The sequence below is a fragment of the Prosopis cineraria genome, unplaced genomic scaffold (assembly GCF_029017545.1).
Source record: "Prosopis cineraria cultivar Desert tree isolate PC_DT_omini unplaced genomic scaffold, ASM2901754v1 PC6, whole genome shotgun sequence".
Taxonomy (NCBI): domain Eukaryota; kingdom Viridiplantae; phylum Streptophyta; class Magnoliopsida; order Fabales; family Fabaceae; genus Prosopis; species Prosopis cineraria.
Genome location: NW_026555337.1, coordinates 10,247,820 through 10,391,998, shown reverse-complemented (window position 1 = coordinate 10,391,998; position 144,179 = coordinate 10,247,820). Strand labels below are relative to the sequence as shown.

Genomic DNA, 144,179 nt, shown 5'->3' with positions numbered 1-144,179 from the left:
AACCCATTTTCTCCCTTTCTCTTCCATTTTTATGGGGATTAAAGTTAGAGTTTGAGTTGAAATAATGATTTTCAATTCATATAGACTAAGGATCCAAACTCGTTGACTTAAATAAAGTTAATGGGAGTTGTTTGATGTATTTAAATAAGTGATTAAGGGTTTTACATGTTTTTAGTGTGTAAGCCTCATTAATGTCCGAAAATAGGGCATTAGACTTGAGTTATGAGGGTTGTTTTAGTATTAATGATCCTATGTGTGATTATTTATGATTAGTTGGGGATGAATAGAAGTAATATACCCAAGGGTAAGCCTAAAAGCAAGAGACAAAGGTTTTGGTTATTTTATGAATGAAAATTAAGAGCTTGAAATGAGTTCGAGCTCCATTTTTGGCATGGGGATCAACCTTGGAAGCTAATTATTAAGGAAATAAACCTTTAACCTCTCAAATGTTTAAGTTAACTAGAAAACCCTATCTTGGGTAGTTATTTATTAATTACGTTATGATGTGAAATGTGTTTATTTACATGTACAATTGTGATTTATGAATGTAAATTTACGTGCTATAAAACATGAGTGAGTAAATTTTCTTTGATTGAACAAAAATGTAAAGGTGAAGTTGAAAATGAATTTCAAATTACAATGTGGTATTAGAATGGGTAGTTGACGATTGGTATGATAAATTTGATTTGTGATTAAGTGTAATGGGATAAAGATAATTGTGTTGAGATTGAAAATGGTAGATATGTGTGAAAATGAAATTGATGCTTACTTAGGTAACATATTATCGTAAACCTAATGTATAGATATTGAAATAACGAAATAGTAAATTAAGTGAGCATTGTACATAGCATGTTTAATTGGCAGGAGTTTGCTTAGGGAGAAGGAAAGTTAAAATTTATATAGTATTTTCCACTGCATTCCAGTGCACAAGGATATAGCCTTGTCCCATGGTTTGTCAACAGACTGTCCCATAGTTTGTCAAGGGACTAGAACCCAGCTATCTTTACATTGTCTTATAGGTTCAATGTTGATATTGAACCTCACAATTCGTAAACTTGGGAAATCCAGTCATACAGACAGAGCTCTGTTTAATATTATAGTCCATGATTTCAGTTAGAAGATATGAGGAGGGTATAAGGTGGCTTGATCATGCATACGTAATTATTTGATGTGTCACATAATTGTTTAAGTTTGTGACAAGTTGTGATATATTCTTTTGTTTTTTCTTCATATGATTATTGATATGTCACTACTTATGCAAATCATTTATTTTTCATAAACTGTGGAGGATCAAAAATGGATTACAAGGGAAATAAGTATGAAAGTGACCTTAATCAAGAGGGTATTTCATACTTCTTTCTTAGGGACAAATGGCCTTATAGCAGCACAGGATTATACTTTAGGAATTCCCAAGCTGATTGCATTGCAACAAACACATTTTCCCTCAACATTACTGGTCCTAAATTCTACCAAACAGCTCGCCTTTCTCCTTCGTCCGTCAAGTATCATGGCCTCAGTTTGCTCAGTGGAAATTACAACGTCAAGCTTCAGTTTGCTGAGATTATTTTTTCTAATGACCAAACATTCAGCAATCTCAAAAGGCGAATTTTTGATGTTTCAATTCAAGTAAGTAACAATTAAAATGTGTCTTGTGAACAGACTAGCTAGTTTGAATTTTCTGAAATAACCTCACTTAAAATGATGAAAGAGATAGACACATGATGGTGAGCGCTACTATTATAGGATGCACATGTTAGAAGAGGGATCCATATTGTAAGGGTCCTATATTCATTTCAAGACACAAAGTTACGGGAAGTGACTGCACTAAAATGGAGGAAGAGAGTAAATGGGCGAAGACATGTGGAGTGCCATGATCACCCTTGCTGATGAGTCAAACAAGTAACAAGGAAAGCAGGAAAAAAACAGAGAGAATCTCACTGTATTATCCTTCTTCAAGCAAGATAAAGGAAAATAGTCACAGCTAACAAGTCTCTCAATATTCTATTATAGCAAATTAAATCAAATGTGCAGAAATAGAGATATGGTAGGAAGAAGAAAAGCTATAGCACAGAGAAGAGACGCATCAAACAGAAGGAAATCACTAGAGAACAAAATTCCACACCTCATCTTCTACCCTAATGGCAATTTTACCTAAAAATTCCTCGTAGGCCCAGTTAATGAAGACCGTTCTCCATAAGTTGCTCCATGGTTCATGTCCATTTTAAAATAAAACATGTTCATGACATAAAGAATGTCACATATTAATTCAAAAATGTAAGATTCAAGTTTATAAATTATTTTAGTTCATTACATATTACTTATTAAGCTCCAACTTTATTCGACATGAAATTTATCGCATAAGATCAAAGTTTACTTACATTTGAATATTCAAACAATTTTTATTCCAAATTCTTGACAGGATAGGAAATATTTGAGTGCTTTTAATATTGTGGAGGAAGCTGGTGGAGTTGGTAAGGACATTATCAAGGACTTTAATGTTGATGTAAATGGTAACACCTTAGAGATCCATTTATACTGGGCAGGCAAATGAACTACAACAATTCCTAAAAGAGGTGTATATGGACCTCTTATATCTGCAGCTATTTTAGTCACCCCAAGTAGGTCAAATAATCTCATATTTATTGGTTTTACTTTTATTTCAGTTCTCTAATTTCTAGCTTTGAACTAATGAATCAGTAATGACCCTTTTGACTTTGATAAGAATCATAAGCATTTCTACTTTTTTGCAAACTTCAAAATTCCTTCAAAAGGACCTTTCTAGTGGAGCCATTGCTGCAATAGTTGTGGCTGTACTGTTTGTGATCCTCATACCACTACAAAAAATATGATTTTTGACGATAACTTTTAGCGGCGACTAAAAAAGTTGCCGCTAAAAGTGAACTTTTAGCTGCGATAAATTAAAGTTGCCGCCAAAAAACACTTTTGGCGACGACTTTGATTTATCGCTGTTAAAAGTTGCCACAAAAACTATATTTTTAGCGGCGACAAATCAAACTTGCCACCAAAAGTCACTTTTAGCGGCGACTTTGATTTGTCGCCACCAAAAATATTTTTATAAAAAATAAATTTAAAATTAAAAATAATTAATATAATTTACTTTTGGCGGCAACATTTGTCGCCACCAAAAGCATTTTTATAAAAAATAATTTAAAAATTAAAAATAATTAATATAATTTACTTTGTCACCGCCAAAAGTATTTTTCTAAAAAATAATTTAAAAATTAAAAAATAATTAAATAAAATTATTCAAAATATATTTATGAAATTAAATTTTTTATTTTATGTATAGAATTAGAAATAAATTATATATAAGAACGTGAAATAAAAAAAATAATAGTTAAAGTATGCTAAGTTTACTTATTAAATTTTTTTAATTTTATATTATTCATAATCATTTTTTAGACATATATAGCTCATATTTTTTTAAGAATTATGTTATTAAGCTAGTATTTTAATATGATAAATTTAAATCTTAATGGGTTATTATTTCAATTATAATTAGGTTAAGTTATACATAAATTATTACTTACAATCAAATACATAAATGGCATTAGGAAGTTAAAGTTATACAAACATCGTGAGATACTAATGATATTATAGACTACTTAACATATTGTGTAATTTATGCTTATCTTGATATATATATATATGGTATTTACTTCTTCTACTAAGCTCTAATGACTTTTGAATAAGGATTTTATGTAATTCCTCCTAGTATATTTAGGTTTTCATTGCTATAATAACATTTTATAACTAATTATTATTAAGAATAATATGAATAACTACTCAAATCCACCTTTCTATAAGATTGAAAATAATTAGATGTTAACTAGATTGATCACACAGAGATTCCTGTAATTATCATATATTGCAAAAGTTATTAGCATTTATTTTCAAAATTATTCAAAATGACTATTAACAAAATTTATGTGGTTAAAATTAATTTTTTATTAAAATAATTTTTTAAGATATTGAAAAATCATCGATAAAATATATTTTTATTAAAAGAGGGGGAAATATTTAGCTATTTTGAGAGAAGATAAAAATTTAATCATTTAGTTTATCAATTTTTGAGAAAAATATGGAGAAGAAAAAAGTAAAAGATATTTAACATGAAATAATATAATACATATTTATAAATAAATTATATACTTAATAATTTTTATTTAAAAAATAAAATATAATTTAAAAATTTATTACAATGTATATAAGAATATTTATTTTAATATTTAAAAATTGTTTATTTTAAGTTCATTTTCCTAAAAAAATAATATTTATTGGTAAAAAATAATATTTTATTAAAATTATAATTTAAATATTCATATAAATCATTTTGTCATATTAATAATTAAAAATAAAATAAAATATATGTATATCTTTTTAATCATATATTATTTGATATATGTGTTTGTAGTTATATAATATATATTTAATTACGCATATAATAATTACAGGTACATTTCAGTTCAACTAGCAAAGAAGGGAAGCTTAAGGTTTGGAGGAAGGAGAGGTCAAGTGTTCAAATCTTGGCTTTGTCATATTTCACAATAAATATGTGACATGGCGCGTGGTGGTGATGTGACACGTGAGATTGTTTGAGAAAGCACACACGTGACAGGTTATATGGCATGAGATGGTGGTGTGGCACATGAAGTAGCTTGATAGGGCATACACGTGGCAAGTGACATGCCACAAGATGGTAGCGTGGCACATGAGGTGGCTTAAAGAAGTGCACATGTGTCATGTGACATGGCATGAGATGGCTAGGTGATGTGGCATTATCTGTTGAACACATGGACTGTGACGTGGCACAAGATGGCAAGTGACATGACATAATCTGTTGCATATATGATAGGTGACGTGGCATCACTTAATGCACACGTGGCAGAGTGATGTGGCATAAAATAAATTATTATTTCTTAAAAAAAAGTTTTGACGGTGACAAATTGTAGCCGCTAAAAAGTCTTCTTCGCGGCGACATTTGTTACAGCTAAAAAGACTTTTAGCAGCAAAAAGACTTTTGGTGGCGACAATATAAACTATTAGCGACAGTTATTATAGCGACGATTTTTAACGGCGAAAAGTCACTGCTAAAAACTTTTAGTGACAACTTTTTATCACCACCAAAAGTTAATTTTTTTGTAGTGTACTCATACTGTTTGTTCTTCGGAAGATGGGTTTCTTGGGTGGTAAAGATCATAAAGACAAACGTAAGATTAAAATCAAAAGTCAAACTGGTGTGTCATGCAATTTCATTTGATTTGTTTAGTGATTGATCTTCTTTGTTGCAGAACTCTTAGATCTGGAAATGAGTTTTTTCTCTTTAAAACTAATCAATGATGGCACTTTGTAACTTTGCTCCGTAAAATTAGATTGGTGAGGGAGGTTTGGACCACTTGCTAAGGTATTATACAAAGAATAACAGGCATGTCAATGAAAAAAAATTGACAATGGCAAAAGTATGAGAGTATGACCAGAAAATCTTTTTTTTTTAAAAAAAAATCTTGCATAGAAATATTTTAAGTAACTCATTCTTTTTCATAATAATCACAAAATGCACTTATTCAATGGTCGTTGGAATCGTTAGAATCATCTATTGTAGGAAAAAAAATTAACAGTGTAATACTTAATTAATTTGGTTCTTTTTATATTATTTTTAATATGACTTATTATTAATTTGCAGACATCAATTTAGTGAAGCCGATGAACACACAAGATGGGAGGTTTTACTTTTAGAATGTGAAATCAACTTGATATGGAGCAGGGGTGACATTTGGTATGACTTCTATTTGAAGGGTTTAGATGAGATTTTCACAATTTATATCTCAATATTTTTATTATATTTTTTCTTAAATTGTTATTCTTCATTTAGTAATTCAGAAATTAATATTAAACGAATCTACGGGATAAATTTTTCAAAATGTTTTTAAAATTTATAATAATATTATTCTCAAACTTTTAATGGGTGAAAGCAAATTGACAAAAAAAAAAAACATACACACATGCTCAAAATTCAAAATTGCTACTAGATCCTGTTATTTGAGTGGGTTGACCCAAATAAATTTAAATTTATATAAAATTCTAAATAGTCAAACCTGGCTTTAATACTATCAGGCTTTAGGTGTATTTAAGTCCATCCAAATACTCGAATTATTAATTTTTAAAAAAAATTAATTTTTAATTTAAAATTTATTATTTTTATTATTATAAAAATTATAAAACATACATTTTATATTTTTTTAAAAAAATAAAGTTTTATTCAAGTATTCAAGTAAAGCCTAGTTATGCTCGGGCTTGTCCAAACTTTTTAGACCATTTGGATTGGCTCATTAAATGTGTTATTTTATTTAGTTTGGCCCTAAATTTTTTTCAACTTATTTGAGTTAGTCCAATAAACTTTATTTAAATAACTGATTCTAATTGTTACTTTATGCCTTTGTGGCTTGCTACTATGTCTCAAACTTCAAAACACATTTGAAAGCTCGCATAAAAATAAAAAAAAATTGCTTATTTGATTGTCATTTTATCTTAAAATCATGATTTCTTATAAAGCTTCAATCCCTATTTATCTTATTGGGACAAGAGATGAAAAAATAAACTAAACAACACAAAAAGATCAAGAACTAAGCTACACCATCAGAAGCAAATGTAAATTAAAAAACTCTGCATACACAAAGTGCAAATCAAAAGAGAGAGACAAGGCCATCCTTGTCAAAAAGTCAGCTTCAAGTTTTTAAAGCTGAGGTCTTCGAGATACATATGACAATTTCACTTGCCATTCTCTCTGCAATAAATTGAGATTAAATCTTAGTGATGATAGTTCGATCCTCATGAATATTAGCAGTGGTTAAAGTAATGAAAGAGCCTCTGTACAGCCCATAATCACACAGCCCAAATTCAATTCATATGCCCTTTTCAATCTCATATAGCTTCAATCCCCATCTTTATAGAACTAAATTAATAATAATATTGATTCATTGATCATCCTCCCTTTAACTTGTCTTTTTTCTCATTTTGTTGTGAAAAGTATTTGTGTCCTTTCATTTATATCTCCATTTGATCAAACGTGAAAGAAATAAATTTCATTCTAACATTCTTAATACCATATCAAACAAATTTGGAGATCAACATTTTATTCCATTCTATTTTTTATTATTCCATTTTATTTCATTTTCATTTTTCTTGGTCCAAACTAACTAGCTTGTAATTTTTTGTCTAAAATATAAAATACTTTATAATAATTAAACTATTTTTCCCTAATTTTATTCCTTTTTTATTAGTATGAGAGTATTTAATATAGTTATGTCATTATTTAAAGTCAAGGTGAAAATAAAAGTATATATCATTTTTTTACGATATCAACAAAAAAAAAAACTTAGCTTTTCTTAAGATACATAAAACTATTAAAAGTGTTTTACAATAAAAATCAAAAGGAGTAATATTTTAATATGCCTAGTCTTAAATTTTTCAAACTTATCTAGGTTTGGCTTAAATTATCATCTTTAATCATTGCATAATGCATTTGTGTCTTTGTTGTGCCTTTGTGGTTTGCTACTAAGTCTCAAACTTCATGACACTTGTTCGAAAGCATGTATCCAAAAAAAAAAAATTGCATATTTAATTGTCATTTCATCTTAAAATCATGATTTCTTATCAAAGCTTCAATCCCTTTTTTTTTTGGATAAGAGATGAGAAAACAAACTAAACAACGAAGACTAAAAACTAAACTACACCAACTGAAGCAAATGTAGATTAAAAAACCTCTGCAATCCAAGAGAAAGAGAAACAAAGGCTTCTTTGCCAAGAAATCAGCTTCAAGCCTTCAATTTTGAGGTCTGAGGGTATACATATGATAGTTTCACCTACCATTCTCTCTGCAATAAAGATTTAATCTCAGTGATGATATTTGGATCCTCATGAACATATGAACCTACAATAATGATTAAGTAATAAAAGAGCCTCTGTATAGCTTAGAATCACATTCTCCATATTCAATTCACATACCCTTTTCAATCCCATACGGTTTCAATCCCTATTTTCATAGAATTAAATTAATAATTAATAATAATATTGGTTCATTGATTATCCTTCTTTGACTTGTCTTTTTTCTCATTTTGTTGTGAAGAGTATTTGTGTCCTTTCATTTATATTTATATTTGATCAAATGTATAAGAAATAAGTTTCATTCTAACATTCTTAATATGATATCATCAAATAAATTTGGGGGTCAACATTTTATTGCATTCTATTTCTTATAATTCCATTTTTATTTCATTCCCATTTTTCCTAATCCAAACTAGCTAGTTAGGAAACCTTTTTATATAGAAAAAAGGAAAATTGAAAACATGATACATGCATGTTTCACAATTCTGAGGTGAATCACAGTGTTGACAAGACTAACAGAAAAGTCATGCTTTCGGTGGATGTAAATAAAAATAAGGAAACCAAGTGTACATTATCATCACCATAAAATATAGGCTCTATAATTCATATGATAGATTGTTCATAGTTGCCTTATGAATTATTTTTAATTTCTAAAGAAGCATCAAATTCAAAAAGCATACTTAGTAAGCCTGTTGGTGGATGGAATTTTGATATCCTGTAAAGATACCTTCATCCTAGTGTGACTAAACAAATTGCTCTAGTGCAACCTCCTAAAAAATATAGCGAAGATGATATTATTATTTGAAGGCCTTTTAGTGATGATAACTTCTCTATTAAATCTTCCTATAAAGCTTTAAAGGCTCGACAGGCTCAGGATCATTCTGACATATGGTACAAAATTTGAAAATGGCCTGCCTGTGAGAAAATTAAATATTTTCTTTAAAAGGCGGCTTGGGATCGACTTTAAATAAATGTCTTGCTCCTCGATGGGGATAACATTCAGCAATGCACTTGTCCACTTGGTTGTAACTCTCCTATTCTATTCATATTTTACGTGACTGTAAAGATGTTAAAGAGGTTTGGGAAAAATTAGTAAATCCATCCAAATATGATATTTTCTTTTCCTCTTCTGTGTAGGATTAGATAATTTGAAATGCTAGAAATGAAGCAATAAACCTGTCTACAAGAAGATTGTCCTAGCAGAAACTTTTTGCCCATGCTTGTTGGAACATGTCGAAAGCAAGATGCAAAAAAGTTTACCATGAAGATACAAATGTGAAAAATGACATCACTTTCTCTAGTACTAACCAAATTATCAATGACATGAAGCTTCAAAGTTGATTTTCTTAATAGAACCAACTCCAGACATGAGGCGAGATGGGAACCACCAAAACTTGGATGGACCAAACTTGATGTTGATAATTTGGTTAAGCATAATGAAGCAACTACTCGTGGAGGAATTATTATAAATAACAATGAAAATTGGACCAAAGGGTTTAAAAAGAATCTTGGTTATCAATCCAGCATTATAGTCGAACTGATAGCAATTTTGGAAGAGCTTAACATATGCTGAGATAATAGGATTACTAAAGTGAATGTTTGTTCCGACTTTATGAAGGCCCTTTCCTTCATTGAAAGTGATTTCGACCAAAGCCATCCTCTTGCACCAATTTTAAGGAACATCCATAACCTTACAATGAGAAACCAAGAGATCATTTTTGATCACGTCTACAAAAAAGTCAACCTGTGTGCCGATTTTCTAACCCATAAAACTTTGAGGGATCATTTCGATATTACTTTTTTTGACATATCACCTATTAACTGTAGAATTTTTATAGCTTCCAACATGACCTAATTTTAATCTCCTTGTATGGTTTTTTACCATGGTCGTGTATTCAAAAAAAAAAAAAGAGGCATAGATACGGAAATATTATATCAGTTCTGTTTTTGATTTTGGGCCTTTGGTGAGACATGCGGTAAATTGTGAGGCCCATCATGGAGAAGGATCTTAAGGAACATGTTCTGTTTTTGTAAGGGGCCGAATCAATATGGGCCATAACCCAATACCCATCTCAGTAGACTTTCTCTTTAATTGTTTGTTTGTTTTTTTTTAAATCCAGATTTCAATAGTCTAACACGAAACAGATATTATACATGCATTCAGATTTTGATATAAAAACATTGTTTGTCGTGGATATGCAATTATCTCTATAAATATATATATTTTTTGGCCAACATCTCCAGAAATATATTTTGAACTTCAAAGCATGTCAAGTTCCTTGTAAATTTCTGAATTCAATCCATTTAAACTTTTTATTTATAAAGAAAATAAGGAAGAAGAAGAAGGGTGAAAAAAGCAATGCTCAAATTCATTAATTTAGTAATGATGAAACAAATTTATTAATTTAGTGATGAGTAGAAGCTAGGTTGGATAGTCAAAGTCAAACACTGTACTCAGGCCAAAAAAAGTCAACGATAGTCATCGGTTTCAGGAATTTAGTTGGGACTTGGGATAGCTCATTACCTCGCATTTTTCTTAAAGCATTCATCAAATAAATGTACGGATGTACTCCACAAATATTTAAACATTAAAAAATTTTAAAAATAGGATTATAAATGTAGAATTAATTAACTAAATAATTTATAATTAGATATTAAAATTAAAATTTTAATAACAAAAGTTGTTTGGTGATTACTCTTTTTTTTTATTGTTATTCTACAAGCAACGAACATGGATTTGTTTTAATGAAATATAATTGATAATTTTTTTTTCTTGTGTTTGTCCCCTTAAATATGTATATATATATATATAGAGAGAGAGAGAGAGAGAGTAATAGAGAAGGTGGGGTGTTTCTGAAACAAGTTTGTAGCTAGAACCAAGTCTTAGTTTCAAACTTGTTCAAAGAAAAGCTGCTACGTACTATTCAATGGACAAAGTCAGAGGCTATAAAGAGGGAATACAGAAGCCACTTGGATTGGGACATTTCACTTTCCAACTACATCAATAAATAACAAGTTTCCATGCTCATTTATATCATTTGGTTCTTTTTTTTTTCTTTTTCTTTTTGGCTGATGTGGATATGTTATATTTATGTAAATCTGGCCCCAAAAATAATTGGATTATATAAATACCACCTCATTTTTTAAAATAGATTGTCATGTATTTAACATTATCAACTAATTCAGATTTAAGATGGATGGGACCCAAGAAACAAAACACAAAATATAATTGACAAGGTTGATTGATCAAATTTGTTTGGTGGACAAATATCTGCCAAAATACTAATTAAAAAAAATGTGATTTAAAACTGCATATGGTGTTTCCGTTAAAATCAAAGGTGATTCATTTCTCAACATGTTTAACATGCCATGAGATCTCACCTAATAAGATAGAGCTTCCTTCCCATTCTTATCTTCCTTAAAAAAAAAAAGATAAAGTACATAATTCATAGATATTTTTTCTCCCAAAAAATAAAAGATAACATTTATAGATTGAATTTATAATTAAAAAAACAGTTTAGAGATGAGAATTCATTGTTTAACATTATTTCCCAACCACTCCCCCAGTGCTGACCTGTCATTAATCAATTACTGATTGATTCTTCCGCGTTAGTTCAATAGTTTTCTAGAAGGGAAACGGCGGCTCCTTCCTGATGCCATCAATTATTCAATTTGCTTAATTTAATTAATTCACAATATTACTCCAAGTCATCATTATGAAAACTGCCATATATCGGTTCTTGTGATTTATCTTTAATTAATCGCAGCTAATTATTGTTAATTAGATACTAGCTAGTTAAACAGAGATTGGTACTGGTGTGAATTCAATAAACTATGTATGGAAGCTGACATTTAATTAATCCTATGAGATCTCATGTCTTGTTTGTTGACAAATAACTTAAAAAATTACCTAATTAATTGAATTATATGTTGAATAGCGACAAAGATTTGTTGAAAAATAATTCATGAACCGAGTGTGTGTGAGGAACTGAGATCATGCACCCTACTTATATATGTTAAGATTTTTTTTCTTGCCAACCAATATCGAGAAATTGTTTAACTGTACACTCCTCCATTTTCAGATGAAAAGGATATACTGATACTTTGTAGATTTTTTTTTTACTGCAAGTTTTTCTAAAAGCTTGAGCTATTAATATTTTATTTCTATTATTAGAGATTCGAGTATGCCATGTTAATATTTTTAGAAACGAACCAAATATTAAATAAAAAATATCAGCGATTCACGGTTCGCATGGTTCAACCGAGTTGAACTAATTATCAAATCAGTAACATAATAGTTAAATTAAAAAATCATATACGTATATAATAAACAAAATATAAGAAATAAATATAAAATTACTACTTAACTTAAAAATAAAATTAAATATTTTAAATTTATCATAATTTAATAAGTCATATAATACAACATGACATCAAATAATTAAAAAAATTAATCATTTTTTTAAAAAAATTGATAAAAAGGAATTTTTTTAAACAATTTAATTTTTAAAAATTGGATCCAGTTATTGGTTTGATCTCAATTTTTGGTATGACCATTACTCCAAAATGGCCTAACCCAGCTCAACTTTCAAAATACTTTTTACATGTTCAATTAAAATCTAAACCAGTCAATGATAAGACCGTCCGATTCAATTTGATTTTTTTAATCACTGTGCTCTACACTTATCTATTTAGACAATTTATGTATCATAAAGAATTCAAACTTCATCCATTAAGCATAAACTAGATTCTAAACAATTTATCTTTAAATGCTTAGAATTTGATATCCTAATGTGGTCTTGAATCAGAGTAATTAACGAGACATTACCTGAATTTCAATTGAGGCGCGATAAGCTTAGTCACTTTTGAGTTCAATGATTACATTTGAAACAAATATATAATCAATCAATAGATACTTAAATTTACAATAAGTTATAGTTTTCATAAATTAAACATTTGTTATAGCACTACTTGATGTGTCTTTTTTATTACAAAACCTTATTTAGCAAATAAAATATCGAGTTAAATGGCAAGTTGACTCTTAAATTATAGATATCCAAGCGATTGGAATTATAATTTTTTTTTTGGTGCAGTGTTATCCTTCAACTTTTAAAAATGATATATTTTGGAGCCTATTGTTAATAAAAGTTAATTTTGATCATTGATTGACAAAAAATAACAAAAAACAAAAATTATAAAAAGAACCTGAAAATTTAAAAAAAGATAAAAAAATTTTATTAGTTATTTTCTGTAATTTTTGAAGCTATTTTCTGTCATTTTTTTATCAATTGATTGTCAAAGTTAATTTTTATTAATCATTGAAGTCTAATTATATTATTTTTAAAAGTTAAAGAAAAACTTTATACCAAAAATGAGTTTAAAATTTTAAATACTGCTCAATCTATAATTTAAGAGCTAATTTACTTAATTATCTTAAACAATTTCCATTGTAAAATACTTGTTCACAAAAAGACCCTCGCAAAACATTGCATAAGGTAATGACGAATATAATCTAAATTTAAATCTAAATTTTTTAAGAAAAATTTTAAAAAATGGGTAATGGAATAAAATTTGTCCGATGGTCAAATTAAGGAAAAGGAAAAGGACAAGAACAAAAGTAACCTTCAATCCTCATCAAACAGCCAATTCACTCGGTTTCTTTTACGTATCGCACAGTTTTGGATTTTTTTTCAAAACCAATCCTTTTTATCTCTCACTTCCTCCTCGCTCGTCTTTCCCTCCAACGCACACCAATCTTTCTCTCGGTTTGGATTCTTCTTCTTCTTCTCGAAACCAGCCAACCATCTTCATCTTCCTCATCAGACTGAAGCAACAATGGAGTTAGTGATTTCAAGCTCTAAACTTGTCTGTGTTTTCGCATTGGGATTCTTCGCTTTGAATGCCTTCACGCACTGTGGATCCAACGCTCAACAGATACCAGATGATGAAGGTACTCTAATTTCTTAACCTTAATTCTTCGATGGAATTTCTTTTCCCTTTCCCTTGGTTTTCTTGTTCTAATTCCTCTGTTTGATTTCCCAAACGAGTAAGCACTGGAAAACTAATCAAGTAACTGCTATGAAATTCCTGAACTGGTTCCTTTATTTTTCCCTCCAGAAAATGAACCAACAAGATTCCAGTTGTTGAAAACTACATAGCCATTTCATTTTTTCTTTATTATTATTGATTATTGATTGGGATTTTCATAGAGAGTGGACGACTTTGAGTATATGATTTTCCATTGCAAGATCTGTTAGATTAGACAGTGATCAAAACTTTCTTCTTCATGGGGTTTCTTCATCTTTATCTCACTTGTGGAGAAGATTTTTTGCAAAAAAGAAAAAAAAAAACTTTTGTAGAAGAATTTCTACCTTTTTTTCATAAAAAATTATTGATCATATTCTGGCACTGCCAGATTCCTGAATTTCTGTGTCATTTTTTAATTCACTATTTCCTTTTAATAATTAGTAATATATTTTCCCTCTAACTAGTCATGGGCTTAATTATTACCTGTGACTTTTGGAAGGTTTCAGTGATTTGAATAAATTAAAACGAACCTTGATTGTTAAATTTTTAAGTTTGGCTTCACATGATACTTCTAAGAGGGACCACCTCGTGCATTGTTTGAGGAAAATTCACTTAATGACTCAATTTCTTTTAATAATACTTAAGAAATCTTAAGAAATTAAAATTTCTTTAAATGAGTATAGAAACAAGTTCTTATTAATATTTTCAAAAAATTATTATGCATGATTTTCAAAGTTACACTTTGAGTTTTTTTTCCTTCCACTTTAAGATGTTATAATAACATCTTCATTTAATAATAATAATAATAATTTAAATATGTTTGTAATATGGTTGAAGGGCATGTTATAGTTATAATTTTAGAAAACCTGGGGTGATGATTTTAAAAAATATATAAAAATAATTTTAAAAATTTTAAATTACCAATATTCTAATTTATAGATCTTAATTATCACTTTTAAAACATATATTAAAATCTTATACGCTGTTCTTTATGTGCATAAATACCTGTATTATAATATTATAATTACAATGCCATTGTTAAAAAAAAAAAAAAAGAAGGGAACATTGTGATATGAACAAGGCATGTGGAGAAGGAAACGCGCAAGTTGAACTAAACAAGTGGGCTAGCAATTATGGAGATATAAATGCATTTTTGTGTGTGACATTATCAATATATTGTCATTCATCGAACCCATATACTCATTCAATTGAGGAATTTAATGAGCCACGTGGCTTTTCAGGCTTTTGCCTTTTCTGCTTTGTCAATACATGCCCTAGTCTCTGTCATTAGTCTTGTTCCACTTTTTTTAACCTGTGCACTCATGCTTCTAAAACATTATGGCACGATCGTTTATTTTATTTTTGTAATTCTTTTTTGATTTTGATATGCAAAGAAATCTATTTGTTATTGATTTATTTTTGATCCATGACTTTTCTAAACGATATTATTCTTCAAACGTTAAATTTGTCTTAATTAAATGATAAAAATAAAAATGAATTAATTATTATTTATTAATTTTAATCCTCTATATTATTATTATGTTCATTCCACTCATCTCTTGTAAATTATTTTTCAAAATACGGTACTAGTCATATAGTTTTATTTACACTTATTATTTTTCCATTTTTAAAATAATTTACTAAATTTTAATTAATATTTTTAAATATAAATCATAGTTATAAAAGATGATATAATAATCCCTTATAGATACACTAAAAAAATTAAATATCTTTTGTATTGAGTATAGTGCAATACCCATTGTGAATTGTGATTAAAACGATGTGACCCTGCTTCTTAGGGATAACATAACATGTGATTTCTACCTTAATATATTGGATTTCGACATTAGTGCTAGCTTAGTTTAATTTATATTAATATTAGCGTTTTAAATTTGAAGGAGCTTTGCATGCTTACGATTCATATGTTGACAAAAACAAATACATAAATTATACCCCCCACCAAATATGACTTAGTCAAATCAATTATATATAAATATATATATATATATATATTATAAGATGGTCGGTCTTAAAGTTGGATATATTGGTTTTTTTTTTTTTTAAACTTCAAAGATTCCAATCCATTGCTGAGTTAGTAGATTTGAATTACTACAGTGTTTACATTCGTAAGGTGGTCAAGTGCAATGTAATGCATTAGAGAGAGAAAAAAAAATCTGTTATAAAAAAAAGGTAGCATAAATATTAAGTGATATGAATCTTGACAATGAAAAGACTGTTTTACATTGCATGGATTTAGGTACTAGAGAATTTAAATCCGGGTAGCTAGATTTGATTTTAGTTAATGATGTGAATATTGACTATGAAAAGTTGACTAATATTAAGTACTACTCCCATTCTATTTTATAATATATTTTTGCATTAATTTGATATTATATACAATATATTTTGAGAAAAATAATGACGTATTAAAAAAATTTATTTAAAACTTGTCCCTTATTATTTTTCTTATTAGATATCTTTCTTTCCCTTTCTTTTAATTTTAAAAATTTATATTTGTTTTAAAAATAATATTTTAAATTATATTTAATTGATTTCATTGGCCTTCATAATTTTATAAAAAAAAATATCGCAGAAAATGAGACAGATGAAATATTTTAAAACACGCAAGATTTCTCCAAAACTGGTGAACAAGTTTTTAAACTTGCTCGAAATGCTAACATGAAACACGATTACTTTAAAAAGAAATTTTGAAATTACGTGTCGAATAAGCATATAATTTATATGGGTTGTTGGATTGGAGTATGATGGCATGTCATTAATTAAATATTGATTGAAAGCTAAACGGTGGGTCAATCCCAAGTTGTCCCACGTGATATACTTTGACATTGTTTTATGAATAAATTTTAAACATGTTTCTGAAATTGAAAATAAAGAAAATTAATTAGGTTCCTGCTTCCCTGATGGTGGATATGGTAATTATCTTAAAAAAATTATTTTTTCCCCTTTTTTGGTTGCAGTGAAAGTTCTAGAAGCAATATCATCGAAGATAGATAATTTGAATTGGAAGGTGGGCCCAAGTTCTTGTGTGGATGGAGGCTTCAAAAATGAGAGCATTGTGGGGAACGACATCATTAGGAATGTTACATGCAATTGCACTTTCTCCGCCGGAAAAGTTTGCCACGTCACACATATGTAAGTATATCTGTTTTTGTTTTTTATTTAAAAAAATGTTGGTGGGTTAAATTCTCAAATCTCATGTACTTATAGATTAATATTTAAACCATGACCTCGTCGGTTATATGTTAAATCATTATTAATTGAATTAACTTTTATTAATATCTGTTTTTATTTTTAAAATACTTCCTTTAGTCCCTTATATATAAAGTGTTCTAGACTTTTCTCATGTAGATTTTAAAAAGTTGTTAAATTGCTTTACTTATTCAAAAAAATCCCAATAATTTCATTTATATCCTTATTAATTAGAGAAAATCATATTATACTTTACACAAGTCACAAGAAAGCTATTAAAATTTAATGTGCTGACTAGACAGCTTATAATTTAGCCCAACTTTTATTTTTGAATGACACCTAAGGGATCAGACCGTACATAACTATACCTTTGTATATTAGGAGATCTCCCCTCAATTTGATTTGACATATGTTGAAGTTTGGATTAGTCATAGATGTGGCAACAGAGCAAAGTAGTTTGCACGGATTGAGGAGCTAAAACTGAATTAATTAAAAAAATTTAGGTCTCTGTAAATATTTTATTGATGTGTATTATGACAGCCAGCTGAAAGGTCTTAATCTATCTGGAGTTATACCAAGTGAATTTGGCAATCTTACCCAACTGCAAGAAATGTAAGTCATTATTATTTTTCAAATTTACATTATTATTCGTTTATATATGTACAATAAATTAATGTGTATGCCTAAGAATTTGATCTGTGAATTTATGAACTAAAACGTCGGTGTGGAACAGTGATTTGACTCGAAACTATCTGAATGGCACAATCCCAAAGAGCTTTGCTAGACTCCCTCTTGTTATAGTGTAAGCGATCAAAACTTAACGAATATCCAAATGCTATTTTCCAATCACTTGCCAAATGCATTATTCATCTCTTAAACTTATGCTCCAGATCCCTCCTGGCTAATCGAATCAGTGGTCCAATTCCGGAGGAAATCGGTGATATTTCAACTTTGGAGGAGCTGTAAGTGAAAATAAATCAAAAGTCACTTGGGGTTTCTGAAACTTGTTTCTGCGTTGAGAAATGGTTTTATGGTCTTGCTGTTTTCTGCAGGGTGTTGGAAGATAATCTGTTACAAGGAACTCTTCCTTCTAGTCTCGGAAAATTGAAGCAGTTACGCAGATTGTAAGGATATTTCGTGGACAAATGATTTTTCCTTCATCTTCCTCGCTTTGTAATTAATATAGGTCTTGATGAAAATAGGTTTTTATATTGTTTTTCCCTGTATCTTCTGTCTACAAATTTGCAGGCTTCTTTCATCAAATAATTTCTCAGGGACGATACCTGAAAGTTTTGGCAATTTAAAGAAACTAGAAGATTTGTGAGTGATATATATATGACACGAGTTAGCCATTCCTTTCTTTCAGTTCTATGTTCTTGCAGACGTTTAAATTCTGAAATATCTTCTTTTATTTTCTGCAGTAGATTAGATGGAAACAACATGTCAGGAAAATTACCCAGTTTTATTGGAAACTGGACCAATCTTGATAGATTGTGAGTCTATTTTGCTCTTACTCATTTTAATTCTTTCCTTGTTGAAGAAGGTACTTTTTAGTTGATTTTGATCCTTCCATGAAAAAATCATGTGATTCTGTCAGGTGAGTAAGTGCAAAAATTTACCGCACCAATATATCTACATATCTGATGAACATATAAAAATTCACTGTGTTCATAGGCTGTGAACTATAGAACTCCAACTCGATAGACCTTACCATATAGTTTAACCCTTAAATTGAGAGGATTTTGTTCAGCATCACTTGTCTAAATTATTATTATTATTATTATTATCATTATTATAACTACTTTTATTGACAGGGATTTGCAGGGAACATCCATGGAAGGCCCAATTCCTCCAACCATAGCTTTGTTAACGAATTTGACTCAGTTGTGAGTTACTTGTTCCTGTGTAGTTTGCAGACTGTTCAATGGCCTCGGAATTTGATCTACAACATAAGGACATTTTCCTGTTACTGATTATGTCTTTTTTCTTTTTTGGTTTTAAATTTCTGTTCCCAATTCAGGAGAATAACTGATTTGAATGAGATGACAACAATGAGATTTCCTGATATAGAGAATTTGAAATCCTTGAAACAATTGTGAGTTATGAAACCTTCTCTGCTGTTATATGAAAATCTGTTTCATGCACTTTTAATTATTTTTAATGAAGTTTATTTACTTTCCTACTTTGTATTACTTAGGGTGTTGAGAAATTGCTCAATCACTGGTTCCATTCCAAATTACATTGGTCAAATGGAAGACTTGGTTGCTTTGTAAGTTGATTCGTACTCATATTTTACCAATTCCAAATCCTCCAAAACAGTATTTTCAACCAATTTCAATTATCATAGTATTCATAAGTTATTAACGGTAATTATCTCGAACTTTGCGTAATGCATGGGAAACATTCTAGTTTACCTTTTTTGACAACTGACAACTTAATTCTCAAGTTAGAAATAATTACTAATATCATATTTTGACTATGACAATAAGAAATTCTAGCGATCATTTTTAATCATATATATATATATATATAATAGTGATATTTGCAATGATAATAACTTTTTTTATGATGTTTGTGTTTCAAATAAATTGCAGAGATTTGAGCTTCAACAAGTTGAGTGGTAGGATCCCTAGTGAAATACAGGACTTGACAAGACTAGATTACATGTGAGCATTGCTTCAAGTAACTTAATTTCTCGGAACTATTTTTTGGTGGGCAATAAATTTCTTTGGTTTTTTCTCTTTTTCTCATTGATTTTTATAATTATGCATGCAGGTTTTTGACTGAAAATTCTTTGAGTGGAGATATTCCAGGATGGATATTAGCAAACAAAAATAACTTGTTAGTACAATTTTTTTTTTTTGAACTCTTATTACTTGTACACCAGTCTTATTTCTTGAAATTAACCCATATATCATTTACCATATTAGCAATTAGCCCTCAAATCTTTCACATGTAATTTACTAATTATTCCCTCACAAACATATCAGATTTCATCTCTCACACACCTTCTTGTTAGTTTTTTGTAGTATTGTCCAGATTACTGCACTAATTTTGGTCTCATGCCCATGTGTCACATATTTGGGAAAGAGTGACACAATAATGTGACATTACAAAGAATTCACATTTCAACATTACTTTTCCCCTCAAATATATTTATTGATAAACATTCTAAAGCTTGGAATGAATTACGGAAAAATAAACTTAAGTTGTTACTTCACTCTACTCTCTCTTCCAGGGATTTATCTTACAACAATTTTTCAAAGACTTCTGCTAAGATTTGCCAGTTCAAGGATGTGTACGACTCTCTCTCTTTCTCTTTCTCAAAGCCATTGAGCAATAACTTTTGTTCTTCTACTGAATCCTTATCTTTGTTGCACAGAAACTTGGCTTCAAGCCTATCATCTTCAGCAGAGACCTCGTAAGATTATGGTTATGGTCATTCTGTTATAACTATTCTGCACCATTGTTGAATCGTGTATTGAAACTGATTATTCATCTTGCAGAATTACTTGCTTGAAAAAGGACCTTCCTTGTGGGGGAAAACCTAAGTGTGAGTGTTCAAAACTTCATACATCTATAATGTTTTCATGCACTACAATGTAAGGATATCAAATGATACTAAAATATCATAGATGTGATATTTTTACAAGAGAAGATGTTGAACTGAAGCTTTGATATTGTGGTTTCTCCTTGATGTGAAGTTTTATCTGGTTGTCACTATATATGCAGATCATTCATTGTTCATAAACTGTGGAGGATCAGAAATTGAATATGAGGGGAATAAGTATGAAACTGACCTTAATCCAGAGGGTATATCATTCTTTAGTCCTTCTGGCGACAAATGGGCTTATAGCAGCACAGGATCATACTTAGGAAACACTAAAGCTGATTTTATTGCAAAAAATACATTTTCTCTCAACATTACTGGCCCCAGCTTCTACAAAACAGCTCGCCTTTCTCCTTTGTCTCTCAAGTATCATGGCCTCTGTTTGCTTAATGGAAATTACAATGTCAAGCTTCACTTTGCTGAGATTATGTTTTCTAATGACCAGAAATTCAGCAGTCTTGGAAGGCGCATATTTGATGTTTCAATTCAAGTGAGTGTCACAGTCTAAATCGTGTCTAGTGATTAAAAGGTCCTGTAAGAAGAAAGAGTTCTGAAAGGTTGAAACTTTTGTGCCAAAATCTTGACAGGGTAGGAAGTATTTGAGTGATTTTAACATAATGGAGGCAGCTGGTGGTGTTGGTAAGGGCATTTTCAGGGACTTCAACGTTGATGTTAGGGATAACTCCTTGGAAATCCATTTATATTGGGCTGGGAAAGGAACAACAGCTATTCCTGATAGAGGTGTATATGGACCTCTTATATCTGCTATTTCAGTCACCCCAAGTGAGTCAAATCTCAAAATCATTGGTCTTCACTCTTTCTAGCTTAAACAATGTAATTCGAACCTTTTGATTTTGGTATGAATCATAAACATTTCCACTTTGTTGTAGACTTTCAAATTCCTTCAGAAGGGCTTTCTGCTGGAGCCATTGCTGGAATTGTGGCTGGATCATGTGTGATCCTCATACTGATACTGATTGTCCTTCGAAAGATGGGTTTCTTAGGTGGGAAAGATCCAAAAGACAAAGGTGAAAAAAAATCTGAAATAGTAAAGCTTATCAGTTGCTAATTTGGTGTAATATAGCATTAAACATGACTTTAACCGTCTAAAAGTAACATGCAAATCAAATGGATAAATTTGATTTTTGTATATTAGTTGGCAAACAAAATATCGCCCATGTTTCACCTACAATAAATTCGTGTCTTTTTCCTGGAGTTTCATTTGGTTTTGCTCTTATTTATATAACCTGTTTTTTTTTTTTTTGGGGCAGAACTATTAGATCTGAAAACGGGTTATTTCTCCTTAAAACAAATCAAAGCTGCCACTGATAACTTTGCCCCAGAAAATAAGATTGGTGAAGGAGGTTTTGGACCAGTGTATAAGGTAACTTCGGATATATTATATTTATACTCATGCCATATTAACTTGACAAATGCGCTTAAAAAACAGATAACATCTTTTGGATATATTGATTGTATTTAAGAAAAATGATGAAAAAATTGAAACCAGGGAATTGGTTGAATTGTAGGGCGTACTATCAGATGGTGCTGTCATAGCTGTGAAGCAACTCTCCTCAAAATCAAAGCAAGGGAATCGGGAATTTGTTAATGAAATAGGAATGATTTCTGCTTTGCAACATCCAAATCTTGTGAAGCTTTATGGCTGCTGCATTGAAGGAAACCAGCTATTGTTGATATATGAGTACATGGAAAATAACAGTCTTGCTCGTGCTCTTTTTGGTAAGGATTTAAATTATTTACAGTAAATAAATTTCACCATATAGCATGATAAGGAAGGGATGCAGAGAAGATGGATTTCATGCATTCTCATTTCTCTGCATCGCTCTCTTTTTTATTGTGCTACCATGCAACTGCATTAGATCTCCAAAGTTTTTCAATAAATGCTTTGTTCATGACTTTGAATTATGTCTTTATTTCCGTCTTTCAATTTCTGAAAAGACAAAATTCAGATGTAGTTTCTTAGCATTTTTCTGATTCATGCCTATGATTGACCAATTGGAAGTAACTTCTTTGGATGTTGCAATTTAACTAAAGGATCTGATAGTAAACATTCTAGAAAGTTTCTTTCATTTTGTTTTTTGTAAACTAAGATGTAATTGATATTCTTAGGTCGCCCAGAACAGAAATTACACTTGGATTGGCCTACAAGAATGAAAATCTGTGTAGGGATTGGAAGAGGATTAGCTTATCTACATGAAGAATCAAGGTTGAAAATTGTACATAGGGATATCAAGGCAACAAATGTCTTACTTGACAAAGGCTTGAATGCTAAGATCTCTGACTTTGGTTTAGCCAAGCTTGATGAAGAAGAGAATACCCATATCAGCACAAGAATAGCAGGAACAATGTTAGCATTCTGCTGCTTCTTTTCTTGCATCAATTCTCAAAAGTGGTAGATTATTAGAAATTTATTTCTTTTAGCTGATTTTGAGGTACTATATTTTTTATTGACAGTGGTTATATGGCTCCTGAATATGCCATGCGAGGATACCTGACTGACAAAGCAGATGTTTATAGTTTCGGAGTTGTTGCTTTAGAGATTGTGAGTGGAAAAAGCAACACAAATTACAGGCCCAAGGAGGAGTTTGTTTATCTTCTTGATTGGGTTGGTTAAACTTATCTTTGATGCTCAGTATGTTCAAAGGATTTTCACCCTTCTAATTTTCCATCTGTCTATTCAATGTTGGTAAGACTGAAATCAAACTAAAATGAACCCCGGCTACAATTAAAAAGCAATTTAAAGAACTGATACATTGTCAATTTTGTGTGATTTCTTGATAATGAAATCAAATGTAAAATTTTTATGATATAAAAGGGATATAAATGTAATGAGAAGAAATAATGTCCTGGTTCCTGAGATACAAGCCTTTTTCAATATGGTCCCTCATTGTCAATGCCTTCTTCAATTTGGTCCTTTCTATTACCTCAAATGATCAGCTGTGTCAAATTACTGGCATTGTCTCATTTTATAACATGTCAAAGAAGAAACCAAGGATACATTTTCTCCATAAATTCACGGTTTGATTCCATTTCTAAAAATTGCATACTTTCATGTAATTGAAGGCCTATGTTCTTCAAGAGCAAGGAAACCTTCTTGAGTTGGTGGATCCAAGTCTTGGTTCAAGCTATTCCTCACAGGAAGCCATGAGAATGCTGGAGTTGGCACTCTTATGTACTAACCCATCTCCAACTCTTAGGCCACCCATGTCCTCTGTGGTTAGCATGCTTGAAGGAAAATTGCCGATCCAAGCACCGATAATCAAGTGCCGGGAGGGTGACCAGGATGCAAGATTCAAAGCCTTTGAGATGCTATCACTAGACAGCCACAGCCAAACCTTTGTTTCTTCTACAGTTTCACAAGAAAGCATGGAGCAAAGAGTCCAATCAATGGGTCCATGGGGTGATTCCTCTGTTTCTCTTCCAAGTAAAGATTGCTCTTCATCTGATAGGCTTCTTAGGGATTCCAATGTATAATCTGTTCAAAAAGTGGGTTGAAAAACTTGCTATGGAGTAGATATTAGAATAGCCATAAGCATGCTAGTGCAGAGTCAAAAAGAAATTTGATGATGTGTAAAGAACATTTGTTCATGTATTAGTTACTGTAGTTTCCGAATAGAAAAATTTATACCTGCAAAGTTTTCTGTTGAAGGATGATAGGAGTATTGGTGGGGGGGGGGGGAGCTTTTCTTGAGATTTTGAAATACAGGAAATATTAAATAGTTAGGGTATGTTTGGTTTAGTGGGAGGAAAGGGAGGGATGAAGGGGAGAGGAGGGGTTTTAATAAACTTTAGTTTGGCTTAGGAAGGGAGGAAAGGGAAATCAAAAATAAGTTAACAATTTTATTCCTATTAAATTTAACTTGATTTTTATTTTTTCTTTGAAAAAAAAATCTGTTATATCATCCTTTATTAAGTTTTTATTTTAAGAATATGAACTTATATTAATTAAAAAAATTTGAAGAACAAAAACATTAATATTATATTTTATCAGTGAGTCTAATAAAAAATATTAAAATTTTATACATTAAAAAATTATATATTAATTTTTGTGAGATGGTAAAATTTATTTTATTATAAGAAATGAAGACAGAAAGATAATACATAATTTTTTAATATAAAAATAGTTTAAAATTTTTAAAATAAATATTTAAATTAATCTTATTTATTTTCTCTCTCCTCTCTCCTCCAAAAAATCCCCAAATTGGAGGGGAGGATTACAAGGCTCCTTTAATTTTTTTTTTTAAACTAAACAAGGAGCTTTCCTTCCCTCCTTTTATTAGACATTAATTAAACAAGGGAAGGGAGCAACTCCCCTCCCCTCTCTTCTAACAACTTTCAACCAAACACACCCTTAATGTTAATAAATTCTCATGTACTAAAGTTTTATGCTAAAAGGTCACTTTCCATTCAACATTTTTCTGTGATTTTAGTTAAGTGTGTTGAAAGATCTTGCATAAAGTCACTATTTTGTATCAATTGAAGAAGTTAAATTAAAGTTGCACTTGGATTGGTGAATTTGGGTTGAGAATTTGAATTTAAAATCTCGCATTTGAAATTTATAGATTCTAAATTTTTTATTTAGATAATATAAAAAATTTCAAATTATAATATTAAAATACTTTTTATCTTAAATAAAATTTTAAATTTCAAATTCTACGTTTAAATTTAAAGGTAATTCGGATGATATTAGCAATCTAGTTCAAATTATGGGTGATGACCCAATCTTCGGCCAACACCAAACGAGGGTAGTGAATCTACACTGGAGCTGAGATTGAACAACGATGATGATATCAAATCAACATTGGGCAACGGAGGAGGGAGATTTCGGTTGATGTTAGCAATCACGTCTCAATCAACGCTAGAATTCCTGTCTTGGTTATCACCTGTGGTCTAGTCTTAGTTGATACCAATGATCCAGTCCCGTGCATGTCGGCCGGAGGCAATGATGTCAAAGTCAAAAAGGTAATGAAGTCAACGAACTAATGTGAAAGAGGAGATAAGCTTTCGTTGAAATTTAAAATAATAAGATTTAGAAAAAATTTGAAATTATGAAGGGATTAAGGTTGGATTTAGATATGAGTCAAATCTAAATTCACACATTTTCAATTACTCAAACAATGTATTTGGCTCAAATTCAAATCAACATGCATCCAAACATAACATTAATAAAGTAGAGTAGTGAGGATGTAAACATACAATACCGATTACGTGTGACAAAAAAAAAATAAAAATAACTGTTTCAAATTTAGTAGGTGAGAATGCCTATAGGTGAAGCTGAATTGATACCACTCTTGAAGTTAAGAACCAAAAAAGAAGGGGGAAAGAGCTTGGCTTTTTATGAAATATGAGCAATACAATTTGTTTTTTTTTTGTTTTTTTGGATATATTAAGAGAGTTTAAACACTTAACTTTTACTTACATGCCCTTCTATTCTTATTATACTCTAAGTAATGAACAATAAACATTTTGTTTTTCACTGTAAATACATTTCTAATTTCAAACTTCACAATTATTGTGATTATAATGGTTCAATTTGAATTAAAACTTGACCAATTCTGACTTGAATCAGTGTTGGAATGATATTTCACCAACTATTACATTTACTCGTGCAATGCGTTTTAGGGTGCAAGAGCTATCCTTATCACTACTATTTTTTTTTTTTTATGTCTTTGTCTATTTTGATAATCTCTTTTTAATTTAGTGATTTGCAAATGTGTTTGTTGACCTACCCTGCTAACATGCATTTGGGTTGATCTTTGTCATCATTTTTAATTGATTCCTTGGACTAATCTCTTTATATATAGACATCCTTTTCATTTGTATCCTTCCAACTATTTATTTATATAATTTTTTCAATCAAATCCTTTTTAACTTAGTTTTAATTTTCCTGTTAAGAAAAAACCTGATCGCCTAGACTTTGTATTGTTTAGTTTTATCTAATTCTACCCATTTGCTACCAACAAAAAAGACACCTGATGACCATCTCAAATTAAAAAGAGGAACGAGGAATTTAACATTTAACAAAATACAATATAATTCTTAATAATATTCACGGTTAAATGACAATTTAAATCGAAAATTATAATTTAAATTTTAAATTTGTCTTTGATATATTTTCACCCTTAAATAATTATATATGTTACAATCGAACCCTCCTATTAACTTGGATTGGAGAACAGAGAATTTTTTTGACTTGATGATGTTAAATTGGGATGCCATGTGTGCAAATCAAAACAGTAAAATGGGATTACTTTCCTCATCGTCTTCGCTCGCATTCGATCCTTCTACAGCGTCTTCGGCATAGCCCCCATTCTTGGAGCCAAATTTGAAAACCAAAGACACCAAACAAGAAACAACTTCCCACCAAAACCAAAAAAAAAAAAAAAAAAGAAAAAAAGTTTAGAGCTAGAGACAGCTAGTTTGATAGCTTCATTGGCCCAAAAACAAAAATCAACCCAGTTCCCTCCTTCATTGAAAAAAGGGTTCAGACATTTTGGGAAAGAAAGACATCCGTATAAAATTGTTGAGATGGAAGTGCAAATACTCTGTCAAGGAGCTTTAAGACGCCCATGGGTAATGACAATTTCATTGAGCAGAGCAATTCTAGATCTGAACATGAAAAAACGAAATCCCCAAAGGTACAGTGGTCGTGTGGAGGAGGAATCTGGTCCAGGAAGAAGAAACAACGAACCCAGTCAAAGGGTTCAGATCGTACAAATCTCTCTCCGATTGTTCTTTAACCCAACGCTTCGATTGAGTTAATATACCAGCTTTAGATAAGACGCAAATTGGGCACGTCCTGCGATTTTTTATTTAAATAATATGGGATCGCTTTGATCGAAGAAGGATGGCCTGAAAAGTCGAAGTCCATTTCCGGGGGGATGAAGCCACTTTCTCTTCTCTCTTCATCTGCAATCAATTGGCGTCCTTGAAAATGCCTTTTGCTCTTTTCTCACCCTCGTTAACAGGTTCGTTCTTTCCGCTTCGTGGGACTGGTTTTTGTAATTTTCAATGTGGGTTCTGATGCCACATCTGGCTCCACCAAACGGACGTCAACTCCAAATTAATGGTAGATTTAAATCGCTACAAGTATAATTATTTAAGGGTCAACATGTATTAAAAATGAGTTTATTGTTGGAATAGCTTCTTAACTAGTTTTAAGTCCAAATTGCCATTTTAATTCTAATATTAAAATATATATTAATTTAACCATCACTAGTTTAATTGCAATTTAAGCATAGTTAATCAATGAACCTTGCATGGCCAATTCAATAATAGATCCGGTTTTCATATTACTAGCAGTATGTAGTGTTTCTAAGCTTTTTTCTAATGGGAATGACTGTGCCAAACTTTATAGGAATTGTTAATGAAAATAATGCTAATGTACAAATAATTGGATCAGCTGTTAACTTGGTTAGATTCTCTCCCTCTTTTGGGATGTCACTTAGACGTAGCAAGTGATATTAGACTAAAATTACAATAAAGATTTATATAATTTTGATATTATCTATTAATTACAATATCTTTAAATTCCATCTTTCACATGTGTCCTTTTCATTACAAAAATATTACACACTCCCAATTGCAATCCCCGTCATCCACAAGTATTGCCAACCCTTTTCCAATAAAAAATACAATGCCCAATTATATTAGAAATGTTAACGGAAATAAAGTTAATGGATAAAATAAATAATTGAATTTTTTAGTTACGGGCTTCATTGGATTCTCTTTTTATTTTCATGATGATTTTTAAACTTCATAAGTGATATCAGAGCCAATCTATTTGTTGGATAATCAAAAACTATTTCTTATAAGTAGCATCAGAGAATGAAGATATTTCTTGTGGAGGAGTAATGAGAGACAAGCGTGAAACATGGATAGCTGAGCTCCACAATTTCGAGGTATTTCTACATTTAGTGAAGCTGAGGAATGGATCATCTTAACAGGTATTGAAGACAGCATGCACACTAGGTTTCAGATATGTGATTCTTGACTCAGATTCAAGATCATTATTAGATACTCTTGACCACTTTGAGAGTAGAGGAAAAACTGCTAATTTAGTTTTAACTTAGGTCAAAAGCTTTCAAGAGAGGAATTGTCAACTAAAATTACATCGCATCCCAAGAGAAATTAATAGAGTAGTAGTCAAGATTGTCCGAAAGATGTCTTGATATGATTATGAAGTGTGATTTTCAATTTACATTGTGTATTCCTAACATTTTTCAGAACCTGTTTAGGTAATTCTCAAAAGCACATTTAAATAATATTCGAGATGTGCTCTTACCAAATTCAATAAATAGTTAGATTTTTTCAGATATGTTTTTATCATATATAAATTAAAAACCAAAAATACATATACCTGTAGGCTTCGTTATTTTCAGATAATGTAAGATGCCAATTCCATTTTAGCATTTAGATGGAACAAGCTCCTAGGACTTGTTTCCCTCTTTTTTTATATAAATAAAATAATCTTTGAGTTTCAACTTTACATTTGCCCTCCCCACAGCGCAGTTTCAATCGTAGCTCCAGCCGCAAACTTTACTTTTTGGTTTATCTTGGCATTCAGAAACGACGGTAAGGTCTTAAAAGACTTTTCGAAATCTAATTTTATCAACTTTTTTCAATAGGAAATACAGTGCAACATTCAATTTTGCTAAACTTTTTTCAATGATAAATATGATGCCAAATTATATAAGAAGTGTAACTGGAAATAACATTAATGTACAATTAATTAAATATTTCTATTTATTGTTGTGGTTAGATTGTCTTCCTTTTTTAATATATTCGTTAATTAGGCTTACAAATAATACTAGACCTATCTTCCATAAATGTTTGTATAATTTAGATAATAACTATTAACTGCATTATTTTTTTAATTTCAAATTTAAATTTGTCATTCTTAATAACAAAATAAGTAGTTGCAGCTTGCGCCCTTTCATTTGGAAAGACAGTGAGAATTAAATAAATACTGTTAATAGAAAGAATGTTAAGATAAAAATACTTGGAATAGAATCACACTCTGTTCGAAAAACCGTTGTTAAACTTTTCACTATTTAATTAATATATTTTAAATAGCATAGATAAAATAAAACTATATTAGAATATTCATGCAGAGTAATAAAATTAAGTTGGACAAAATTTATCTACGTGTGTGTTAGGATTGCTTCCAACTAAGGTTTGGGTGGCCCAAACCTCAATTTGGAGATGAAAAACTCATTAGCAATATTAAAGTTTGTTTGGATAAAAAAGAGTGAGCTTAGAATGAGTCTTTTGGTGAAAGCTGGGAGGGGTAGCTTTTTAACGAGCGTTGGGGTTCTTCTCTCTCCTCGTACCTCGCTCAGTCTCCCTGTCTTCACAAGGTTCACAAGGTCCTTCTTTGTCGTACCTACCAGTGTTTCACTCCTTGGAAAGCTTGTGGTACCAAGCTCATGCTGACTCACTCTCTCTGCCACCGATGGAGAAGAGGAGGAGGAGGAAGGAGAGAACCAAGTGATTCCATGGTCTTGCGCTTCCACTTCGGTGTCATGGCCATCGCTTGTGAGTTCTGCTTCAACTGTTTCTGGTTTAATCAGTGATGTTGGAGTTTCAGCGAGAAGTTGCTGGTGGCCTTTTCGATCTCCTCCATGGAAAGACCAAGTGGAAGGGAGATCAGAGTGGAGTGATGACACAAAAACAGAGACATATTCGTGTGAGAGGGACTGTTTTTTTTTTTTTTTTTCACAAACTAAAGCAAGAGAGAGGTGTATAAGTCAAAATGGTGATGCGAATGTTTCAACCAGCTTAATATATATTAATTTATTTTAGACTTTTTAACTCTATTTCTTAAATAAAATTATAATTTAAAGTTTAATTTTCTTAAACAAAATGTCAGGTTCACAAAGTTTAATATTTTTTTAAGAAAACCAAATTAATCACAAAAATATAAAATTAAATCCATACCTTTTTTTATCATTATACATTTAAATTGACTTTTGGAATCAAATCATTTAAATAAATTTTAGTTTATTCAACTAATTTAAAAAAAAAATGTATCCAAACATAAATTACATTAAAAACACACTAATCTCAGTTATAAATTTTTTAATTTAAACAAACACTAAAACTATAATAGTCATTCATTGTCTTTGCCATACATCACGAGCTTCAATTCAATTACGAACATCATCATAAAAGTAAGCTGGTTAAATTGTCATAATTCATCAAAAACAGTCAAGTGCATTTTTTTCTGTTATTCTCCACAATCTTCACTTAGTCTGAAGGATTAATTGATTTCTCTTCATACATAACCACACAAAAAGAAAGGTATTATTCAACAGAATCTTTTTAGCGTAAACAGTTCAAAATTAAAACGAATTGATAGTTATTGAACAAAAATTTATCACACCCATGGCCGTGACCCTAACATATCCGTAACTGGACTATACCAGACTAAAATTAAGAAATTCTTTTAACAAATCATAACAAAAATTGATCAAGCAATAATTTAAAAACTTACCAAAAAGATATGGAAGGCACATACGCATATTTCAGCAGAATTTGATATATTTTGTAGGCAGTATTTGGATTAGTAGATTTGAATTTGAATTTTGAATGTCAAATTTCAAGTTTCAAATTCATGTATTTAAAATTTTTTGTTTTGATAATTTGAATAACAAATAATTACTATTAAGTAATGTTTAAGAGTGCATATGGATATTTGAAATAATAAGACTTAGAGAGAAATTCAAATTATGAAAAAATTAAGACAAAATTTGGATTTGGATTTAAATAATCCATAATTTTTTTTAAATGCTCAAATGGGGGATATTATAAATTCAAATCCATATACACAAACATAACATAAATGAATTGACAGGAAGAGACAGTTTACTGATAATCCGTGTCTACGTAACAAGTAAATTATGGAAGAGACAATTCCCAAGAAAATGGGATCATCAGAGCAACCATTGACCAGTTCAAATAAGGTCACCTCAGAAAGTCAAAACATGAGAAGATAAAGAAAGAAAAGGTAGCTATCAATTAGACCCAGACACAGATACAGTGATCCAAATTAAACCATAATATATAGGACTCAACATTTTTATTTTTATCAATAAATCCACAAACAATGATGGATGCGTTTGAAATGTGCCAGCACACTCAAGGAAAAATAAGGCAAGAAAATATATTGATTCAATAAAGGGAACAGAGTGCATGAGACCAGTTGAACTGTGTTGAATTTTCAAGTAACTTTTCTTTGACAAACAAACAGAGTCAATCCATACAGGTATATTAATCTTTCTAATAATATTGTTTTGAGCAAGAGAGAGAGACGGAATCAAAAGGGTTGAAAAACCACCCCACACCTAACTAAAGCTATGTATATGACTTAGCAACAGATTAGATCTATGAGGTGAAAAGAAAAAATAATAAAAATTAAACAAAGAGCAGCTGCTTGGGGCCTATCATTTCTACACAATATAACAGAGAGGGTGAACAGTTCATATCGTTGGACCTCTGAATTTCAGTAATGTAGTACTTCACCTGCAACAGAACATGTTTCATTTTAAAAACGATGTAATTTCAACTCTAATAAAGGTCCCGTATATTCTATTCATCAAGTAATGATCATACCTCGTCTTTGAGCTCCCAAGAGTGAGCTCTAGGTCGTCTGATCCGATATCTTCATGTATCCTCTCTCCTTCCCATGGCTTTACTAAACCTGCTGTGTTACTTCCAAAGGCAAATTCGTCTGAAACCACTTGAGCCATTGGAATATCAGCAGTGTGATCAGAGCTTGCAGCTACAGCCGGAGAACATGTCCCACTTTGCCCGGGAGTCCACATGTGGGAACCACAGCCGGCTAAAACCTCATCCTTGGAGCCAAAAGGGTTTGAAGAGACCAAGCTAAAGGTGGGAGAATTTGGGCCACCTTGGGGAATCCTAATCCCAGCAAACCATTCTGGGTTAAAAACCTGGCGGCCAGGACTAGGAGGAGTGGAAGAGGGAAGGAAGGGGTACTGTTGCCCAGCCTGCCCAGGACAAGTGGACTGCTCACCCCAGTCAGCTTTGGTTCGGGGTGTTCGGGCAGTAGGAGAGCTCAGTGGAGGAGTGACAGGAGCACTGATGGAACCACTATGAATGTAGAGATGAGGGAGCTTGGAAGATGATGCTGATGATGATCCTGATGAGAGATTCTTGAGCCATGGAATGAGGGAACTGCCATCAGCATTAGGATTAGTATTGGCAGCATAGGAGGATGAGCGTGGGCTTGGGAAGGAAGAAGAGACAGGGCTCGGATTGTATGAAGCACCAGGGCTTGGATGGTAAGATGAGCATGGGCTGGCCACTGCAGAACCACCAACGACATCCATGCGTTCCACAGGCTTGCATCCCTGATTTTATAAAATATTTTTCAGTGGATAATATAGATGTAGCATATAGCATTGCATTATGATAGAATCTCATATGATTGGTGTTTGTAAAACCAAGGCATATCATTTTAACCACCACATGACATGCACCAAAAGATAAGACCAGCATATATATATATATATATCCTAAAACATAAAATAATGTCACCAATGGACTTGCTTTGAGTCTTTAAATCACTACCAATAGAGAATGAAATGCAGAATGATCTGGGAACACACAAGAATTGTCACCAAATTCCATTCACAATTCTGGCCTTCGATTCACCTATTCCGGCTTCTTCTTATTTTCTAGATTATCGCGTAACTGAAACAAATAATTACAATTCAGACCAGAAATCAGACTACAATCTAATACACAATCATTTGTCCATATCGTATGCTCTTAGGCAAAAGACAAATTAAATGCTTGGCAGTTGTCTACGAGAATGACATATTCCGCAGCCATGATTTTATTTCCCAACCAAGATATTTTCTTCCATCCCTGGTTGTAACCACGTTTCCTTTGTCAGTAAATTTTCCCAAGTGAATAGCAATTTGCTTTCCTTTTTCAAAACTATATGAAGTTATTTTCTTTTGATATATCATAAAAGGCATCAGACATCTAGACATTACCCTTCAGTGGGTCATCTATTATAGCCCAAATCTCTCTTTCATGTAGAAATGTAGAAATACTAATCAATTAGTTGGACAGTTGGACTAATCTGAAAAGGAATACGAACTTGTAAGAATTAAATTATGCAGATGTTATGTCACAATATAGATTATAAACAGCATTCTGTAGATTTAATTATCCTCAATCTTTCAAATGATCAGGGGCTAGTAGAAAGCTTCTATACGGGAACAGCTGGTATATCTGATCAATCAATCTTATGTCATTAGTCTAAAGTGATAAACAGATTCTATTGCCGTAGTCTTCAAAAATTTTTTAATGCATTTTAAAATGGTTAGATGAGGTGCTTAAAAAGAACATCCCCTCCTTAATTCCTTATTTGACCGTCATCAGCTACTAAACTGTCGTTTCTCGAGGAGTTGAACCCTTAGGTTTTTGACAACCAAAAAAAGAAAGAAAGAAAGAAAGAAAGAAAAGAAAAGAAATAAATAGTACCAATCCTTTCTGCTCTTCATCAGGGTTTGATGTTTTGAACCTTAAACAACCAAAAAAGGAGTTTTTTTTTAATTTAAAAAAATCAATGAGGCATAATAAGAAGATGGGATGTGACAAATAAGAGTTATATACTCATTTAAAATAACTATTGTCTTATATCCTGAAGTCCTAGAACACAAAATGAGATATAAGGGATTCTCACATTTGAATGATTTAATATATTGTAGACTAAGAAATCAGAAAAGAGAGAAGATGCCAAACGATGGAGCTGGGCCCCCAAGGAACAAGGATGCGATCATGGGAATGTATGCATCCCGTCCAAGGGCTGTGAAATGTGAATAACCTTAGATTCCCATCCAAAGGGTGAAAAGTGCTCGACCTTCCAGGAGCCCAGCCCATATTAGTTAGCGATAATTAGTTGAACTGAGATAATAACTTCAGCAATGAATGAGCTCTTTTTTTTTTTTTAATACAACAATGAATGAGCTTCTTAGTGGATGAATACATAGTGAAAACTACCCACAATAGCAGCTGACAAATTCAAACAACGGCAAATCAGTAATTGCCTTCTATAAATAGTTAAGCACCAAACTGTATAAATATTCTTAGAATCGTTATTTGTTAAATTTAGAAAATCAGAAAATGAATAAAAAAAAACTCATTTACTAGTATGACATAATATATTTTTATGCAATAAATGGTTTAGAAAGAAATTTCTTCAAAATTAGAAAGAAATTTCATCCATTTCAGTATATTTGATCTTGAAAATAATGAGCCCCAATTAAAAAAAAAAAAAAGTTAGATTTCAGGTTGTAGCAAAATATGATAATATTTTATGACTAGGATATCCTTAGATTAATTCTCTATTCTTTTTTATGTATTATCTTCTCTCATTAAATCAAATACATTAATCTTATAGTGAGAATTATTTTGTAACAAAATCAAAATCCTAGATTGTCAATTATTTTTAGACCAAAATAGTAGTAAATTATAACTACATACATCTATTAATTTTGCCAACGTCATATCTTGCGTTAACAATAATTACGACAATAACTGAATTCATTAAGCAAGTTAGACTGAATTATTACAACAGTGATTTACGTGTATCATGCATCTAGCTTTCATGCTACCAAATTGTTAATATTTCAAAAAAATATCAAAAGATAGCATTGAAAAAAGAAACGCTTAGCCAGCATCTGTCAATTTTAAAATTTAACACATACTCCCTCCATTCAAAAAATTTAAGGCATTTTTTGAAAAATTAGATATTTAAAAATTTAAGGCATTTTTAATGTTTCAAAGTATAATTATTATTTTTTTTTTTGCAAAAATGTCCCTATTAATAGTGACTTTATATTTATTATAAAGTATTTAATAGGGATAAATATGAAAAGATAGACTTAGTTTAAAAGTAGATCATTATTTTATTGGGAGTGAAATTTAATTAAAAATGCCTTATATTTTTTAAAGGAAAGAGTATATGCAAGAGTTAAGCCATTTTAGACAAAATACTATAATGTTATGCCCCGTGCACCAGTATCCTCCCCAATCTTTTCATCGAAATGATTTTCTTTTTAAATGAAAAGTATCCCAGAATTAACACAACTTGAACTTCTATCAAGGTATAGACCCTATAGCCTATAGGGAAAACTCTATAAGCACTGCATAAATAAAACTGCTAGTCTGCAACAGTGCAACCCCACGAAAGAAGAAAAACAATCACAGGAACTGAGGAAAAGGGACTACCCAGATCAGAGTGCCAGTGTATTGTCTGTAAAAGCTCCTGTCACGTTGCAACAAGCGCAGCATCCATCTAATAATATCAAGAAAAACATCTGAACCAGCAAACTTACCCCTCTATGTTCTCGAATTCCCAGGCTCAGAATTTAAGTAAGTCATTTTGCCAAAAATATGACGGCCATTTTCGTCTCCTCGAGATTTATGCCCTTCAGAGTTCGGTCTCCATTGACTACGACGAGTCATACAAGAACATGAAGATAGAGAATCTTTTGTGCTTCTCGCTCGAGAGCGAGAGGCAGCTCCCGACCAGATCTATCATACGCCAGGGAGAGGGAAAAAAGCAGGAAAAGGAAAGGCTCTAGCCCAAATCAGATCATTAACAAAAGTAAAGGGTAGAAAGCATAGCATCGCGGTCATCGCCGTTAAAATCCAACTAGACCGTCTTTTGTTTGCCTATAGGTGATCATTAAAGCTCTGCGTTTTAGGGCAGCACTCCCAGAATGCGCCATTGCAAAGCCCGAATGCTTATAGATATACGACCGAATGTCCAGACTGACTAGCTCATATAACAACTGAACTAAATCGATGTTAATATAATCAACAGAGCTAACAAACAAAGATGGGTTCTAAATGAGACGACATTCAGCTGCAGAAGTAATGTAGTTCTTTGAACCAATGGTTTAGCAAATGACTCAAAAAGAAACACCGAAACATAATTGTAAAACTGCAAGCTTCAACAATAGGAGCAGAAAGGAGGAGCGAGAAAAGTACCTTGCGATATGTAGTACCGTCAGGTTCAACAGTCCAACCAGCCTCGTTGCAGAGAGCCTTCAAGACCTCATTGTTGTCGCAGTGCTTGGGGAGTTTGTAGTTGCCGTACAATCTCAGACCAGCGAAGATCTTCGCCGCTATGGCTCTTCGCCTCCTCTCCCTCCTCTTGTTGTTTTCCCTCTCCCTCCAGGTCGGTAGCCTCGCACCAGACGTCATCTTTCTCGCCGAGAAAGTTCTCAGACGGAAAATGGGATAGGCAAGCGAACTGGAAGAGCGTAAATCGGAGGTATAAAAGCCAAAAATTTTATCGGCGGAAAATAATCAGAAATTGAAATACAAACGCTTCACGCGTCTGGATCGATGAATCAGTAATGGAAGAGATTGACCAAAAATTTCAAGTACAAACCACAAACCCTGCTATGGTCAGAAATTTTCATCAAAACGACATGATTCTGCAGCCGACGCACAGCTCACAAATTCACAACTCCAACACGAGGGAGCTGCAAATCGGAGCAACACAGAAACGGATGAAGGAGTTATATAGCTCAAATCGGTGGACTCCAGATCGGGAAGCAGATTTGGAGGCGGAGATCGTCGGAAATAAGCAAAACGACTGCGTTTGATGGGGGCAGAATCCAAGCGATGCAGATCTATGCGGATAGAATTCGGTGGATTGATCAAGATCGGAGAAGCATGTTTGCCGAGAAACTGATCGGAAAACAGGAAATAAAACTGATGAAAAAACCCGGGAAATGTGAAGGGAGCAGCAGAAAAATCATGATAGGTTGAAAAATGGAGAGATTTCTTCAGAGAACAGGAGGGATGGACTAATACAACCATGAAGTAAAATTAGCCATAATTGATGCTGAATTCACGATAATGCCATTGAAGCATCCGCTTCACCGCTTGTGTGAATCAATCAGATGGAGAGAGAGAGAGAGAGGATTGTGGCTCGAAGCGTGTGTGAGCTGTGACACTGTGACTAGACTACGTGCGAATTTTGACTGACCCAAATTCTCCTTCTAGTCTTCCACAGGCTTTGTATTAATTGATTATTTTCTTGAGCGAGTAGTTATAAAAGATGCATTTATAAAATAATAATAATAATTGTGCCTGCTCTTTGGTTGAGCGTCAATTTACATACATCATACATTAGATAGAGTTGACTACTCACTCAAGCTCTGCATCCTTAACTTATTAGAAAAGTAATTTTATTTTATTTTTTAACTAAAATTACTCTCATTATTTTAACTAGATCAAAGGAATTTCTAAGCATGAGGTTTTTGTTTGACTTGGAGGCAACCTAGCACAAAATTTAACTTGGTTAGTCATGTGTTTGTGTTTTAATGCTAAGCCTTTTTTTTTTTTGTTTGAACAAAAATGCTAAGCCTTATTTTAGATGGTAAATTTGTGGAAAAATTGCACTAACGGACCACTAGAGGAGGTTAATATCTCGACATCATTGAAAGATTTTGAATTATTACTATAAGATTAGATGATCAATTTAAAAATGACTTTATAATGACAATAATATTCATTTTATTCTTAAAATGTCCAACTTACAAAAGGCGCTAGCACTACAATAGTTGGAGGAGGGCGGATTTGTTTTTTAAGAAAAGGTATTATTGTAAATTTTTATACATTGTTAGTTTCAAATTCATCTTCTTCTTTTTTTCAATCCTATCCTTATAATTCAAAATTTTTTAATCCTTTTAAGATACTAACCTCTTCTAATAGTTCTTGAATGTGATTTTTGTTAAAACTTATTTCAATCTTAATGAACCACCTAATTTATCAGTTTTTTAAAATAAATAAAAACGGGAGCATAATCTTGATCAATGAATTTTATTTTTGATTATATTCTTTAATTTTTTAAAAAGGTATTATTGTAAATTCTTATACATTGTTAGTTTCAAATCCATCCTCTTTTTTCAATCCTACACTTATAATTCAAAATTTTGTAGTCCTTTTAGGATACTAACCTCTTCTAATAGTTCTTGAGTGTGATTTTTCTTAAAACTTATTTCAATCTTGATGAACCACCTAATTATTAATTTTTTAAAATAAATAAAAATGGGAGCATGATCTCGATCAGTGAATTTTATATTTGACTGTATTCTTTAGTTTTAAATATACAAACATAGGAGAGAGAAATCAAATTTAATATAAATTACTATGTGGTTGAACCAAAATCAAAACACTAGGCCTAGTTGTGATGATTCTTGAAGCATAAATAAATAAAAAAAATGCTCGACTCAATAGCAATCCAGCCTTGCTCAAATAGGTGAGACGATGTGCCTTGAGAGGAGACTTGAGGAAATCACATCCACTCCACCCACTCTATAAGATTCTCAACTCACTCACACTCATGTTGCTTCGCACGATGGAGCCCTCTTCACGAATCTAAAGGCACAAATAATTATTTGCTTCTACTAGCACCAAACTTAAATCTAAAAAGAAGTATGTTGTTGCCGTATATTATAAATTGGCAACGAGCATGAAATTCAAGGCTTTTTGACACTTTGTCAAATTTACACCAAACTTACCCTATTTAATTACTCAATTATTAACTATGTGTCGTCGTCAATCTTGTCCTGTGCAACTTAGTCTCCTTGTGCAAACTTAGCTTTCTATGCTAATTTCCTAAACTTGCCTACTTTCTCGTATTCACAGTGCACTTCATTGTACTCACCTTTTCAAATAATGTTATCAAACTTTAAGTTCATTCACAGTGCACCCATTATTATTCTCCCAAGTCACTTGAAACTTTAAAAAAATTATGATAAAAGATTTTAAAAATTTATTTTAATCGTTTCATTTCAACTCACTCTTATGAGGACATTCTCATTTCACATGTCTAGCACACTTGAACATCAAAAAATTGGGCTAAAACTATGTTTATCAAGATTTTTAATTAAACAAAGTATTATATAAAAAACAGCTCAAGTTGAACTATTAGTGAAGCAAATTTAGTTGTGAAATGTTTGCCTTCTATCTCTCTGTTTTGATTTAAAAAAAAATGCTTCCAATATCTTAAAAACATAAAAATATGAAAAACTTTATATATTTCTCCCCTAAATGATTAAGCCGAATATTCACATATCATAACAATTCAAACGAATAGGATTGGTGGCAAAACGAGAATTGCAAGTTTTGACATACGACAGTGAATTGGTGATAGAGACCTAAAGCCTGAAAGAATGCGATTGAGACGAAAGGCCCCGTCATTTTCTATCTACAAAGCACGCTTGTTTGACCAATTTATGACTTGATAGTGATACTTTGAATTGGCTGTTCCAAGTCTGTGAACGTAGGGATATGTTGGAATTTTAACATGTGGCTTCTTAATATTCAATTTTAATTATTTTTTAAATTATAAATAATGCTACTTATTTTAGATGTCATGTATTGGATGATTTCATTGTATAGTCTCATCGGCTTACCTTCTTATGATATTTATTGTTATCATAACATCATATTTGCTAAATTTATTAAAATCATTGTTAGAATTATACTAAAACCTAAAGTTCACCAATGAAATAAATTATTTTTTATCTAAGAGTGTTATTTAAATATTTTGGAATATATTTGATTGGATTCAGATTAATGTTTAGAAATATTTACAAGGTCATTATACAATTTTAAATTTCTATGATTATATTTTTTAAAATATAGATAAGTTTTGTGGCCTGATTAAAAGAATTAAATAAATGGGATTACTTTCATTCATATGCTTTGGCCTCATCAACTTTTTCCCATCTACTCATTAATCAACAATTATAATAATTCAATATCCTCCAATTACATATCTGATATTTCCTTCACATTTATTTAAATTTTATTCAAGAAATGCCATAACTAAACACGAAATCACAAATATAAAAAACTCATATAAATAGAAAAGAAAAAAATAAGATAGATTTTTAAGTATTTTTTTAATGATATTTTATTTACCCAAAAAAAAGTGCAAACGAGAATCATATATATAATCTATAACAGTCGATAATAAAACATGCATATCTCAATTAATATCTTGTTGATTTTAGATAAAACAAGAAAACCAATCATTATCTTAAAGCACATATTTATTTATCTTAAAAATTAAACTTGATAATTGTATAGATAACTTCATATATAGAAACCATTAGGCTTATAAATAGTAATGATTGAAGCAGTCTCAAGTCAAACAAAGTTGACTAGAGTTTCAAACATGAGTTCTCCTCCAAAGTTAGTGTCATTGAAGGATTTGATGCATCCCTTGCGTCCAAGGAACAGCCGACAAATACCTCTTAGTAAAATACCAAAATATGTGAAGGCTAAGGATGAGATTTATGATGACAATGGGAAAAGAGTTTATTGGCGATGCAAAACAATGAAGGAAGATGAAGACGACGATGACGATTCAGAATATTATGTCACTCCATACATATCTTGTTTTGATTTTTGTGACCAGTTCTGCATCAGACCTATCAGATTGTTGGTGGACAAGCTTTTTGGGCAGATCTTCAATTTGCCAAGGCCTGAGTATGACCATTGAATCAATCAAAGTGTTTGTAATTATTTATGACTTTATTTTTTTGACCAGCATTATGACTTTAGCTAATCATTTGGTAGCGTCGATATACAATTCGATCCAATTCTTTTTTATTCTTTTTTTCATTTATCCTAGAATATTCCAATTCTTTCTAATTGGTTTAATTTGATGGAATATTAATATTTTTCATAGCCATTTGACTAAAAGTTGGCTTGCCATTTGGATGTTAACAGTTCTTATATTTTGTATCAAACATTAGAAGTTAACTCGAATTGCATATAGTATTTACCGTGACAGGTTTTGTATCATAAAAGCATGTTTCTTTGTGAACACGTCTTTTTGCAGTAACAAGATTGGGCAAGATTCTCTCATCTTCTTTTCTTGTCCTCTTTTTTTCCCCATTAACATGTAGGTGATTTTTATTTGATCTCTTATAAAATTATTATTAAAATTTTAAATTATAAAGAATATAAATAATAAAATTTTAACTGTTAATATTTAATATGAACAATTAAAAATATAATAAAAAAGAATAAAAGTTCTATAAAAAATCAAATCCAAACCATTTAAATTTTAATCTAATAATTAAAAATTAAGAAGCAGATGGAAAGGACTTCTTTTCCCACCAAAAACATTCTCATGCCTCAATAATATATCTCAATTAACCGTGCTGCTGAGCATTGCTCAAGTATACTGACAAAACAAGTATAAATAGGTTTTATGGTATTTTTGGGTGTTATGGAAGATTTTGGAATAATTATTTTATTCCAATTTAATTTATTGTTATTGTTTTAGTTTAATTATATTTAAACAAAATTTAATTAAAAAAACGAGAGAGAGAGAGAGAGATAGAGATTGACTTGGTCAAAGGCGCGCATTACGAATACAGAACATGCAAGGTGGATCCGTTGAGACGGGAGAAGGGGAAGAGTGACGCGGCAAAATGCTGCGTCTCGTAGGTGCGAAGGAGCACGTGCTAGAGTTCGGCGCACGTGCGTGACAAGGACTCGGCGTTGCATGCGTCGTGTGGGCAGGGCAGCATCCGAAAGTGTTGTTGCTTGTTTCCTCGCAGCCCCTTTCACGCGACCCCACACCCCTGCATGACTTCCTGGGCCCCACTCTCCCACTTATTCTTTCTATTCTCCTTCCACGCGTCATGCTATGCGTGGTACACACTCGCCACAACTTCATTACTTCCCCTTTTATCTTATTTTTTTCCGTTTTTGAGTGGGCCGTGGGGTTTTGCAGTTTGCACAGTCATTGACTTTACTTGTTCGTTGCTTGTTCTCTCTAAGATATTGAAACTTGCTGGGGCAAAAGAAAGAAAGATATTGAGGCTTAAATAGAAAGGCAGGTTATTGAAATGATATTTAATCAAGTTGCTCAAGCACCGGATTTAAAATTCTTTAATATGATGAAAATTTTACAAAATAATACTCCCTCTATTCTAAGTTATAAAACACTTTTACATAAAATTTCAAGTACCAATAAATTTTATTAAATATACTTAATAACTTTATTTTTTCAAAACAAAAATATAACATTTCAAAATATCCATCATTTAATATATTAAAAAATGATAAAATTAATCATAAAGAGAGAAAGGATAATATTAATATTAGAATTGATGCATTTAATAAAATTTTAATCTACTCAAAATATCTCATATTTTGAAATTAAAAAATTCTTTTAAAAGTGTCCTATAATTTGAGATGGAGGGAGTAGCATGGTATAATCAATGCACTGTTTTCAAAGAATACAAAAATATTTTTGTATCCAGCATGAATCTTAGAAATCTTTTTTAAGGATTTCTTTGATGCACTATGAGATTTGAATGTATAAAATAAAATCTGATTATATTTTAAAACTATATCGTTTTTGGAGTAGTTATATTTTTTTTGGCCACTCATTTTTGACCTCATCGGATTTTTTTTTTGAAGGCTTGATGTCCTGGCTGATTTGGCAAACTGTTGACAAAAATTATAAAATTGGCACGTCAATATATTTTTCCAATCATTTTCAAAAAATTATGAGCAAATAAATAAATATTTTTGTAAGTTTCAATAAAATTATAGTTTTTCAGGCAAAAAAATAAAATTATAATTTTCCCAAAATTATATTTTATACAATTAATCCTCTAAGGGTATGTTTTTGTTTATAAAAAATAAAAGCTCCGAGTTGACGAGGGTTTCTCTTCGGGTTTTGCTAACTTTGGGCCTTGGGCCCCAATTATTACAAAAACAAACTGAGTTGTGCCTCATTTGTGGGTTTATTGTTTGAGCCTTTGATGACCACCAACGTTTTTGGTTTAGCACAACGTTTTCTATAGGGTTAAGATAACTGGGCGTCAGTCTTATCAATCACCAATCCACATTTTCAAATCAAGGGTGTTGAGTTTATTAAAATGGATTAGTCTCCTGTAGCACGGGGACTAAAGTTTGAATTCATATTAAAAAATGTGTCCACATTTAGTGTCTAATAATCGATTATGGTCCTATCTGATAAGAGTATACTTGTGGGTAACAAAAATATTCTACTTCCAAATTATATAGACAATACATTTTGTTTCTCTTTTTTTTTTATTCCATCACTTGTATTTTGGAAAACCTGAGGTATTAACACATTCTGCTTAGACCAATCTGAACTTTAGGGGATGTCTTTGAAATATTTATTTAATGAGATTGTATATTTTAAGACTTGAACTTGAAACTTCAAGATAGGCCAATTTAACTCTCTCAACTAATTGAACCAAATGCCTCAGTAATATGTTTTGTTTCTTATATTCAATATGTGGTCTAACTTCTATTTTAGCAAATAATTTTGTAGAGACTTGTATTCAATATATGGTTTGCTTTGAAGGTATCCAAATTGCAACTTAATTCACATATTTCATTGAGCTTGGTGCAATTTTTCTTTCATTTGTTTTAATATTTCTTCACATATTGCAATATGGTTCAAATAAATTAATTTTTTTTAAGTTTTTATTTCTCTCATGTAGTGCACAGAAAAAAGTAAGTGGTTTTTTAAATCAATTTTAATGGAATTTTCATTTTAAAATCTATATTTAATTTATTTCAAAACCAAAAAAATCTTTAGCTTTTGTCTAAATTTTATTTTTTATTTAAATATTTTCTATAAACGTTCATATTTAAGTCTAATTTTTGAAAGACTCTAATCTTCAATTCTCTTCAAGCTAACCAATATAACTAAAACTGCTTATTCCTATTTTATATCTTTATGCATGGTTAATCCTTGGTTATTTGAACATTTCATCTAATTTGTTCTCAAAACTTGCAACTTTGTATAATGCTTCTATTATCCATCACCAGAGAAAACTAAGCATGTAGGTATGAATTTAGCAATTGGCATCAAGAAATTCAATAAAAGAGATATATATATATATATATATAACAAGCCTGAGTTGCATAAAATATTATATATTGTACTTAAACTGCAAAATGAGCAATCACAACAATAACAAGTCTTATATCTACTAGGCGGGATCAACTACATGAATTGTATGACACTATAGCAATTCCATGCAAATTTTCTAACCTACAATATGATCAAGCCACACATAGTAGGGACCATGAAGAAACTTATTTGATGAAGAGAAATCTTTATTACATGGAAGATAAACAAAGGAATCAATCCATTCAACCATCCATTGCTTCAACTCTTTCCTCCACACTTTCATGTGAGATTGTGGAAGAATAATTAAAGGCTTGGCTATGGCTATCTTGTGATAGCATCTCAAAGGCCTTGAATCTTACATTTTGGTGACCCTCATGGCGGGTGATTATAGGTGCTTCGATCGGTGATTTTCCTTCAAGCATGATAACCACAGAGGACATGAGTGGTCTGAGAGTTGGAGATGGGTTAGTACATAAAAGTGTCACTCCCAGCATTCTCATGGCTTCTTGTGAGGAGTAATTTGAACCAAGACTTGGATCCACCAATTCAAGAAGGTTTCCTTGCTCTTGAAGAACATAGGCCTTCAATTACATGAAAGTATGTATTCATTAAAAGTTCAATCAAACCATGAATTTATAAATTAAAGATGTATCATTTTTTTTTCTTTACTAGAAAAAGAGACAATGATGTCAGTAGAATTATTAGGAAAATAGTTATTCATCCTGACAAAATTCAGTAGAGCATTTAGAATGAGGGACTATATATAGGAAAAAAAATTATACTTGAAAGACTAACAATATCATAGATGAATTACAAATATTCAGAAAAAATGATAAATTTATTTAATATTAAAAATGTTTTTTTAGTTATTATGAGTATACATATTAATTTGGTTTTGGTCTTATAGAAATGGTTGAACACTATGATAGAAAATTGAAAAGAGACAAAGCTTTTGTATATATTGAGCACCAAAGATGCTAAGTGTAGGAATGTAACTAACCCAATCAAGAAGATAAACAAATTCCTCTTTTGGCCTATAACTTGTATTGCTTTTTCCACTAGCAATCTCTAAAGCAACAACTCCAAAACTATAAACATCTGCTTTGTCAGTCAAGTATCCTCGCATTGCATATTCAGGAGCCATATAACCACTAATAATAAAACATGTAATGTTAACAGCTAGTTAGATCAAGTGATAAAATGAGTAACGTGCAAGAAAAGTCTAAAGAGAAAAAACCTATTGATATAGGGACTCTTTATGTTTTCTATTTTTAAAAATAAAAAAAATTGTTTGGTTAAGTGTTTTGGATTTTAATGTTTTCAAAATTATTCTCACTTTTTGTGTTTTTAAGAACAAACAAATGGAAACAACTTAGAGCTGTTTTCATTTTCTTTTTTATTTTTAAAGCACATTATATTTGACAATTGTAAATAATCTTTAACAATGACTAGCTATTATTAAAGGTCATCATTGTTAAACATTGTCAACCACCACTATTAGTCTTTTTTAATTTTAAAATTATTTTTAAATTAATATAATTAAACATATTTTCATTTTTTTATTTTGGAAAACAATTTTTAAAACTTTGTTTACAAAATTAGTTTTTTTTTAAAGAGAACAATACCAAACAAGCCTTTATACTATACCAAATTTGAGAATTGATATAGTGGAAAGGTGCAATAGAATACTAACATTGTTCCTGCTATTCTTGTGCTAATATGAGTATTATCTTCTTCATCAAGCTTGGCTAAGCCAAAGTCTGAGATCTTGGCATTCAAATCCTTATCAAGCAAGACATTTGTTGCCTTGATATCCCTATGTACGATTTTTAACCTTGATTCCTCGTGAAGATAAGTTAATCCTCTTGCTATCCCGACACATATTTTCATTCTTGTAGGCCAATCCAAATGTAGCTTTTGCCCTTCATCACCTAACATTAATATCAATTACATCTTAATTCCAAAAGAACGAGAGTGAAGAAAACTTCTAAAATCTATTTCATTTGTTATCTTTTTCATATAATATACATACTATATATGGTAATCTTTTATTGTGGAGAATCCAAATTCTTACCAAAAAGTGCCCTAGCAAGACAGTTGTTCTCCATGTACTCATATATAAGCAACAATTGGTTTCCTTCAACGCAACAGCCATAAAGCTTGACAAGGTTTGGATGTTGCAAAGCAGATATAGTTCCAATTTCATTAACAAATTCACGATTCCCTTGCTTTGATTTGGATGAAAGTTGCTTTATAGCTATTACAGCACCATCTGATAATACACCCTGCAATTCAGTCAATTGTTTAGTCTTGGTTAAATATATAAATATGATAAGTCAAAAATTATTTACCTTGTACACTGGTCCGAAACCTCCTTCACCAATCTTATTTTCTAGGGCAAAGTTATTAGTGGCATCTTGGATTTGCTTTAAAGAGAAATAACCCGTTTTTAGATTTAGGAGTTCTGCATCAAAGAGATATACAAATATAAAAGAAAAATTGATCCATTATTGAAATCGCAGATCAAAACAAGCATGATCAAAATGTCTTTTCAACTATATTATACTAAAGGATCAACTAATATAATAGCTTTATTATTTTAGATTTTGATCTTACGTTTGTCATCTGACTCTTTGCCGCCTAGGAAACCCATCTTTCGTAGGACAAATAATACTAGTACGAGGAACACACATGATCCAACCACAATTCCAGCAATGGCTCTATAAGAAAGCCCAACTTTGAAGTCTACATGACAAAGCATTAATGCATATGATTAATATCAAAATCAAAAGGGTCATCATGCACTTAGCTCAAATATGAGAATTGACTAACTTGGGGTGACTGAGATTGCAGATATGAGAGGTCCATGTACATCGTCAAGATCAAAAGGAATAGTTGTAGTTCCTTTCCCAGCCCAGTATAAATGGATCTCTAAGGTGTTATCATTCACATCAATGTCAAATTGCTTGACAATGCTCTGAGCAACACCACCAGCTTCCTTGATAATGTTGAAATCACGCAAATATTTCTTCCCCTGTCAAGATTTATGCATAAAAGTTTTAGCATTTTAGAACTTCTGTTAACAAAGACATGAAAGCATGATGAAGCATTATGTAGTAGCAATCCTTTTGGAATTAATATTTATAATCAGGGACAAAGAGAGGTTATGATATGGATCTTGTTTAATTAGCCACATGTATAGCCATCCATTGAAGAGATGTGTAAACTTACATGTATGGTAGTGACTGGTGATAATGAGACTTACTTGAATTGAAACATCAAAGATGCGCCTTCCAAAGCTGGTGAAATTATGATCATTAGAAAACACGATCTCAGAAAAGTACAACTTGACTTTGTAATTTCCATTAAGCATGCAAAGGCCATGGTACTTCAGTGACAATGGGGAAAGGCGAGCTGTTTGGTACAAGTCTGAGTTTGGACCAATAATGTTTAAAGAAGATGGGTTTGTTGTTATGTAATTAGCACCATCTATTGCATATAAGTCATCAATATAATAATATCTTCCGAGGTACAATCCTGTGCTACTATAAGCCCATTTACCATTATAACTACCGAAAAAGGATGCGATACCCCCTGGAGCCATGTCACTGTCGTATTTATTCCCATCATATTCTATTTCTGGTCCTCCACAATTTATGAACAATGAATGATCTGCATATTTATAGGATGATGATGAGGAACTTTAGATCATGGTCTGTTCCCTTGTGAGAACACACACACACACACACACACAGAGACACACACACACACACACACACACACACACACACAGATATATACCATCACATGACATTGACATTTTAGTTTAAACACTCACACTTGGGTTCTCCTCCACAAGGAAGGCCCCTTTCCAGGCAAGTATATCTGCAGCAAGATGAACAAGAGTTACAATAAATGAATGAAAAGTGTCGTAGAATAATAATTGAAACGTAAGGGATAGCTGCAAGCATATATAAATCTTACGAGGTGTTTGCGGATTCCTGGCACGACGAAGCCAAGTTTCTGTGCGTGACAAAAATAGTAGCTTATTGTTGCATAATTAATAATGCCTTTAAGAAACAAAATTAAACAAGTATAGAGCCAGAGAGGAGCTTACATTTTAGTGAACTGATAACAGGTAGACGCAGATGCCTCTGAAAAATTGTTGTAAGATAGATCACTGCAAGTGCAAGAGAAAGGCAAAGTGGATTACTTACAAATGATGATAGATTTAAGGGCTAAAGAAGTGATTTATGAAAATTAATTAATTTCAATATAAATAGTAAGGATTAAATGCCAAATCAACCCTTAAGTTACAGGCCCAAGAGTCAAGGACCTTAAATTTATTTTTAGTTGATGCTATTTTTTTCTTTAATTTTTGAAAATGGAGGAATACTTCACCATTAACAAAAGTTAATTTTGATTGTTAGTTGATAAGAAAAAGATAGAAAAGGACAAACAAAAATTAAGAAAATTTTATTGGTCAATTTTTTTTTTGAAATTTTTGAGATTATTTTCCAGCTAATTAACAATCAGTGCTTTTGTTAACAGTAAGGGTTAGATTGTACTGTTTTTAAGAGTTAAAAGAAAATATTTTATAAAAAAATGAGTTTAAGATCTTGAACACTCCTAAACTTATAATTTAGAAGTCAATTTGCTCTTTCACCCAAACAGTAATGAGAAAGAAATTTAAAACGCATGCACTTACCGATATTTATCTTTGGTTTCTTGTATCCATTCAGGAATTTTTCCACTCAAGGAATTTTCAGTAAGAAACCTGCATGCATGATTAATAAAGATCAATTAAAAAAGTGTAATTAAATTTCATGAAAATTGAGTTACATGCTTACGTAGAACGCTCCCTTACATGTACTGTAGGGAGGTCAAGTCGCTCATGTTTTTCGGGATTTCACCTGTCAACTTGTTGAAGCTCAAATCTCTGCAGTTAATACAAATATTGCTTCATAAAAATAACTGAAGAATGAAAAAGAAAATAATAGTAATAGTAATATATAAGTAATCATGTCTAAATTTGGAATTATGTTCTCAATTGAGGATTCTGGATTGGCAATGTATGAGGATAAAGCAACTTACAGAGTTTCTAAGCTTTCAAATTTACCAATGTAATTTGGAATGGAGTCATGGATGGAGCAGTTTCTCAACACCCTGAGAGCAAAACACAGTATGAAATAATAAATTAAACTTCGTTAAAAATAGCTCATTTGTAATATACAGATCGATTTTCACGTGGCAGAAAATGTTTCTCAACTTACAAATATTTCAAGGATGTTAAATTCTCCAGATTAGGAAATTTCATTGTCGTTGGTACATGCAATTCAGATATCATCCTGAATTAGAAACAACACAAAAAGCATCATAAATTAAGAGGTTTAAAGAAGAACACCTCCCCAAAAGAAGAGGCTTGTGATTTTAAAATTTAAGTGTCGTCTCCCTTTTCTATGAGAAAAGGATTACGGATAAAAATTTTAAGAAAATAAATGTCATGGCAAGCTGACGACTTACAAAGGAAAAAGCACTTACAAATGAGTCAAATTTTTTAACTGGGATAGGGTTGTAGGAATTGGGCCTTCCATAGATGTTCCTTGCAAATACCTTGCCCGAAAAATATAAATGGTAGTCAAAACGGTAAATTAGAAAAAAAAAAAAAAAGGAAATACTCAAAAAGCCCAGTCCATATAGATTTTTTTTTAATTTTCATGTGGACTAATTTAATTGCTAGAATAAAAATTACTCTCTTCGTTCTAAATTATAAGACATTTTTATTTATTAGCATCCCAAAATATAAAATATTTTGAAAAAGTTAAGGTTTTATTAAATAGATTTATTCTAATATTACCCTTTCTCTCTCTATTTAATAATTAATTAGGTGACTATTTTTGAAAGTTTATATTTTTATTTTAAAAAATTAAGGTTATTAAGTGTATTCAATGACATTTATTAGTATGTGATATTTTGTTCAAAAATATCTTATAATTTAAAACCGATCAAGAGTATTTCATTTGTTCACTAACTTGCTCTAACATATATAGTATCTCATCACTTCAATTTTCTTTCTTATTTTCGCTCCACTCCCACTACTATTGATCATTTAACCATTTGTTCAAGTTTCAATTAATTTTCATGAAATTAAGAATAAAATTTCACTAAAGTAATACTCCCTCTATCCCTACTTATAAAACATTTTTGGGAGAAATTAAATGTCCTAAAATATAAGACACTTTGACAAAAATAATATTTCAATAATGATACTTTTTCAATATTATAATTTTCATATATTCTCTCTCTTTAATATTATTTCATAAATGAAATATCAAATGAAAGGTATTTTTAAAAGTTTATACTATTGTTTTAGAAAAGTAATTAAAGTTATAAAGTGTATTTAATGAACTTTATTGATATATAATATTCTGTCTAAAAATATCTCATGAGTTGAGATAGATGAAGTATCTCTTTTCAAAAAGAAGAAAAAAAATCATGATAATTAAAGAGTAGATTGCACTCACAAATATTTAAGATTGGTCCAATTCCCAATAAAATTGGGTAATTTTCCTGCTATATTGCTCCCATCTAATGCACTACAAAAATTAATGTTAGGAGATAAATTTAAGGATTTAAAAGAGATGAAAAAACATGGAACTTATCAAAGGATTGTATGACTCACAATGCTACTAGTTCTGTCAAATTGCAAAAACTTTCAGGTATCTTTCCTGACAAATCATTTCCAGCAAGAATCCTGCAAATTTATAAGTAGAAAACACATCCAAAAGCAATGTGAAAAGTGAAAACCTATATGTTGGATTTGGATTAAATGAATGATCTAAGTTCACCTATTCAATGAGTGTCTCAATCATGCATATTAGCTATTAGATTTCATCAATAATTAAAAATTATCAAGATATATCTTTTGCCAAAAACTCAAAATAACCATCATGATCAAATCACTTCTCACATATGTCATCCCCTTCAAAAATTTGAAATCTAGAACAAAATTTCTTACATGATACCATGTGAAACACTCATTGATGCGATACGTAGTTACAATGCAAGTAAAATAAAAGTCATCATTGTTACATAACATATACTTACAATCTGCCTAAATGCTTCAATTTTCCGAGACTAGGAGGGAGAGCTCCTTCTAACAGATTATCTTGCAACACTCTGAAGAAAGCAACAACACCATAAAACCATTTCTCAATTTAGAAACTCATCAAAGCATATTTATTTGCACTTACAGCTCCTCCAAAGTTGTAATATTGCCAATTTCCCTTGGGATTGAACCACTGATTTGATTACCTTTACAGTATCTGAAACACGCGTTTAAGAGATGAATATATAATGCATTCAGTCAAAATGTTTAAGATTGTTTTGATATGGTTCATACATTTTGATAAGCACTTACAATTTAACAAGAGAGAGTCTAGCAAAGCTCCTTGGGATGGATCCACCCAGATAATTGTAAGACAAGTCACTACGACATATCAAAGTTAGGTTTCAAAACATCAATTTCTCAGGTGTACACACATACATTATGCATATATAACCCAATAACAGAAGTATTGATTTACACTTACAGCTCCTTCAAAGTTGTAATATCACCAATTTCCTTTGGAATCGGACCAGAGATTTGATTATCAGGGAGGTGTCTGAAGTGCAATTTTAATTAGGGATTTGATTATCAGGGTGGTATCTGAAGTGCAATTTTAATTAAGAAACGAATATATAATGCATTTAGTGAAATAATTCAAGATCGTATAGGTGCATGCATGCAAAACATGTTTAAAAATTATCCAAAGCTTGGAAATGGGGGAGGAGAGAAATAGGCTAAGATAGTAAAAGGACGTCATTTCTTAACTTAAACTTGAATTTATATGGGTTCTCATCCTTTATTTTATATTAGTTATTAAGCTTAATTTTATCCGATATGGGATTTTCCACATCAATTTAAGTTTACTCACATTTGAATAATTTAATAATTTTAATTGCTGGCTTTCAATGAAACAAGAGGGAGTCTAGCAAAGCTCCTTGGGATGGATCCATTCAGATAGTTGTAAGCCAAGTTAGTTACAATCTAACTAACCTATCTGTTAACAAGACTTGTGTTAGTTAATTACAATCCAACTAAGATAAAAAGAAAATAATTTCTACATAAAATATTCTTACAAATAAATCAACTGCTTCAAATTTCCGAGACTAGAAGGAAGAGGTCCTTCTAAGCGATTAGATTCCAAAGCTCTGCAAAAATTAGCAAAACGATAAAGCCATTAGTTCTCAATAGAGCACCAAATTCCAAATCATTTGGTACATAAAATATTCTTACAATTTTCTCAACTCTTTCAAATTTCCAATACTTGAAGGAACAGTTCCTTCTAATTGATTAGCGGACAACACTCTGCAGAAAGAAAAGCAAAACCAGAAAACCAATATAATACAAGTTACGTTACATCGATCAAAATTACGTTTCAGATTTTAAACAATGTCAAATTCTCAAGCATATACATATATATTTAAAAAAAAAAATCACTCACAGTTCTTGCAGATGGGTAAGATTCCCAAACTCACTTGGTAAAACTCCATGTAGATTGGCAGACGTCATTGTGCTGTCATAATATTAAAAAGCTTATCAATAAAATGTTTACAAAAAGCGGAAATTTAAAATAAAATTTGGTTATAATGTGTTTGAATAATAATTTTATCGTGATGGCAAGACCTCATAATTAATATTGTAGTCATATATCCCAATGTCATATATCAACTAGTTGTAAATAAAGAACGGAACATACACAAAATAATAAAGAAAAAAAGGGGTGCCACAAGTGCATGCAGTTTGTGAATTTTTTGTATAAATTGAAGAGTTTTATTGTATGTTTGATCCATTGGTGTGAGGTCCAATTCTTAGAATATATGTGTCACATTCATTAACTCAACCAATGAATTGAAAATATGTAATTTTGAGGTAAGTCCTGCAAATTAACTCAAGTATTTTAATAGAAAAATAAACCTAATATATACCTTATTGTATAAAGTTTAATATGGTGTTAAAGCTTGGCCCCAAAGAAAATAGAGAGAATTATATACAGGTCTCACACAATGAAATTAATTACTACAAGGTCCATTAATAATTTAATAGCTTTAGTTCAGTTGTTAATAGATCTTGTAGTAATTAATTTTTGGATTTCAACATAATTCTCCCGAAAAAATATGGTGTTAAAGCCACCCAATCTAGGATGTGAAAAAAATAGAAAAGGAAGGAAAAAAAATGAAAAATTAAGATTGTAGACCTGAAAAGAAGAATAAGCCCAAAAAAAAAAAAGAAAGAAAAGAAGGGATAAGTGAATGAATGAAAGACAAAAGAAGAATAAGCCCAGAAAAAAAAAGAAAGGAAAAGTGAATGAATGAAAGACAAAAGAAAAAAAAATAGTAGGAGGAATTTTAGAATATATTAAAAAGTTTCACATTGATTCACTAAAAAATTAATTGAAGATATATAACATTAGGGTAAGTCCTATCAAATTTATTTGAGTCATTTTGATTAAAAAAAAATATAATATATACCTTATTTCATAAAGTTAAACACCAATGTTTACCCCAAGTTAGATGTCTCTTGATGCGATGCAATGATGCCAAATCAAAATCGACAATGAAAATCTTCCAAAAAAAAGGGATTAAATAATTTATAACTTGTCCACTGAACCCAAGATTCATGCTCATCCCCTTTCTTGATATATATCTCCTCACTTGGGGGTGAATTTTATGATCACAGCAAAAAAAAAAAAAAAAATTCCAGACTATAGTATAAAAACTTGAATAGTATATTTACATACATATTTGTAACATGGCAAACTTTTCCACTTTCGAAACTGCAATTGCATAAAATATTATCATTGTCACTCGATGTTGCACTAGTACTCATATTTAAGCCAGCTCCATCTATACAAGAACGTTGGGTCACCTTCCAATTCAAGTTCTTTATCTTCGATGATATTGCTTGTAGAACTTTCACTGCATCAAACAAAAATCACTTTTTTGTTTTGTTTTACCATTCATCATCAAGTATAATAAGAACCTCATAGTATGTGTGTGTATTTTTTATGTTCAGAAACATCTGTAAACCTAGCTTATTCATTATGCAATGTCAAAGTAAAATGAAATAACTTAATTTTGTGAATGAGATGAAGTTTTTAATATATTTTTAAATTTTAAATTAAAGGAGTAAATTGAAACTTTGTATAAAATTAAAGGACTAAGTATATTAATGCCTTACATTTTAATGACAATTATAATTGATAATAAATAAAAAAATAGAAAAAGATTAAAAATCAATATATAGTTTTCAACATCTGTTTAATTAGTTCACTTCTTGGAGAGAAAATGAAGGACCAAGTTTTGGAATTTACAGCAATTACTTGTTTTCGGATGCTTGTTCATTAGAGCAATCAAAAGGAAAAAGGGAGAACAAAATTCCGGTAAAGGAAAAACGGAAAAATTTTTCTAAACAGAAATCAAAATCTTTTGAAACGAGATAAAATTTCAAAGTTGTTTGGATTTGAATTTCTCTCAAAAATCCCATTTCAGAAGTCCATCTAAAGCTACTTGAATTGTGTTTTCACCTAATCAAAAAAAATTAGGAGCTTTTATACAACTTTCAATTTATCAAACTAATTTTTGATAAAAAAATATATTCAAACAAAAATATCATTATGATAATAATTGAATTTTACCAAATGAATTTTAGATAAATTAATTTTTAGTTAACAAAAAACCAAACAGACACTAAATATTAAGAAGTAAGAAACATGAATGTAAAGAAATAACAATAAACCTTCATCTTTTGGTATGAGTTGAGCATTGGATCCATAGTTCATGAAAGCGCTCAAAGTGAAGCATCCACATAGGAAAAGATAGCAAAGTTTAGAGATCGGAATAGCAAACTCCATTTTATGAGAATAACTTTGGTTGGATTGTTTTTGAGAGGCTGTGAAGGAAGAAGGAGGAGGAGTAGAATCACACAATAAAAGAAAACGCAAGAGAAAGAGTTCAAGGATGTGGCAATGGACAATAGAGGGAAGGGGGGGGGGGTTAGTCAAGATTTTTACAAGTCTTCTACTTTAGGGACGAAGAAAAAGAAGCTTTTGGCCCAAAAAGAAATAAAAAGCTTTGATAGTGTATGCTTCATTCTTGATGTGACTTCTTCAGTGAAAAATTAATTTTAATTTTTGAATATTTGGTATATCAATTATCAATGTATATAATATACACACATATATAAGTTGAGTTTCTATCCATTTATTATATAACTATAGTGAGTTGCAATGTCATAAAAATCTAAACCGGTCCAAGCAATAGTTTGATAGTTCAATGTTCAGATCATCATACTAGTGAGAGATTGGTTATCATTAAATTAATGTATCTTTTTAACTTTATGTATTGAACTAATATGAATATAAAAATGAGTACACACGGGTATGAAATGACTGTCAAGGGTTTTTTATTATTATTTCAATGTATAAAAGTGAAATATTTATCACATGTCAAGGAAAAAATCATGAACCAACTGAAATAGACATGAATAATAGAGGTTTTTGTCATTTAAATAAGTGGTTGGAGATTTGAATATTAATTTTTATATTATAATAATTTTTACTGTGAGGGGTCTGCTCATTATTCTAGATATCTCAAATAAGTACGAGGATACCCGGCCGTAGGGAGGGGGGAAAAAGCTATTTTGTCCTACAAGCGTGGGATGTTGTTTTCTTTCTTTGTTTTTTTTTTTTGGCCAACGTGGGATTTGTTTTCATTCTCCAATTTTTTCACGAACTTCAAATTAAACACTACTATAAAATAAAGTTTATGGGAATATCTACATTAGAACGTTTTTATATAAAAACATTTTACAATTAAGAGGTGAAATACACTAGAGCGTTTCCAACAGAAGACGCTCCACTATATTTGGGGTGTGTGTGTTTGTGTATCTTTTAGTGTTTTCTTCATAGATCATCACTCATCATCTGTATATGATTCCTAAGAATGGCTTCATATTGTCCAGTGCTAATAAAATAAAAGCGAAATATAGGACCTTCTCGGCCTTGTCATTTGCATGTTTACAAAAATCTCAAAGAATAATGAAATTTTTAGCCCTTTAAATTTGTTTCAGTTATTAATTTGATTTTTTAAGTTTAATTTTTATCGATTTAGTCTTTTATTTTTTTTTAAATTATCATACAATTCCTTTAAATTTTAAAATATAAATTGACTCTCAATAAATAATTTAATGTATAAAATATATTAATGACTTGACATGCATATGTATTTAAATCAGAACAAAGTGACTTTCAAATTAGTTCAAATTTTATCAATATAATCATTTACACTATGTTTTGTTCTATTATTTTTTAAAATTTTAGAGTATGGTTTTTAACCTAAATAATTATATTTTTTTCATTAATCAGTATGGCTACCATCAATATTCTGTTATCTGTGTTAGTAAATTTTAACAATGTAATCTCTTTTTCAAACAATAAAGAACAAACCAATAATCAAAATAAACTTAAGGGATTAACTTGATAAAAATTAAATTTGAGAGACTAAATTGATAACTGAAACAAAATTAAGGAACTAAAAATTGCATTATCCAAAATAAAAAATTGCACTTTTGAACAAAGGGAAAGATATTCATTGAAATAAAACTCAGTCAAAATCATTAATATTACAATGAGCCCTCAAATAATTCAAATAAACTTTCTAGATTTTCTCTCAAGTTCTTATTCCCGACTCCAAATAATTCCACCAGCAAGATGCCAAATAACAGCAAAGTTTGTTTTCCCCACAGCTTTAAGAGAGATTCTCTTAGAAAGCCTGATCATCATCTAATCATGAAGGAATAAAGGTTGAGGTAATTATTTCAAAAGCACCAATTGTTATGAATTTCATATGAAATGTGATTTACAAGTAAACTAGAATTGCCATGCTTGATCTGTCTTTCATACTTCATACAAGAAAGAAAATGAAACCCTTACTATAATCTGGATGGCCAATATTATATTTTGTAGTAAGAGGCTTAGATCTTTTCATGTTAAAGAGAATGATATTGTTTCAATGATGAGCATCCGCCTTATACCCTAGTAACATGTAAGTTTTTCTATCACAGATCATGGTTTCGATCTCACCTGTAATCTCCGGCCATTAATTAGTGTCTGCACTCTAATTAAAAATGAAAAATTACATGCTTCTCTCTTGTTGAATAAATATGGACTTTTTTAATTTGCCAAAGCCTTTTTATGAGAGGTCATCTTTTTATTAATACTTCATAAAGTTAATTAAAAACAAAACATATAAGGACTACGACAATTGGTGGAAAAAGACAAAAGTAGATACCAACAAGCGCTTGGTTTAACTAGCATTGTATATAATCTTAATTAGAAATCTCAAATTCAAGTCCTAAAATTACAGCATTATTTGATGATGAAGTTTTCACCTAAAAGATTTTGACCTAACTCAATCGAGATTAGTTGACACTTTAATTTTGGACATCAAATAATTTACTTAAAAAGAAAAAAGACGAGTCAATGAGGAGAAAGTGGTGACAGGCAATCGTGCTGACCGGCACTAAGAAAGCTATTGCTTTCCAAAAGGGGTTCGTATTGTGGGGATTCAAAATTTTTAATGCATAATTTTTAATTTTTAAATCTAGAAAATTTATTTAAAAAAATAATAATTAGAACATCATTTTTATTTAGATTTAGATTTTATATTTCTCAAAAGTAAAAAAAAATTAAGAAAAGAATCCTGAAAATGAAATAACGTGAAATCTGAAGTGGTCCAATATTTATAATTTAAATGATCCCAAGTTCATGATAAAAAGCATATGCTCATGAATCATGAATCAAGCTTCGTGATAAGAAGGCTTTGTGATCTTTATTCCTTTAATTTACTTTTTCAAGGCTTTATCATCTCTTGTCTAGTTGGTCAAAATATAAAAATGAAAAAAATGAAAAAACATTAATAGTGCAATGATTAAATTAAAATATATTATATATGTGAGTAAATTGCTGTATATCCATCAAGTGGCATCACGGATTCAATCCGTTAACTAGCTGGTTTTGGTCAGTGAAGTTATGACCAGAAGGCCAACCATTCATTTTTTCATTTACACTCTCTTGTATGATTTCAGACAACTATCAAGATCATTTACGTGATCCTTCGTGCAGAGAGAGAGAGAGAGAGAGAGAGAGAGAGAGAGAGAGAGAGAGAGAGAGAGAGAGAGAGAGAGAGAGAGATTTTAACTACCAAATAAATCATTATTTTGACCCCACACAGTAAATCACCTGAGTTCAGAGACTCCTTCCCGACCAAAAAAAAGGGCCCAAACTGAGTCATTATTTTCTAAAAAGCGTGTATTTTTTTTACATTTAAAAGTGATATCAAATCTATGATAAAAAGATACAATTCATAACTTGGTTAATTATGGTAAATTAATTATGTGTTCATGTGAAATTTAAACTTACTATTACACATAGGTGTGTTAGAGTTGTTTTTGGAGATTGGGATTATAAATTTATATTAAGAAAGTTCAAACCATTTGATGATGACACGCATGACATGATTTTAACTTGAGACAAAAAAATTAGATTAGATATGGTGAGATCCTTATTGAGAGGGAGAAGCCGAGATAGAGGCGTGTTTTAGCATGGTTAGTGATAAGGATGAAGGGAAAAGTTAAAGCGGATGCTCCACAAGTTTCTGTTTTTAAAAAAGTTAAAGCTAATACATCTGTAGAGCAAATGTTCATCATTAACATGGAACACAACCCAAAGGTAATGCAATACCACTAATTAACAAAGATATTACAAAATTATAAATTATAAATAAATTCTGCATTGTTTAAGTATTAAGACCGAAGTAGTATTACATTACCTTATTTTACATTTCAATTATAATACTTAAACAACGCAGATATTGCTTCTAGAACTTTCATTTCATCAAATAAAAATCATTTTTTGTTGTTGTTTTACCATTCATCATCAAGTATAATAAGAACCTTAGTGTGTGTGTGTGTGTTTTTTTTTTTTAATGTTCATAAACATCTGTAAACAAAGCTTAAATTCATTGTGCAATGTTAAAGTAAAATGAAATAACTTAATTGTGTGAATGACATGAAGTTTTTAATATATTTTAAAATTTAAAATTAAAGGAGTAAATTGAAACTTTGTATAAAGTTAAAGGACCAAAAATATATTAATTCCTTATATTTTAATGAAAATTATAATTGGTAATAAATTAAAAAATAAAAAATAAAACTCAATCACTATTTTAAAGTTCACTTCTTGGAGAGAAAATGAAGGACCAAATTTTGGAATTTTCTGCAATTACTTGTTTTCTGATGCTTGTTCATTAAAGCAATCAAAAGGAAAAAGGGAAAACAAAATTCGGGTAAAGGAAAAACAGAAAAAAATTTCTAAATGGAAATAAAAATCTTTTGAAACGAGATAAATTTCAAAGTTGTTTGGATTTGAATTTCTCTCAAAAATCCGGTTTCAGAAGTCCAGCTAAAACTACAAGCTGATACTTTCACCTAAGGAAAAAAATTAGGAGCTTTTACAACTTTCAGTTTGTCAAATTAATTTTTGGTAAAAATATATATTCAAACATAAATATTGTAATAATAATAATAATTGACTTTTATCTAACTGCCTCTTATCAATGAATTTTTGATAAACTAATTTTTAATTAACAGAAAACCAAACAAACATTCAATATTAAGGAGTAAGAAACGGGAATATGAAGAAATAATAAACCTTCATCATTGTTTTTGAGAGGCTGTGAAGGAAGAAAGAGGAGAAAAAGAATCACATAATAAAAGAAAACGAGAGAGAGAGAGAGAGAGAGAGAGAGTAATTAAGCTGGATGTGGCAATGGAAAATACATGGAAGGCAAACAAAAAAAAAACAAAAAGAAAAAGAAAAAATAATATTCACACACATATTATGACTTATGTATGAGTATCTATCTATTTATATAACTATAGTGAGTTGCAATGTCATAAAAATCTTAAGCGGCCCAAGACTTGTTTGATTCATAGTGAGGCAGGTTATTATTAAATTAATATATATCTTTTTAACTTTATGTTTTGAAATAATATGAATATAAAAATGAACACACGCACGGATGAAATGATTGTCAAGGTTTTATTTTATTATTTTGATGTACAAAAGTGAAATACTTATCACATGTCAAGATGGTAGACATTCTCGTGACTGAAGCAATAATTTAGTTAAGAGAGGCCTATTAATTACAATACCTCAAGTAAGTAGTAGAAGTAAATTCTTACATTAAAAATTAAAATATTTTAAAAATAAAAATATAATCTTTAAATCATCTTATCTTAAAGTCTTGAGTTCGAGTCCTAATATTTTTAAACAATTCAATGTTTTTATGATTGTAATATTTTTAAAAACGCTTTTGTGATTCTAGTATTTTTAAAAATTATATATAATATTAAATAACAACCATTTTGAATTTTTTAAAAAAACATCAATGACAAAAAAATAAATTAAATTCCCCCTTTCAATTCACGTCTGCATTCGGTGCATAGCGAATTGATGAGGGCATCGGATTTTCATCATTTAAAAGAGATTTCAATTTCAATATTATACACAGTCATTTAATCTTTCATATTTATCTCCCCTGAAAAGTCAACATGTGTGGGATGTTGTTTTCATTTTCCAATTTTTTTCTCAAACTTCAAATAAAACACTACTATAAAAAAAGTTTACGGGAGCAAATATATTAGAACGTTTTTATATAAAAATATTTTAAAATTAAGAAGTGAAATATACTGAAGCTTTTCCAACAAAATGCTCCATCATGGTATATACATACAACTTATATATAAAACCATTTTCATAGATTATCATTCATCATCTGCATATAATTCCTAAGAATGGCTTCATATTGTCCACTGCTAATAAAAGAAATTAAAAGAAAAATATAAGAGCTTTTCACTTGCGTTTCCAGCCACATGAGTGGACCTTATCGGCCCTGTCATTTGCATAAAAATCTAAAAAAGATAATATAATTTTTAATCCTTTAAATTTATCTCAATTATTGATTTGACCTTTTAAGTTTAATTTTTATTAGTTTGATTCTTTATGTTTTTTTTTTCAAATTATCATGTGACAAGTTCTTTAAGTTTTAAAACACAAATTGACTCTTAAAATAATTTAATGTATAAAGTACATTAATAACTTAGCATGTATATATAGTTAAATCAAAACAAAATGGCCTTCAAATTAGTTTATTTTTATCAAAAAAATTTAGAGTTTTTTTACATAAATAATTATTCATGTTAGCAAAATTTAACAATGTCACTTCTTTTTTAAATAATAAAAACCTAGTTGATAATAAAAGCAAATTTAATAGACTAAATTGACAAAAATTAAACTTGAAATACCAAATTGACAATTGAGATAAATTTGAGAGACTAAAAAGTACAATATCCCAAATTGGAAATTGCAGTTTTGAACAAAGGGAAAGATATTCATTTAAATAAAACTCAATCAAAGTCATTAAGGTTGCATTTGGATAGGTGAATTTAGGTTGTGAATTTGAATTTAAAATTTCATATTTAAAATTTATAAATTCTAAATTTTTCATTTAGATGACATAAAAAATTTTAAATTATAATATTAAAATCATTTGTTATGATCTCAAGTAAAATTTTAAATTTTAAATTCTATGTTTGAATTAAAAAGAAACTTAGACAATGTCGGTGGTTCGGTCCTAGTCAAAGTTGGCAGTTTGGATGATTGACTTCCACCAGGACCTAACCATTAGCATCGACCGGGGCCTGACCACCGGTGCTAATAGGGATTAGATGGCCATCTTCCATCGAGACCAAACTACTGACGCTAACTAGGACTGGATAGCGAATTTTCAAAGAGATTGGACCTTCAACTCTAATTAGGAACGGAGTGTAGGTGAAGACTAGGATTGAACGACTGACTTCCAATGAGACTGAATTATTGGCATCACCAGGACCGAAGTATAGGTGAAGATCAAGACTAAACGGCTGACTTTCAAAGAGACTGGATTGCTATTGTCGTTCGGGACATGGTGCAAGTAAAGACCAAGACTGAACGGCTAACTTCCAATGGGAACAAAGCATTGGTGCCAAGCAATCATGCTGTTGGGCCACTAAGAAAGTTATTTGTTATGTCTCACATCAGAGGGACTTGGAAATAACTGGTTTTGGCTATATAAGTGAGTTTATTGTACGTCTTAATGAGTTAGCTTTTTGGGAAGAGAGTAATGATCTCGTGATAAAGTAGTATCAAAGCCAGATCCAAATTTGTCTAGTTGGTGGGCCCTTTTTGTGGGTTATCCATGATAGTGACTTTATAAACAGATGCGCGACATACTCTAATGAGCTAGTTTTTTGGGGAAAAAAATGACCCCATGACATAATGCTTTCCAAAAGGGGTACATATTGTATGGATTTAAAATTTTCAATAATTTTTAATTTTTAAATCTAACAAATTTAATTTTTTAAAAAAAGATAATTAGAAGATCATTTATATTTTGATTTAGATTTCATATTTCTCAAAAGTAAAAAAAAAAAAGAAAAAAATCCTGAAAATGAAATAACGGGAAATTTGAAGTGGCCCAATTTAATTTAAATCATCCCAAGTTCATGATAAAAGCATGTGCTCACGAATCATGAATCAAGCTTCGCAAAAGGCTTTGTCATCTTTATTCCTTTAATTTACTTTTTCAAGGCTTTATCATCTCTTGTCTAGTTGGTCAAAATATAAAAATGAAAAAAATATGAAAATATATTAGTAGTGCAATGATTAAATTAAAATCTATTATATATGTGAGCAAGTAGCTATATATCCATCAAGTACAGAGCCAGTTTGTGATCCTAGCCTATCAGATCAAGGAATGCCATGCATACTTTATGTGAAGGATCATAGCAAACGAGTAGTTGCATATGAAAAGTATATAATAATGCAACTATAGTCTACCATCAGCAGATACAACATAACCAAGTAAAGGTGATGGTTGAAGAGGTTGTGGATGCGAATGCTCTTGTTCTATTCCCTACTGAGGAGGTGTAAACAATAGGACAAGCTTAATATACTTTCATTATTTGGTTGAAAAAGTTAGTCCGATAGGTTACTGAAGAGGTATAAAAATATTACAATTTTTTTATCTTTAATTAATATCATAAGTATTTCTAATTTTCATTATATATTAATCATAGGAACTTCTACAATCAAAAGAATCTCTGTGCTCCAATCCTCAATCGGTGCAAGATGATTTGAAACGGTTGGCTTCGGTGGTGGTTGACATGGATGAATTTTCTAATGAAATAAATGTAATTGAAAATATTGTTGGGAAGCATATTACGTTTAGAGTTGCCAAAAAAAAATTAATGATCTCATTATTTTTGAGTGGTTAGACTTGGGAATAATTCAAATTTTTATCATGTAAGTATTCATTTTTATTTCTAAATTAATATTTAATATTTTTTTATTACTAACGTATTTCTTATTATCAAAGGTACCTCTACAAGATATGCAATGAACTCAGTGTTGACAATAATTATGGGTTCTTGTCTCCACTTTTAACTGCATGTGGCAAAGTGAACCAAAGAGCTTCTTATATTGAAAAGATGATGTGCAAGCAAAAGAAGATGTGCTGATTTTTACCAATTATTGAGAGGTATTAAATTTTAAATTCATCCCTTAGTTCATAAAGAAATTTCCTTAATGATGTGATATTAATATATTAATATATTGTAGTCATCATTAGATGCTTCCTGTCATTTACCCATATGAAAATACCATATACTGGTTTTGTTCACTACAAAGGAAAATAAGCGACGATATGAAGACTTTAATTGAATTGTAAGTTTTTGAATAATTCTATTTTGTATTATTAATAACATATATTTAATATTTTTAAAGTTTTCTAAGTGTGTATATTTGGTAAATAGATCTTTAGCGACATATTGGAAATCAGTGGGAATGGTTGACAAGAAAAAAATGAAATCAAGTGGGTGCCAATGCAAGTAAATATTTCAAATTTATTCCTTAATTAGAAAAAAGATTATAGCATTGATATAATAAATTTGATTATTTTTATTTTTTTATAGTATCCTCAACAACCAAGAAGTGTAGAATGTGGTTATTATGTGATGATTTTCATGCATGAAATCATCACTCAGGGTATCACTCACTCATTTGATTAGGTAATAATTTGTTAATAATAATTTATAATTATGATGTTTGTTGTATACTTAAGTTATTATTCATACATATATTGCTATTTAATTTGCAGCACTTTTAAAATTTAGAGCCATATTCTAAGCAAGAGTTGAGACATATTCGCAATATGTGGTCTAGGTTTTTCTTAAAATTGACAGGATTAGAGTAGAAACTTTTTAGATAATTGTATTAAAAATGTAGACTTTTAGTTCATATATTCGTACTAGATATATTTGTACTGGTGTTTAGAATTACTGTTTATGCATTAATGCAGGTTTTGTAATTAAAGGATGTATATATTTATTTGTGAATCTATAAAAAAAAAGTATTTACGGCCATAGTTATCGCTATAACTGTGGTAAAAGATGATATATGGCGACAGTTATAGAAACAACTATCGCCATATATAAATCTTTAAATGCATCTTTCACCACAGGTGAGCTCGGACCTGTGGTGAAAGATACTATTTTTCGCCATAGGTGAGCTAAGACCTGTGGTGAAAAATAATATATTTTACTACTATATTTTTCGCCATAGGTGAGTTGGGAATTGTGGCGAAAGATATCATTTTTTGCCACAATTGAACTGAAACCTGTAGCAAAAATGATTTTTTTACCACTGTATTTTTCGCCACAGGTGAGCTTAGATCTGTGGCAAAAAATGATATCTTTCGCCACATTTTGCTTGACCTATGGCAAAAAAATCTATTTACTACTACATGATTTTTACTACAAAGTTTCTTTTGTCATGAAAAATGTGTTTTAACTGTGGTGAAAAATGCTTTTTGTACTAGTGCAAGTAAACTACTCAAAGATGACCTGATATAACCCAGCTCAAGTCCCTTTTCAGCTCCAGTTATATTAGTGAGGAAGAAAGATGGTACATGGCACTTTTGTATTGACTACAAAGCTTTAAATCCTATGACTATAAAAGATTCCTTCCCGATACTGACAGTGGATAAGTGGATCAACGAACTCTATGGCTCTATTTTCTATTCTAAGTTGGATCTTCGGTTAGGTTGTCATCAAATCCTTACGAGAGAAGTAGATTGAGAGAAAACAACTTTTAAAACTCATCAAGGATTATATGAGTAGATGACGATGCCCTTTGGACTTATGAATGCGCTGACGACCTTATGAATACCATTTTTCAACCATTTCTCAAATGCTTTGTTTTGATTTTCTTTAATGATATTTTAATATATAGCACTACATGGGATTTACATTTATAATATCTTGATATGGTATTGACACAACTAGAGAAACATAGATTATTTGCAAAAGGGATAAGTGTGCTTTAGGATAGAAACGTATTAATTATCTAGCCCATACGATCTCAACAAATGGGGTAAAGATGGATCAAAATAAAGTGGCTTCCATATAGGTATAGCCTACTCCCACAAATGTGACACAGTTAAAAGGCTTCCTCAGATTGAATAGGTATTATAGATCGTTCGTTAAGGACTATACACATTTAGCTGGCCTATTAACAAAACTATTAACCAAAGATGGTTTTGACTGGACTTCATCAGCTCAAAAGGCATTTGAGATCCTTAAGGATGCATTGAGCTGTGCCTCAGTACTCAGGCTACCCAACTTCATGAAGCCTTTTGTTCTAAAGATGAACACATTTAAAATTGGCATAGGGGCTGGTCTCAGCCAAGAAGGACATCCTATAGCATTTTTTTCCAAAAAAAACTCTCTCCACAGATGTAAGCACAATCAATGTATGCTCAAGAATTATATGCTATAATAGAGGCATTCTTTAAATTTAGACACTACCTCTTTGAACACCATTTTACTATTCGAACTGACCACGCTAATTTACAGCACCTAATAAATCAGAGTTTGTAGACTCCAAAACAAGAAGCGTATTTGCCTAAGTTATTAGGGTACCATTTCAATATTAAATATAAGCTAAGGAGTAATAACCAAGCAACTGATGCCCTATCAAGGGTAACTCTTATGGCTGTCACACGACTGTCAAGTGATTTTATGGATGAAGTATATCAATTTGTTCACACCTCCCTTATGATTCATGAGCTGAAAGAAAAAGTGATACATGACCCTTAAGCTTTGAAGGGGTACCAAATTTGTCATTAAGATTTGTATTGGAACAAATGTCTGGTAATTCCTCATGATGCAACTACACTAATTACTTGTATGTTAGATGAATTTCATTCTTCTATACGCAGGGGACATGCTAGTTTTTTGCGAACTTTCCATTGTATTACTACTCTGTTTTACTAGGTTCGCATGCGATGAGATATTAGGAACTACATACAACAATGCACTATCTGTCAGCAAGCTAAACTTTCTCAACTACATCTTTCGAGACTCTTACAACTACTACCAATTCTAGAATGGATTTCGGAAGACATTACAATAGACTTTATAATGGGACTACTATTGTTGAACAGATACTCTGTTATCTTAGTAGTCATTAACCTTCTCTATAAATATGGACACTTCATCCTTTTGACAGTTCACTATACTAGCAAGCACGTCACAGATGCTTTTCTGACACAGGTAGTTAACTACATGGCCTACCTCAAACTATAGTCTCAGATCGAGATAAAGCTTTCACTAGTATTTTTTAGTGACACCTACTTAAGCTACATGGCATGCAGATGTGTATGAGTTCTGCCTACCACCCTGAGACTGACGGATAATCTGAGTCTTTGAATAACTGTCTTGAGCTTTACCTTCATCGTTTTGTGTTTGAGTATCCTCGTCGTTGGCTATATTATTTACCATAGGTAGAGTTTTGGTACAATACCTCCTACCATACGACCATTGGCATGGTTCCCTTCAAAGTAGTATATGGCCGAGACTCATCGCCACTTCTCTGTCATTCTTCAGTGGAAGATACTCCGTTTGATTTTCATCAACAATTAGCAAAATGGGATCAATTGTTGGATGTGCTTAAGCTAAATCTATAGAAATCTCAAGCCGCATGAAGAGGTTTGCGGACAAGAAATGCACTGACATTGATTTCCAAGTGGGTGATTGGGTATTGGTCAAGCTACAGCCTTATCTACAGCATTTTGTAAATCTTTGCAAATTCCAAAAGTTGGCTATGAAGTATTTTGGTCCCTTCCAGGTCATCAAGAAGTTGGGTATTATTGCTTATAAACTTGCTCTGCCCCCACATGCATGTATTTACCTTGTGTTCCATGTTTCGCTCCTTAAGCCATTTCATGGTGAACATCCAAAGGAATCCTATTTTCCATTACCATTGTTATCGTGTCTTGAAGGTCCTATTATTCAACCATCAGCCATTGATGATGTTCGGGTAGTGCAATAGGCAATTACATGGCAGAAACAATACTTGATCAATTGGGAAGGGTCCACTAATCATACCTAGGAAAATGAGGAGGATATCTGCACATTGTACCTGCATCTGAACCTTGAGGACAAGGTTGTTTCTAATGGGGAGGGTAATAATGTAATGAATCCAAGCCATATGGACTCTTCACAAGGCCCAACTACATAGGCATGCAAGGACCACGTGCATGGAGCACTACATCATAATAAGAGAGATAGAAAGAAATGATGGAAGCTACGTGAATTAGAGGAGGTGGAGGGGATATAACACTGCCAAAACCGTTAGTAGTGGGTGTGGAATGTTTTGGAATCTTCTCTTTGTGGACTTTTTCTCTCTTCCCTCTACGGTTTCTTTCTGCTTCATTTACATTTCCTATTTTCTTCTTCCTGGGAACTCTTAGTTGTAATTTCGTTTTCAATATGAACAATGTTGTGTAATGCTGAAATATGATTGTTGATATCCATTAATAATACTTTGTTCCCAGAATTATCTCATACTTTATAGTGTTCGTTCCATTGAATAATGAAGGAATAAAGGTTGAGGTAATTATTTCAAAAAAACCAATTGTTTTAAATTTCACATTGGGAGCTTCACAAGTGAAATGTGATTTATAAGTTAACAAGAGTTTCCATGCTTGATCATTCTTTCATACTTCATACAAGAAAGAAAATGAAACCCCTAATATAATATAGACGCACGGCCGACATTATGTTTTGTATCAAGAGGCTTAGATATTTTCATGTTAAAGAGAATAATATTGTTTCAATGATGTGCATCCGCCTTGTATCCTAGTAACATGAAAGTTTTCTTATAAATAAGAGATCATGGGTTCAATCTCACTTATAATCTCAAGTCATTAAATTAATGTGTTCTCTCTAGTTAAAAATAAAAAAAAAATTACATGCTCCTCTCTTGTTGAAGAAATATGGGCTTTTTTATTGTGCAAAAGTCTTTTTATTAATACTTCATTCAGTTAATAAAATAAACACAGATAAGGACTAGAACCTTCAATGGAAAAGGATAAAAGTAAGTACCAACAAACGCTTGGTTTAATTAGCATTGTATAATCTTAATTAGAAATTTTAAGTTTGAGTTCTAAAATACAGCATTATTTGATGGTAAAGTTCTTGCCTAAAAAATTTTGACCTGACTTGATTCAAATTAATCAACACCTTAATTTTGGAAATCAAATAATTTACTGCCAATAAAAAAAATAAGGCGAGTCAATGAGGACAAAGTGGTGACAGGCAATGGTGCTGTTGGGGCACTAAGAAAGCTATTGCTTTACAACAAGGGGTTTGTATTGCGTGAATTTAAAATTTTCAATGCGTAATTTTAAATTTTTAAATCTAATAAATTTACTTTTTTTAAAGAAAAAAGATAATTAGAATATCATTTATCTTTAGATTTCATATTTCTCAAAAGTACAAAAAAATTAAGAAAAAAATCCTGAAAATGAAATAACGTGAAATTTGAAGTGGTCAAGTACTTTTAATTTAAATAATAATCGCAAGTTCATGATAAAAAGCATATGCTCATGAATCATGAATCAAGCTTCCCCGAAGGCTTTGTCATCTTTGGTCCTTTGATTTACTTTTTCAAGTCTTTATCACCTCTTGCGTGGTTGGTCAAAATACAAAAATGAAAAAAATATATGAAAATACATTAGTAGTGATGATTAAATTAAAATCTATTATTTATGTGAGTCAGTACCTATGTATCCATAAAGTCGTACCACGAATTCGATCTCAGTGAGGTTATGACCAGAAGGCCAGCCTCATTTTTCATTTACACTCCCTTGTATGATTTCAAACAGCTAACAAGATCATTTAGGTGATGGTTCGTGCAAAAATAAAAGATATTTTAACTACCAAATAAATCATTATTTTGAGTTTTTGACCTCACACAGTAAATCACCTGAGTTCAGACTCCTCCCAACAAAAAGGGGGGGTCCAAATTGAGTCATTATTATTATTATTATTATTATTATTATTATTATTATTATTATTATTATTTCTAAAAAGCGTGTATTTTTTTTATATTTATAAATGATATCAAATCTATAATAAAAAGACACTATTCATAACTTGGTTAATTATGGTAAATTTATTATATGTTCATGTGAAATTTAAACTTACCATTACACATAGGTGTGTTGGAAGCTTTATTTATTGTTGGAGATTGGGATTATAAATTTATATTAAGAAAGTTCAAACCATATGATGATGATTTGCATGACATGATTTTAACTTGAGACAAAAAATTAGATACAGTGAGACCCTAATTGAGAGGGAGAAGCCGAGACGGAGACGTGAAAGGTAGATAAGAATGAAGGAAAAAGTTAAAGCGGATACCCTACAAGTTTCCGTTTTTAAAAAAGTTAAAGCTAATACATCTGTTGAGCAAATGTTGATGATTAAGATGCAACAAAACCGAAACGTTTCTTGTCTTCAAGTTACAGCAAGCACCGACAGATTCATACATCCATAATGCTGCCTCCGGTTCAAAGCATAAATAGCTTTTTAAAAATTTTTACAAACCAATAAAGTCCTTATTTCTATAAAGATATATATGATGAGTGAAATATGCATTTACATATACCTAGGTTAATAAATATAAGGGGAAGAATGTGATAAAAAAAATTTACATGTACTATTTTACTTATATTTTAAATTAAAATTAATTGACAGAAAATACTTATATTTTAAACCGGAAGAAGTAATTAAGAGCAATATTACACACACATATATATTAGAGTCGCCACTTGGATGAGAGTGAATTGGTGCCAAAAACCAATAGAGGAGTTAAGAAAGAAGAAGAGGCCATGTGAAAGTGATAAGCAAGGACAAAATGATTGCAATTAGCTAAGTGCTCTTAGCTTAATTATAATGAGCACCTATATTCATTCACTTGGCCCTGGCTTTAATAATATCAAGATGTGTAAGTCGCTAGACTACCTGTTAGGGTATTCATGGGAGAACTTCTATAATTATATGTTTCGGTTTTCCAAAAAAAAAAAAAAAAAAGGGAATCTCTCATACAATTTTGTGATTTGGAAATCAGGATCAATTACTAATTTTACTATGGCTTGAATGTGATTTAATTAGTCCAAAAAGGTAATTATCAATTAAAGCTTTTTATCTCTACTAATCACTACCAATTAACAAAGATATTACAAAAGTTATAAATTATAAATAAATTGTTCATTGTTTAAGTATTATAATAGAAATATAGAAAGGTAATGTAATTCTCCTTCGGTCCTAATTATAGAATAAAATTAATTAATTTTGTGATTTTTAACAAATGATAGTTAAAATTTTTAGGCTTGAAAAACATGTGACTTTCTAATTTTGCCCTTCACTCGCCACTGAAACTAACAACGACAATAAAATGTGTCTAGGAATTAAAAATTTGTCAACTATTTGGTGCAGTTAAGAAAAAAAGTAACATTGAAAGAAAATATTAACTATTATATTTTGACCTTATATGTAAGAATAAATACAATTTTAAAACTTTTTCCTATCATAACGAAAAGCTGAAATATAATGACAACAATAGCTATAGGAATATAGAGTATCTATCCTGATCTCCCGCCATTATTCTGGCTGGCCAAATCAGATTTTAATTATAATTTCATACCTCATAATGAATTATATATACTCCCTCCGTTTAAAAATATAAAACATTTTTAATCTAATCTCACCCTCAATAAAGTTATTACTTACTTTCAAATTAACCCTATTTTTTTACATTTACCTCTATTAAACACTCTACAATAAATATAAAGTCATTCATCAATAGAGACACTTTAAAAGAAAAAAGCAATGATTACACCTCAAAAGATTAAAAATGCCTTACATTTTTGAACATCTAACTCTCCTAAAAAATATCTTACATTTTTTAACAGAGGGAGTATATATGTATAATTTGGTTAGAGTATACTTTTAATTAGAGTCGAGAATAAGGGTTCGAGTTTTGAAAATTATTATTTTTTAAAAAGTAATCGAGCTTAAGAGCCTAGCTTTGATAAACTCTGTAAAAAAAAAAAACTCAGGTTTGGACAACCCTTCAAGCCAGGTTATTATTATTTTTTTGAGTGGAACAAAAGTACAGAGCGTGTGTGATTTTTTTTTTTTGGGTCAAAGCCTTACTGTGAAGTTTGAAGTCTCACGTTTTTTAGTATTAATCGAAAAACAAAAAAAAAAACTGAAGTCTCACACCGTGAACCCTAAGTCCTTAATCAATAATCACTCCTCAATCCTCACCCTGAACTTGTGAGCTCCGAGTTGCGATCGCTTCTCCTCAACCTCACACCGTCACCCTTGCCCCTTTGCCTCACGCCTCTTGTTCTCATTCGCCTGACTCTACTCAGCTCTCCTTCTCACCTCCCGTCTCTTAGTCTCGCAACCTCTTCCTATCACAACTCGTCACCCTGAACCTACAATTGCTTCTCCCTCTTGCTCGTCCATCGACCATCATCCTGCCTCATCAATCATGCCCTTATGCCTCCACACCATTGTCCTGTAATTGCCCCAAAGACTCTACTCTACTCTCCTTCATGCCTCATGTCTCTGCCTCTTGTCTCTCCTAATCTCTCCTCTCGCTTTCACTAGGTTAGTCAATTTCCAACGTATCATAGGTTTTTTTTATTTTGATTACACACACCTAATTATTCACCCACCTGATTAACCTTGTTAGATTTTTTGATTTGGATTATACACCCCTGATAATAGAAAATAACTTGTTCACCTGATTAAATAATGATGTTGTCTATCTTTGCTTTGATGTTGTGTCTTGATTTTTTTCTTATGTGATATGATGCTGTTAGTCTGAGCTTTGATGTATGGTTTTTAATTTTGATTATATGGTTTATACTTGTTTGCACAGTATGTCATCCTCTAGTGCTGAAAGTAATGAAACTAGTAAGAAGTCAGTTGAGGGGGATGATAAAAGAGAATCAACTCCCACCCAATTTATTACATGTAGCCTAAAACCACCTAAGAAAGCAAAAAGTTTAACCTCAAATGTTTGAAAATCTTTCTCTAAAGTGGTTAATGAAATGGGGGTAACAAAGGCAAAGTGTAATGGTTGTGGCACTTTATTAGCATGTGGTGGAAATTATGGCACTTTACATCTGAATCATCATATTAAGCAATGTGTAGCTCTTCCAAAGTTCCACAATGTAGGCTTGATGATATTAGATAATCAAGGCAATGTAAGATCTAGACAAATCAATAATCCACGTATAAGGAAGTTGTAGGGAATGTTGATTGTTGCACATGATTTGCCATGTTCCTTTATTGAATTTCCTCTTCTTAGGGAGTTACTTAAGAAATATAATCCTGATGTTAAGATTATGAGTAAAAAAACTATTGTATCAGATATTAGAAAATTGTTTGAGGTATAAAAAGACAAGTTAAAAATGATGTTATCAAAGAGCCCTAGAATATGTTTGACCTCTGATTGTTAGACTGTTGTAACATTTGAAGGTTATATCTGCTTGACAACATATTTTATGGATGAAAATTAGACACTTAAAGTAGAATACTTTCTTTTTGTAAAATGGAGCCTCCACATTCTGGAAGGAATTACCTAGCAAAGTTTTTGAAAGCTTAAGTGATTGGGGGATTGAGAAGAAAATTTTTACAATTACTTTAAACAATGCATCTACAATTGATTGTATGGCTGAGATCTTGAAAGAGAGGTTAATTTTGCAAAATAACTTGATTTGTGATGGGAAATTCTTTCATGTGAGGTATTGTGCACATATCTTAAACTTGATAGTTCAAGAAGGTTCAAAAGCTGACAAATATTGTAATAAATAAAATTCGAGATAGCATTAAGTATGTTAAGATGCTTGAGTCCATGATGAAAATTTTCAGGTAGTGTGTTGAGCAAGTTGGTGGCATTGACACCTCAATAGGATTGTGATTAGATGTGCCTACTAGATGGAATTCCACTTGTGATATGCTTGAAAATGGAATTAGATATAAAAGATCTTTTGTTTACATGTCTTGTCGTGTCACTAATTTTAAGCATTCATGAAGAGTGGAGGAGAGCAAAAGAAATGTGCATTTTCTTACAACTACGTGTAATGATTACAACTTTGCTTTTGGCACATCCTATCCAACCTCAAATATGTATTTTGGACAAATAGCAAAAGTTAAGGTTTTGTTAAATGATCCCATTAGCAATCGTGATCTTGTGATTTCTAGTATGACAGCTAGAATGAAGGATAAATTTGACAATTATTGGAGTGATTATAGTGTGATCATTTCAATTGGAAGTGTTTTTGATCCACAAGCAAAGCTTGAAGCAATCAAGTTTCTTTCTCTCTAATTGTTCCTGTGAATTAATACATAAAAGTTAATAATATCAAACAAAAGTTGTATTATATCTTTGATCAATACAAAGATATGGGTGGATTTTCCATTAATGTCACATCAAATTCAACTCCAACACAAAGTCAACCAAGCTCAAGCACAAGGGAAGGATGGCAAAGTAGAAGAATGAACTAACCATGTCTTGGACTCAACTTTATGGTGTAAGTTCTTATTTATTTAATGTACATTATCTCATTATTGTAGGTTTATAATTCCCTATTTGATACTTTTCGTTTTATGTTTTAAATGTAGGATTTTCTTAATTTCAAGAATAAGGATGTTTATTCTGTTGAGAAATCCGACTTGGAATATTATTTGGAAGAAGTTTTCTCTTAATTAATTTTCAAAGTTGGATGTGTTGTATTGGTGGAAGACTAATCAACAACGATTTCTCAATCTTTCAAAGATAACATGTGATATTTTAAGTATTCTGATCATTACAATAGCTAGTGAATTGATTTTTAGTATTGGCTCCCATATTCTAACAAAGTATCATTTTAGCCTCCTTCCAAATAATGTACAAGCATTAATTTATACTTGAAATTAGTTACATGGTTTTATGCCACCGTAATGTGGTAATTTTTGCCTTGTGAAATATTTTGTCTTGTAATATATATAAGTGTGTATATTCAATTTTTTAAAAATTTTCACATCTTGCCAGTTATGCACTTAAGCATAATAAATATAACATTTGCCTTATTCAACACACCTTCATTAATTACTCAATAAAATAAAAATATCATTGAAAAAAATATATAACACCTGTCTAATGCTCAATATTTTGGACCAAGCAAAGCTTATAAAAAACAACTTATATTATAGTCCAGAAGGAATATACAAAAAATATCTATACAAGATGTGTCTTATAGTGTTCTCTGGAATCTTAAAATAGGTTCGCAGCTAAGAAGCACAAACACGCCAAAAACGACGTCGTGTCCATGTCAAACACATATCCGACACAGATACATGTCCCGAACGTGGATGCAGTGCATCCCTTTTTTTTTTTTTTTTTTTTACCAATACGCTCAGACATGGGTGAGAATGGGTGGACACAAGGGAGAATGAGAAAACACGAGCAAGACATAAAACACAGCATTTTTGGCAATTTCTTTCTTTCAAAATCAGATGCCATGCCTCATCGACTATCTCATTCCTAAATCCCTCGCGTTGCGGTCTCACCTGAGTTGCGTCGCTCTCATCACTTTGTCTTTGACGGTCTCACCCAGTGACCCTAAAACTACCACTGTCCTTCCCTCCGACCTGTGGCTTCGTCACCATCGCTCGCCCAGTAGTCCTTCTTTATGGCTCTGTCAACTTGCATCGCTCAGCTAGTTAACTCGCATCATGCAGTCGCTCTGTTTCTCCTCCTCTTTCAGTCTGTCTCTTCTCTTCCATCCTCCTTTTCTTTTGTGGCTCAACTAGTCATATTACAAAGTCAGCCTATAAACTTGCCTTGTTTGTGCTAATGATTGTGCTTTCTGAAACTGAGTGAACTATGGAGACTCAAACTAAAATTTAGATAATTTAGATAAATTGTTTATTATTTAAATAATTTACATCATGGCATGCTCAATTGCTCACATAGACACACACTGTTATTTGTTTATTTTAAATTTTTATTAGCTCCTCTCATATTAAAATTGCAAGAAATTGTTTATAATTTTTTAGTATAAATTAATTTGGTAATGGCTTCTAATTTTAGACAAGGTAGTAGCTTGTTCAAAATATGTGGGTATTTAAATATTTAATATTTAATTATTTATATAGCCGTACTCATATCCTAAAATTTTTGAAAATTGCCGTATCCGCATATCATGTTGTATCATATCCAATACTCTTACCCATATCAATGCTTCATAGGTTCGCCATCTTTTAGAAGCAAAGACTTGTGACCTGCTGGTAGAGGGGCAGCAAAACATTGCCACCTGTTTCAAGTCACTTCCTGACAGCCATCTGCAAAATCCAATTTCATTTCAGCAAATATAAATAATTTTAGAGTCCACTATTGAGAAGGGGAAAAAAAGGAATGAAAAGAAAAGAGAAAAGGGTACCATGTAAACAAAAGGCTCCATGGAAGCAAGTTTACCTAGTTATTGATTCACATAAAATGCAAATTCAGTAACTTGCCTGTTCAGATAGGCAATGAAAAATCGGGCAAAGATGCATATGGAACTCAATTTACTCAAGTTTGCATTATGAATTCGTTTCGCACATATAAATAATCATGTCAACAAAATATAGTGGCATTGTGCAATTTATATCGCCAACCTCACCAAGTGAGATAAAGTTTACTGCTACCATTGCTGTTGAGGATCAAAATCATACTCCAAATAATCTAACAAAAGCTTACGTTTTTTTCTTTTGGCTCACAGATTAATCATTTCATTTTGATTCATATATTCAAGCTTTTTTCCAGCAAAGAAAAGAACATCCAGTTCTGACCATCCCTACCAAACGTATTGCTTCACCAATGATTAATAATTTAGTGAACAGATATAAAATCTACAGATTCTTTTGATATGACATCAACTCAACCAAAAGAAATAGCAAAATAAAATGCAGAACCCTTATTGGCTACAAGTGTAAAAAACTACTAGAAATAATGTTTGTAGAAGCCTTATGCCATGGTCTGTGAATGACCATACTGACAATGAAACGAAAATGTGCTAGAAGGCCAAGCTACCGCATATCGCATTAGAAGTGGTGCCCATAAATGTACAAGTTTCTTAGGGTGTAAGAAAACTCTAATCATTTATGCTTGTTTATTGCCAAAAACCTGCATGCATTTTGTGCAAGACTCTTCACTACAATGACTTGGTACTTAGGATGAGTATCAGTTTTTTAGATCAGTATGAAATTGAAAGCTACAAAGCCATGGATTAGACATCACTATGACAGCTTCCTCCTTCAACAGAGTAATTCACTTAATTTGTGCCCAAAAATAAATAAATTTAATTTACCTATTTTCATGCAAACAGGATAATATAACTTCTCTATATTTCCTTCATTGGTTGAATAATCAGAATAACACTAATAAATTGTCTAGAGAGTCGCTAGCAGAAATTTAGACTTGCAAATCTCAAAGAATTAAATTTGTGACATCATTGATCTGTAGATCTATATTCATCTTATTATTCTGAGGCAGAGTCAGTTTTGTGGGTATTTAGCCAAAGCCAGAGGAAGCAAAAGTATCACAAAGAAATTTTAGAAGTTAAAATAAGAAAAAAGAAAAAAAATAATAACCAAAGAACTCAAATTGATAGTTTCACAAAAATGTTTCAACAAATAAGATGAACATCAAGAATTCACAAAAATGTTTCAACAAATAAGATGAACATCAAGAACAAACATACTCAAACTATATTTCTTTAAAAGACAGGCAAAAAATTAAGAGGGAACCCTAAAATACCCATATTTCTGGCTTAAGACAAGCCATGAAACCCTATTCAATATCAAACATGTTTCGATAAGTTGAATAGTAGACCAGTTATATACAGAAAGTAAAAACAGCCCACCAAGGAGAGTGCAGTAGGGCAACTCTGAAGCTGCCTACTACAGGTTTAGGTTAACTTAAACTTCCAAAATCCAAACCCAATCACCATAGCGGAAAAAATTGACAATCAACATCTACATTCAACAGAGTAAACTTCAAGTATTAGAACATAAAAGAGAGTAATGCTGGGAACTAAAGAAAGACAAAAACTGTTAAAAAAAAAAATTCATCCCCATATTCTTCAATATGCATCTTCTCCATAACTAAAACAAATGTATGTTTAACCATGCAACATTGGATGAGCAGAAAAATGTTATCTTACTTGGAGATTTCTTGCTTGTCTTTGCCCAACTTCTGCGCCGCAGACAATGTATAATCCGGGCATAATCATTATCGAACCAGCTAAGATCAAACTTTTTACCCTTGACAAAGTTGGTCTCTCTAAAATACCCTTCTTTGTAAAAATAAGACAGGAATAGTTCCATGTCCAACGAAACCTTCTTCGAACCAGTTGGCTCCCTCTGTTTCACTTCCTTATGCGCTTTAACAGGAGCGATTGCAGGACTTAATCTCTTCGGATCAGCTTCGTTCGATTTCTCCCCTTGACTAAACAATTCAAACAATCTCTTCGGCTCAGGTTTCTTCGGTTGCTCCCCCTTAACGACCTCCTCCTCCTCTTCTATGAATTTGAAGTTCCCTTTCCCAGGTTTCTTCAATTTCATCTTCGGCTTCTTCTTTTCGTCTTTTACGCGTCCTACTTCACTTTTGTCGTGCTCCGTTTCCTCCGACAAACTCATGGCTTCACTTTGTTTCGATTTTCCATGGAGCTCCCACTCAACGACCTCCTCTTCTTCTATGAATTTTATTTTCCATTTCATGGGCTTCTTCAACTTCTTTTTCCGCTTCTTCTTTTCTGCTTTTACATGTCCAACTTCACTTTTCTTATCCTCTGTTTCCTCGGACAGACACACGGCTTTACCTTGTTTCGATTTTTCTTCGACCTCCTCCTCCTCTTCTTGTACAAATTTTACTTTCGATTCCCTGGATTTCTTCAATTTCTTCTCCGACTTCTTCTTCTCGACGCGTCCAACTTCACTTTCCTTGTGCCCTGTTTTCTCCGATAAGCGCGCTGCTTCACCTTGTTTCGATTTTCCTTCGAGCTTCCTGTAAACGATTATCCGTTCTGAAGGTTCCTGAAAGAGAAAATGCAACGTCTTTATGCCATGCGTTGGGGCTGATTCTGCCAGGGTTTGAGAAGAAGAGGCGAAAGGTCTGGAATGGACAGGAGGGGTTTTGCGGGAACGAAGAGGGTTTGAATGGACAATGTGGTCGACGAAAGCGAGATTGTGCGGTTCCAGGAGGGAATGGAAGCGGCGAGAGAGAAGGTTTCTTGCTAAAGCCATGGATGGGGTTGAGCGGACTGAGCAGTGAATCACAACATTTGAAGAACTAGGGTTTAAGGAAGGCACAACTCGGTATCAGACTGTCAGTACTCACCCAGACCTTTGAATCACTGTTCAAAAAATATAAAAAATTGATTAGTTATAATTCAATGATATAATATTTTATTTAATAAAATTATTTTGTAAATAAAATTTTAAACCTTATAAAAAATAATATAATTATTATTAGGGGTTTTGGAAAATAAAATTAAAGATTAGAGGAGTTAATTTTAAATTTTTAAAAAGTGAGAAGGTCATATACAATTGTTTCAAATTTCAGTAAATTTTATACATTTTAATCTTAATTCTATTGAAAAATATTGTTGCAGATCAGTTTTGGGATTTCATTTTTATAATAAATTAATTCATAGATTCAGTTGAGTTAGTTGTGGGATTTGATTTCATCTATCCTACAATTATAGCAAAAAACATTGATTTTATAATTTGATTATTACTTTTAAAATAAAAATCACTACAAAAAATTAAAATATTAATCATTAGATATTTTTTAATCACGTTTGTATAATATTTTTGGCTAGCATCCTGTGATTGTTTTATATACTTGTGTTTATCCTATTTAATTTATTTAACACTATTTTATAGTTGTGTTATCATTTATGAAAGATCATTGTAATTCCATGCATAGTTGGAATAATGAAGAACCTTACTAGATGAAGAGAAATGTTTATTACATGGAAGATAAATGGAGGAATCAATCCATTAGACCATCCATTGCTTCAACTATGTTCCCCACATCTTCATATGAGATTGAGGGAGAATTATTAACCGCTTGGCTATGGCTGTCTTGTGAGATCTCCAAGGCCTTGAATTTTGCATCTTGGTCACCCTCATTGTGTGTGATTATCATTGCTTCGATTGGTGATTTTCCTTCGAGCATGTTAACCACAGAGGACATGAGTGGTCTAAGAGTTGGAGATGGATTAGTGCATAGAAGTGCCACCTCCAGCATTCTCATGACTTCTTCTAAGGAGTAGTTTGAACCAAGACTTGAATCTACTAGTTCAAGAAGGTTTCTTTGCTCTTGAAGAGCATAGACCTTCAATAACATAAAAGTATGTACTCATTAGAAGTTCAATCAGACCATGAATTTATAAAGATGCATGTATCGTTGTTTTTTCTTTGTTAGAAAAAGAGACAATGATGTTAGTGGATTGACTCCAAAAATAGTTATTTGTCCTAACAAAATTGATTAAAGCATTTAGAATAAGGGACTGTATATAGAAAGAAAAATTATATTTGAAGGACTAACAAGTAACAACATCATAGACAGATTAAAAATATTTAGAAAAATTGTAAATTTATTTAATGTTAAAAATGCTTTTTTTAATTATCAAGAGTATACATATTAATTTGATTTTGGTCTTAGAGAAAGGGATGAACACTTTTGATACAAAATTGAAAGGAGACAAAGCTTTTGTATATATTGAGCATCAAACATGCCAAGTGTAAGACTAACCAAGTCAAGAAGATAAACAAACTCCTCTTTTGACTTGTAATTTGTGTTGCTTTTTCCACTAACAATCTTTAAAGCAACAACTCCAAAGTTATAAACATCTGCTTTGTCAGTCAAGTATCCTCGCATTGCATATTCAGGAGCCATATAACCACTAATAAAAAAACATGTAATGTTAATAGCTAGTCAAATCAAGTCATAAAACAAGTAATGTGCAAGCAAAGTCTAAAGAGAAAAAACATATTGATATTAAGGGACTGTTTGTTTTTTGTTTTTAAAAATAAAAAAAATAATTTAGTCAAATGTTTTGAATTTTAATGTTTTTAAAATTGTTCCCACTTTTTATGTTTTTAAAAACAAAGAAATGGAAACAGCTTAGACCTATTTCTATTTTCTTTTTCATTTTTAAAGCACATTACATTTAACCACTATAAATAATATTTAACTACAACCAACCACTATTAGAGGTCGTCATTATTACCCATTGTCGACTACCACTATCAATCTTTTTTAACTTTAAATTTGTTTTCAGATTAATATAATCAAATGTATTTTAAAAAATAGTTTTTAAAAATTGGTTTACAAAACAATTTTTAAACACAAAACGAGAACAAAACAAAATAAGCCTTTGTACTATGCCAAATTTGAGAATTGATATAGTAGAACGACACAATAGAATACTGACATTGTTCCTGCTATTCTTATGCTAATATGAGTATTCTCTTTGTCATCAAGCTTGGCTAAGCCAAAGTCTGAGATCTTGGCATTCAAATCCTTATCAAGTAAGACATTTGTTGCCTTGATATCCCTATGCACAATTTTCAACCTTGATTCCTCATGAAGATAAGCTAATCCTCTTGCTATCCCCTCACATATTTTCATTCTTACAGGCCAATCCAAGTGTAGCTTCTGCCTTTCATCACCTAACATTAGTATCGATTACATCTTAGTTCCAAAACAACTAAATTGAAGAAAACTTGTAAAATCTATTTCATTTGTTATCATTTTCTCAAAATATACATAATATATATGGTAATATTTTATTGTAGAGAACCCAAATTCTTACCAAAAAGAGCCCCTGCAAGACAATTGTTCTCCATGTATTCATATATCAATGACAATTGGTTTCCTTCAACACAACAACAATAAAGTTTCACAAGATTTGGATGTTGCAAAGCAGATATGGTTCCAATTTCATTAACAAATTCACGATTCCCTTGCTTTGATTTGGAGGAAAGTTGCTTCACAACAATCACAACACCATGTGATAATACACCCTGCAATTTAGTCAATTGTTTAGTCCTGGTTAAATATAAATATGATAGGTCAAAAATTACCTTGTACACCAGTCCGCAACCTCCTTCACCAATCTTATTTTCTAGGGCAAAGTTATTAGTGGCATCTTGGATTTGCATTAAAGAGAAATAACTTGTTTTGAGATTTAGGGGATCTGCATCAAAGAGTTATACAAGTATTAAAGCAGAATTAATCCATTATTGAAACTACAGATGAAAACAAGCATGATCAAATTGTCTTTTCAACTATATTATACTAAAGGATAAACTAATGCACTAGCTTTATTGTTTTAGATTTTGATCTTACGCTTGTCTCACTACTACAGAATATATCTTTAGGAGCGGGTATTTAGGAGCGCTTCTTTAAAAAGCGCTCTAAAATGTGAATGCGGAATTTACCGGAGTGCTTTTTTAGAAAAGCGCTCCTGTATGTCAGGGCTTTTCAATAAGATAATGCTCCTAATTAATATAAATAGAATATTATAAAAAAATTTAAAAAGACCTTCAGGAGCACTCGTAGTTAAGTGCTCTGGAAGACTATTTTCCGGAGCGCTCTTTGAAGAGCGCTCCGGAAGATCAATTCTTTCAGAGCGCTCTTGGAATGAGCGCTCCAGAAGAGGTGGTCTTTTATATCTCTGCCTCCCGTCAGTTTTCTTTTCCCTATTCATGAGTTTCTTTCAAACCTCTCTCTCATTTGCTGAGGTTGTGCGTTCCCAACGAGTTCCAGATCATCACTGTATCAGTCTATCTTTCGTCGCTGTTCACTGTTCCAGATCATCGTCCGCCACTGTTCGCTATTTCAAATCGTCGTTCGCCATTATTCGCTGTTCCAAATCATTGTCTGCTGCTGTTCATTATTCCAGATTAGTGTTCATCACTGTTTGTTCATTTCTGTGTCATGTCGCGCCATTTGTCTCTGTTTTTGTGCTGCTGTCACCGTCACCGCCATCTCCTGCATCACCATTCCAGATCTACATTGCTGTTCCAGATCTGTGCGGCTGCTGTACACCGGAGGAAGCGACACCGTGAAGACTTCCGTTGTAGCCGTGTGTCATTGCTGTACAGCTGAGGAAGCAACGCCGCAAAGACCTCCGCTACTGCCGTGAAGACTTTCGTTTTCTGCCGTGAAGACTACACTGTGAAGGTATTTTTTTAATAATTAATTTATAGTGTAATATATTGATATATTTATATATATTTGAGAATAAATTTCATATATATTTTTTTAATAATCAATATTATAGATAATATATGAATTGGAGTTATTTATAGGGACAATGACAATCAAGTCCCAAAAGACTAATTTTATATCAGTTAAGTCCCAAGTAATTTTAAAAGGCCAATAAAGTCCCATGTTGTTTTTCACAAATTAGAGTTCTTCGATCCCAAATTTCGAGTACTAGTTGCAAATTGTTTCTAAGGGAATTGCAAAATTTGGTTTCTCACTTGTAAATTACTGGCGCTTTGTCCCAAAGGATTTAACTCTTCCACGAATTTAATAGTTCTTCGATCCAAAATTTAGAGTACCAGTTGCAAATTGTTTCTAAGGGTATTGCAAACTTTGGTTTCTCACTTGCAAATTACTGGAGCTTTGTCCTAAAGGATTTAACTCTTCAACGAATTTAATAGTTCTTCGATTCAAAATTTGGAGTACCAGTTGCAAATTGTTTCTAAGGGTATTGCAAAATTTAGTTTCTCACTTGCAAATTACTGAAGCTTTATCCTTTAAAATTTGGATTCTCACTTCTGTCACCGCCGCCAACGTTTCTATCTTCTCCTTCAAGTGTTCAACTCTCAGTTGCCGGCTATGCGTGCTGCCCCCAGAAACATCAATCTCCCTTAGCCCAACCAAGCCCACGTTCACCGTATGGATCAAAGAACGTAGACCCAGAGAACAGAGCTTCGCGTCGCACACTGAGACTCATTCAGGCAGAGAAGAAAATGAGCTTTTACTTGAAGAAGGGTGTTTCGGTCTTTTCCTGTGACATCAAAATACCATTTAAGGACTCTGGGACTTTATTGGCCTTTTAGAATTAGTTGGGACTTAACTCGTATAAAATTGATCTTTTGGGACTTTATTGTCATTTTCCCTTATTTATATTAGAATTATGGAGTATTTGTAGTTGATAATTAGATTAAAGTTGAGGAAACTACTTGAACATTTTTATTTTATTTATGAAATATACTTTTAAGGGAGATTATTGTTATTAATTAAATTACAATTGATTGACAGAATTTAGATGCATTATGCTACTAAATTTTTTTTGGATGAATTAATTTTTTGAGTTTAAATGTATTGTGTTGTGGAATTTGATTGTTTGATCATTTGGGAGGTTCTTCTTTTAAGAAAGATGTTGAATTTTTTTTATAGAAATCTAAGTCTTTTGTTTATTGAATTTTGATAATCATATTAGTGATATGGATCATAAGTGGATGTCGGCTAATCAACTATTTAGAGAATATTGGGATGGTGTGGATGAATTCATTGAATTTGCATTTTGTTGTGATCAAGACCCCCTTGGAGTCATATGTCCTTGTTTGAAATGTTGCTATGAAAAAAGAGTAAAGCCAATAGAATTGAAAGATCATTTAATCTGTAATGGGATTGATCCAACTTATACTTGTTGGACCATGCATGGGGAGACAAGGAATGATGCACATGATTGGAGGGATAGTGCGAGCTACTCAACATTTGATCGTGATAGTGGGACATATGATGTTGACCGTCTTGATGAAATGATTCATATATATAACTTCATCGCTGAAGTATTTTAAATTAAGTTAGAATTTATTTCCACCATATTTTGATAATGACATCTTTTATTGTTTTATAGGTACCTACACAATTACAAGATTGGGAGTGTGAATACTATGTTATGAAGTTTATGAGAGAAGTAATCACACAATAAGAGTTAATCATTCCTGAAAATGTAAGTCAAAAACTTTAAAATTAAGTTGATATAATGTTAATTACTTATATATTGCTTTCATATCTTGTGTAGTATTTTGTTGGAGTAAGATGTTTGTATTTTATTATGTAGCAAATAGAAGATTTAGTTGAAGAGTTGTCAAAATATATTATTGGCTGTTTGTGATAGGAAGTTAGATTTCAATGTTAGAAAAATAACAATAGTTTCATTTGTTAGGCTTGTTAGAAATTAAACTAGGTTAGTTAGGAAATTAAAATTGTTGTATCAGTTTCAAATTCTTTTCTTGTATATAAATTTTTATGTTAATATTATTTTTAAATTAATTTTTGATATTATGATTTGTCATTATTAAAGAGACGTAAAAGGAGAAATTTTAAAAAATCTGATTTAAAAAAAAATTAAAGTAATATACGGGAGCGCTCATTTAAAAAGCGCTCCTGTAAAGTAACATACGGGAGCGCTCTTCCAGAGAGCTCTCCTATATGGTTCATACGAGAGCGCTCTTTATAAAAGCGCTCTGGTATGGTTGCATACGGGAGCGCTCTCCCGTATAGCGTATATACAGGAGCGCTTTTTTTAAGCGCTCCTATACATTTCGAAGCGCTCGATATGAGAGCGCTTCAAAAGCGCTCCCTAAAGTAAAAAAAAAAGCGCTTCTATAAACTTATTTTATAGTAGTGTCTTCTAGCTCTTTGCATCCTGGGAAACCCATCTTTAGCAGGACGAATAATACTAGTGCGAGGAACACACATGATCCAACCACAATTCCAGCAATGGCTCCAGCTGATGAAACCCCACGTTTTACATCTACATGACAAAGCATTAATGCTTACAACTGATATCAAATTCAAAAGGTTCATCACACACTTAAATATGAGTTTTGACTAACTTGGGGTGACTGAGATTGCAGATATGAGAGGTCCATATACATTGTGGCCAGTAAAAGGAATAGTTGTAGTTCCTTTCCCTGCCCAATATAAATGGATCTCTAAGGTGTTATCATTTACATCAATGTCAAATTGCTTGACAATTCTTTGACCAACACCATCAGCTTCCTTCATAATATTGAAATCACACAAATACTTTTTCCCCTGTCAAGATTTACATACAAAAGTTTCAGCTTTTCAAAACTTCTGTTAACAGAGACATGAAAGCGTGATGAAGCATTATGCAGCAGCAATCCTTTTAGAGTTCATATTTATGATAAGGGATAAAGAGAGGTTATGATATGGATCTTGTTTAATTAGCCATATATATATATAGCCATCCAATGAAGAGATGTATAATCATACATGCATGGTGGTGACTAGTGATGATGAGACTTACTTGAATTGAAACATCAAAGATGCACCTGCCAAGGCTGGTGAAAATATCGTCATTAGAAAACATGATCTCAGCAAAGTGTAACTTGACTTTGTAATTTCCATTAAGCATACAGAGGCCATGGTACTTGAGAGACAATGGGGAAAGGCGAGCTGTTTGGTACAAGTCTAAGTCTGGACGAGATGAGTCTTATGCTATGTAATTAGCATCAGATATTGCATGTAAACCATCAATACCATTATATCTTTTAAAGTACAATCCTATGCTGCTAAAAGCCCATGTACCATTTTTACTACTAAAAAAGAATGCGATGCCCCCCCGAGCTATGTCAGCTTCATATATATTCCCATCATGTTCCACTTCTGGTCCTCCACAATTTATGAACAATGAATTATCCGCACATATATACAGGATCATGATGAGACGCTTTAGATCATAATCTTTTCTCTTGTGATAATATATATATATACATATATATACCGTCACATGACATTGATATTTTAGTTTAAACACTCACATTTAGGTTTTCCTCCATAAGGAAGGCTCCCCTTTTCAGGCAAGTAAGTCTACAGCCAGATGAACAAAAGTTTCAACAGATGAATGAAAATTATTGTAAAATGATATTTGAAACGTATGGGATGGCCATAAGCATATACAAATCTTACGAGGTGGTTGAAGATGCCAGGCTTGAAGCCAAGTTGCTACAGGTGACAAAAATAATGGTTTATTGTTGCACAATTAATAATGCCTTTAAGAAAAGGAAATTAAACAAGTATAGAAGCCAAAGAGAGGAGCTTACGTATTAGTCAATTGATGACAGGTAGGCGCATATGCCTCTAAAAACTTGTTGTAAGATAGATCACTGCAAGAGAGAGAACAAGTGGATTAATTACAAATGATGACAGATTTAAGGGCTAAAAAGGTGATTTATGGAACTTAATTTCAATAAAAGTAATAAGGGTTAAATGCCAACTCGCCCTTCAACTATAGATCCAAAAGCATTGAGGATCCTAAATTCATTTTTAATTTCCTTCAACTTTTAAAAATGAAGCATACTTGACCATTAACAAAAATTAATTTTTATAGTTAATTGAATAGAAAATGATAGAAAAGGACTTCAAAAATTATCAAAAAAAGATAAAAAATTACAATAAATGGCCCAAAAATTATAGAAAATGACTAAGAAAATTTTAATGGTAATTTTTTTTGTAATTTTTTAGATCAATTTATTTTCTGGCTAATTAACGATTAAAATTAACTTTCATTAACAGTAAGAGCCAAATTATATCATTTTCAAAAGTTAAAGGGGAATATTGTATAAAAAAATGAGTTTAGAGTCTCAGACACTCCTATACTTATAGTTTAGAAGCTGATATGCTCTTTTGTCCAAAAAGTAATGAGTAAGAAACTTAAAACAAAAGGTATGTACTAACTAATATTTATCCTTGTTTTCTTGTATCCATTCAGGAATTTTTCCACTCAGGGAATTTTCAGTTAGAAACCTGCATGCATGATTAATGAAGATGAATTAAAAAAGTGCAATTAAGTTCCATGAAAATTGAGTTATATGCTTACGTAGAATGCTCCCTTACATGTACTTTAGGAAGGTCAAGTCACTCTTGTTTTTCGGGATTTCACCGATCAACTTGTTGAAGCTCAAATCTCTGCAATTAATACAAATATTGCTTCATAAAAATAACTGAAGAATGAAAAAGAAAATAATAGTAATAGTAATATATAAGTGATCATGTCTAAATTAGGAATTATGTTGTCAATTGAGGATTCTGGATTGGTAATGTATGAGGATAAAGAAACTTACAGAGTTTCTAAGCTTTCAAATTTACCAATGTAATTTGGAATGAAGTCCTGGATGGAGCAGCTTCTCAACACCCTGAGAGCAAAACACAATATGAAAAACAGAAAACTTAATTAAAAATAGCTCTCTTGTAATATACAGATCGATTTCACATGGCAGAAAATGTTTCTCAACTTACAAATATTCCAAGGATGTCAAATTCTCCAGATTAGGAAATTTCATTGTCGTTGGTACATGCAATTCAGATATCATCCTGAATTATAAGTAACACAAAAAGCATCATCGATTCAAAGGTTTGTGATTTTGAATTTTAGAGAGTAGGTAAGTGTACGTATGTGTGCGCGTCTCTCTTTTCTATCAGAAAAGGATTATGGATAAAATTTTTAAGAAAACAAATGTCATGGCGAGCTCACAAATTATAATGGAACAAGAACTTACAAATGAGTCAATTTTTTTAACCGAGATACGGTTGCAGGAATTGGACCTTCCACAGACGTTCCCTGTAGGGACCTTGCCAAGAAAAAAAAAAGTCAAAACATTCAGAAAATAAAACGTGGTAGAGGAAATACTAAAAAAAAAAAATTTATTCAAAAAAACGAAAAACTCAAAAAGCCCAGTCCGTCTAGCATTTTTTTTAAATTTTTGTTTGAACTAGTTTAATTGCTGGAATAAAAATTATTTCATTTGTTTACTAACCTACTCTAACACACTCCCTTGGTTCCTATCTATAAGACATGGGGATAAGATTTTTTTTTTCTTATATGTAAGTCACATTATTAAATTTTCATCACAAATTTCTTTTTTTACCCTTTATTAAATATTGAAAGGAGAAAATATATTATTAAAGTATATTCTCTCCATCCAAAACATGAGCAGTTTTTAGGAAAAACTCGCATACTAATAAAGTCCCCATTCTGGTAAAAATATATTAATTTTTCTAGTCCCAATTATCAATCCACTCCATGATGAGTGAAAGATAATCTAGGTTAATAAATATAAAGGGCAAAATGGGAAAAAATTACATATATTATGTTGCTTATATTTTGAACAAAGATTAGTTGAGACACTCATTCCCATAAAAATTTTACTTATGCACTCCATGCTTATATTTTGGACCGAAGGGGGTATATATTTATTTAATAGAGGTAAAATTAAAAAATTATTAAATTTTTAGATAAACTTAATGATTTTTAAGATTTTTTTTGATTCTAATGAAACATGTTAGTAGTAACTGATAAATAAAACAAGATGATTATATAATATCTCATCATTTCAATTTTTTTTCTTCTTTTTGCTTCACTTCCACAGTCCCACTACTATTGATCATTTAACCATTTGCTCAAGTTTCAGTTAATTTTCATGAAATTAAGAATAAAATTCCGCTAAAGTAGTGTCTCTTTTCAAAAAGAAGAAAAAATCATGATAGAGGATAGATTACACTCACAAATATTCAAGATTGGTCCAATTCCCAATAAAATTGAGCAATCTTCCTGACATATTGCTCCCGTCTAATGCACTACAAAAATTAAAGTCAGGAGACTGATTTAAGGATTTAAAAGAGGTGAAAAAATTAACATGGAACTGATGAGAGGAATGTCGATTATATCACTTACAATTCTTCGAGTTCTGTCAGATTGCCAAAACTTTCAGGTATTGTTCCTGACAAATTATTTCCAGAAAGAATCCTGCAAATTTATAAGCAGAAAACACATCCAAAGCAAATGAAAAGTGAAAACTTATACATTGGATTTGTATTTGGTGAATGACCTGAGTCCACCTATTTAATGAATGTCTCAATCATAGCCATTAAATTTCATCAAAACTTGAAAATTACTAAGATATATGTTTTCTCCAAAAATTAAAAAACAATGTCCCTCATGATCACATCACTCCTCATATATATCATCTCCTTCAAAAATTTGAAATCTGATACAAGAGAATTTGAAATCTGATACAAAATCTCTTGTATCCATTCGATTAAATTGAACAATTATTATAATATTATGTGAGACACTCATTGATGCAGTACGTAGTTAATATGCAAGTAAGACAAAAGGCATCATTGTTACATAACATGTACTTACAATCTATGTAAATGCTTCAATTTTCCGAGACTAGGAGGAAGATCTCTTTCTAACAGACTATCTTGCAACACTCTGAAAAAAGCAACAATACCATCAAACCATTTCTCAATTCAGAAACTCATCAAAGCGTATTGAGTTGCACTTACAGCTGCTCCAAAGTTATAATATTGCCAATCTCCCCTGGGATTGGACCACGGATTCGATTACCACTAAGGTATCTGAAACATATATACATTCAAGAGATGAATATATAATGCATTCAGTCAAATTGTTTAAGATTATTCATACATTTTGATCAGTACTTACAATGTAACAAGAGGGAGTCTAGCAAAGCTCCTTGGGATGGATCCATTCAGATAGTTGTAAGACAAGTCACTGCGATATATCAAAGCTAGGTTTCAAAACATCAATTTCTCAGGTACAAACACATCTATATTGTGCATATATAAACTAATAATAGAAGTATTGATTTACACTTACAGCCTCTTCAAAGTTGTAATATCACCAATTTCCTCTGGAATTGGACCAGAGAGTTGATTACCAACGAGGTATCTGAAGCGCAATTTTAAGAGACGGATATATAATGCATTTAGTCAAATAGTTCAAGATCCTATAGATGCATGCATGAAAAACATGTTTGGATATTATCCAAAGCTAGAAAATGGGGGGCAAAAAAATAGGCAAGCTAGTGAAAGGACACCATTTATTAAGTCAAAACTTGAGTTTATATGGGTACTCACTCTTTACTTTATATTCATTGTTGAGCCTAATTCTATTAGATATGGGATTTTTCATATCAACTTAAGTTTACTCACATATGAATAACTTAACAATTTTAATCGCCGGCTTACAATGAAACAAAAGGGAGTCTAGCAAAGCCCCTTGGGATGGATCCATTCAAATGGTTGGGAGCCAAGCCATTGTGACATATCAAATTAGTTACGTTTCATATCAAAAAATAGCACAAAAAAAATAACACATTTCAAATATCAAATTCTTAGGCATACATACACAAGATCTATATATGTTGTACGGAAAAAAAGCCTGAATCAGATTATATCACTCACAGACTTTTTAGTTTCTCCATGTTGCCAAAACTTTCAGGTATTGTCCCCGATAAATTATTTCTAGAAAGATACTTGCAAAATTTTAAACAGAAAACACAAATTAAAAGCAATATGAAAACCTATCTGTTAACAAGACTGGTGTAATTAATTTTATATCTAAAAATTTTGGGAAAAATAAAGGAAATCAGTTATAAAAAATGTTATACCTCTTCTAGACCACAATATAAGGCATTTTCTAAAAGTACCCTTTAGTCTAAAATATAGGATATTGGGTAAATTTTATGTTTTTTTTACATTTATACCCTTCCTTTAATGATATTACTGTAACTAATGAGGACATAAATGGAAAGATGTGAACATATTTAGGAAATCAAGATATTAACTAACTTTTTTTTTTTTTAGAAGTATAAGTTCATTAACAATGACTTATATTATGGTTCGGAGTGAATATGTCAAAAGGAAGCTCAGAATATCCAAAACAAAGGCCTCAATACAATTTTGAGATTAGACTATTGCTAGAGCTAGTAATTTGTGGGGGTCGGGCTTATTTAGGCCGGGATCAATTTGGGCTTGCTAAATAAACTCAAACTTATTAAAAAGGCCATATAGTCAAGCTCAACTTGAACACGTCCTATATTTGAGCTTATTCAAACTCGGTCGAATACTCGAATTGTCAAAATTTTTCCAGTTTAAAAACTAAATTTTAATTTGTATTTTGAAATTAATTATTTTTATTATTATAAAAAATATAAAACATGCGTTTTGGACTGCTAAAAAATGTAGAAGATTTTCAATTTTTTTTTAAAATTTGTGGGTCTTAAATTTTAAAAATCAATATTAAAATCCATTTTAAAAATTATTTTTAAGATATTTTATTGATTAAAAATTTATAAAAATAAAAAAATATAGATCTTTTAAATTTTTTTAAAGAAAATATCTATAGCAATGTATTCAAATATATGGTCTTTTAGTATAAAATGCACTTAAATTTAAAGAATTAATTAATATTATATATATATATATATATATTAAAAGGTTCATATGCAATTTGGACTTTGAATTATAGATCTAGAGACGATTTAAACTCTATACTTGTAATTGGTATATTTTGAAACCTGAAGCAGTGCATCTCAACCCTGCTGTTAATTTGAAGCTAACGACTATTACTTTTTATGCATAGTAGGGCCCACATTCTCTATCTACGTCTCTAGCTCTCTCCTCCTTTTGTCTCTCTCCTCTCTTGCTCTAAGAAGACCATGATTGAAGCAGGAAAAGATGTTAAGTAATGCTCTCATATAGTTTGGCTCGTACGTCTTCCTTAATACTCCCTAATGTGGGAATATGGGCCAATTCGGACCATATGAGTTGGCCTATATGGGTTGGAAGAAATGTAGGTTAGGTTGGGTCCAACCTATTTTTATATGAGTTGAAAAAATATCCTAACCTAACCCAACCCTTGAAGGTTAAAGGGTTAAATGAACTAACTCGCCAACTCATTTATTTTTTTCATGAATTTTTTAAAAAAATACACCTAAATGATGAGTTTCAATTTAATATTCCTTTTATGATTTATTCTAAATATACCAAAAATATTAATCTATAATGTTTGTATAAAATATTTGAATTGATTCAACTAAGTAAGTATGCTCAATATGGTATATACTCATAAAAGTGTCTCCTTTTTTCCTTTTTTTATTTTTTTTAAAATGATATAAGTTAAACAAGGCAACTCTAATCATTAGAGTTTACCTATATGGTTCACAAGTTATATGATCTGGGAAAAAACCTGTTTTTATTTGGATCAATTTTTTCCAACTGGACCCAACCCTTATGACTGGTTATTGGGACTAACCCATAAACCCAACCTATATTCTCGACTCTAACTCCCTCCACCATATATGTGAGGTTCTTGAACTACATCTCCAAGTGTGCAAAAACATCATCTCAATACTACCTAGATCATCTCCCTAAAATATAGCTTATTACTATGTGTGCAGCCAAATTTTAATTTGCTTTGAACATTATATATCCTTATCCTCTCCCTATATATAAGCTAGAGAGTCTGGTGTCTTCAATCAACACTTATTACCTTCTATCTTCACTTCTTTTTTCACTTCTTCTCTCTTCGCTTCTACCACCTCCTAACCCTATAGTGATGCATGCTCTCTGCCACCAGTGAAGCTAGTAACTCCTCCTCCTCCAGTCGTGAAGACACCATATCAAAGTCCTCCGACACCGGAGAAGGCCTTAGTTCCACCTCCTCCAGTGAAGCCGCCGGTTGCCCTAACTCCGATAGTTAAATCAAACAAGGGTAAATACTAAATACTAGCATAACCAAAACATACATAGCCGTGAGCTTTTGTTAATTAGTTCATTGTGAGTGTGCACCTACACAAATTGATCTGATAATTAAAACTGGTTGATGGGGCAGATTGCATGCCATATGCAAGAACAGACGCCAATTGCACTCGAGGAAGAGAGTTCACATTCGCGTGAGAGCATGCACGACATGTTGTGAACGCTGCAAATGTGTTCCACCCGGAAAAGAGTTTGCATGAGAGCATGCCCAGTCAAGTGGATCACTGCTTCAAAGTCGTCTTCTTCCTCAGTCATGGTCTTCTCAGAGCAAGAGAGGGGAGAAAGAGAGATGGAAAGAGAGAGAGGGAGGAGAAAGACAAAGATGAAGATAAAGAACGGTTACACATAGAGAATGTGGCCCCACTATATTTAAAAAGTAACTATTGTTAGTTTCAAATTAATAGTGGGGGCAAGGATGTACCAATTTTAATTATTTAAGATTTAAAATATATCAATTATAAATATAGGGTTTAAATTACTCCTGAACCTATATTTTAATGTCTAAATTATATATTAACTCTTTTTTAAAAAATAAAATATTATTTGGATATTTGAGCCAAGTTTAAGCTAGGTCCTGCTTGGCCTGAATTATTTTGCAAAAAATATAAAATTTTATTAAGTTTGATTTTAAATTTTTTTGAGCTTATTCGAGGTGACAAAAGATTTCAGGTTCAAGTCCATGTGACTATGAAAAAAAACTTTTGGGAGAGCTATCTCCAATGAGACTTACAATGCTTGAATATAACATAATTAGATAGCCATATACATATAAAAAAAATCTACCCACTAACGCTATGCAACTGAGTGGGATGAGCTAGCTTGTCCTGTTTTGTCCAAAATGGGTTGAGCCAGCCATACCCATTTGTGACCCATTTCAACCTGTTTGAAAATGAGCTGGGCGGGCCACAAACGGGTCTTAACGGGTTGGTTAGCCCGTTTTGGACAGAAAGCCTCCTTTACCCAAAAAAAAAAAATAGCATAGTATACATATGAGTTATTATAATATAAAAATAAGTAGCAAAGAATCAATGACAGTAATGAATCACACTATCACTCACTTCTTTATAGGTTGAGTAACGTCATTTATAGGTTGGACAAAATTGCCACATATATATGAATAAGAAAGTAAGGCTTCCAAGAGAGATAATTGAAGCGATGAATCGTATCTCTGTTCACGTGGATTTCACCAGAACGGAGGCTTATTTTCATAACTTCCTAGCAAAATTATCATTTTCACGTATCATTTTCTTAATGAGAAAAAAATCAAGACTTCTATAGAATCCAAAATTTCTAATTTGTAACTTTACCAAAAGCCACTGAATCAGAAACAATGAGCATCAGTAATAATGCAATATCAATAAGCACAATCATAAGTTGGATATTAATATCATTGATAGTGTGATTAAATGATTGATATTTTAAAGTTAAGAGCTAAGTCGAGCACCAGCAGCAGTCCAAGAGAGATGAGATCGAGTTAGAGTGTGGGTACACTGTGCCGGGGGACTAGGTCTGAGCAAGAGTCGGAGACTTGGAGCTGAGGGTCTAGATTTAGTGAAGAAAGATGAAGATCGAGATCCGACCACCGAGGACCGAGCAGCTGCGACTGAGTGAGAGCTAGGCCGAGAGTTGTGTCTTGCGTGTCTGAGATTGAAATGAAAGCAGAGGCACAGAGCAAGGCAGCAGCCGCCAACCAGCGAGCGTCGAGCGAAAGCTAATTAAAAGAAGGTGAAGAAGAACTGAAGAGTGAACTGTGGTTGTGGTATGTGAGATTGAAGACTGAAGTGAGCGGCGCCTTGGGACAAAACTGAGCGAAAGCTAAGAGAAAGTCACAAAACTGAGCTGCGTTAGAGGGTTTTGCCTTTGGTTTGGCGGTTTGACCATTTGGGACAAAACGCACTGTGTCTGACTGTCTGTGAGTGCTGCGTGCCACTGCCTTCTACCTAGACTTTTCTTTTCTTTTTAGAAAAATTCATTCATTGTAAACGGGACAGGACCAGTAGCCCGTGGCTGACCCATAACCCATCCCGCCTATTTACATTAAACACGGGGTGGCTCATTTTTATGGCCCACCTATTTTTTTAAAAAATGAGCAGGTGATGCTCATTATCACAGGGTACAGGTAAGCCTGGCAGCCCACGAGTTGTCTGCTCAGCCCTACTACCCACTACTGTCTTACTAAGACTAATGATTCACAATTTAACCACTAAACAAACTTGCATACATCTTACTCCATCAAGTATATGATCACATAATATAATAGGGTTTTAATATTTCAGAGACCACTAATTCACCGGTTTTAGCAAATCACAAAATAATTAATGTGAGCCCAAATATAAATTATCAAATTCAAACACTTTGATCACAAATTGCCACATTTCAAACATCAAATTCTTAAGCATACATATAAATATTTATTATATCACTCACAAATATTCCAGTTTATTCATATTGCCAAAACTTTCAGGTATTGTTTCTGAGAAATTATTTCCAGAAAGATCCCTACAAAATTGTTAAAAAAACACGAATTAAAATCAATATGAAAACCTATCTGTTAACAAGACTTGTGTTAGTTAATTACAATCCCACTAAGATAAAAAGAAAAATAATTTCTACATAAAATATTCTTACAAAAAAGTCAATTGCTTCAAATTTCCTGGACTAGAATGAAGAGGTCCTTCTAACTGATTACCTTCCAAATTTTTGCAAAAATAAGCAAAACAATAAAGCCATTTCTCAATAGAGCACCAAATTTAAATCATTTTTTATAAATAAAATATTCTTACAATCTGCTCAACTCTTTCAAACTTCCAAGACTTGAAGGAAGAATTCCTTCTAATTGATTAGTGGACAACACTCTGCAGAAAGAAAAGCAAAACCAGAAAACCAATATAATACAAGTTACGTTACAACGTTTCAGATTTTAAACATAAAATTCTCAAGCATATACATATATATATATACATATGTTTTTCTAAAAAATATAATCACTCACAATTCTTGCAGATGGATAAGATTCCCAAACTCACTTGGTAAAACTCCTTGTAGATTCTTATTATGCAAAGTGCTGTCATAATATCAAAAAGCTTAATTAGTTAATATTACATTCTCCAATAAATTAGTTAATAACATTTAAAACAAAATTACATATTCTTTCTATGTTTACACTATCTTAATTAGAAAACCTTATTAATTAAACATTAAATGTATTTTTGAAAAAACTATATTATTTAGACTTGAAAGACCCATATAATAAGCGGTGGAGCCACATTATGGTGAGTATGAGCAAATACACCACCTCACTTTGAAAAAAATTATAAATAGGGTATATAAATTTTGCAACTTTTCATCTCTATTCTTGATATTTTGCACTTTTTGAATTAAATAAAAAATATTTTAATGATCAAATAAGATAAGAGCATATTTATATAAAAAAATATTAACATATTCAATATAATTTTTTTAAAATAAAAATGTTAATCAATCTACTTATATTATTACAATTTTAGATCTAATGTAATTATTGTTTTTAAAAAATATTAATTTTTAAATTAAACTATCTTACACCCCTGATTTCAATTCTTGGATCCGCCACTACCCATAATGCTTTATATAGTAATATATACTGAACCCAAGACTCATGTATATCCCTTTATTGATATCTCTCTTTAAATGGTATATTTTCACAGCAAAAAATCCAGATTGTAAATACTTAAGGCACCGTTTGTGAAACCCACTTCCGGTTTTTATAAAGTGCTTTTGTCAATTTTTTAAAAGCTAACAGCTGTCTAGGTAAAAAAAAAAAAATATGGGATGAAATCATCGTGAAATATGAAAGTACTTTAAGAAAGTTGTTGAAAGTGGACTCACCAGTCAATAGGGAAATCTGGTAGCTTTTGAAACTTACATTTAAAAAATTTATTAAACTAACTTAAAAAATAATTATTCAAACACAAATTTTATTATAATAACAAACTTTTACTAAATTAATTTTTGTTCAGTAAACTTTTTACAAGTTAATTGTTAAGTCAGAAAATAAAACGGGCACTTAAACAGTGTATATACATACATATTTGTCACATGGCAAACTTTTCCACTTTCGAAACTGCAATTGCAGATAAGACGATAGTCGTCCCCTGCATCAGTACTCATATTTAAGCTACCATCGATACAAGAACGTTGACTCACCATCCAATTCAAGTTGTATATCCTCGATGATATTGCTCGAAGAGCTTTCACTGCATCGAACAAAAATATATATATATTTTTTACCGTTCATCATCAAGTATAATAAGAACCTCAGTACGTATGTGTGTTTGTGTGTGTTTTTAATGCTCGTAAACATCTGTAAACCTTATTCATTATGCAATGTCAAAGTAAAATGAAATAACTTAATTGTGTGGATGACATGAAGTTTTTAATATATTGTTAAATTTAAAATTAAAGGAGTAAATTGGAACCTCGTATAAAATTAAAGGACTAAAAATATATTAATGCCTTACATTTTAATGAAAATTATAATTGGTAATAAATAAAAATAAAATAAAAATCAAGCACTATATTTTTCAACATCTGTTTAATTAGTTCACTTCTTGGAGAGGAAATGAAGGAACAAGTTTTGGAATTAATTACAGAATTTAATCAATCAAAAGGAAAGGGACAACAAAATTCTGGCACGGGAAAAAAGGAAAAATATTGCTAAATAAAAATAAAATTCTGTTGAAACCAGATAAAATTTCAAATGTTATTTGGATTTGAATTTCTCTCAAAATCCCATTTCACAATCCATTTCAAACTTCCTAAATTGTGCTTTCACCTAACGACAAAAATTAGGAGTTTTTATAACTTTCAGTTTATGAAACTAATTTTTTTTAAAAAAATCTATTCAAATACAAATATTGTTATAATAACTTACTCTTGTCAAATGCTAACAAAAACAAAACAAAACAGATACTAAATATTAAGAAGCAAGGAACAAGAATGTTAAGAAATAATAAACCTTCATCATCTGGTATGAGTTGAGCATTTGATCCATAGTCCATGAAAGCGCTCAAAGAGAAGCATCCGAATAGGACAAGATAGAAAAGTTTAGAGCTTGCGATGGCAAACTCCATTTTAAGAGAATAACTTTGGTTGGATTGTTTTTGAAAGGCTGTGAATGAAGAAGAAGAAGGAGAAGAAGAATCACACAATAAAAGAAAACGCGAGAGAGAGAGTTTAAGAAGGATGTGGCAATGGAAAATAGAGGGAAAGAGGAAAACAAGGAAAAGTAAGTCAAGATTTTTACAAGTCTTATGCTTTAGTGGAAAAGAAAAGGCAGCTTTTGGCCAAAAAAAAAAACCTTTGAATATATAATTGCAATTAAGATAGTGCATGCTTCATAGGTGATGTGACTTCTCCAGACAAAATTAATTTAACTTTAAACATTTGGTATATCAATTTTCAATATATATATATATATATATATATAATGCACACATATAAGTTATGAGCATCTATCTATTTATATAAAATATAGTGAGTTGCAATGTCATAAAAATCTAAACCGGTCCAAGCATGCACTAGTTTGATTCATAGTGAGGCTGGTTATTAAATTAATATATCTTTTTAACTTTATGTATTGAAATAATGTGAATATAAAAATGAATACACGCACGAATGAAATAATTGTCAAGGGTTTTTTCCTATTATTTTGATGTATAAAACTGATGAAATATTTATCACATGTAAAAAAAAAATTATGAACCAACTAAAATTGGTGTGAATAATAAAAGTTCTTATCACTTAAGCAAGTGATTGAGGGTTCAAATCTCAATTTTTATATATGTAATAATTTAATTGGGAGAAGTCTTAAGCACGAGGAGTAAATTTACATTAATCATTAAAATATTTTAGTAATAAAAATATGGATAAATAATTATATATTTGTGTATTCATGTGGAATAGCATTTGTCTATATTATCAATAAAAAGAGTTATATAGATAAAAAATTATTAAAAATTAGGAGGTTTGAAAAAAATAAAAAGAAGAAGCATTTGACTTAGCTTGAAACTCCTTAGTCCCAACAAAAAAGGGTTTGATTTAACTGATTAAGAGAGTTAAATCATCTTATTTCTAAGATATCCAGAGATACTGTGAGGCCATCATTAATAATAACAAACAATAATTCTCATCGTATGGTTTAAATTATTTTAGATGGGAGTTGGTAATATTTCTAGATTTCTCAATATATCGGCGGCTGCAGCAACAATAATAATAATAACAACTCTTTGATTCCAGGGTGGGGGCATGAGAAAAATAAATGGCATGCAAAACGTGTGATAGTTTACGTGTTAAAGTGGGTTCCGTGTTTTTATTCTTTTTAAAATATAACTGGTTCATAATAGAAAAATAAAATTTAAAAAATATGAGAGAATTTTGAGTAAGTTCCAATTTTACATATATAATTTAAACCATTGAAGAATGCTTTTATGATTCTAATATGTCTAAAAATTATATATAATATTAAATAACAACCATTTTGATTTTTTTAAAAAATAATCATGAATGAAAAAAATAAATAAATTCCCCATTTGAATTCATGTCTGCATGCATTTGGTGCTCAGTGAATTGATGAGTGCATTTGATTTTCATTGTTTGAAAGAGATTTCAATTTTATTATATACAGCCTTTGAATCTTTCAAACTAAAAATTGAAAACTAAAAAAGGCTAAGGAATGTAAAATTTGTGAGTCTTTGATGGAGTGTTGACTAGTTTCTTCTGTATTTCCTCCTTCTATTTATAGTGTCAGAATAGCGGAAGCTTTTTCCTTGAAACTTAGCACGTTTTACCGAAGAATTGCAGATATGGTTTCAATTTTGTAAACAAATTCATGATTCCCTTGCTTTGACTTGAAGGAAAGTTGCTTCACAACTATCACAACACCATCTGATAGTACACCCTGCAATTCAATCAATTGTTTAGTCCTGGTTAGATATAAATATGATAGGTCAAAAATTACTTTGTACACTGGTTTAAACCCTCCTTTACCAATCTTATTTTTTAGGGCAAAGTTATTAGTGGTATCTTGGATTTGCTTTAAAAAGAAATAACCTATCTTTAGATTTAGGAGTTCTACATCAAATAGTTATTAAAAAAAGCAAAATTAATCCATTGAAACTGTAGATCGAAACAAGCATGATCAAAATGTCTTTTCAATTATATTACACTAAATGATCAACTAATATACTAGCTTTATTATTTTAGATTTTGATCTTACATTTGTCTTCTGAACTCCGCCTATGTTTATAGTCGGTCCCAAGCCCGGGTAAAGGAGGAGGGTTGTGTTAGGCCATCAACAGTCAATGTAAAACTTTGTTCAATCTATCATGAAGATGGACAATAGACGTTATAATGTTAATGCTAGGTCGTTGCCCGTAAGTAACACGCTGCATGGCTCGAGTACAGTAATAAGTGAGTTAGAGCCGCTGCATCGACGCCCGGATGTAGTGTTAAATGAGCAAGGGCTACTGCATCATTCTGGACCCACGCGGCTAAAGAAGTTAGTCCATAAGAGCAAAATTAGATTTAGTACTTGGAATGTTGGGACATTAAATTGTAAATCTGTAGAGGTTGTGGGGGTTATGATTCAAAGGAAAATTAATATCCTTTGCCTGCAAGAAACAAAATGGCGTGGAGAAGAAGCTAAGGATATTCAAGGTTTCAAACTTTGGTATACAGGAAAAGTAAGTGCACGCAATGGAGTAGGCATCATTATAGATAAGGAGTGGAAGAAGAATGTTGTAGAAGTTAGCAGAATTGGAGACAGAATTATTTCCTTAAAAATGATAATTGGATGTGAGACTGTTAATATTGTTAGCACTTATGCGCCGCAAGTCAGGACAGAAGCCAGTCTTAAGGAATTATTTTGGGAGGATCTGGAGGGGTTGATTCAATATATACCACAGAGTGAAAAGATTTTTATTGGAGGAGACTTTAATGGGCATGTTGGGAGGGAAGCTGGTCAGTATGCGAGGGTGCATGGTGGTTTTGGTTTTGAAGAGCCAAACAATGAAGGACAAACTCTTCTTAATTTCTCATTAGCGTATGATTTTAAGATTGCCAACACTTGCTTCAATAAGAGAGATGAGCATCTCATTACTTACAAAAGTAGAGCCTCAAGGTCACAGATTGATTTTCTTTTGGTTAGGAACACAGATAGAAGACTTTGTAAAAATTGTAAAGTGATCCCTGGAGATGCTGTAACGACACAACATAGGGTCCTAGTCCTTGATGTGTGTATTATGAGTAAAATCCAAAAACATCGACAAGTAGTAACACCAAGGATTAGGTGGTGGCAATTAAAAGGTGAGAAGTAAGATATTTTTGAGCAAAATCTTTTCGATAAAGGAATTTGGGAATCTCAGGGAAGTGCTAACATCATATGAGAGGATATGGCTAAAAAGATACGGGAGGTTGCAAAAGTAGTTTTGGGAGAATTGAAAGGTTCTGGTCCGAGAGATAAGGAGTCTTGGTGGTGGAATAATAGTATACAGGACAAAATCAAGTATAAGAAGAACTGTTTTAAAGCCATACATTTGTGTAACAATGAGGAAAATTGGGAGAGGTACCGTATGGCTAAGAAGAAAACTAAGAGAGCTGTGGGTGAAGCTCGTTCTAAAGCTTTTGAAGAATTTTATAAGAACTTTGAGACGAAGGAAGGAGAGCAAAATATTTATAAGATTACCAAGAGTAGGGAAAGAAAATCAAGACATCTAGAACAGGTAAGGTGTATTAAGGATAAAGAGGGAAGAATTTTAGTTACAGATGATGAAATTAAAAATAGATGGGAGACTTACTTTTCTAAACTTTTCAATGATAGAGAGGATTCATCTAATAACTTGGAGGATTTAGTAACAGGTGAAGGAGAACAAAATTTGTCACTCTATCGAATAATACGTGATAAGAAGATAAAGGAAGCACTTAAGAAAATGACAAATGGTAGAGCCAACGGACTTGATTGTATATCTATCGAAGCGTGGAAATGTTTAGGTGAAGAAGGGGTGAGATGGTTAACTAAGTTATTTAATGTGATTTTACGGTCCAAGAAAATGCCTGATGAGTGGAGGAGAAGTACATTAATTCCTATTTATAAAAATAAAGGAAATATTCAGAATTATACTAACTATAGAGGGATTAAACTCATGAGCCACACAATGAAATTGTGGGAGAAAGTAATTGAGCACAGGTTGAGATTGGAGATAAGTATTTCTGAGAATCAATTTGATTTTATGCCAGGTAGATCAACTACAGAGGCGATTTATCTACTAAGGGGATTAATGGAAAAGTATCGTTGTAAAGATAAAGATCTACACATGGTTTTTATTGATTTGGAAAAAGCTTATGACCGTATACCAAGAGAAGTGCTTTGGAAAGCGTTGGAAAAAAAGGGAGTATGGATTGCTTATATTAAAGCCATATAAGATATGTATAAGGGGGTAAAAACTAGTATAAGAACACCTAGTGGTTAAACAAAGGATTTTCCTATAAAGATTGGACTACATCAGGAATCATCTCTGAGTCCTTATTTGTTCAACTTGATTTTAAATGTTTTGACGGAACATATTTAAGAGGAAATCCCAAAATGTATGCTCTTCGCGGATGATATAGTTCTTATAGCAGAGATAAGAGAAGAGGTTAATTGTAAACTTGAGTTATAGAGGAGGACATTGGAGTCGAAAGGTTTTCGTCTGAGTAGAAGTAAAACAGAATATTTATATTGTAAATTTGGTAAAGGAATATTCAAAAATAATTTGGAAGTGAAATTGGGAGATCAAATTATACCTCAAGTGAACAAGTTTAGATATTTGGGAGCCATTATTCAAAATGATAGCGAAATCAGTGGAGATATTTCACATAGAATTCAAGCTGGGTGGTTTAATTGGAGAAAAGCTAAAGGAGTTATTTGTGACCGTAAGGTGCCTAATAAACTTAAAGGAAAGTTTTATCGCACTGCTATCAGACCGGCAATGTTATATAGTAGTGAATGCTGGGCTCTAATGGGACAGCAAGAGCATAAAGTTGGAGTAGCAGAGATGAGAATGTTACGATGGATGTGCGGACATACACGTAAAGATAAAATTCAAAATGAGCACGTACACGAAAAAGTGAGGGTGGCACCTATTGAGGAAAAAATGGTAGAAAATCGATTGAGATGGTTTGTGCATGTACAAAGAAGACCAAAGGAGGCACCAGTGAGAAGAGTGGAACATATAACTTTGAGTACGATTAAGAGAGGTAGAGGAAGGCCTAAGAGAACACTCTTGAAAGTTGTTGAATGCGATCTCTTAATTAATAATATTCCTAAAAACTTGATAAATGATAGAGCACAATGGCGTCTTGCAATCCATGTAGCTGACCCTACCTAGTGGGATAAAGGCTTATTGTTGTTGTTGTTGTTGTTGTTATTGTTATTGTTTGTCTTCTGACTCTTTGCCACTTAAGAAGCCCATCATTCGAAGGACGAATAATAATAGTATGAGGAACACACATGATGATCCCACCACAATTCTAGCAATAGCTCTAGTAGAAAGCTTTTTTGAAGGAATTTTTTCTAAAGGAATTTTAAAATCTACAACAAATAATGCATAAATGATTAATATTTATATCAAAATCAAAAGGGTCATCACTTAGCTTAGGCCAACAAGAGCTACTAATAAATATGAGATTTGACTTTATTGGGGTGACTGAAATTATAGATATGAGAGGTCCATATACACTATAATCAGGAAAAGTTGTAGTTCCTTTCCCAATCCAATATAAATGATCTCTAAGGTGTTATCTTTCAATCAACGGTAAATTCCTTGACAATGCTCTCACCAACATCTCCAGCTTCCTTCATAATGTTGAAATCTCCCATAGAATTTCTACCCTATCTTTATATACATACATACAAAGTTTTCAGCCCTGTCCCAAAACTTTTGTTGACATATATAGCATAAGCAATCGGAAAGTGTGATGAAGCATTATATAATAGTAATACTTTTAAGGTTCATTTATGATTAGGGATGAAGAAAGATTGATAAGACTCACTTAACATCTAAGTCTCACCACAGATATGGGCCATCCATTGAAGAGATATATAAATATGGTGACTGGCGACAGCACCTAATAGGTGATACATCATATGATGTTTACTATTTCTCTTCATTGTTATGGCTTGAGATCTAGTACATGATATTAGTGATGCAAAATGGTAATGAGACTCACTTAAATTAAAACATCAAAGAAACGGCTTCCAAGGCTGGTGGAATTATGGTCATTAGAAAACATGATCTCAACAAAGCGTAACTTGACTTTGTAATTGCCATTAAGCATGCAGAGGCCATGGTACTTGAGAGACAATAGGGAAAGGCGAGCTGTTTGGTACAACTCTGAGTCTGGACCAGTTATGTTGAGAGAAAATTTACTTGTTTCTTTGTAATGAACATTAGATACTACATTTAAGTCCTCATACCCATGATTTCTTCCTACGTACAATCATGTGCTGCTATAGCCCATTTATCATCATGACTACCAAAAAGGGATGCGATACCCCCTTGAGTGGTGTCTTCATCGTATTTATTCCCATCACATTCCATTTCTAGTCCTCCACAATTTATAAACAATGAATGATCTGCATATGCACAGGATGGTGAGAAGTTCTAATTTAGATATGCCATGATATCCTCTAGTTAGAATTTATATATGTATGACATCATGTGACATTGACATTCTAGTTTCAACACTCACGTTTAGGTTTTTCTCCACAAGGAAGGCCCCTTATCAGGCAAGTCTGTCTGCAACAAGAACAAAAAGTTATTACAACACAAGAATCAAAAGTAACGTAGAATTATAATTGAAATGGGATAGCCTTAAGCAAATATAAATCTTACAGGGTGTTTGCTAAAGATTCCAGACTCAAAGCCAAGTTTTTGTGTAAAACAAAAAAAACCAAAAAACAAAAGCAATGGCTTAGACTTGTTGCATATAATGTATTAGAGAAAAAGAAACAAGTAGAGAGTTGGGGGTGTTTGTTGAAGATTCCAGGCTCGAAGCCAAGTTTTGTGTAAAAAAAAAAAACAAAAGTAATGGCTTAGACTTGTTGCATATAATGTATTAGAGAAAAAGAAACAAGTAGAGAGTTGGGGGGAGGGGTTACATGCTATCGAGGTGGTGATAGGAAACCACAAAAGCCTCAGAAAAATCAATGTAAGATGGATCACTGCAAGTGCAAGAGAAAGGCAAAGTGGGTTAAGTACAAATGATAACAGATTTAAAGGCTAAAGAAATGATTTACAGAAATTAATTTCAAATGATAATAGAATTGAACTATACATATTCCCTCTGTTTAAAAGTACAAAAAATTTTTAATCAAATTTCACCCTCTAATAAGTTAATTAATTAATGGCTAAAATGCATAAAACCCCTTTGAAATTTGAGATAGTTACATATAACCTCTATCACCTTCAAACATTTAAAGTTAATCCCCAACCTTTAATTTTGTTTCTTAGAACTCCCTACCATTAATTAATTATTTTATTAATATAGTTATTGCTATGTCAAATTGATGCAATACATATGGCACATGACATGAAAAAATATTTTTATTATTTCTAACACAATTTAATGGAGGACAAAATTATAATTTTTACTTTTAACATATATGACGCTACTCTCACTTTTTTAGTTAAGCAACATTATTTCATTCATCACAGGTAACACAATTTAAGAGAAAAATTATAATTTTATTATTCATTATCAATTAAAACAACCTTTTATATTGAACAAATGAAAAGAAAAATATCTAAAAACTATCATTGATAAAAATTATATAAATAAAAATTTATCTTTTAATACAAGAAAACTAAAATATTTTACAAGTTGTTTTTAACAAAATCGATACAAAACACCAATAGCAAAAAAAAAAAAAAAACTCTAAAGTGGCACACATTTCATTTATAACATACCAGTGACATTTTTTTTTTATTTGAATAACTACAGAAAACTTCATTTAAAGAAAAAAATAACAGCTACAAAGAAATAAAAGTATGATGAAAATAAACGAAGTAGATAACAAAATTTATGACTCCTATCAATAGTAGCTTTTAGATATTTCTCTTTTTATTTGTTTAATATAAAAGACTATTTTAATTAATAAAGAATAATAAAATTATAATTTTCAGCCAAACAGTTAGTAATGAAAAAAATTTAAAACAAAAGGTATGTACTAACTAATATTTATCATCTTCGCTTTCCAGTATCCATCTTGGAATTTTTCCACTCAGAGAATTTTCAGTTAGAAACCTGCATGCATGATTAATAAAGATCAATTAAAAAAGAGTAATTAAGTTCCAAGAAATTGCGTAGAATGACCCCTTACATGTACTTCAGGTTTTCGTTGGAAGAGTCAATTATGCTGTGTGGAAATTCACCGCTCAAGCTTTTGAAGCTCAAATCTCTGCAATTAATTAAAACATATACATGAAACACAAATAGTGCCTAATAAAAATAACTGAAGAATAAGGTACAGTCACAACGATATATGAGGATTATGGATTGGCAACATATGAGGATAAAGCAACTTACAGAATTTCTGAACTTTCAAATTTACCAATGTAATTTGGAATGGAGTTATGGATGAAACAGTTTCTCAGCACCCTGAGAGTAGAACAAAGTATGAAACAATAAATTTCATTAACAATTGTCTGTCTAGCGGAAAGAGTTAGCCCCTCATAATATGACAAATTAAAATTCAAATTCTTGTTAAAAAAATGCTCATATTTGGTACCCAATCGTCGAACAGGATTGCCTCTACTTGTGGGTAACAAAAAACAAAAAAATTGCTCATTTGCACATTGCAGTAGATATTTCATAAAAATAAAGTTCGTTAATAACGCTTTTCAAATATTTTCCTTTCTTTTTATTTTCTCTCTTTAATATTCTTTCATAAATAAAGTATTAAATGAAAAGTATTTTTAAATTTTTCATTTTTGTTTTGAAAAAGTAAGATTATAAAGTATATTTAATAAACTTTATTGATACTCCTTACTTTTAGCTGAAGTATATATAATTTTATTTAAAATTATCTTATAAATTAGAATAGAGGGAATATTTCTTTTCAATAAAGAGAAAAAATCATGATAGAGTAGATTATACTCACAAATATTCAAGATTGCTCCAATTCCCAATAAAATTCGGTAATTTTCCTGATACATTGCTCCCATCGCATGCACTACACAAAAATTCATGTAAGGAGAGAGATTTAAGGATATTAAAGAGATAAAAAAAAAAAAAACATCCAACTGATCAGAGGAATGTTGATTATATCACTCACAATCCTTCTGGTCCTGTCAGATCGCGAAAACTTTTAGGTATTATTCCTGACAAATTACTTCCAGAAAGAACCCTGCAAATTTATAAGCAGAAAACACCCAAAAACAATATCAAATTGTGAAAACCTATGTAATCGATTTGAATTTCACGAATGACTAGAGTCCACCTACTCAATGAGTGTCTCAATCATAATTATTGAATTTCATCAATACTTAAAAATTATTAAAGTATATTTTCTCCAAAAATTCAAAACAACCAATTACTCCTCATATTTGCCATCCCCTTTAAAAATTTGAAATCTAATACAAAATCTCTTATATGATATGACGTGAAACACTCATTGATGCAGTAGGGAGTTACAATGCAAGTAAGATAAAAGGCATTATTGTTACATAACACATATTCTTACAATATGTGTAAATGCTTCAATTTTCCGAGACTAGGAGGTAGAGTTCCATCTAACAGGTTATCTAGCAACACTTTGAAGAAAGCAACAACACCATAAAACCATTTCTCAATTCAGAATTACTCATCAAAACTTATTGATTTGCAGTTACAGCTCCTCCAAAGTTGTAATACTGCCAATTTCCCCTGGGATTGGACAACTGATTTCGTTACCTCTACAGTATCTGAAACATACGTTTGAGAGATGAATATATAATTCATTCAGTCAAATTGTTTAAGATTTTTTTTTTGATATGGTTCATACGTTTTGATCAGTACTTACAATGCAACAAGAGTCTAGCAGAGCTCCTTGGGATGGATCCGTTTAGATAATTATAAGACAAGTCACTGCGACATATCAAAGCTAGGTTTCAAAACATCAATTTCTCAGCCACGTACACACACATCTATATTATGCATATACAAACCGATAAAAGAAGTATTGATTTACACCTACAGCTCCTTCAAAGTTGTAATATCACCAATTTCCTCTGGAATTGGACCAGAGATTTGATTAACATGGAGGTATCTGAAGCGCCATTTTAAGAGACGAATACATAATGCATTTAGTCAAATAGTTCAAGATTAATATATAGATGCATGAATGTAAAACATGTTTGGATAACATCCAATGCTCAGAAATGAGGAGGAGAAAAATAGGCAAGATAGTGATAGGACGTCATTTCTTAACTCAATTTAAATTTGTATGGGCCCTCACTCTTTATTTTATATTAGTTATTAATTTTAATTTTATCCGATACAGGATTTTCCACATGAATTTAAGTCTATTCATTTTTTAACAATCTAACAATTTTAATTGCTAGCTTAAAATGAAACAAAAGGGAGTCTAGCAAAGGTCCTTGGAATGGATCCATTTAAATTTAAATAGTTGTAAGCCATGTCATTGTGACATATCAAATTAGTTACGTTTCATATCACAAAATAGCACATTTCAAATATCAAACTCTTAGGCGCGCGCGCACACAAGGTCCATATATGTTGTACTGAAAGGAGTGCCTGAATCATTTCATATCACTCACAGAGTTTCCAGTTTCTCCATGTTGCCAAAACTTTCTGGTATTGTCCCTAAGAAATTATTTCCAGAAAAATCCCTGCAAAATTGTAAACAAAAAACACAAATGAAAATTAAAGCAATATGAAAACCCAGCAATTGGTCCTACTTGCATGAAAAGGAAAATTAATCTTTTAGTCCCTCAACTTTTAACTCACTTGTAACTCAGTCTCTCAACTATGACTCGCTGCGACTCAGTCCCTTAACTTTTGATTTACCTATAATTCGGTCCTTTTTTTTAATTTTTTTTAAAATTTTTTTATCAAATAAGAGGGATAAAAAAATATTCATATATTATTTTAAAATACCCTCTTCTTATTCATTAATGTGAGATATAAGCTAACATGAAAAAAAATTAACAAAGGTTAAGGGACTAATTTGTAAGTGATTCAAAAGTTGAGGGACTGAGTCAAAGACGAGTTATAATTGAGGGACTGAGTCATAGTGAGTCATAGTTGAGGGACTTAGTTAAAAGTGACTTAAAAGTTGGAGGACTAAAAGATTAATTTTCCCTGCATGAAACCAACATGCAACACTTAATTTTAAAATTAATTCCCTTTAAGAGAAAAATAAATTCATATAATTTTAAAATTAATTCCCTTTAAGAGAAAAATAAATTCATACCTCTATCAATAATCACATGAATTTGAGAAAACCATTCTCTAAGTAGATAGACCATCTCTATCATATATATCCATTCAGATGCTTCATGCAATGCTAGAATTAACACACATAGTTACTCCCTTTGGACAAGTGATGTGATTATTCCATTTATTCCATCAACACGGGAAATGGACGGTTCTTCCTAGAACAATATTCTCCCAGATTGAAATAATAAGGTGAAATTGCATTATTTCCTATTAACAAAGGGAACTAAGCGGTTTTGGTAGACTTTGATGAATGCACTACTATAATCATAAACATTCTCAACAGAGTACAAAACGAAAATTTTCCAGACTAGGAAATTAAATTTAATCCATCAAATATATATTTCCTATCAACAAGAGAGTTTGACAGTTTAAAACATATTGATAAATGACCCACTTTGATAATAAACATTTTCAACAGTGTGCAAACAAAATTCTTAGACTAGGAAATTAAATTTAATCAATCCAGTAGGTATTTTTAATCGACAAGGAAACTGAACGGTTTTACAATAATTCGATAAATGAACCACTTTGGTGATAAACATTTTCAACCGTGTGCAAAATAAAACTCCTTGGCTAGCTAGGAAATTAAACTTGATTCATGAATAATATATCGCATCAAATGTATCCGAAAGGATCAAATAATAAATCTTAGTCGTAATCAAAATGTGAACCACAATATACAATTATTAATTAAATAATGATTCTACACACTTTCACCTTCTCAACATGCCAAGGCTTTATAACTAGTATAACTTGTACACGAGTTGATTACTTTCATGTGCCAGTGGACCATAATGCTTATCAAGTAAGATAAAAAAAGAAGCAAGGTAAATATTCTTTTGCAAAAGTGTGACAACAATAAGAATCATTTAGGAAAAATCACTCCTAAGTTCCTCATAGGGATTCTAATTACTACAAAGTCTCATGAAATATAGTCTCAAATATATTATTTTAAATATATTTTGTTTTAAAATTATTAAAATATCCTTGTTTTACTTTATTTAAAAAAAAACAACTTTGCCTGTTGCTGGAGCTTCGTACAACCATTGGGCCACTTGTATTTCTTGATATAATAGTGTAAAATATTATATATATTTAATAACTTGTATCCAGAATAGAAGTGACAACTCAAGCAAAGGGTAATGATAACTTGACATAAAAAAATGACAACTTGAAAACATGAAAATGACAACATGACATAGGAAAATGACAATTGAGCATAGAAAAATGACAATTGGAACATGGGAAAGTGACAACTTGAATATTAGAAAATACTATATTTAGTTTTATTTGTAAATCATTTTCAGCATTTTTACCAAAATTAAGAAAAACTTTCAATCTTATTAATTATGTTTAAAAATTCAACAAGTTTTTAATTTTATTCTTATTAAATATACATATTTTAACAATAAAAAACCCTAGCATTTAATAACTTTCCTAACATTTAATAAAGGCAAAAGGGTAAAGATAGACAAAATAATCATTGAAGATGCCTTATAAATAAGCCCAAAACAAATACTCTCTTTATGCTCTTATAAATAAGACTGGAGAAGTAATAACTTGGTTATATGAAAATGACAACTAGGGCATAGAAAAATAATGACAACTTAGGCATAAGAAAACATCAACTTGAATATCGAAAAATGACAACTTGAGATAGTGAAAATGACAACTGGCCATAGGAAAATGGCAACTAGGCATAGGCAAATGACAAGTGTCCATAAGAAAATTAATAATCAATGAATATAAGAAAATGACAACTGAGCATAAAAAATGACAATTGAGTATTTTCAAATAACAACTAGGACACTAAAAAAATAATAACTTGGGCATGAGAAATTGACAACTTGGACATTGTCATTTTTCCATGCCCAAGTTGTCATTTTTCGATGTCATTTTCCAATATTCAAGATATTTAGTAGCGTCCATTTTGTAGCAATAAAAATTAAAACATCACTAATATTAAAGGTAAAGTAAAGAGGTGGCATTTCTCATATCAAATGCCACCACTCATAAATTACTTTTTTATTTACAATTTTAATAAATAATAAGAGGTGGCATTTCAAGCATACTTTTATACTAAATTAATATTTTGTTAATAATCAGAAGCAAAGATGTGGCGTTTTTAATATCAGAAACAGAGAGGTGGCATTTTCAATTGAAAACACTACCTCTCTACTCCATTAAATAATTATTTATAGATTATTTAATTAGTATAAATTATTAATATATATACATATTATTTAATAATTAAAAGGCAAAGAAGTGATATTTTCTGAACTTAGAAATACCATCTCTCTATTCTATTATTGATTTATTATTTTATTTTATCTAATTAAATAATTATTTTATTATAATTTATTTAATTAATAATTTTAATAAGTACATCATATTATTTAACAAATAAGGCTAGGGAATTGTGGCATTTGCTGAGTTTAAAAATGTCACCTTTATACTGCTATTAATTTAGTATTTTATTTTATTAGATTAAATAATATTTAATTATTATGTATTTAATTATAATTTATCATTATTATATATTAATATTAATAAATTAATAAATTCAGAGAGAAACACCACCTCTCTTATTTCATATTTTTTAATTTTTTTAAATTTAAAATAATTACTTTATTTATTAAGTACATATTAAAAATATATATTATTATGTAATAATTGAAAAGTAGAAAGATGACATTTTTTGAGTTTAAAAATACCACCTCTCTACTATGTTATTAATTTATTATTTTATTTTATCAAATTAAATAATTATTTTGCTATAATTTATTTCATTAATAATTTTAATTAGCATATCATATTATCTAACAAATAAGGTTAGGGAAGTAGTGTTTGCTAAGCTTAAAAACATCACCTTTATATTCTGTTATTAAGTTAGTATTTTATTTTATGAAATTAAATAATATTTTATTATTATGTATTTAATTAAAATTTATAATTATTTTATATTCATATTTAATAAATTAATAAATAGAAAGAGGTGACGTTTCCAATGATGGGAAACGTCACCTTTCTTGTTTTATGTTATTTAATTTTTTAAAGTTGAATTAATTAGTTTATTTAATTAGTACTTATTAAAAATATATATTATTATTTAATAATTAAAAAGCAGAAAGGTGGCATTTCTTGAGCTTGGAAATGCCACCTTTCTACTTTGTTATTAATTTTTTATTTTATTTTATTAGATTAAATAATTATTTTACTATAATTTATTAAATTAATTTTAATTAGTATACCATATTATTTAACAAATAAGGCTAGGGAAGTGGCATATGTTAAGCTTAAAAACATCATTTTCATACTTTGTTATTAATTTAGTATTTATTTTATCATATTAAATAATTTATTTTATTATTTATTTAATTAAAATTTATAATTAATATATAATAATATTTAATAATAAATAAATGGAGAGAGGTGGCATTTCCAAAGATTGGAAAAGCCACCTCTCTTGTTTTATATTATTTAATTTTTTTATAAGTTAAAATAATAATTTCATTATAATGTTTTTAAATAACTAAAAGCAGAGATGTAGTGTTTCTTGATTGAAAAACGCCACCTCTTTTTTTTAATTATATATATATATATATATATTCACTAGTTACATACCTTCACGAAGCACCACACATTTGAGACTTCTAACCCTAATCTCCAGTATCATGCTTTTTTGCCATTCTCGTATCCATCTCCTCCTCTAGAACCATGGGCTTCATAATCGGCACAAAGAGCGTAGGAGTAACTTCTATCTATCATCGTCATTTTGAGTTCCTGATTTCTCCTTCCTCTTGATTTTTGTTTCTTCGTAGCTAACATCGCCATTGTCTTGTTAGCTAATATTGACGCAAAGGCTTACTCTTTTTTGTATGATTGTACAGATCTGTTTAACTCATAAAAATTGGTCAGTAAATTTTGTTACTCCATCTGAATGGTTCACTCATAATATATATTGTTCATGCTTTGATTCTTTTTTTTAGACACATTGCTCTATGGTGTTCTTATCCTAACCGTGCTACTATTCATTGGAAGTTCAATCAAAAGGCAAGTTAATTTTATATTTTTACCTCTACATATATATATATATATATATATAATCTTGAATATGTTGTCACTCTGATTTTGATTCAAATTTTTGACAGATTCAATAGATATGCAAGAGAAGTATTTGAGGTACTCTATCATGTTTTTTTTTTTTTTTATGATCTTGCTAAATTTATTGAAGTTTTGTGTAATGCAAAATTAATTATTTAGTTATGATAATTGTATAGATAAAAAATTATTGTATAACTTAGCTATATATTTATTAAAAAAGTTATGTATTTGAATTGATGAATATATGAAATATTTTATATATATATATATATATATAAGTTTATGCTTGCTAATTTAAAAAAAAACAAAGGAAGAGAGGTGGCATTTATTAGAAGAAATGCCACCTCTTTCCTTTTATTTTTTTTAAAAATAATTTTGAGAGATAGCATTTTTTATTTGAAGAAATGCCACCGCTGTGCTAGCTTTTTATGATGTTTCATTAATTAATGAAATGCCACCTAAGGCTTTTAATAGCATTGAGACTTGTAGCATTTTACAAATGCCATGAAATTCAAATTTTGAATACCACCAAATATTTTTTTTTGGTAGTAATGCAAATTATGTACAATTATATATACTTATTAGAAAAAAATTTAAATATTTAAAATAAAATCATATAGCATACTTCTTGTTTTTTTTTTTTGGCTAGAATCATATAGCATACTCTAATCCCTTATAAGGTACTTTTCAAAAATAAAAGTTTGTCTAAATTATAAGATATCCAATTAGGATATCAAATGATACTCCATTTTTACTTCCTACAATTTTTTTTTGTAGCTTGAAGAAGGCATGATGAGGTTCTCTTTAATTAATAAGAGTATGAGTGAAATATTAAAATATTTTTTAAAAATAAAACAATTTTTTCTTAATCTACTGAACCACAATATAATGTATTTTCTAAAAGTCCTAGGTTTTATAATTGTTTTTTGGACTATACTCCTATTTTATTTATTTCTATTTAGAAAAAAATTATGCATTAAAATTTTAATTATCATTATTAACACACTTATAAAAAGTATTTAATGAACATATAACTTAAAAGATGTACAATTTTTTAAGAGATTAAGATTTTATATGACTTTTTTCTAAAACTATGAAATAGTTGTTAATATCACATATTATAGCCTAGAGGGAATACACACACATAATTTATGTATGTGTGTGTATAATATAGAATAATATTTTAATTGTAGTGTTATGTCTATATCCCCTTCCTCTCATCGCATTCCCTCACTGCTCACACAGGCTCTCCCCATGGTATGAGTGTAGGTGTTCATGGGACAAGATGAAATCGGGACACCCCTATCCCGTGTCTCATCCCAAAAAGTTATGAGGATTGAATTTTTGTCCCATATCCTATCCCTTTTCGAAAGTTGTCTCATTCTATTAGGAATCGAGACGGGACAAGGATGGGATCAAGACGTCCTGACGTCCCAACAAAGAGGACATTGTGGGATAAAAGCCAAGATAATAACATTTATTAATTAAAATTTTAAATCACATAACTTATTAAGTTTAAAATCAAAATAACACAAGGATATAAATTATAACAATTATTGAATTACATTAATCACAACTATAAATATACAACTTAAAGTCAAGTATATATGAGACATAACATATCATGATAGTAATTACAAGTGATCTCTAGGTTATAAGAGCAACAATAACAGACAAACCCGACACAATATCAAGTCATTATTCTTTTTCTTTAGTTGTAATACATAAGCCAGTGACTCTTCTTAAAATAAAGCAAAAAATATGATCTAAACAAAAGTTATTAAATAGATAGATATAAGAATAAATTATATTAACATAATTAATATATTATAAAAAAAGATATTAACATATATTGCTTACTCTCTATCATTAAAAGTTTCAATATAAATCACTTTTAATTTTAAATAAGAACAGCAAGTATTGAAATTATAATTAATATAAGTATAAATTATATTAATATAATTAATATATTTTATGTATATTTTTAAAATAAAAAATAATATATATCTATATATATATAATATTTAAGACGGGACAGGATATCTCGAGGACAATCCCGTGTCCCTTTTTATCCCAAACTCATTTCCTGTCCCATCCTAATATGACTAGGATTGGTGTTTGTAAAACCAAGATACATCATTTTAACTACCACATGATATACACCAAAGGATAGGACTATTGTGTGTGTGTGTCTCCTAAAAATAAAATAATGTCACCAATGGACTTGCTTTGAGTCTTTAAATCACTAGTAACGGAGAATGACCTTGGAACACACACACACCCACGACTTGTCACCAAATTCCATTCACAATTTTGGCCTTCGATTCACCTATTCCAGCGTCTTATTTTTTAGGTTATCGCGTCATTGAAACAAATAATTACAATTCAGAGCATAAAACAGACTACAATCTAATACACAATCATTTGTCCATATCGTATGCTCTTAGGCAAAGGACAAATTAAATGCTTGGCAGTTGTCTACGTGACTGACATATTCAGCAGACATGATTTTATTTCCCAATCAGGATAGGTTCTTCCATCCCTGCTTGTAACCACCGCTAGTACAAATTAAATTTTAACGATATATTTTTTACCACAGTGCATAAACAAACTGTGGTAGTAGTAGATTTATTGGTACTTTGGTAAATAAAATGAAAAATAGATCATTTACTGCTACAATTATTAACAAAACTGTCGCCAAAAATGTATAAAATAAAATATAAAAAATTAATTAATTCTATAAAATTAGTAATTATATTCTTAATTATTTCCTATTAATTGAGTAATATTTAATATATATGAATTATCTATAAAATAAAAATATTAAATTAATTTTATTTTAAAAGTTATATTATTTTATGAAAATAATTTATTAATTAACAAATATAATTTCAGCAGATTCAATTTAAATTTATATTAATTAGTAATTGAAATCCCAAAATTTAATAAGCTTAAATTAATTATTTCAAAATTGTGTCTGAATTAATACATATTTAATTTTATTATTTCATAAATATATCTGAATTAAGTGATATTAATAAAGAATTAAGTGATATTAATAATATTGTCAGAATTAAGATGCATTAAATACGTCTTAATTCAGACATAATAGATAGGAACTTATGACAGTAATGATTAATAAAAAAATTTAAAATCATAAAATTAATTTTTTTTTCCAAAATCTAACATGTTAATTATGTCTTAAATAAGAAACAATTAAATTTTAAAAAAAAACAAAAACAAATTTAAAAAAAAAGCTTATTTACGACTATAGTCTCCCAAGGGAGTGTCGCCATGAATGTGTCTTTTAAAAGACACATCTATGGGCTCATTTACAGCAACAACCTCTCATAGGATTGTCGCCACAAATATGTCTTTAAAAAGACACATTTATGGCGACAGGCCTTGTTATCGTAAATTCTGAGCTGGATTCTTTAAAAAAAATTTAAAAAAATTCTTCATAATTTTATCAGAATTAAGACATGTTAATGTGTCTTAATTTAAACATAATAGATAGATTTATTAAATTAAGGATTAATAAAAAATTTTAAAATTAGAAAATTAATTTTTTTTGAAATCTGACATATTAAATATGTCTTAAATAAGGAACAATTAAAATTTTAAAAAAATAAAAACTTATTTAAAAAAGAGGTAATTTATGACAATAGTCACTGGGTCAACTGTCGCTATAAATGTGTCTTAAAATAAGACACATTTATGGAAAAAGGTGATGGGTACTTGTCACCGTTAATGCTCCCCTAAATCCCTTAGCTCATGTCATGTCTTGTCTAAACTCACAACTCTAGCCAACTGAACACTTGCCCATAGCTTCAGCCATTTTAGTCACCCACAGCTCGTTCAAGTCTCCCGTAACTCATCTTCCCCTTAGCTCATCCTTAAGCTCCCTTATTCCCCCTTAGCTCGCATAGCTCCCGCAGCTCGTCTTCCCTCTTATAGCTCCAAAGCATCATTGCCCACAGCTTGTCACCCCCCTTCAATTACTGTGCCCCCAGCTCGCCATCGCCATCGCCACTTTCATTGTGTTTTCCTTCCCTTGTCCCTGCACATCTTAACTTTCAATTTTTTTTAAATTTCTTAATTACCTTTTTATGCTTTACAAAATTAATTTTTTTGCTAATTTTTTTGTTTTTATGTTCTTTTTAGTAATTTTTTAGTTTGTTTCTTGATAATTTTTAAACACATATTATCATAAATTAATTACAATGTTGTTTGATGGTTGTATGTGATAGTTTGAATTGGTTGTTGATTAAGGTTAATAGTTATTGGCAATTCAATTTAATTTAATCATTAAGATTTGTTTAATTTTGTTCAAATTGTTGTTTTGGGAAGGTTAAATAGAACAATGCATTTCAATTATCCTTTTAGCTCTACAAAAATAATTTTAACCTAAATTTTATTACTTTTTTTTTACTATTTTTCTGTTTTAGTTTTTTTCTTGACATTATTTTTGGATTTTTATCTGACGGTTATATCTAATAGCTAAATTGGTTGTTGATTAGAGTTGATAATTTTGAAAATTCAATTGAGAGGTTAAATTGAACAAATTAAGGGGTCTAATGCCCAGGAAATCTTACTGCTGCCGAATTTTTTAAATTTCAAATTATAAATTATTTGTTGATATTTGAAATAGGTAATGATGAACTGTAGTTGGATAGATACTTTATGAACAAGTGATGAATATGAAAGAGGGGTAGATCAATTTCTAGAATTTATAAACAACAATGTTCCTCATAATAAAGGATTATTTTATTATCCTTGTGTTAAGTGCTTAGATGAGTTGCAATGAAATCCTATAGAGATTAAGGATCATCTAATTTGTTTTGGGTTCTACAAAGCATATAGACAATGGGTATTGCATGGTGAATCTAGAAAACATGGTACGCCACAAGTGGAGAATGATGATATGGAATTTGGTGATCAAATAGAGGATATGTTATGTCACATTGGCATTGAAACTGTTGAGAAGTTGCACAAATATGATAGCTTAGGCAATGATTCAGAAACACCTTTGCATCCATAATGTACAAAATATACAAGACTAATAACGGTGTTGAAGCTATTCAACTTGAAAGCTAGATATGGATAGAGTAATAAGAGTTTCATAGAGTTGCTTAAATTATTGAAAGAGATGGTTCCAGAAGGGAATACACTTCAGAGCAGTTACTATGAGGCAAAAAAATATTATGTCTAATGAATTTAGGATATCAAAATATACATGCTTGTCCCAACTACGTATATTATATAGACATAATTTTGAAGTGTTAGATAAGTGTCTAGTTTATAGGACATCACATTACAAAGTAAAAGAAATAGACGGTGGTGATAACTCCATTACTAAAAGGCCTCCAGTAAAGGTGTTGTGGTATCTTCCTATAATATTGAGGCTTAAGCGTTTATTCGCTAATTCAAATGAGGCCAAGAACTTGAGATAGCATGCTAATGAGAAAAAAAATGATGGCATGTTTCGGCATCTAGCTGATTCTTCATAATGGAAAGGAATTGATCAATTATTTTCTAAATTTGGCAATGAGCTTAGCAATCTTAGGCTTGGACTGTGTATAGATGGAATAAATCCTTATCATAATCTTAGTAGTCAAGATAGCTCATGGCATTTTCTATTCGTGATTTATAATCTTCCTCTATGGTTGTTCATGAAATATAAATATATCATGCTGTCTTTGATGATTTTAGGCCTTAAACAACAAAAAAATGACATAGAGACTTATTGGTGCCATTTATTGATGATTTAAAGATGATGTAGGAGGTAGATGTGGATGTTTTTTATTCATATCGGAATGAATCTTTCAAGTTATGAGCTATGATTTTTTACATAATAAATGATTTTCCTGTATATGAAAACCTATTTGGATACAGTGTGAAGGGGCATAAAGCATGCCTTATCTGTGAAGAAAACACATGCCATCAACAACTAAAACACGAGAAGAAGATAGTATATCTTGGTTACCAAAGATTCTTGAGATGAGACCACCCTTATCGCAAGTAAAAGAAGTCATTCAATGGCTATTAAGAGTATAATGAAGCTCTAAAGCCATTAACTGTAAGCTTAGTATGTGAATGGGTGAAAGACATCGATGTGGTATTCGGTAAGAGCTAGAAAAAGGAAGCTCAGAAGAATCAGTAGAAGAGGTTAATTTTCTTTAATCTCCCCTATTGGAGCACCCTTGAGGTGAGACACAATATTGATATGATGCATGTAAAAAAAAAGTGTGATAGTCTCATTGTAACATTGTTAGATATAAAAGGGAAGACCAAGGATGGAGTTAAAGTAAGATTAGACTTGCTTAACATGAAAATACGAACAAACTTGGGTCTAAGAGTAGAAGGAGAGAGGATTTACATGAGCCCAACCCCTCATACTTTGTTTAAAAGAGAGAAAAGAAGTTTTTGTGTGTTTACATGGTATTAAGATGTCACAAGAATATTCTTCAAATATTAAGAATCTTGTATCAATGAAAGATTTAAAATTAGTTGGTTTGAAGTCTCATGATTGTCATATACTAATGCAACAATTTTTACCAATAGCAATTCGAGACATATTAAAGGAAAAGGTGAGAAAATTAATTATTAGATTATACGTCTTCTTCGATATAATTTGTAGCAAATTCATTGATCTTGAGAAATTAGATGAGTTGTAAAATGATATTGTTATTATCTTGTGTTAGCTTGAAACTTTTTTTGACATCATAGTACATTTAATTGTACATTTAGTAAGAGAGGTAAAGTTATATGGCCCTGTCTATCTACGTTGGATGTATCCATTTGAGCGATACATGAAAATCCTTAAAGTCTATATGAACATCCCTATTGTCTGAAAGCCTCTATTGTCAAAGGATATGTTGCTGAAGAGGTTGTTGAGTTTTGTACTGAATACCTATTAGAAGTATCAGTGTTCTCAAATCTCACTATAAGGGAATGAGAGTTGAAGGGTAAGGGACACGAGAGATGAAACTAAAGCATATGACTTGTGAAGAAATGCAATAAGCACATCTATACATCTTGAATAACACCAATGATGTTCAAGATTATTTGGATGCACACAAAAAGAAATTAAGGGATCAATATCTTAAAAAGGTTAATAAATAGTTGTTAAGTGAGAACAACAAACATTTTTCACTCTGATTTAGGGCAAGGATAAATGAAGATCATAGAAAGTCTATTATTTTAGATACAATAAGATGGTTAGCTAGTAGGTCTAACTTTAATGTTACAACTTAGAGTGCATCTGACATTAATGGATATTCATTCTATACAAAAATGTAAGATAGTAATAACACCATGCAAAATAGTAGGGTAATGGTAGTAGCTGAGACAATTCATTTTTCTAATGTAAAAGATAAAAATTTAACATTGACATCCTTGTCATATTCTAGGGTCATTGAAGAGATATGGGAAGTTGACTACTTCAAAATTAAGGTGTCAATTTTCAAGTAAAGGTGGATTGATATTAAGAATGGTGTTCAAGAAGACAAGTTGGGTTTTATTTTAGTGGACCTTAATAAGACAAAACATAAGGATGAGTCTTTTATAATGGCAACTAATGCAAAATAAGTTTTTTATATCACTAATCCAGTTGATAAGAAGTTTCCCGTGGTTCTATTGAGAAAAAGTCTCCTTACTTTTGTGCCAACCCCTCCCCGATTGGTTGTGGAAGATGATGATGACGTATATGACGTTAGAATTGATTATGATGAAGGTTTATGGAAGAACTAAAATATTTTTACAATAGTGACACAATATTATAGGATCTTTTTGATTCATTTGATTTTGTTTTTAATACTTTCATTTTTACATTAGTTTAAATTTATTATATCTTTTGCTATTAACTTTGTTTATCTTATTTGTTTTAGAAAAAATATAGAGAATCTTGTCTCTAACAAAACAAGTTCCAAAAGAGGTAAAAGAGGGGCCACATGACTTATTAAGTTAGCCTAAATATATAGAAAAATCCATCTTGATTTTGATGATAAAGGCCAACTAATTGATATGAAGAAAGGAAACATTTTTAAGACTTTTGTGGGTTTGGTGACACGACAAAAAATCAACATCTTAGAGGAAGAGTGGGATAATGTAAATGAAAGTGACAGAAATGATGTTTGAAAATCTATACTAGTATTTTTTATTGTTATATGTCACATTTACTTTTTATTTTGACATATATATTGTTACTAAATTCTTTATTGATGTGTGTTGTTTTGCAGGTTACTTATGATATCAAGGAAACTTTATTTTTAAAGGACAAGTGGCTAAAGTATACTGAGGATCGATAGAGGGACTTTAAATCCAAGCTTACTAGAAAATATGTGTTTCTTAAGAATGGCAATGAAAATGATGATAGTGACAATAAAATCAACATGGAAAAACCATGGGAGAAATATCCATTCATTCATTATGACACACGGATGAAATTTATTCATGGTAGACATGATCCTAAATTTTTAGTAAGTGAAACAAGAATATGATAATTTGTTTAGTATTAGTAAAGATTCATTTCTAACAAATGCTTTTCATTATTTGTTAATAGGTAAATAGTCAAAAAGATCAAGAGCGTCGAAAGAAAAATCTATACAATCATACTATGTCTTAGGGAAGGTATGCATATATTTATGATATAATGACTCAAAAGAAGTGAGAAGCTAAAAGACAAGTAGTGGGGGTTGATAATATTGAAGACGTTTCTCCTCCATCTCTTGTTAATCGTGCTTAAGCATGGGAGAAAAGACGGATAAATAAAATGGGAGAGTTTATTTTCCCAAAGACTAGAGAAGTAGCTAAGAAAATTGTAAGTACTTATATATATAATTAATATCTTAATCATATGATTGATTTTTTTTAACTACATTAGTTTCTATTTACTTGCATATTTTAGGATGCTCTTACAAAAGCATCTTCTGAGGAGACCTTTGTGTCTACTGGTAGGAAGGATATATTGACCACGGTTTTAGGGAGTGAAGAGCACCTCGGTCTTGTTAGGAGGCTTCCAAAAGGCATCGATATAAGACAATATTTTAGACCTCTACCATCTAATCTTGTACTAGTATAATAAGTACAAATGATGATAGCAGAATACAAGTCAAGCATGATAATGGAAATGCAATCAATGATTAGTAATCTGCAGATGCAACCACAACAAGCACCAAAATATGATAGTGTTACAGGTCCAGTGTGTGATCCTAGCCTATCAAATCAAGGAATTCCGTGCATACTTTATGTAAAAGATCATGGAAAATGAGTAGTTGCATATAAAAAAGTGTATAACAATGCAACTACAGTCCACCACCAACAGATACAATATAACCAAGCAAAGGTGATGCTTGAAGAGGTTGTGGATGGTAATGCTCCTATCCTATTCCTTATTGAGGAGGTGCAAACAATAGGACAAGCTCAGTATAATTTCATTATTTGGTTGAAAAAGTTAGTCCAACAAGTTACTGAAGAGGTATGAAAATATTATAATTTTTTATTTTTTATTAATGTCATAGGTATTTCTAATTTTTATTATATATTAATTATAAGAACTTCTACAATCAAAGGAATCTCTAAGCTTTAATCCCTAACTGGTGCAAGATGATTTGAAACGGTTGGCTTTGGTGGTGGTTGATATGAATGAATTTTTTGATAAAATAAATATAATTGAAAAGATTTTTAGGATTGGGAAGCATATTATGTTTAGAGTCGCCAAAAAAGACATTAATGATCTCATTATTTTTGAGTGGTTAGATTTAGGAATAATTCAAAATTTTATCATGTAAATATTCATTTTTATTTTTAAATTAATATTTAATATTTGTTTATTGCTAATGTATTTCTTATTATCAAAGGTACCTCTATAAAATATACATTGAACTTGTTGTTGATAATAATTATGGGTTCTTGTCTTCACTTTTAACTGCATATGGCAAAGTGAACTGAAGAGTTTCTTATATTAGAAAGACGACGTGCAAGCAAAAGAAAATGAGCTGATTTTTATTAATTATTGAGAGGTATTAAATTTTAAATTTATTCCTTAGTTTATAAAAAAAATTTCTTAATGATTTGATATTAATATAAATTAATATATTGTAGTTATCATTGAATGCTTTTGGCAAAAAAAAAAGTTATCATTAGATACTTTCTGTCATTTGCCCATATGAAAATACTATATACTAGTTTTGTTCACTACAAAGAAAAATAAGCAATGATATGAAGACTTTGATTGAATTGTAAGTTTTTGATTAATTCTATTTTGTGCTATTAATAACATATATTTAATATTTTTTAAGTGTGTATATTTGGTAAATTGATCTTTAGCAATATATTGGAAATCAATGTGAATGGTTGACAAGAAAAAAAAATCAAGTGGGTGCCAATGCAAGTAAGTATTTTAAATTTATTCCCTAATTAGAATGAAGATTATAATATTAATATAATAAATTTAATTATTTTTATTTTCTTTATAGTATCCTCAACAATTAGAAAGTGTAGAATGTGATTATTATGTGATGATTTTCATGTATGAAATTATCATTCAAGGTATCACTCACTCATTTAATCAGGTAATAATTTGTTAATGATATATAATTATAATGTTTGCCGTATACTTGAGTTATTATTTATACATATATTGTTATTTAATTTGCAGTACTTCTAAAGTTTAGAGCCATATTTTAAGCAAAAGTTGAGACATATTCACAATATCTGGTCTAGGTTTTTTTTTTAAATTAATAGGATTAAAATAAAAACTTTTTAGATATTTGTATTAAAAATGTAAACTTTTAGTTCATACGTTTGTACTAGATATATTTATACTGGTGTCTGGAGTTGCCATTTATGTATTAATGCAGGTTTTATAATTAAAGGACGTATATAGTTATTGGTTATTTTATAAAAAAAATAGTATTTACGGCCACAGTTAATGTTATGACTATGGTAAAAGATGATATATGGTGACAATTGTAGTAACAACTGCTGTCATATATGAATCTCCAAATGTATCTTTTGTCACAGGTAAGCTGAAATTTATGGCAAAAGATATTCATTAGATATCAATTTTTTGTCTTAGGTAAGTGGGTACCTGTGGTGAAAGATATCATTTTTTTGTCATAGTTGAGCTAAGATTTATGGTGAAAAATGATATTTTTTACCACTGAATTTTTCACCACAGGTAAGCTAAGACCTATGGCAAAAAATGATATCTTTCACCACAGTTCTGCTTGACTTGTGGCGAAAGAGGAGAAGAGTAGTGAAGAAAAATCATGACACTTCCATCTGAGCTCCATGAAGTCGGTCGAATGAAAGAGAAGAGGAGAAGAAAATGAAATATAAAGCTTATGGCAAAAACTACAAAAAAATACCCCCATTAGATTTTATTATTATTATAGTGTTCTTATACTAATAGGCAAGGACGCATTCAATAATTTTCTCATATGAAAATAAAACTAACATATTTAACTTAAATAAGATTTAAACTCTAAATTTTTATATAAGTAATTAATATATAAATTCAACCAGCCTTCTATATTCTCATTTGTCATAAAATTAAAATAATTAAATTAAATATTAATTGGGAGAGAGTTCATTTAATGTAAAATTTAAAGTCATTACACTCTCGCTAGACCAACGTTCCTTGTTGGTAAAATTTTTTGAAAATTAATACAAATACAATGAAAACACATTATTACATATTTTAAATTTTTTTATTTAAAATTCCTGAGTTATTTCATTCTTCCCCCTTTAGAAATTCAATCTTTTGAATTTAAACATGAATTTATCTCAATCTTGACATAAGTACAAATATTTAGTATGCAGATCACTTTCAAATTTCCTAGTAGTTGCCCCTTGAAAATGGTCGCACTATAATATCCTCACTTATGTAATTTCTTTCAATTGTAACTTCTTTACTTACTTATATAGAATGATAAAAAAACTTCTTGATATGTTAAATTTAGATCTATCTAAATCCTTGTAGTCCCCATCACAATAGAAGAGTCATACAAATATTTTCTAAAATTATAAATACTAACTTGATCTCTATTATTACACACCCTTTCTGCTAAAGTCAAGAAGTTACCCTAACTTCCACCAAGAGCTAAAATATAAGATCTTAGCATGACATTTACAAGTCAAATTGTTCTTTCATATTGATCAATTTGTAATAGTACCCAAAGCTTCTTGAAAAGGTTTATCAAAAGATAAAGTAACTTATAGTTCTTAATTGGTTGTTAAGATTATGGAACTCCATGCAATTCTATAAACTCTTCTAATCGTTGATGCAATTATACCAATTTCTAATAATTTGCCTTAACTTCTGTACAACTCAAATGGCATGGATAAAACTCATTATTTTGCCCTTCCTCACACCATTCCTTTAACATAATATTTGATCAATTTTTTTCCCCATTGGCACACCCTCAACTTAAAAATGCATACTACTATTATATTTAAATACTTCTTCCTATTAATAGAAAATTTGACATAAATTTGACATGACTGCACTTTCTATCACTAACAACAACTTACATACAAATACTACTCTTCAAGTGTGGTATCCAGTATAAATAATGTTGATATTCTAAACTTTTTAAATACATCAAAATCCCATCAACATATTCCATCATAAACTCATCAAAGAATAATCTAAACATCATATTCATTTAATTTAAAAACATTACATCTTTTGCTCTTGCTCACATATCCTTTGTTATTTTACTCGCTCCGTCTCCACCACTCACTACCAAAGATCATTTTCACTCACTTAGAATGTTCAAAGTATCATATAAGTAGCCAATGTAATTGGTTAAGAATGACAAACCTTAATTCCTCTTCACCTAGTTTGGCATGTTATGAATGTATAATTGGTCCTAAACTTTAGATGACAATAACTTGAGCTAGGAAGATCCAACAGGAACAAATTAGGACTGCTTAGAAATATATATTCAGTTACTATCTATTATTAATTTCAAAGGCATTGGAGTCCATTTAGTCCAGGAAAATCATAACATACTAGATCTGCTATAGAAGCTACAAAACTGTCACATGACAGCTTTTCAAATCAAGTTCAAGAATTTATAAAATATTCTATATTTGTGTGAATGAAACTTCAACATATCCTATAATTTCATGCCAAATTTCAGCTTCAAACTCAATATATAGGGCCCTCAAGTGCAGACATATATTTCACTAGTCATTTAGTTATGTTTTAAAAACTCAAATACTTGAACTTGCATTCTCTTGCAATTCTTTATCATAAACAAATTTATCAACATTCACTAATCCGATTTCTCATTTGGACATATTAAAGTTTTTTTTTTGTCAATCTCTATGTCACTCATACCTTCTTTCCCTAATAAAGAGTAAGTGATTCATTATTAACGCTTTTTAACAATTCTTTACAAATATTCTATATTCAAGGAATGTACAAACTTTTATCCTCCACTCACAACTCTCATAAAACCTTTAATTCCAAAGTAATTAATCTCATTAAGCATAATGAATTCTTTTCTTTTCTTTTCTTTTCTTTTTCTATTGTGCTTCAAGATCCAAGTAAAACCAACAATGTTTACAATTTTTCCTTAATACTTTCCAATACATATCTATGTATCTTTAAGTAATTTCTTTAATTTCAAAAGCTTCATCATGGAAAATAGTTAACTCTGATTTCATAAAGTATTTAGCAATACCTTTACCACACTTGGTTATCTTAATAAATCAAATATTCAGCTCTCATTTATTTTCTCAAACATTTAGCATGCAACTCAAAGTCCCAACTGTAAATTAATTTATAGATCTCAATATACAAACTAAGAATTAACCTTCAACCACTAACACAAAATCACAAGAGTTTCTAAACTCTAATTCTTAGCATATATAACTATATAATCATAGAAAAGAACTCAAGTTCTTTTCGTTCCTCTTATAACCACCAGAGTGTATGTGTGTGTGTGTATATATATTTATTATTTTTATTATTTTTTTAGATAATAATACTTTTTAAAAGCTCCTTCCTTCCTTCTGTTCCCTCACTTAGTTGTCTACCTCATTCCTTGCCTTATCCAGATGAAGCGATAAGAGCAACTAGAAAGAAAAAAAAATACCTTACATTTGGAAAAAAAAAAGTAATGATTACACTTTAAAAGACTAAAAATACCTTACATTTTTTAACATCTAATTTTTTAAAAAATGTCTTATATTTTTAAACGAATGGAGTAAAAATTAATGAATTAAATAAATTATTTTTTACCTAAAGAGTGTATTTAAATATTTTGGAATATATTTGATTCGACTCAGATTGTTTAGAAATATTTACAAGCTCATCATACAATTTTAAATTTCTATGATTATATTTTTAAAATATAGATAAGTTTTGTGGCCCGATTAAAAGAATTAAATAAATGGGATTACTTTGATTCATATGCTTTGGCCTCATCAACCTTTTTCCATCTAGTCATTAATCAACAATTACAATAATTCAATATCCTCCAATTACATATATGATATCTCCTTCACATTTATTTAAATTTTATCTAAGAAATGCCAAAACTAAACACGAAATTACCAATATAAAAAACTCATATAAATAGGAAAAAAACATAAGATAGATTTTTAAGTATTTTTTTTAATGATATGTTATTTACCCAAAAAAAAAAGTGCAAAGAATCATATATATATAATCTATATCAATCGATAATAAAACATGCATATCTCAATTAATATCCTGTTGATTTTAGATAAAACAAGAAAACCAATCATCATCTTAAAGCACATATTTATTTATCTTAAAAATTAAACTTGATAATCGTATAGATAACTTCATATATAGAAACCATTAGACTTATTATAAGTAGCAACGATTCAAGCAGTCTCAAGTCAAACAAAGTTGACTAGTTTCAAACATGAGTTCTCCTCTAAAGTTATTAGTGTCGTTGAAAGTTTTGATACCTCCCTTACGTCCAAGGAACAGCCGACAAATACCTCTTAGTAAAATACCACAATATGTGAAGGTTAAGGATGAGATTTATGATGATAATGGGAAGAGAGCTTATTGGCGATGCAAAACAATGAAGGAAGATGAAGATGATGACGATGATGATTCAGAATATTATGTGACTCCATGCACATCTTGTTTTTGATTTTTGTGACTAGTTCTGCATCAGACCTATCAGAGTGTTAGTCGAGAAGCTTTTTGGGCAGATCTTCAATTTGCCAAGGCGTTAGTATGATCATTGAATCAATCAAAGTGTTTGTAATTATTGATGGCTTTATTTTTTTGACCGGCATTTATGACTTCAACTAAGCATTTGGTAGCGTCGATATACAATTCGATCCAATTCTTTTTCATTCTTTTTTTCATTTATCCCAGAATATTCCAATTCTTTCTAATTGGTTTAATTTGATGGAATATTAATATTTTTTCATATCCATTTGACTAAAGGTTGGCTTGCCATTCAGATGTTAACAATTCTTATATTTTGTATCAAACATTAGAATTTAACTCGAATTGCATATAGTATTTATCGTAATAGATTTTGTATCATAAAAGCATGTTTCTTTGTGCATAATTATAGATTGATAGATTCCGTTGCAGCTATAAATATGCAAATTATTCTGGGTATACAATAGAGAGAAATTTATTTTTTTGGGAAGAATTACTCAATTTTTAAATTATTTAATATTTAATTATACCAATAGTTTATTTTTTATTTAAAATTTAATCCAAGCAATTCCTCAAACATCGTAACTAATTAAAATGTATTTCACCTTGCTTTAAAATTTTTCAAGTGAGCACATCTTTGTGTAGTACCAAAAATGGGCAAGGATTCTCTCATCTTCTTTTCTTATCCTCTTTCCTTTTTTTTGTCCTCCTTAATTATTAGATTAAAATTTAGATGGTTCAAATTTGATCTCTCATAAAATTATTATTAAAATTTAAATTATAAAGAATATAAACAATAAAATTTAAAACTGTCAAAATTTAATATGAACAATTAAAAAATATAATAAAAAATAAAAAATATTTTATAAAAGATCAAATCCAAACCATTTAAATTTTGGTGTAATAATTAAAAATTAAGAAGAAGATGGAAAGGACTTCTCTTCCCACCAAAAATACTCTCATGCCTCAATAATATACCTCAATTAACCGTGCTGCTTGGATTAACCGCGACGGAAAGGGGCAGTGACGTGGCAAAATGCAGCGTTTCGTAGGTGCGTAGGCGCACGTGCTAGAGTTCGGCGCACGTGGGTGACAAGGACTCGGTGATGCGGGCATGCGTTGTGCGGGCAGGGCAGCATCTGAAATTGTTAACGGCCTGTTTGGAAATTTATTTTAAAAATAATTTCATATTTAAAAAAAATAAAAAAATTATTTAATAACACGTTTTTAAAAATATTTTAAAAAATAAAAAAAATATTATTTTAAAAAATAAAAAATAAAAATAATTTTTAAATATTTTGTAATTATTGTTTTGAAGAATAAAAAAATAAAAAAGAAACTTATTTTTATTATTTTTTTATTTTTAAAATATATTTTATAAAATATTAATTTTTATAATAACAAAATAAAAATAATTTTAAACAGCTGCTGTTGCTTGTTTCCCGGCAGCCCCTTTCACGTGTCCCCACACATCTGCATGACTTCTTGGGTTCCACTCTCCCTCTTACGATTTCTCTCCATTGACTTCATGTCCCAAACCAATAATTTAAATCAAACCCAATAAATTAATTTAAATTCATATAAAAAATTTAAAATAATTTTTAAAAATATTATTTTTTTAATGTTGGATAGGTTCAAGAATATTAAAAGTTGAATATTTAAATAAAAAATAATTTTTTAAAAAAATATATAAAAATATAATAAATATTAATTAATTTTTAAATTTTATATTATTTTATTATACTACAGTACTACTATAGTTATTTTAAAAAAATATTTATATTTTTATATTTTATTTTTTAATTAATAAAATATTTTAAAATAATATTTAAAATATATTTTAATATTAATTTTTATATTTTGAAAACCTAATTTTTTTTAAAAAAGCTTTAAGTTCTATACATCATTTTCAAATAAAAAATATTTTATATTTTTATGAAATAATATAATTAATTTTAAATTAAAAATAGAATTAAAAATGATTTTAAAAATAAAATTGTATAAATTCCTGACTTTATTATGTAATAAATAGAATATTTTTTGATAATTATTGAGTTATTGTCTACACTAAATTTGATTAAAAATTAAGAATAAAATAGAATAAAAATTTTTCATATGTAAGGGTTAAATAATATGAAAAGTTAAAAAAAATTAAAAAAATAATATTTTGCTCATAATTAAATAATTTTATTTTATATAATATATTGATGGCTATTTTTTTTATATTCTAAAAAATGAAGAGTACTATTTATCCAAAAGTTATTAAAAATTTTAAAATAATCAGGATAATAATTTTAAGCTAGTAGTATAACTGTGATTGAATTGAGATCAACTTAATTATAATTAAAAAATATAATTAAAATATATAAATTATTTATATATGACCATAATAAGAGTAATATTTAAGTAGCTAAGACATTAATATATAAGTAAAGAAAACATTCATGAATAAATTACATATAATACAATAAAATAATAACAAAGCTACTTAAGTACAAAGTTAATAAGTTATTATTTTTAATTTTATTCTTTTAAAGTTAAAATAATATTTTATTCTTAACAAAATTATTTAAAAATTAAAATTGATTCAAGAAATAAAAAAATATTTTAAAAAAATTTTAAGTATTCAGGCCGGCCCGAATAAACTCGAAGGTGTTATAATCGGGTTTGACTATATAAGCTTTTTAGAAGGAATATGCTACTTCAAGTCCAATCCAAATAAGCCGGCCTGAATTAAGCTTGATCCAAATAAGTCTGACTTGTCTGAATTACCCTCTCTATTTACCTGAATTAAGTTTATTGAAATGATAATTAATCAAGTTGCTTCAGCGCCAGATTTAAAATTTTTTTCATATGATGAAGATTTTACAAAAATAATAACATAGTATATTCAATGCACTGTTTTCAAAGAATACAAAAATATTTATGTATCCAGTATGAATCTTAGAAATCTTTTTTTAAGAATTTCTTTGATGCACTATAAGATTTGAATGTATAAAATAAAATCTGATTATATTTTAAAACTATATCGTTTTTGGAGTAGTTTTTTTTTTTTTTGCCACTCATTTTTGACCTCATCGGTTTTTTTTTTTTTTTTGCAGGTTTGATGTCCTGGCTGATTTGGCAAACTGTTGACAAAAATCATAAAATTGGCAAGTCAATATATTTTTCTAATAATTTTCAAAAAATTATAATGAATCTTAGCAAATAAATAAATACTTTTTATAAGTTTCAGTAAAATTATAATTTTCCCAAAATTATATTTTATACAATTAATCCTCTAAGAATATGTTTTTGTTTAGGGGGAAAAAAAAAAAGAGCTCCGAGTTGATGAGGGTTTCTCTTCAGGTTTTGATAACTTTGGGCTTTGGGCTCCAATCATTACCAAAAAAAAATTGAAAAACAAAAAACACACACACACACACACACAGAGACGTCCCGAGTTGAGCCTTATTTATGGGTTTAGTATTTGAGGACCATCAATGTTTTTGGTTTAGCACAATATTTTTATATTTGTCTAAGATGATGGGGCGTCAGTCTTATTAATCACCCGATGTATCGATCTATCAGCAATCCAAATATGAACGCTCTATTTACAGAAAATATTTAAATAAAAAATTAAAATTTAGAGAAAAGCTAAAGATTTTTTGGTTTTGAAATAAATTAAATATATATTTTAAAATGAAAATTTCAGTATAGAAAAATATTAATAAGACTTATATATTAATGTGATTGAGAGTCAGTCTTATTAATCACCGGTATATCGATCTATCATTAATATTTTTTGTTTTCTATATGTCCTAGTGGTGTCGTCGACTAGGTCCCAATGGAAGTCAACCTTCTCATCTTGATAGTTGCCGTCGGTTAGGTTCAGGGGGAAGTCAACCATCCCATCTCCATCATCGCCGTCGGTTAGGTCCCAATGAAAGTCAGTCGTTCTATCATAGTTATTGCCATCATCGTAGGTCCAATGCAGGTGGAAGTTGGCCATCCCATCTTGGTCGTTGTTGTTAATTTGATCTTAGTGAAAGTTAGTCGTTTGATCCCCGTTGTCGTCGTCACTGTTGGTTCAATCCTGATGGAAGTCGATTGTTCCTTCCTAGTTATTGCCATAAGTCTGGCCTTGATGAAAGTCAGTTGTTTGGTCCCCATCGTCATTGTCAGTCTAGTCTTGGTGGAAGTCAGGCATCCTATCCTAATCGTCACCATCAGTTCGGTCCGGTCTTAGTAGAAGTTGGCCTTTTGATTCCAATCATTGGTAGAGGCTTGTTTCCATCAATGTCAGCAGTCTGATCCAATTATAGTTGGGGGGTTGATTAAGCCTTCATGAATTATGGTCAAATTGCAAAAGAGATTAAGCTAGGATTTAAAATAATAAAGATTTAGAAAGGATTTCAAATTACAAAGAAATTAAAGTGGAAATTAAATTTGAATTTAGGTCAAATCTAAATCCATACATTTTTAATTATCCAAATAATGAATTTGACTTAAATCTAAATTCAAATCCTTATGCATCCAAACATAGCATTAATTTATTCTCAAAATCTCAAAACTTGCAACTTTGTATAATGCTCCTATTAGCCATCACCAGAAAACTAAGCATGTAGGTATGAATTTAGCAACTGGCATCAAGAAATTCAATAAAAAAGATACACACACACACACACACACACAAAAGCCTAAGTTGTGTAAGATACCAATAGTGTACTTAAATTCCAAAATAGAGCAACCACAACAATAACAAGTCTTATATCTATTAGGTGAGATTGACTATATAAATTGCATGATACTATTGTACTCTATCAACAACCTACTTTTGTATGAAATATTGTTGTAGTTCCATGCAAATTTTTTAATCTACAATATGATCAAGCCATACATAGTAGGGATCGTGAAGAAACTTACTAGATGAAGAGAAATATTTATTAAATGAAAGATGAACGAAGGAATCAATCCATTCAACCATCCATTGCTTCAACTCTTTCCTCCACACTTTCATGTGAGATTGTGGAAGAATAATTAAAGGCTTGGCTATGGCTATCTTGTGATAGAATCTCAAAGGCCTTGAATCTTGTATTTTGGTGACCCTCACGGCGGGTGATTATAGGTGCTTCAATAGGTGATTTTCCTTCAAGCATGATAACCACAGAGGACATGGGTGGTCTGAGAGTTGGAGACGGGTTAGTGCATAGAAGTGCCACTTCCAGCATTGTCATGGCTTCTTGTGAGGAGTAATTTGAACTAAGACTTGGATCCACTAGCTCAAGAAGGTTTCCTTGCTCTTGAAGAACATAGGCCTTCAAGTACATGAAGGTTTGTATTTGTTGGAAATTCAATCAAACCATGAATTTATAAAGATGTATCATTGTTTTTTCTTTACTAGGAAAAAAGAAAATGATATCAATAGAATTATTTGAAAAATAGTTATTTGTCCTGACAAAATTAAGTACAGCATTAATTAGAATGAAGGACTATATATAGGAAAAAAATTATATTTGAAGGACTAACAATATCATAGATAAATTACAAATATTCAAAAAAAATGATAAATTTATTTAATATTATATTTTTTTAATTATCATGAGTATACATATTAATTTGGTTTTGGTCTTACAGAAATGAATGAATGTACTTTGATAGAAAATTGAAAACAAACAAAGCTTTTGTATATATTGAGCACCAAATATGCTAAGTGTAAGAAATGCAACTAACCCAATCAAGAAGATAAACAAACTCCTCTTTTGGCTTGTAACTTGTATTGCTTTTTCCACTTGCAATTTCTAAAGCAACAACTCCAAAACTATAAACATCTGCTTTATCAGTCAAGTATCCTCGCATTGCATATTCAGGTGCCATATAACCACTAATAATAAAACATGTAATGTTAATAGCTAGTCAGATCAACTCATAAAACAGGTAATGTGCAAGCAAATTCTAAAGAGAAAAATCCTATTAATATAGGGAATCTTTATGTTTTCTATTTTAAAAAATAAAAAAATTTGTTTAGTTGTGTGTTTTGAATTTTAATGTCTTCAAAATTGTTATCACTTTTTGCGTTTTTAAAAACAAACAAATGGAAACAAGTTAAAGCTGTTTTCATTTTCATTTTTATTTTTAAAGCACATTACATTTGACAATTATAAATAATCTTTAACAATGATTAACTTTAAAATCATTTTCAAATTAATATAATCAAACATATTTTTATTTTATTTTATTTTAAAAATAATTTTTAAAAATTGGTTTACAAAACAATTTTTAAACACAAAATGAGAACAAAACAAAAGAAACCTTTATACTATGCCAAATTTGAGAATTGGTATAGTGAAACGATGCAATAGAATACTGACATTGTTCCTGCTATTCTTGTGCTAATATGAGTATTCTCTTCATCATCAAGCTTGGCTAAGCCAAAGTCTGAGATCTTGGCATTCAAATCCTTATCAAGTAAGACATTTGTTGCCTTGATATCCCTGTGCACAATTTTCAACCTTGATTCCTCGTGAAGATAAGTTAATCCTTTTGCTATCCCCACACATATTTTCATTCTTGTAGGCCAGTCCAAGTGTAGCTTCTGCCCTTCATCACCTAACATTAGTACCGATTACATCTTAATTAGTTCCAAAGGAACCAAATTGAAGAAAACTTATAAAATCTATTTCATTTGTTATCTTTTTCTTATAATATACATACTAAATATGGCAATATTTTATTGTAGAAATCCAAGTTCTTACCAAAAAGAGCCCTAGCAAGAGAGTTGTTCTCCATGTACTCATATATCAACAACAACTGGTTTCCTTCAACACAGCAGCCATAAAGCTTCACAAGGTTTGGATGTTGCAAAGCAGATATGGTTCCAATTTCATTAACAAATTCACGATTCCCTTGCTTTGATTTGGATGAAAGTTGCTTTACAGCTATCACAACACCATCGGATAATACACCCTATTTTTCAATCAATTGTTTAGTCTTGGTTAAATATATAAATATGATAAGTAAAAAATTGTTTACCTTATACACTGGTCCAAAACCTCCTTCACCAATCTTATTTTCTGGGCCAAAGTTATTAGTGGCATCTTGGAGTTGCTTTAAAGAGAAATAACCTATTTTTAGATTTAGGAGTTCTGCATCAAAGAGTTATACAGATATAAAAGAAAAATTAATCCATTAGTGAAACTGTTGATTAAAATAAGCATGTCAAAACATCTTTTCAACTATATTATACTAAAGGATCAACTAATATAACAGCTTTATTATTTTAGATTTTGATCTTACGTTTGTCTTCTAACTCTTTGCCACCTAGGAAACCCATCTTTCGCAGGATGAATAATAGTAGTATGAGTAACACACATGATCCAACCACAATTCCAGCAATGGCTCCATAAGAAAGCCTAACTTTAAAGTCTACATGACAAAAGCATTAATGCATATGATTCATATGAAAATCAAAAGGGTCATCATTTACTTAGCTCATATATGAGATTTCACTAACTTGGGGTGACTGAGATTGCAGATATGAGAGGTCCATGTACATCATCAAGATTAGGAGGACTAATAGTTGTAGTTCCTTTCCCAGCCCAGTATAAATGGATCTCTAAGGTGTTGTCGTTTACATCAATGTCATATTCCTTGACAATGCTCTGACCAACGCCACCAGCTTCCCTCATAATATTAAAATCACGCAAATATTTCTTCCCCTGTCAAGATTTAGGCACAAAATATTCAGCATTTTAGAACTTCTGTTACAAAAGACATGAAAGAATGATGAAACATTATGAAGTAGCAGTCCTTTTAGAATTCATATTTATGATCAGGGATAAAGAGAGTTTATGATATGGACCTTGTTTATTAGCCACATATATAGCCATCTATTGAAGAGGTGTATGAACATACATGTATGGCAGTGATTGGTGATATTGAGACTTACTTGAATTAAAACATCAAAGATGCGCCTTCCAGGGCTGGTGAAATTATGGTCATTAGAAAACATGATCTCAGCAAAGTACAACTTGACTTTGTAATTTCCATTAAGCATGCAAAGGCCATGATACTTGAGAGACAGTGGGGAAAGGCGAGCTGTTTGATACAAGTCTGAGTCTGGACCAGTAATAATGTTTGGAGAAGATGGGATTGTTGCTATGTAATTAGCATCATATAGTGCATATAAGTCATCAATACTATAATATCTTCCGAAGTACAATCCTGTACTGCTGTAAGCCCATTTACCATTATAACTATTGAAAAAGGATGCGATACCCCCTGGAGCCATGTCATTGTCGTATTTATTCCCATCATGTTCCATTTCTTGTCCTCCACAATTTATGAACAATGAATGATCTGCATATTTATAAGATGATGATGAGAAGCTTTAGATCATGGTCTCTTCCCTTGTGAGAATTTATATACATATATATACACACACCATCACATGACATTGACATTTTAGTTTAAACACTCACACTTGGGTTTTCCTCTACAGGGAAGGCCCCTTTCCAAGCAAGTATGTCTGTAGCAAGATGAGAAAAGTTTCAATAGATGAATGAAAACTGTCGTAGAATAATAATTGAAATGTACAGAATAGCTGTAAGCATGTATAAATCTTACGAGGTGTTTGAAGATGCCATGCACGATGAAGCCAAGTTTCTGTGTGTGACAAAAATAGTGGCTTATTGTTGCATAATTAATATGCCTTTGAGAAAAGGAAATTAAACAAGTATAGAGATAGAGAGGGGCTTACATTTTAGTGAACTGATAACAGGTAGACGCTGACACAGATGCTTCTGAAAAATTGTTGTAAGATAGATCACTGCAAGTGCAAGAGAAAGGCGAAGTGGATTACTTACAAATGATGACAGATTTAAGGGCTAAAGAAGTGATTTACAGAAATTGATTTCAATATAAATAGTAAGGATTAAATGCCAAATCGGTCCTTAAACTATAGGTTCAAAAATGTCTACAATCTTAAATTTATTTTTAATTGGTGCAATTTTTCTGTTTAACTTTTGAAAATGAAAGAATATCCCATCTTTAACAAAAGTTAATTTTGATTGTTAGTTAATTAAAAATGACAGAAAAAAAATCAAAAATTAAGTAAATTTTATTGGTCAATTTTTTGTAATAATAAGAGTTAGATTGTACTGTTTTCAAAAGCTGAAGAGAAATATTATATAAAACATGAGTTTAGGGTCTCGGATACTCCTAAATTTATAGTGTATAAGTCAATTTGTTCTTTTACCTAAATAGTAATGAAAAAGAAATTTAAAACAGAAGGCATGTACATACTAATATTTATCTTTATTTTCTTGTATCCATTCAGGAATTTTTCCACTAAGGGAGTTTCCAGTTAGAAACCTGCATGCATGGTTAATAAACATAAATTAAAATAGTGTAATTATATTCCATGAAAATTGAGTTATATGCTTACGTAGAATGCTCCCTTACATGTACTGTAGGTAGGTCAAGTCACTGATGTTTTTCGGGATTTCACCGGTCAACTTGTTGAAGCTCAAATCTCTGCAGTTAATACAAATATTGCTTCATAAAAATAACTGAAGAATGAAAAGAAAGAAATAGTAATAGTAATATATAAGTAATCATGTCTAAATTAGGAATTATGTTGTCAATTGAGGATTCTGGATTGGCAATGTATGAGGATAAATCAACGTACAGAGTTTCTAATCTTTCAAATTTACCAATGTAACTTGGAATGGAGTCCTGGATGGAGCAGTTTCTCAACACCCTGAGAGCAAAACACAGTATGAACAATAACTTAAACTTAAAAATAGCTCATTTGTAATATACAGATCGATTTTCACATGGCAGAAAATGTTTCTCAACTTACAAATATGTCAAGGATGTCAAATTCTCTAGATTAGGAAATTTCATTGGGGTTGGTACATGCAATTCAGATATCATCCTGAATTAGAAATAACACAAAAAACATTATAAATTAAGAGGTTTAAAGAGGAACACCTCTCCAAAAGAAGGGGTTTGTGATTTTAAAATTTAAGTGTCGTCTCCCTTTTTTATGAGAAAAGGATTTTGGATAAAAATTTTAAGAAAATAAACGTCATGGCAAGCTGACGACTTACGAAGGAACAAGCACTTACAAATGAGTCAAATTTTTTAACTGAGATAGGGTTGTAGGAATTGGGCCTTCCATTGACGTTCCTTGCAACGACCTTGCCCGAAAAAAAAAAAATTAGTCAAAACGGCAATTTCGAAAATAAAACGTGGTAAAGGAAATACTCAAAAAGCCCAGTCCAGTGAGCTTTGTTTTTTTTTTTAAATATTTTTGTTTGGACTAATTTAACTACTAGAATAAACATTACCCTCTCTGTTTCAAATTATAAGACATTTTTGTTTATTAGTATCCCAAAATATAAAATATTTTGAGAAGATTAACGTTTTATTAAATATGCTCATTCTGATATTTTCCTTTCTCTCTCTATTTAATAATTAATTAGGTAGGTACTTTTAAAAGTTTATATTTTTATTTTAAAAAACTAAAGTTAGTTAGTGCATATAATGATGTTTATTAGTATGTGATATTTTGTCCAAAGGTGTATTATAATTTGAAATCCAGAGAGTATTTCATTTGTTCACTAACCTGCTCTAACATATATAACATCTCATCAGTTCAATTTGCTTTCTTATTTCGCTCCACTCCCACTACTTAACCATTTGCTAAAGTTTCAATCAATTTTCATGAAATTAAGAATAAAATTTCACTAAAGTAGTACTCCCTCTATTCCACATTATAAAACATTTTTGGGAAGATTGGGTATTCTAAAATATAAGACACCTTAACAAAAATAATGTTTCATTAATGATACTTTTTCAATATTATAATTTTTATATATTCTCTCTTTTTAATATTATTTTATAAATGAAGTTTTAAATTAAGGGTATTTTTAAAATTTTACACTTTTATTTTGAAAAAGTAAAGTTATAAAATATATTTAATGAGTTTTATTAATATATATAATTTTCTCTAAAATTGTCTTTTGAATTGAGACAATGAAGTATCTCCTTTCAAAAAGAAGAAAAAAATCATAATAGAGAGTAGATTACACTCACAGATATTTAAGATTGGTCCAATTCCCAATAAAATTGGGTAATTTTCCTGATATATTGCTCCCATCTAATGAACTGCAAAAATTAATGTTAATTAAGAGAGAGATTTAAGGATTTAAAAGAGATGAAAAAAAACATGGAACTTATCAAAGGATGGTATCACTCACAATCCTACTAGTTCTGTCAGATTAAGAAAACTTTTAGGTATTGTTCCTGACAAATTATTTCCAGAAAGAACCCTGCAAATTTATAAGTAGAAAACACATCCAAAAGCAATATAAAAAGTCAAAACCTATACGTTAGATTTGGATTAGGTGAATGATCTAAGTTCACCTACTCAATGAGTGTCTCTCAATCATGCAAATTGGCTATTGGATTTCATCAATATTTAAAAATTATTAAGATATATTTTTTTTTCAAAAATTCAAAGCAACCATCATCATCAAATCACTTCTCACATATGTCAACCACTTCAAAATTTTGAAATTTGGAACAAAATTTTTTATATGATGCCACGTGAAATTCTCATTGATACGGTACGTATTTACAATGCAATTAAAATAAAAGGCATCATTGTTACATAACATATACTTACAATCTGCGTAAATGCTTCAATTTTCCGAGACTAGGAGGAAGAGCTCCTTCCAACAGATTATCTTGCAACACTCTGAAGAAATCAACAACACCATAAAACCATTTCTCAATTCAGAAGCTCATCAAATTAAAGCATATTTATTTGCACTTACAGCTCCTCCAAAGTTGTAATATTGCCAATTTCCCTTGGGATTGAACCACTGATTGGATTGCCTCTACAGTATCTGAAACACGCCTTTAAGAGATGAATATATAATGAATTCAGTCAAATTGTTTAAGATTGTTTTGATATGGTTCATACATTTTGATAAGTACTCACAACTTAACAAGAGAGAGTCTTGCAAAGCTGCTTGGGATGGATCCACTCAGATAATTGTAAGACAAGTCACTGCGACATATCAAAGTTAGGTTTCAAAACATCAATTTCTTAGGTACACACACATATATATTATGCATATATAAAACAATAATAGAAGGATTGATTTACACTTACAGCTTCTTCAAAGTTGTAATATCACCAATTTCCTCTGGAATTGGACCAGAGATTTGATTACCGCGGAGGTGTCTGAAGCACAATTTTTAGAGACGAATATATAATGCATTTAGTCAAATAATTCAAGATCATATACATGCATGAATGCAAAACATGTTTGAATATGATTGGGAGCTCAGAAATGGGGGAAGAGAGAAATAAGCAACATAGTGAAAGGACATCATTTCTTAACTTAAACTTAAATTTATATGGGTCCTCACCCTTTATTTTATATTGGTTATTAACCTTAATTTTATCCAATATGAGATTTCTTACATTAATTTAAGTCTACTCACACTTAAATAATTTAACAATTTTAATAGCTGCCTTCAATGAAACAAGAGGGAGTCTAGTAAAGCTCCTTGGGATGGATCCATTCAGATAGTTGTAAGCCAAGTTACTTACAATCCAACTAGCCTATCTGTTAACAAGACTTGTGTTAGTTAATTACAGTCCTTCTAAGCCGTTACTTTGCAAATCTATGCAAAAATAAGCAAAACTGTAAAGCCATTATATCTTAACAGGGCACCAAATTCCAAATCATTTGGTACATATACTATTCTTACAAGTGTCTCAACTCTTTCAAATTTCCAAGATTTGAAGGAAGAGTTCCTCCTAAATGAGTACCGTACAACACTCTGCAGAAAGAAAAGCAAAACCAGAAAACCAATATAATACAAGTTATGTTACATCGATCAAAATTACGCTTCAGATTTTAAACAATGTCAAATTCTCAAGCATATACATATATATTTAAAAAAAAAAACATCACTCACAGTTCTTGCAGATGGCTAAGATTCCCAAACTCACTTGGTAAAACTCCTTGTAGTTTTATAGACGTCATTGTGCTGTCATAATATTAAAAAGCTTATCAATAAAATTTTTACAAAGAGCGGAAATTTAAAAGACATTCGGTTATAATGTGTTTGAATAATAATTTTATCGTGATGGCAAGACCTTATAATTAATATTATAGCCATATATCCCAAGGTCATATATCAACTAGTTGTAAATAAAGAAAGGAACATATACAAAATTATAAAGGAAAAAAGGGGTGCCACTAGTGCATGCAGTTTGTGAATTTTTAGTATAAAATTGAAGAGTTTTATTGTATGCCTGATCCATTGGTGTCAGGTCCAATTCTTAGAATATATGTGTCACATTCATTAACTCAAACAATGAATTGAAGATATGTAATTTTGAGGTAGGTCCTATCAAATTGAATCAAATATTTTAATAGAAAAATAAACCTAATACATAAAGTTTAATATGGGGTTAAAGCTTGCCCCAAAAAAAATAGGGAGAATTACATATAGGTCTCGCATAAAAAAATTAATTATTGCAAAATTCAATTAACAATTTAATGGTTTTATTTAAGTTGTTAATGAACTTTATAATAATTAATTTTTTTGTATGGGATTTGACCGTAACTTTCCCAACAAAATATGTCAAAAAATAGAAAAGAAAGGAAAAGAAAAAAAAATTGAAAATTAAGATTGTGGACCTGAAAAGAAGAATAAGCGCAGAAAAAAAGAAAAGAAAAGAAAAGAAAAAGTGAATGGGTGAAACACAAAAGAAGAATAAGGCTAGGAAAAAAAAAAGAAAGGAAAAGTGAATGAATGAAAGAAAAAAGAAAAAAAATAGTAGTAGGAATTTTAGAATATATTAAAAAGTTCCACACTGATTCAATAAAAAATTAATTGAAGATGTATAACATTAAGGTAAGTGCTATCAAATTGACTTGAGTTATTTTGATTAAAAGAAAAATCTAATATATACCTTATTTCGTAAAGTTAAACACCAATATTTACCCCAAATTAGATGTCTCTTGATGCGATGTAATGATGCCAAATCAAAACCGACAATGAAAATCTTCCAAAACATGATTAAATAATTTATAACTTGTCCACTGAACCATGCTTATCCCCTTTCTTGATGTATATCTCTTCACTTGGGGGTGACTTTTATAATCAAAGCAAAAAAAAAAAAAATCCAGATTATAGTATAAAAATTTGAATAGTATGTATACATACATATTTGTAACATGGCAAATTTTTCCACTTTCGAAACTGCAATTGCAGAAAATATTATTGTCGTCCCATGTTGCATCAGTACTCATATTTAAGCCAGCTCCATCTATACAAGAACGTTGGGTCACC

At 30.6% G+C, this 144,179-nt stretch overlaps 3 protein-coding genes and 3 pseudogenes across 10 annotated transcripts; 1 reads left to right on the top strand and 5 right to left on the bottom strand.

The window, feature by feature from the left end:
- Positions 1–13,572: 13,572 nt before the first annotated feature.
- LOC129312965 (probable LRR receptor-like serine/threonine-protein kinase At1g53430) lies at positions 13,573–24,408 on the top strand. Its single transcript, XM_054955770.1, has 24 exons — positions 13,573–13,855; positions 16,911–17,085; positions 17,683–17,754; positions 17,876–17,944; positions 18,033–18,104; positions 18,195–18,266; positions 18,391–18,462; positions 18,564–18,635; positions 18,957–19,028; positions 19,163–19,237; positions 19,340–19,411; positions 19,737–19,808; positions 19,918–19,983; positions 20,381–20,440; positions 20,525–20,563; positions 20,649–20,695; positions 20,875–21,242; positions 21,340–21,535; positions 21,643–21,780; positions 22,024–22,136; positions 22,282–22,492; positions 22,883–23,120; positions 23,228–23,378; positions 23,837–24,408. The coding sequence occupies exons 1-24, from the start codon at positions 13,741–13,743 to the stop codon at positions 24,245–24,247; spliced, it is 3,048 nt and encodes a 1,015-aa protein (XP_054811745.1). The 5' UTR covers positions 13,573–13,740; the 3' UTR covers positions 24,248–24,408.
- A 7,578-nt stretch (positions 24,409–31,986) lies between these two features.
- Positions 31,987–37,361, bottom strand: LOC129312966 (BES1/BZR1 homolog protein 4-like). Of its 3 annotated transcripts, none has more exons than XM_054955772.1 (4): positions 37,219–37,361; positions 36,806–37,070; positions 32,387–33,147; positions 31,987–32,296 (listed from the first exon to the last, which is right to left on the bottom strand). In XM_054955772.1, the coding sequence occupies exons 2-4, from the start codon at positions 37,019–37,021 to the stop codon at positions 32,293–32,295; spliced, it is 981 nt and encodes a 326-aa protein (XP_054811747.1). In that variant the 5' UTR covers positions 37,022–37,070; positions 37,219–37,361; the 3' UTR covers positions 31,987–32,292. The 3 variants fall into 3 exon arrangements, with proteins under 3 accessions (XP_054811747.1, XP_054811746.1, XP_054811748.1); XM_054955771.1 differs by having other exon boundaries at positions 37,212–37,354; XM_054955773.1 differs by lacking the exons at positions 36,806–37,070; positions 37,219–37,361 and adding an exon at positions 36,041–36,667.
- A 7,437-nt stretch (positions 37,362–44,798) lies between these two features.
- On the bottom strand, positions 44,799–55,812 carry LOC129312790 (probable LRR receptor-like serine/threonine-protein kinase At1g53440; annotated as a pseudogene).
- Positions 55,813–75,462: 19,650 nt separating this feature from the next.
- On the bottom strand, positions 75,463–79,727 carry LOC129313023 (uncharacterized). 6 transcript variants are annotated; one of them, XR_008593820.1, is made up of 4 exons: positions 78,564–79,727; positions 76,800–76,834; positions 76,590–76,701; positions 75,463–76,152 (listed from the first exon to the last, which is right to left on the bottom strand). XR_008593820.1 is itself a non-coding variant. In XM_054955850.1 (3 exons), exons 1-3 carry the CDS (start codon positions 79,642–79,644, stop codon positions 76,684–76,686), a joined length of 1,134 nt encoding a protein of 377 aa, XP_054811825.1. In that variant the 5' UTR covers positions 79,645–79,726; the 3' UTR covers positions 75,463–76,683. The 6 variants fall into 6 exon arrangements, 1 of the variants encoding a protein (XP_054811825.1); XR_008593819.1 differs by having other exon boundaries at positions 75,463–76,166; positions 78,564–79,726; XR_008593822.1 differs by lacking the exon at positions 76,800–76,834 and having other exon boundaries at positions 75,463–76,232.
- A 571-nt stretch (positions 79,728–80,298) lies between these two features.
- Positions 80,299–99,205, bottom strand: LOC129313846 (probable LRR receptor-like serine/threonine-protein kinase At1g53440; annotated as a pseudogene).
- Positions 99,206–134,539: 35,334 nt separating this feature from the next.
- LOC129313022 (probable LRR receptor-like serine/threonine-protein kinase At1g53440) overlaps positions 134,540–144,179 on the bottom strand; it is a 10,775-nt pseudogene continuing 1,135 nt past the window's right edge.

Excerpts from the sequence above, each read along its gene's own strand:
- LOC129312965 (XM_054955770.1), top strand. The coding sequence starts at position 13,741 with ATGGAGTTAGTGATTTCAAGCTCTAAACTTGTCTGTGTTTTCGCATTG. Across the intron at positions 13,856-16,910 it reads ACAGATACCAGATGATGAAG|TGAAAGTTCTAGAAGCAATA; the intron begins GTACTCTAATTT and ends TTTTGGTTGCAG. Across the intron at positions 20,441-20,524 it reads ATTTGCCAGTTCAAGGATGT|AAACTTGGCTTCAAGCCTAT; the intron begins GTACGACTCTCT and ends TTTGTTGCACAG.
- LOC129312966 (XM_054955772.1), bottom strand. The coding sequence starts at position 37,021 with ATGACGTCTGGTGCGAGGCTACCGACCTGGAGGGAGAGGGAAAACAAC. Across the intron at positions 33,148-36,805 it reads ACGGTACTACATATCGCAAG|GGATGCAAGCCTGTGGAACG; the intron begins GTACTTTTCTCG and ends TTATAAAATCAG.
- LOC129313023 (XM_054955850.1), bottom strand. The coding sequence starts at position 79,644 with ATGGCTTTAGCAAGAAACCTTCTCTCTCGCCGCTTCCATTCCCTCCTG. Across the intron at positions 76,835-78,563 it reads GACAAGCAAGAAATCTCCAA|GTAAACTTGCTTCCATGGAG; the intron begins GTAAGATAACAT and ends ATCAATAACTAG.